This window comes from Pongo abelii, chromosome 6 (genome assembly GCF_028885655.2).
Source record: "Pongo abelii isolate AG06213 chromosome 6, NHGRI_mPonAbe1-v2.0_pri, whole genome shotgun sequence".
NCBI lineage: Eukaryota > Metazoa > Chordata > Mammalia > Primates > Hominidae > Pongo > Pongo abelii.
In genome coordinates, this window is record NC_071991.2 from 31,714,898 (window position 1) to 31,859,076 (window position 144,179).

Here is a 144,179-nt window from a genome sequence, read left to right on the forward strand (position 1 = left end):
CTAAGGCCCTAAGCTTTGCTCACACTGTCATATAAGTGACAACTTGACCGAAAGAGGGGAATTGTTAAACAAAATTATGGGAGGCCATTGTTTTAGACTAAGCTCATGCACTAGTTCCCAACAGACAAGACCAAACCAAAACGGAGTCACATGTAAATGTGACATACTCAACTAAAACATTAAGGAAATGGATAGATTTCAAAACAGGTAAGGTTTTTTTCTCTTCTCTAAATAGGAGAATCCAGAACAAGGAAGTCCCCTCTACTATAACCCCTTAAAAAAATAACCTAAAGATCTTGTTTCCACATCCTCAAACCCACTTTTTTACTATTTCCCAGTAGGATTTGAGACTGAATAAGTACATTATGATGATGACAGAGAGATATATGTTCCTCACATTTTGGTCTCTCAAATTGGAGAAGGTAACCAAAAAGATGAAATCGTTCAATTAAGTTTAGCCCAAAGCTGCCCCTTATATATTTTAAGTTCGGCCTGAAGGTTTCTGTGTGCATAATCAACCATAACCTAACTGAAGGTGTAAACAGACTATGGTCTACTCTTGTGCCAATCACTGAGTTTCAGCCAATCAAGAGTGGCCAACTTTTCAAACCTTATTCAAATAAGGCAAACACCAAGCTGTAACCAATCCAGCAGTTTCTGTACCTCAGCTTCATTTTCTGTTCAACACGTTCCTTTTTCTGTCCTTAAATCTTCTTCCATCATGCAGCTGCACTGGTGTCTCTCTAGACCTACTTTGGCTTGGGAGGCTGCCTGATTCACACATCATTCTTTGCTCAGTTAAACTATGTTAAATTTAATTTGTGTAAGGTTGTTCTTTTAACACTCTCAAACTCTTCCACACTGATCCTCCAGCCGTTTTTCAAAAACAATTGAGTTTTTCTTCCACAATACTGGTGCCCGTGGAGGTTTCTGTCTGTGGGTTCAGCTGCTCTGCGAAGTTTTTATTCTACATTTCTACCTGTCTGTTTCTGCAATTTGGGGGGCAGTGATGTGCCCTGCTACCTCCATTCTCTCATGGATGTAAGAAGGGTTGTTGATTTTCAGTTTGTTCAAGTTTTCTCTTGTTATGTAGACAAGAGTAATGATTTCCAAGCCTGTTACATGATGGACTGGTAACTAAAAGTCTAACTTGTTTTATTAAGACAACTTTATTAATACATATTTATGTACAATAAGCTATACATATTTGTGCGTAAATGAATACAAAAAAACTTTATCCATTCCATTACTATTTCCTGAAATTATGGTCTTGCTTTATAAATTTCTAATTTTAGTCTTTTCTCTTTCAGGTGTATCCTATCAAGGCTACTTATTTTATGGGACTCCTATATTCTTAACTATTGGATTTGGTAAACATTGCTACTTTATAATTTAAAATGGAATATTACTCCATGGAAATTTGAGAAAATCCTATTTTTCCCACTCAAAGTTACTTTTTAAATGGATCTCTAATTTCTTTTTCTTTCTTATTTTATTATTATTATTTTTAAAATCTTACAGCAATCACCAGGATATATCTTATCCTTGATACTTCAGGAATGAGAATATACACTGATTACAGATTATCTTTTTAGGAAACTATCATTGGTTTCACCTTCAATTTTGTGTCTGTCTCTTTTGTTGCCCTGTCCGTAGGAAAGCAAATGCCAAGGTGTCCACCTTTCGTCTCTCTCATGTTTATTCTACTCCTTGACCATTTGCTTCTCTTTTCTACCTCTTACGCCTGAGTCTAACAAGGTCATCTTTCATGTTCCTGACTTTATTTGCATCAACATCTATTTTCCATTTCACTTTGTCCAATGTCCCTTTCATTTCTGTACTGGAGTTATTTTTCTCTTCTGCTTTGTTTCTCTGCTCTGCTGGGCCCATTTTCCTCTCCTCTTGTCTGAGTTTGTAAAATTTCTGTTTCTCTGAGCCTTTGATTCTGAGATGCATCATTTCTCACCCTGGGAATGGAATTGCCCAGTACCTTTTCTTTCCTGAGTTTTCCTTCTGTGTTATTTGTTTTTTAAAAAAATGATATTTGTTACCTGCCCTTTTCTTATCATATCCACTCATAGGCCTGAAGTCAGGATTTTAAGTCCTCTCTATCTGAGCCAAAAAATTACTTAGCAAAAAGATGTGAGGATGAGTGGAGAAGGGGATTGGGCAGAGAAGCCACGTGAGGACAGCGGGCAGTGGGTGTGGAGTTAGATGTCAGAGCAAAGCTTCACTCTCCCCTGATGAGTGTGGCCCCAATGGAGGCTCAGGTACTTAACAGTGAGAATTTCATTAGTGTGTTTTCCTTCAGATGACTCTAGTTATCAGCTGAAAAGATGGTTGTCCGCAGTATTTCTACGACCCTCCAAAACAGGCATCTGCTTCTGCCCTCTGAGCTCTCACTGTCCCTGCAGGCTGCACAAAGCGTAGGCTAAGGGAGAGGCTGTCAGTTGGGCCTTCAAATCCATGCAGAAATGTGTGTGCTACAAGAGAAGATTGATTCCCTAGCCACCATTTTGGGCCACATTTTACCAATTTTGTAGCTATTCTTTGTAGCCTGGGACCTATGGTTTTGACCCCTGAAGATGGACTTTCATCTATAAGTTATGTCTTTTATTGTTCTCAAGGGAATATTAGAAAAGAGAAAGGCTTTCTTTTTTTCTCCTTTAACTGGAAAACTGTACTATTTTATAATCAATAAAAATAGGACATATGTGCAACAGAAATTCTTGAAAACATTAATCATAGATCAGAAATTGCTGTTACATTTTTGGACTGTTAGAGAAATGCATTCTATGGGCTGGCAAGTAGACATTATAGGAAGGACAGACTTTTATTGTTCTTTTGAAGTTTAGTGAATGTTGTAGTTAATCTGACTCCCTTCTCCATTAGCCTTATATTTAGTTGTCATTCTAAGAAGATTATATGTATATGTTTATAGGTATGCCCACTTTAATTTATATATTCCTAGATTTTATAGACATTATGCTAATTGCTTTATAAACATTATCCCTTCCCTCTCCATAGCTAGGTATTTTTACCTCCCATTCACTGATAAAAGAAAAGCTAAGTAATTGCTCATGCAGCAAAATACGGGCAAACTGGGCTTAACTTCCATTTTCTCTATTGTATAATTTTATCTTCTTTTGCATGTATGTTTTCTATACTGAAAAGTTGATGAGGCTGTATTGGGGCTGTTGATCAGATGGCACCATAATCCAAAAGTTAATTTTTATTTTATATTAAGAAATTTAATTTTATTATTTCTAGAAATATACAGGGAAGATGGCAACACAGTTACCTTATATAGAGAAAACTAAAAAAGAAAGATTAAAGAGAGAGAGAAAGTGAGAGAGAGAGGAGGCTAAGAACAACGTAAGAGTAAAAGGTCTAAAATTTTGCCAACCTTAATTAATATTTAGAACACAGTGTATCTATTCCCTCCAATTCGCTTTCACTAAACATCATTTGAGATGTTTAACCCCAGAGGTAATTATGTAATTTAACTGCTCCTGGCAGGAGGAACTCCAGGCAAATGAGTTCAGACCATATTCCTCTAAGCCAGTTACGTCTAAATTCCACTCAGAGCAGCTCTACCTCCTCCCTATCTCTCCAAATATCTACATAAGTTCCAGGACCCTGCTCTTCTTTAGCAACCAGGAGACAAGAGTTGTTCCTGCTAATAGATTGTGAGAATAACAAACAGCAAATTGTGACAACATTAGCGTATGGTGAAACCTGATGTTATATAAAGTCTCCAAAAAATAAAAATAAATAAAAACAAAAACCTCTTTTTCAAACACACACCCTTGACAGATAAAATAAAACCTGAAAAAGTAACAGAATTCATAACAGTGAGCACTTATACAGTATTTATTCTGTTCTTTAAATGATTTTACTTGGAGTTACTCATTCTGTTCTCCCCATAACCCCATGAGATAGATCTTGTGAATATCCCTAATTGTACAAAGAAGGAAACGGAGATCTATCAGTGGTGGCTTGCACAGCTGAGATTAGAGCTCAGGGCTCTGACTACAGATGCCACAATGTTCCATTTTCCCTACCTAACTAGGCAGAGGTGCACAATAAACATAACATTTAAACATAAAAGCAAGAATACTTGGGGAAGAACTTTGAAAAACCACATTCTTAATTCACTCAAAAAATATGTTTTGAGCACGCACTAGGTGTTGTAAACTATTCGAAGTACGGACGACTGCAGTTAAACACATACAAAAAAATCTGCTTTCACCAAGTTGACATTATAGCACAGAATCAGGTGGCAAGCTGAAGAAGTAAGTTAGGGGTGCTCAAAGGTGATCCGTTTAATGAGGAAAGATGAAGCTGACATACCAGGAAAAGTTGCAATAAAGGTTGTTGGAAACATTAAGAGGGTAACATTTCAGCAAAAATTTGTGTCTCATGGACTTCGGAGGAAGACTGTTCCTGAACAAGGAACCGGCAAGTGCAGAAGTCCAAAGATGGGTTCAGGGCTGGCATGTTTACAGAAGATCCCAGAGTCCGATGTCCTGGAGATGAGCTGGGGAGGCAGAGAATAGCAGAGATGGAGTCAGAAGAATATTGGGCGCCTGCTTGTCAAAGGCCTTGCAGTCTCTTCTAGATGAGTTGCCCTTTCCACTGAGTGATGCAGCAAGCCATGAGATGATTCTCAGCAAAGGTTTGCATGCATTTTGGAAGGCTCACTGGGCTGCTGTGCTAAGCATAAACAGTGAAAAGGAATGGGTAGAACGTAGGACCCTAATAAGAGACAACTGCAGTAATCAGTCAATCAGAGTCAGGGCTTGAGTGAGGTTAATGGCAGTGGAAGTCATGCAGAGTGATCACCCTCAGGTTGGATTTTGAGGGTGGAACACAAATGATGAGATGGCTGTGTGTATGAGAAAAACAAATACATACAAGGAGGCAGAAGTCTCTTTCGTCAATTGGAGGTATTTAGTATAAATAAACTGAAAGGAAGACTGCAAGTGCAGCAGACATTGGGGCTGTTTAGGTTTGTGTTCACATTGTGGTGTCTGACATGCAGTGGCAATGCAGGGAAAGCTCATGGTTCTGTGGATCTGTTCTACAGTGGAGTGGTCGAGTCTGTAAATGAACTTTCCAGAGTAGAGTAGATATTTCAAGCAGCTCACCAAAAGTGTGTCTGAGAAAAGAGCTCTCAGAACTGAGATCTGGGACAGATCGGGTTGTGGCATAAGGAACAAGAGAAAGAGACCAAAACCAACAGGCCAGGAGAATGTGGTATTCTGTCTGTGAATGATGGGTTTCTAGAAGGAAAAAAAAACAAAACAAAACAAAAAAAAACACAATCAACTACCCCAGCTGTTGTTACTTGACCACATCACAAAAGATTGAGAATTACTGAGCGCTGGCATTAGTCAGCAGAGGCAGTGTCTGTGAATGGTGCTTTTAAGCCACTGATTGTAGTAGAGTTGAGAGGAAATTGAATGAGTGGGTTTTAAAACAAAAGTCATCAAAACAGGGTGCATGGATACTGCAAGTGGAGTCAAGTGAGATTTTCTTTCATGATAGGAGTAGTAGCACAATATTTGTATATTGATAAGAATTAAAAGTATAGAGGTGAAAAACTCACATTTCACCAGTTTTCGCCAGAAAGAGGGATTGGGAATTGCTGAAGCAACACCTGTTGGTAGGGAGGGAGGTTTGGGCCCTAGTGCATGATTGAGGGTCTGTTCTAGGCTTAGCGAAGAGCTAAGTGCGGATGGCTGGGGTACCTGCAGGTAGAAGAGGCAGTGGTGAAAATTTCCTGGAAGCTCTGTTGTGAATGAGTGGTTCTGTTATGAATGAGTGGCTAAGGAGGGTGAAGGAGGCCTTGGAGCTGCAAGACAGAGAAGAGAGAATGAAATTTGAATAGACTGGGAACATAAATGGATTAGGAGAAACAAAATCAAATACTGCATATTCCCACTTATAAGTGGGGGCTAAGAAACTGGTACACATGGCCATACAGAGGAAAATAGATACTGGGGACTTGAAAAGAGGCGGGGGATGAGAAGGGGATAAGGATTGAAAACTTACCCGTTGGGTACAATGTTCACTATTTGGGTGATGGGTATAATAGAAGCCCAGACCTCACCATTTCACAATATATCCACATAACAAACCTGCATGTGCACCCCCAAATCTAAAATAAACAAACAACTAAATAAATACCTGGATTAGGAAAACAATAATGAAAATTGTATAACTTTAATGTCAATTTTGCCTTTCACCTTACTATATTATCTAGAGGCATTTTATATGAAATATTTTAAATCTTCCGTTAGAAGTTATCAGATTTGCTTTATTAGATTAACTTTTCTCTATAACAAGAATTTTAGGATTTCTGTGATTTCAGGCTATCATTAAAATAATAATTTAACTCCTCACATCAACCTTCATATTCCATTAATGTTCCATAAAAAGTGTTAATAATAATTTTTTAAAGTAATTCAGATATTCAGCCATCAAAGCAAAATAAAATCCTAGTCAGTACTCTCCCGTCTACTTTGCCTTTTTATGATTTTTTTTCCTGAGAGGAACTGTTCGTGGTAATCTTTATGCCAGGTGTCTCATTCTGAATCTCCCGTGAGCACATTAGGTATAATAAAATGAGAGGAATGGACTATTTAATCTCTTGGGGGGAATTTTTAAATTAATAATAATTGTTCATGCCTCCAACACAGATTATTGGCAGCACACTGAACATTGGTTTTGAGAAAGAGAGACTTCCAAAGATGACGTTATTTAAGCAACACTAGATAATCAGCCATGTCTTCCTTGGTGGGAGCTTGCTGGCAGGGAAGCATATGTATCATATCTGTCTGCAAAGCATGAAATGAAATAACTATAGCAGGCCACAGAAGCTCTGTAAGATGTTCTTAGGGTAATTTGGAATCTGTTGGAAGGCGTAGCAGTTGGAAATCTCATCAAGATTCTTTGCAGTGGTGAAAACACGGTGAGGAAATCCTTTTAACTCTTACTGTAACTATTTTCCATAACATAATTTAATGCTAAAATGATGCAAAAGATGAGCAAATATTGTCAAATAAAATTTCTGTGTAATATGCTCTTTCACTTAAATAAATACCTATCAACATAAATAGGTGCATAATATTTTCTATCTTGTAATATGTGGAAAATCCGATAAAATTTTGAATTGCTGGTTATAAAACAACTAGATGAAGTCAGTATTAACAGCTACACAAGACTTTTACATAATTGAAATTACGTTGTATATATGGCTTTGAAAATGGCTCTTCTCACTTGACGATATATGGAATATATGAGGCATGAGGATTGTGCAATCTATTCTCTCACCACCTGTGCTCTTAAAGCCTCATGGTAGACGTAATCCTTTCAGAAGGATGTAGCACGTGTTATTTAATCAATTTCTGTGTTCTTGAATTTTAGAATACTTCTAACTCTTATAATATCAAATGCTACGTTATTGAACACTCATAGAAAACTTTTTCATACATTCAAAAAAGTGAAGTAGTTGGTTCAAATATTTGTAAAAGAAGAAAATAATTTCATAGCCACTGACAATTTTTTTTGTTTTTTTGAGACAGAGTCTCGCCCTGTTGCCCAGGCTGGAGTGCAGTGGCACAATCTCTGCTCACTGCAACCTCTGCCTCCCAGGTTCCAGCAATTCTCCTGCCTCCGCCTCCTGAGTAGCTGGGGTTACAGGCAGCCACCACCATGCCTGGCTGATTTTTTGAATTTTTACTAGAAACAGGGTTTCACCATGTTGGCCAGGCTAGTCTTGAACTCCTTACCTCAAGTGATCCTCCCACCTCGGCCTCCCAAAGTGCTGGGATTACAGGCGTGAGCCACCGTGCCCGGCCCAGCCATTGACAATTTTTATTTTAAATCTGCCAATTTAAACCCTTACTGAAATGGGAAAAGTTCCCTTACCCCCTTCACAGGGCCTGTGATGGGGTTGTGGCTTGCTTCTTCAGTACCCTGTTGCTCATACCCCTAGGGGGAGGATGCAGACGTGCAGGTCTTGGGACTCCAACATCACGGCAGCGTCCAGGGTTGAGTGTTGACAGCTCCTGAAGCCCCAGTGGGTGCATGTCACAGTGTGCCCTTTCCGTTTAGCCACCTGCAGGTGGATTGTGTTAAACAGCTCAATTAGACCCTCTGCCTTATTGCAAGGACAGAGAGCTTTCTGTATTTCAGGTTCTTGCCTTAGTGTACCAGAAAAATTGGATCACACATGAGCTTGGAGGATGGGTGCAAGGTTTTTTATTGAGTGGTGGATGGGGAGGCCTAATGGGGAATGGAGTGGGAAGGTGGTCTTCCCATGGAGTGGGGCCATCCAGCAGCCGGTCTCTCCTCCAACCAAATTCCCCTCAGTGTCTGTGTTGTTCCACCGTGGATGGCCTTCTTGCGTCTGCCAGTGTGTTCTTCTTCCAGTGTGCTCTTCTTCCAGTGTGCTCCTCTTGACATCCAGCCACTGTGTCTGTGCCCACTAGGGTCTCAGGGTTTTTATAGGCACAGGATGGGGACATGGAGGGCCAGGGTCGTTCTTGGAAAAGGCAAAATTTGGGTTCAAAAACAGGAGTGCCTGTCCTCATCTAGGTCCGTGGACACAGGCCTGAGTGTGAAGCCATAGCCTGGGACCCACCCTTTTCTACCCAGCACTTCCCTGCCTCGCTCCCATATCACTACTATCAGCATAGAGAGTATGAGAAGGGTTATTTCGCTAGAAAATTAAGATTCTTGCTAATTAGGACAGAAAATAAACATCGTCTTTTCAATGTAAATACCTTTGCTAGTGTTTGAGAATAATGTCATCTGGCTTATATGTGTTACAATTTAAAATTATCAGGCCTTTGACTTTTTTGTTAGGGAAAAGGAAATAATGGAGAAATCTAATATTTCCACACCCTAGTCCCCAAATCACTGAGAAACTATTTTTCTATCAGGGTTGCCCTATATTTCTTAGTGATGTTTGCAGATTTATATTATATATAGAATTGCCATATCATTCTTACCATGTCGATAGAGTTAATTTCTCCCTGAATTCTATCAAGATTACAAAGACGTTTTCTATAATGTAATTATTTTTTCCTGAAGCAAACCTGTGTAGGGAAAGCTTTTCTTTATCTTTATCTTTTTATTATTTCAAATTCATTATATTTTGTTGGCTTCATGTCATTTTTCCCTGTTTGTTCACCTTAATAGAGTTTTAGCTAGTGCTGGAATTTACCATTAAATACCACTAAATGAGACAATTCTAAAATTTCCCTTGGTTGCTGAGAGAATTCAGTCTTCCTGGTTTTTAATTTGAGATTATGTTTGATGGGCACAGCTTGTAGCCAAGATTTTGTGGGCTTTGTACCTTTTACGGAGTTGATATATTTTTGCATAGTGGGCTGTCTGCTCTCCAGCCTGATAAAGTACTCCCTCCCCAGTGCTCCGGCTGCTTCTGGGGATCCTTATCATATGGCCCTGCACAGCTCTGCAGACCATTTCTTTGCAATCCCTCCTCTCCATCTAAGTAACTGCTCTTCTGGAACCATCACCAGCTCCCTAAAAGTGCCAGGAGATCTCTCATCTCCAAAGATTTGCACACAAATTTGTACCTGACTGAAAAGCTCTGCCTACCGCTTCTCCTGATTAAAGCATAAATTCACTCAAGTCACTGTCAATTCCCCAATGCTGTGGTGTTTCGTTTTGTTTTCTTATTCCAAAGTTCCAACCCAAGACTTGATTTTCTGACCCTCCTATATGTTCTCATACCACCATGTTTATTTAATACTTTTTCCTACTTACATTTGAATTCACTGTCCTGCAAATGATACTTTTATGTATTTCCCACTAGTTTGGATTCTTTAAAATAGTAATTGTGCTATTCTTCTTTCTCTCTTATACTGATATATTAATGTGCCTGACATGTAGTAGTGTTCAATAAGTTCTTTGGGAATTATTTAATGGACATAGGCCTTATTTTGAGAAAAGGAATTTATTTTTGAACAATCCAGTTAACACATTGTGTTGCAAACAACAATATTTACTCTAACAAATTAAAGCAGAAAGTATGCACAGTAGGGCTGCTCATGGAAACCCTGGTTTGTTCAGGGAACAGGTTTAGAAGCTCTGCAGGCACATACAACATAATAAGTACTAGGCGGTGGAGAACTTCACTGCTTCAGCCTTGGGCACTGGTGCCTCGGCTTACAGAGACAAACTGTGTGCTTGGTGAATGTGCAATGCAACCTCAAAGACATTCTCTGCTACTGTCTCAAAATCCTTGATATATTCCCATCACTCTTACTAGATAAAATTTGCTGGTACCTTCTTCTCCATTTCTATTCTGAATAGAATTATTGACCAGGTACATGAAATTGGACAAAATTGCACCCCATCTCCACAGATATCTTCTCTATTTTTTTCTAAGAGATGATCTGTGGCGTGGTTTGGATTTATGTTCCTGACCAAATCTCATGTCTGAATTAGAGGAGGGGCCTGGTGGGAGGTAATTGGATCATGGGGGAAGATTTTCCCCTTGCTGTTCTTGTGATAGTGAGTTCTCAGGAGATCTGATGGTTTAAAAGTGTGTGGCACTTCCCCCTTAGCTCGCTGTCTCTCTCCTGCTGTGCCATGATAAGACATGCTTGCTTCCTGTATTAGGGTTCTCTAGAGGGTCAGAACTAATAGATAGATGCATATGTAGAAGGGAATTTATTAAGGAGGATTGACTCACAAGATCACAAGGTGAGGTCCCACAACAGGCCATCTGCAGACTGAAGAGCATGGAAGCCAGTCTGAGTCCCAAAGCTGAAGAACGTGGAGTCTGATGTTTGAGGGCAGGAAGCATCCAGCACGGGAGAAAGATGTAGCCTGGGAGGCTCGGCCAGCCTAGTCTCTTCATGTTTTTCTGCCTGCTTTATATTCTGGCTGTGCTGGCAGCTGATTAGATTATGCCCACCCACAAAAAAGGGTGGGTCTGCCTTTCCCAGCCCACTGACTCAAATGTTAATCTCCTTTGGCAATACCCTCACAGACACACCCAGGAACAATACTTTGTATCCTTCAACCCAATCAAGTTGATACTCAATATTAACCATCACATTTACCTTTCACCTTCTGCCATGATTGTAAGTTCCCTGAGGCCTCCCAGGCATGCTTCCTGTACAGCCTGGATAACTGAGTCAATTAAACGTCTTTTCTTCATAAATTACCCAGTCTCAAATAGTTCTTCATAGCACTGTAAGAATGGACTACTACAATCTGCTTCCAACTGCACACAGGCCATTCCTCACTTTCTGGAGCAGCCACATCTCCTTTTGTATAGATGATCTTTTTCCAACCAGTGGTTATCTTGGAGAGGTTATACTTTGAGGGATGAAAGTGAGTGGCTGGTTTGGCTAAAGGGAAAGCATATTTTTGTGGTATCACTGGGTTCAAAACCCTTTAGTAGGCAAAATCCTAATGTCTGTGAGTTGGACTTCTAGTTAAGTGTAGTCTGTGCAGCAAGTTTCTTAGTTTCTGCTTTTATCACTTACTATGTGATCCTAGTGAGTTCTTTAACTTCCTATTACTCATTGGTAAATTGAGTACATAACAGTTCCTACCTCTATGTTGAAAGAGGATTGAATAAGATAATGCATTTAACATAATGCCTGACATATACTAAGAATTCCATAACTCTGAGCTAATTATAGTTTTACTATAGGAAGCATCTGGATACAAATTTTCTACCATTTCTCATGATGTGCCCCCATTATATTTCCTGAGGACTGCATATAAGCCTTTATTCATGAATACATTTCAATAATTTGATGGATCACTTAACATTACTAGATGCAGTGGTCTCTAAATCCTTGTATATTGTCATGAATATTTCAGTGGGAATATAAGAAAATAATAAATAATAAATTTGCACCTGTGATTTGATTTAACTCTTTTTACAGCTCAACAACTACCCATTGATCATATTAAATCTACTCATGCCCTGAAATACTGATTTAATGTATGTATTTGTGGGGGTTATTGCTATGAGGCAATTGGTGTTTCAATAAGAGTAATTTCTCATCTACTGAGTATATGACCATTTTGGTCAATGTTTACTGATGCTTTGGCTGGAACTGGACTATGCATGGATTCATTCCATTGTTGGCACAGTTGAAAGGACTGGACTGACTGTTATTCATTCCAATAAGATTTTGCAGATGCCACTCAGGAATACACTCATTGGACAATTAGAATGAAAATCTTATCATTACTAACAATTTCTCAACCACGAGTTATACATTCGCTATTGTCACAAAATATCATTGCGACCCATAACACTGCATGGAGCATTGAGCAGACAGTAACACATCTTTACCGTACTATGGATTATTAATCAAGAAGCAACTGGAGAGTTTACTTTCACGCTCGCCTGTCTGCACTTTTCCTTCCTCTTGCCTTTCTCCAGGCCCCCCTGTGCCCCAATAATATCTTTGAGAGTATTTACAAAGCAAGGTCAGATGGCACCCTGTGATCAGGGACAGGTCTGCCTCATCACATCATCATACCAGAGAGCAGGCCCCTGTGCTGAGCAGCAGAGGCCCAGCCCCACGTTTCTCATTCAGACTCTAAGGGTTTACCCATTAAACATATACTCAGCAAACTCTTGCTTGGAAACCCTGCTTCTGAGTTATCTACTCTTTTAGAGCCACCAGTCTTCATCACAATTCAACATTCAGTGCTCCAATTTGAACAGTTTCCTCACCACAGCATGTCTATACTGTCTCCTGATATCCTGCACTAACACCTCTATATACTTAACAGATGATCTGCATAAGAAAATATCACTTGTTATATCCTATATCTTGTGTATAATTAATGAAAATTATTTCAAAATAGACATAAAAATAATCCTTCTCTCTAATGATCAAGAAAAATAATAGGTCACTGGATTATTTTTACTTTTCATTTTCTCTATATTACGGTGTTTTGACGTGTTACATATTTTCCTGTTAGGGAAGCAACTGCCTTTCCTGGGGTTAGCCAATTCTTCCATATAAAGGGCCCAGACAGGAGTGCCTCTCTGGTATGCAAACTAACAGATTCAGAGCCCTACCTCTTCTCTCTCTCCTGGCACCCCAGAAGGCAATATTGCTCTGTTTAATCATGTCAGGGCCAGGTACCAGGTAACTGGAGATCATTCTTTCAGCTTAGAGCCCACTGAAATTATGCGAACTAGCCAGTCCTAAACTGCTTACCTGCTCTGCCTTGACTTCCCTGCAGAAATTCCAATAATGGCCTGGCCTAGGCTCTCCCTGTGTTCCTGCCCCTTGGCCTCCTGACCAGGGTTTGTGCTTCCCTGTGTGACCCTGTGAAACATGGGTACCTGCTGTATCACTGTATCTAGGACGGGGGAGCATAACAAACATAGTTTTCCTGAGCTTCTGCTATGTCTTCTCCTTTGACTGTACCTGGCTGACCTTCATATAAAAGAACATAGAGCAGTCACCAAATTCAATCTGGGCATATCATAGACAATTTCCCTTCTACATGTCTGAGATTTATTTCCTTCTCTCTATATCCAGTCATTTCTCCTAGAATTATCTCCTTTTCAATTTTGGCTCAGAGCAGTCCATCCAGAGCTCTCTCCTTTCAAGGGCATGTTCAACGCTGGGATGAGTCATGGAGAGGAAGTGGAAGCTCAGCCTCTGTGGACAGGACTTGGCCTTGCAGCCTCTGCAGACACCCTATTTGTGTCAATTCACATATGAATGATCTCAGGTTAGGGCTGAGGGACTTCCTCTTCAATGGGCCCTCCCTGCCGCTTAGCTTTCAGGGAAAATTATAACCTGTTGGGAAAACATGAATTATTAGAGAAAAAATGAATTTCGCCGGTTTTTTTTTTTTTGGACCCTAAAACCTCAGGTGGGGTAAAAATAAGAATTTGACCTCCTGCTTAACTCTAGTTTTTATAAGAAAATATAGGCATAGCATTAATTATTTACCATAGCATCATATAACTTTTTCCCCTAGTCTCTTCTTTGCACTTGATTTGTCCATGTAAGTGTGAATGGAGACAGCATCTCCTGGAGAATTACTTTTCTTTTTCCCAAACTGTTTTTAGCCTGAAGAAAATTCACACATAAAACAGTCAAGCTGAGAGAGTGTTTTACTTTAGGTGCAAAACTATTACTGAGTTCTGCTGAGGATCTTAAAATCACAGAAAACATTCCTTTTTTTCATCAAAGAGAGATTCCTAAAAATATGATGCCTTAAAAATTTTGTTTGCCTGCAAAAATAATGTTGAGAGAAAACTATATTTAATCTCAAATAAACATAGTTTACTCAGAAATCATGTTTATTATTCTATACTTTTTATGGTATTTATTTGCTGCAATCCACTTATTGTTATAATTCATTAATAGTAAGTTGTAAATGAAACATATGCTTCATATTTTATTATGTAAATATCTATAATTAGTAATTCCTCAGGTTTTATTTTATTGCATCATCATTGTGAGTTATCTACTCTTACAAACAAAAGGATGAAAGCTATGCCTACTTAACCCTGGTTGTTCCAATCTTTTATCTCTAAGTAGAAATTAGAAAATACAAGTATTTGTACATATTTTTCACTTTGTCTTGCTTGTGCCAACTGAGGATTACATTTTCCTTCCTTTTCCCAATTCTGCTTGGTCTGAAGCCTTTCTCTAAAATCTTACCTTTTTTCTGACACTCCAAACAAAAAATAAGAACAGGTAATACCTAGGTAAGACTTGGCTTTGGAAATCAACAGGAATAATGTAAGATTTTCTGCCATTTCACTGCCATGAGAGCAATTCAAGTTTGAGCTACCCTAGAGACGACCAAATTTGGCAGTTCAAAGGAAAGATAGGAGCATCGTCATGTCTGTAGTTCCCAGGACATGATTCATTAGCAGCCTAAACATATTCACACCTGAGATGGATGAGCCGTATGCTACCTGCAGAGTGGCACTTGAGTAGAATTGGAGCTGATGAAGAAAGCTTTGGGCGGATCCAGAGAGTTGGCACCAATAAAGTTTCCATGGACTGCTATGCAGACTTGTTGTTGTTTATTGTGCTAAGAACTCAACATGAGATGTACTCTCTTAACACATCTTGAAGCGCACGTTACAATAGTGTTAACTGTAGGTGCAATGTTGTACAGCAGATTTCTAGAAGGGATTCATCCTTCATAAAGGAAACTTTCCAACCACTGTACTGCAACTCACCATTGTCCCCTCCTCTCAGCTCTTGGCAGCCACCATTCCACTCTCTGCTTCTCTGAGTCTATTTTAGATTCTTCATATAAGTAAGATCATGAAGTGTTTGTCCTTTAGTGTCTGGTTTATTTCAGTTAGCATAACATCTTCCAGGTTCATCCGTGTTGTTGCAAATGGCAGGATCTCCTTTTTTTAGAAACGAAATAGTATACACAGTTCTTTTAATATATCCTTTGAAGTATGTATAAAAATGAATAGTTTATATTGTAAGTACAGATCAAAATTAGAACACATGACATACATGTTTCAGCAACATCCTGTTTCTCCACACACTGAAACGTTAGATGAACCTATGAGGATATTCTAAAGCTATTTCCCACAGAGGCATCTGTCATTGCTCAGAGGTTTATATTTCATGCAATAAATCAACAAACTAATGAGGGAATTATGATTTTACTGCATAGCTTACCACACTTGTTTTTAAACTGCTATTTTTGAGACATGTGAAAGTTTATTGGCATACATAGTTTACTAGCTATGTACAGGACTTACAATCCAATTCTAAATGAAAATTTGTTTTGAGCATTTATATTAGGCCAAGAAGAGACCCAAACTAGTAAGACTGCATCAAAGATATTAAAGTCATAACTTATAAAATGTTATGACCATTACACATATCTGAAGTAATGGAGGCTTGTGTCAAATGTATTCATTCTTTCTCAGGTGCATTTGCTTAAATATTTCAGAAATTTCCTACATAAAAGCCAGTTTTAGAAGACACATTCTACAAAATCCATTGACTGTGCTACAGGAAACAATAAAATAGTTTGTAATTTCTGTTCTCAGCAATATTTAATCATGAAATTTTGGATCTAAACTTAGATTCACACTCTCTGATTTAGTTACATTATGTATTATCCTGGAACTCTGTCATTGATAGACTAAAATTGATTTTCCTGCAAAAATGGAAAATGCACAGCCACCTCAATGTTTATTTTGTTGCCAATTTTGTCTAGAAACAGTTCTGTTACTCTCTTCTAAAGTATATAATATCAGTATGTATACTTAGCAGTGAAGGATATTCACCTGTGTGAAGCCTTGGACCAGCAATAACAAATATTGACTTTACTGTTTATCTGTCTTTGAAGATTTCAGATATTATATGTGTACAATCACATTTGAAAGTTTGCAGTCATAATGTCTCGTTGGTTTGTAAGGATAGTAATGATTAAGTTGCAGAGTCCGTAATGATCAGGGACTATAACTAAGTTATAAAAATAACCACAAACTTCATCTTCCGACGGTACTATGAAGTACATAACCAAAAAGTCTTTGTGCTAAAAAATATTTATATGTGGGCTGGGTGCGGTGGCTCATGTCTGTAATCCCAGCAGTTTGGGAGGCCAAGGTGGGCGGATCACGAGGTCAGGAATTCGAGACCAGCCTGGCCAAAATGGTGAAACCCTGTCTCTACTAAAAATATAAAAATTAGCCGGGCATGGTGGCTCACTCCTGTAGTCCCAGCTACTTGGGAGGCTGAGGCAGGAGAATCGCTTGAACCCGGGAAGCAGAGGTTGCAGTGAGCCGAGATTGTGCCACTGCACTACAGCCTGGGCAATAGAGCAAGACTCTGTCTCAAAAAAAAAAAAAAAAAAATTAGATGTTATGCAAATGATGTGAAACATAGCTGAGCTTGCAAAAATGATAAGATATACATCAAAGTAGCTAGGAGACTATTTGCTTGTTTTTGTAATTTGATCTTGAGGTCCTTCTCTAGAGACTGGCTCTAAACCTCAGCCCTGCCCTGATGGGGCTCAAGGAATTTGTTCATGGATGTGTATAATGTGCCTTTCAGGGTACTTCTTTATTGCAGCAGACAGCCTAATGCTGAAGTGTGACCAGGTGTGCCTCTCACAGGAAACTTATTTATATTGGAAGATTCCTTTGTGGCTCCTGTCTGACATGTGTTCAGTTTATTCCTATGAAGACAGCCACTCTCTGTGACAACAGGACCAGAAAATAAATTAGGTTTTGGTGTATTGGTAAGGTGAGACACAGGGGAAGCCACTCAACAAAACACATGAAATAACAGAATCAGTTTGATACTCACAGATCCACAGAGCAGAAGGCAGCACACCTGGAAGCCCAGAGGAAAGTGGGAGCTGTCTGGGACACACACACTGATGTACTGAGTGGAGAGCAAGAGAGACGTGGGTGGACTTGTGAGCTGAAGTTTTATTGGGTCCCAGGGTACCAAGCAGGTTTCCCTTGTGACATTCTGATGGGTAGGTTTCAAGCAAGCAGGCATGAGCTCTGTGGAGTCACGCTATGACTGAGAGATCACCACTGCACCATATCTGTGCAGTTCACGCGGGACATGGGAGTCAGTAGGACAAGTCAAGTAGGTTGTAGTGAGCTGTCCCATAAAAAGCTCGTCACCAGGAGCTGGTTGTATAAGGCAGTTATCTGGATTGACGGCCTTGAGGAACTGGGGAGGGCAGAGAACTGGATGTTGTGTCAAGGGTGACTAAGCCCTGTGTCTGGTATGAGAAAGCACAACTTACAGTCAAAGAATAATGCTGAGGCAACATAAAATTACAGGAATTCACTCAGAGATGGACACTAATATGAAACTAGACACCTGGATATCTTGAAGACAAATGCCTTCCAAAAACAAGAATTTTAGTTGTAATGAGCAAAAACACAGGGAAATGATCACCACATCCACATACAGCTGGGACATTTTGAGGAGGCTACATCCTGCAGGCAAAGGAACAGGTGGATATCAATCAATCAATCAGCCAACCAATCAACCAAGCAAGCAAACAAACAAACAACCACTCCCTTTTTCTGGGAGCAGAATGGAAATTGCCTGCTCATGTTTCTGGTTTAATAGCTTAGAGATAGAATTTTTAACTATTGGCCTATTCTAGAATAAATCTTTAATTCAATTTTATATTAAATTTACAGTTATAAAATTTTCATGTAAAATTGTATTAAATAGTAATTTCTTTAAAATACTCAATGGAAAGGTTAAATATCAGAGTCTACATAATTTAAAAGAGATTTGTTGAGCTGGAGAATAGCTCAAAAAAATTTTTCAGAATGCACACAAAGATATTAGGAGATGATAAATTTGAGAAATAAAGGTTCTGAGATGTGGAGGCAAGGAATAGAAGAACAGTAAACATTTACACAGATCTGCAGAAAGGAAAAAAGTTATAAGAATAAAGCTTTGAAAACATAATGCTTTAGAAAGTTCTAAGATTGATAGGCTTACAGACACAGGAACCACAACATATTTCAGAGGAATAAATAGAAAATCTATGCGAAACTGAAAAACAGTAACAGAAAATAAGAGCGAGGAAGACTATTTTTAAAGTAGAGAGAAAATTATAATAAATAAATACGTGAGAGTGTATGTATTGGAAGTCAGAAGATAGTAGGAAAATATCTTCATTGTGTGGTGATGGAAAATAACTTTCAATTAAGAAATGCATAAGAAAATAATGTTTTAAAAATAAGGGTAGAAGAAAGATGATTTCAATTTAAAAATTAATTGAGAAATTTATTTTCAAAAAAATCTTAGTAAAGAATTTCCAAAAACATATTATAAGAAGTAGCAAACTTCCAGACAAAAGATTGAAATGTTAGAAGCAATGAAAAATAAAATAATAAACACGTGAGTAAACATAAAGAAATATTGCACCAGGTGAGGTGGCTCATGCTTGAAATTCCCACAATTTGCTAGGCCTAGATGAGATCATTGCTTGAAAGCAGGAGTTTGAGACCAGCATGGTAAACAAAGTGAGACCTTGCATCTACAAAAATAAAATGAAATAAAATAAATTATCCTGTGTACTAGGCCATTCTTGCATTGCTATAAATAAATATCTGAGACTGGGTGATTTATAAAGAAAAGAAGTTTAATCGGCTCACAGCTCTACAGGCTGTACAGGAAGCAGAGTACTAGAATCTGCTCCTGGGGAGGTCTCAACAAAAATAAAAAATAAATATTGTTTTGACCGGGCTTGGTGGCTCATGCCTGTAATCCCAGCACTTTGGGAGGCCAAGGTGGGTGGATCACCTGAGCTTGGGAGTTTGAGACCAGCCTGGCCAACATGGCAAAATCCTGTCTCTACTAAAAATACAAAAACTAGCTGGGCTTGGTGGCACATGCCTGTAGTCCCAGCTACTTGGTAGGCTGAGGTAGGAGAATCGCTTGAACCCGGGAGGCGGAGGTTGCAGTGAGCCGAGATCGTGCCACTGCACTCCAGCCTAGGTGACAGAGCGAGATTCCATCTCAAAAAATAAAATAAAATAATAAATATTGATTTATAGAACCATACATTTAAATGCTAAATTTAGAAGCTAAGATAAAGATAAAATATGGAGCAACCATAGACTAAAGTGTACTACTGCATACCTTATACAACACTATGCTAATTTTAACTTCTTAATAGAGAAATTAACATTTTCAGTTTAACCACTAAAACTGCAGTAATGGAGTATATAACTTCCAAAATTGGTAGGAGGTAAAAATGGAATGAGATGCAAAACATCATTAAAGTAAAGGGAAGGAAAGAGGTAATGAAGGAGGAAGATAAGGGAGGAAGAAAATAAAACAAAGTAAAATACCTAAATATATTCAAGAAAAGCTGGAAAGTAGGAAAGTAGCTTAAAGCAAGCCATAAACAAAACAAAATAAAATGAGATTCAAGTAAGATGGCAGACTAGAAGCAGCTCTTGAACACTCTCAGGACGAGGAAACACGGTGGATGGTGAACACTGGCCCTGAGTAATGACTGTGAGCCAATCACCTAGGAAACACTGTAGGATCCATCAAGGCAGCAAGGGACACAGAGGACAGAGAAGGGCAAAGCTGGGCAGCATTCCATCTAGGACCAGTGCAGAGCCAGGAGAAGCTCCCAACATGAGGAAAGAGTGAGTGAGTCATAGCCCCCAGGGGATTCACACTTCCCACAGGGACCTGCCCAAGCCTGTAAATGAGAGGAACATCCTGAACTTCCGCAGGGCCTCTAAACTGATAGAGTGCCCAGAGTTTTTGTATGCAATATCCATGGAGACCTCCACAGGTCTCAGACCCGGAGCAGCCTGGCTCCAGTGCCATAGCCACAATAGAGGCTACAGAAGCAATGCCCAAGAGCAGTAAATTTGCTCCACGCCCCTTCACTAGGCAAGGCTCAGTGCCAGATTCCAGCACAGTGGCCCTACTTCTGCCTGAACTGTGCAGCTCAGTGCAGTCCTGTGGTTCCCCCCAAGAAACATGTGGAAAGGAGGGTGGGCAATTCCAACCACCCCTGTTGCTCGCAGCCCCATGCCTTTTGGGGCTACCAGCACAGCAGACCCACTCTGCCTGAACTCTTTGGGTGGGTGCAGCTCTGTGTTCCCCCTGGGAAGCACCCAGTTAGTGGATTGGGTGACCCCATCCACCTCTGCTCCTCCTAGTCTGGCAGGCCACACCAGTTGGAGATTCCCACACAGTGGACCCATCTCTACCTGAACTTTCTGGGAGGTTGCAGATCCACGTTCCCTGGGAAGCACACAGATAGTGGATTGGGTGACCTCACCCACACTCACTGCTCTTAGCAGATGGGACTCACCAGCATGGTAGCACTCAAGCAAGGCAGAGCCCTCACTTTTGAAACAATGGGAGGGTTGAGGTGCCTGGATTCATGGGCTGGTGGAGGAGCGGGGTGTGCCTCCCTCCACAGGGCTGGCACAGAAAGCATAGTGTGTCTGCCAACCACAACCCCTGCCTGCCAGAGCACCTAACGAAGGAAATGTGAGCATGGAGCCAATGATCAGAGGACGCTCCTCCAAGGCTGAGGCACAGTTCAGGTGAGGAGTCATCTCTCTCTTCCTCAACCACAGAGAACTACTGCCAACTGAGCCAAAACACAAAAGAGCCCTTTGGCTGAATAAGAGTCTATGTGCCAGCCAATACTCTTAAGCATCAGCTACTGGGTCAGAACACCAAAACAACACCAAAACATTTTGCCAATATACAGTGCCTGTGAAAACCAAGGAAAAAATTCAGCCAGAAATAGATTCTGTACAGAGTCCTGGCCTTCTCAAAACACCCAGAAATGGAGCTAACTGACTATACTCAACTTATATCACAGTTAAAGGAACATCAGCCCTCACACATGAGAATCAACACAAGAACTCTGGGAACTCAAAAAGCCAGGGTTCCCCCTTACCTACAAACAAACACACTACTTCCCCAGAAATGGCTCTTAGCCACATTAAGATGTCTGAAATGACAGATATAAAATTCAGAATCTGCATGGCAAAGAAACTCATGGGAATCAAAGAGAAAGTTGAAACCCAATCCAAGTATCCAGGGTTGAAACCTAATCCAAGGAAACTGAGGAATCCAGCAAAACAATCCAGGAACTGAAAGACTAAATGGTTATTTTAAAAAAGAATCAAACTGAGCTTCTGGAACTTGAGAATCCACTTCAAGAATTTCTCAGCCAGGCACGGTGGCTCATACCTGTAATTCCAGCACTTTGGGAGGCCGAGGTGGGTGGATCATGAGGTCAGGGGTTCAAGAACAGCCTGGCCAACATAGTGAAACCCTATGTCTACTAAAAATACAAAAATTAGCTGGGCATGGTGGCTTGCACCTGTAGTCCCAGCTACTTGGGAGGCTGAGGTAGGAGAATCGCTTGAACCCAGGAGGTGGAGGTTGCAGTGAGCTGAGATTGCACCACTGCACTCCAGCCTGGGCAACAGAGAGAGACTCTATCTCAAAAAAAAAAAAAAAAAGAAAAAGAAAAGAATTTCTCAATACAATCAGAAGTATCCACAGCAGAATAGATCAACCTAAAGAAAGAGTCTCAGTGCTTGAAGACCAGTTCTTTGAATCAACTCAGACACAAACAAATAAAAAAGAAATTTAAAAACTGAACAGAAATATGATATTATGCAAAGAGACCAAATCATATGAATGATGGGCTTTCCTGAAAGAGAAGGAAAGTAAGCAACTTGGAAAACATATTTGAGGATATAGTCCATGAAAATTTCCCCAACCTTGCTAGAGATGAGGTTATACAACTTCAAAAAATACAGAGACCCCTGCAAGATGCTACACAAGATAACCATAACCAAGGCACATAGTCATCATATTCACCAAGGTCGAAAATAAAGAAAATCTTAAAGGAAGTTAGAGAGGACAGTCAGGTCACCTGTAAAGTGAACACCATTAGGGTAGCAGCAGCCTCTCAGCAGAAACCTAACAACTCAGAAGAAACTGGGGGCCTACTTTTGACATTCTTAGAGAAAATAAATTCCAACCAAGAATATAATAGTCTGCCAAACTAAGCTTTAAAAGCGGAGAAATAAAATTCTTACCAGACAAGCAAGCACCTAAGGAATTCATTACCCCCAGAACTTTTACAGGAAGTTCTTAAGCAAGTACTGAACATGGAAGCAAGATATTGAAACTTGCTACCTATACTCCTGCCCATAGCCTACAGATAATATAAAACAATTACACAATTAAGTCTACAAAATAAACAGCCAACCACATAATGATAGGATCAAAATCTCATATGTCAATACCAACGCTGAATATAAATGGTTTAAACACTTCATTTAAAAGGCATAGAGTGTCAAGCTGGATAAAAGAATACCCAAATGTCTTCTGTCTTCCAGAGATGCACCTCACATATAAGTAACACCCACAGGCTTAAAGTAAGGGGATAAAGAAAGTTCTACCAAGCTAACGGAAAACAAAAAAGAGCAGAAATCGCTATTCTTATATCAGAAAAAAACTAATTTTAAACCAACAACAACCAGGAAGAACAAGGAGGGGCATTATGTAATGATAATGGCTTCAAATCTATAAGGGGACTTAACTATCTTAGATATATATGCACCCAACAAAGGAGTACTCAGAATCATAAAATAAGTTCTTCTTGACCTAGGAAAAGACAAAGACAGCCACACATTAATAGTGGGGACTTCAACACCCCACTGACAGTGTTAGACAAATCATCAAGGCAGAAAACTGACAATGAAATTCTGGACTTAAACTCAACACTTGAGCAATTGGATGTAATAGACACTACAGAGTATTCCATCCAACAACCACAGAGAATGTATTCTTCCCATCTGCACATGGAACATATTCTAGGAATGGCCACATGCTCAGCCATAAAGCAAGTCCCAATAAAATTTAAAAAATCAAAATTATACCAAGTACACTGTCAGACCAAACTGGAATAAAAATAGAAATCGATACCAAGAAGATCTTTCAAAACTACACAAAAACATGAAAATTAAACACGTGCTTCTGAATAACTCTTCGGTGCACATCAAAATTAAGGCAGAAATTAAGAAAATATTTGAGTGTAATGGAAATCATAGACAATATACCAAAACAGGTGGGACATTGCTAAAGCCGAATGAAGAGACAAATTTATAGTGCTAACTGCCCTCATCAAGAGGGTAGAAATATCTCAAATTAATGACCTAACATTGCAATTAGAGGAACTAGAAGAAAATAATCCAACTCCAAAGCTAGTAGAAGAAAAGAAAAGAAAAATCTGAGAGGAACTGAATATAATTGAGATTCAAAAGTACATACAAAATATCACTGAAAACAAGACTTGATTTCTCAAAAGAATAAATAGGATTGACAGACCATTAGTTAGATTAACAAATTAAAAAAAAAAAAAAGAGAGAAGCTCCAAATAAGCACAAACAGAAATGACAAAGATGATGTTACAACCAATCTCACAGAAATACAAAAGGTCCTCACGTGCTATAATGAACACTTCTATGCACACAAATTAAAAAATCTTGGGTGAAATGAAAAAATTCCTAGAAACACACAACCTCCAAAGATTAAATCAGGAAGGAAGTAAAAACCTGAACAGATCAATAACAAGTCCGGATATTGAATCAATAATAGAAAATCTACCAACGAAAAAGAGTCCTGGTCAAGATATCCTCACAGCCAGTTTCTACCAGACATACAAAGAAGAACTAATACCAATCCTACTGAAACTTTTGCAAAAAATCAAGAAGGAGGGACTTCTCCCTAACTCATTCTATGAAGCCAGCATCATCCTGATACCAAAATCTGGCAGAGACACGACCAAAAAAGAAATCTTTAAGCCAAAATTCCTTATGAATACACTTGGAAAAATCCTCAACAATGTACTATCAAATCAAATCCAGTAACACAAAGAAAAGTTAGTGCAACATGATCAAGTGGGACGCAAAGCTGGTTATACATACATGAATTAACAAATGTGATTCACCATATAAACAGAATCAAAGATAAAAACTATATGATCATCTCAACAGACACTAAAAAGCCTTCACAACAAAATAAAATGAATCAATAAAATCTGCATTAAAATATTTATGAAAAAATTCAATTTTTAGATATTTTTGATGACTAGAGTCATGTGTTATCTTGGCTAATCTTTATGACCAAGTGATGTAATCAAACATTAAGCTAGATGTCGTGTTGCTGTGAGGATACTTTGTAGGTGTGGTTAACATCCATAGTCAGTTGACATACTTAAAAATCAATGATCTTATACATCTTTTTGGTTCTGTTTCTCTGGTGAGCACTGACTGATACAATTCTAACAGATCATAGATTTATGACCCCCTTGTAAGAATCTATTTCATATAGAACACACAGAAAAGTGTTACTCTAGGCAACCACTTCTTTATTTGAAGCCTTTAGAATGCACTGGCTTCTAAGAGAGATGAGTGATAACATTAAATTGGGAGTATTGTCCAGCCTGTTTAGAAGAAACTGAAGAAAGCAGTGGCAGAGGACACTGAGGGGTAGTGGGTGGTCTAAACTTGGTGGGAAGAGCATGGACAGTAAGTGGTTTGTGATAAATATTCTAGCACAATACTGTCTACTCTAATGTAACTTTCCTCAATTCATAGTAGGTTTTTAGTTTTCAGAATTATGTCTTATGGTGGCTACTGTTACAGGAATGTTTACAGTGTTACTATTTTGGAGAGCACAACTGTCTGTCAATTTGCCATTCTCAGCTAATTACAAGATTGTGTAAAACGGAGAGTAATTATCATTTACTGAGGCCCTACCATGTGCCTGGCATATGTTATCACATTTCCCATTACTTTCAGAGTAACCATTGTCCCCAGTGCCCCACTTAGTGGTATTGCCAATTCAAAAGCAAAATACAACTGTGACAAATGATAACATGTATAGGAAATGTGCAGACCTCAGATTAAAGATTAGGGAAATAAAGTTGAGAATACACACACACACACACACATTACTTCTAATCATTTAACCTATATTTCAGTATTTGTAAATGGTTGGTAATTGTGTTATCAAGAGTTTGTTTTCTCTGAAAAAAATAATAATATCATTATTTTATAAGTAGAATATTTTATGTTGGAGACAATCACCTCAGTTTGTTCCTGATTTTAGCTATTTAAAGAGGTTGATTTTCTTTTTTTCTAGGAAAAGTAGTTTCCTGGCCCCTGAAAGCTGCTTAAGAGTTGAATTAGAAATCAGTCATGGCAATTAGAAATAATTTTACTGTAGATTCTACGAGAATAATGAAGTTGTTTCTATTTAAGTGTATCAAGTACAAGTGGCATATATGGTATATCCAAATGATAATTTACATTTTCTCCTAATTTGATGCAATAGGCACACAGGAGCACTCTCTAATTCACAGATAGATCGTATTACAGAAGATTGTTTTAGAAAACTGAATATTTGGAGTTGCTTGAAGCCATTTCCCCTAGAGATACATTTTTAAATGATGTTTGATTTCTATATGAAGCATAAAATTTAAGAAGAAAACATTCTGTCTATTGTGTGACTGAAACATAATACAAAAGAAAATGCGAAACTTTATTTAAGATCATTCCATCATAATATGAACAATTCGCTTACTTTGTTTAACTTGAGAATTGCAATGTATTTATGTGGACTAGTTTCTCAGGGGCCAGCCAGGTAGTCTGTGTGCACCAGTAGAGTGTTGATCTTCAAGGAGAAACACTAGTCTGCAAGTGTTTGGAATAATTGACTTCATCCATCTTATCTCAATAATAGTGTATGACTCTAGATTCTCTTCTTGGCTCACTTTTTCTGGTTCAATTTTCTCAACCTGATGGTTACATTTATTTAGATTTCTTCTATATTAGTTATTTCCTGCAGGAAACTGTTTACTGTTGTGTTTAAGAGGCAATGAATCCAAGTGACAAGTGTCCAATAAGACACAGCTATGATTTTGCCCCTAATCCCTTTCTCAGTGAGAGAAAAGAATTGTCTTGAGAGGACACAAGTAGTAGCTCATAGCAAGGGAAGGCAGATGAAAGGCAGAAGGAGGAGGAGTCCATTCCACCACTGCTGGGTTTCCCAGGCAGAAATAAGCTGAAGGTGCACTGAGCAGGGAGAAACCTTAAATGGAGGAAGAGCCTGGAGTCACATGAATGCTCAATTGGTCTTGATCTTTCTCCATTTGAGAGTGGCTAGAAGGCTATTTACATGTCTGATTGTGACAGAAAAATGTTGTGGCTTGTCAGAAAATCCATTCACAGGCAGAGAGAAGACTATCAACAGAAGAATTTTAAAGAGAACTGGTAGGAAGAGTGAAAGCATTCTCTGCAGGGGGTGTAATCCAGCTCATTAAATCAATGTAGCTTTACTCTGATTTCTTACCTTTAGAGTTTAAGGAACTAAAAAGCAAGACCCTCTGGTGATTCTTCCATTGTGCCTTCTTTCTGACCTCTTGGATTCAGTTGGGGCATCTGTCGATTGATTTTATTTAAGGCACTGTTCTTGACTTGCTTCTTTTGCTAACATCCCTCTGTTTTCAATCTTTACCGAACATCTTTTATGTCTTACTAAGGAATTCAGCATCTCCTGCCTAAACCATTGTAAAAGTCATATTTGTGGATATTTTGTGATATGAGTATATCCATACAATTTACCTTCCCTGGTAAGGTCAAAATTCTCTTCTCAAGAGTTAATCATAAGTGAGCAATCCCCAAAAGGTAATCACCCAAAATTTAAAAATAAATCAAGAGAATATAAAGCCAAATAAGATATCTCTGATATTATTTTCCACCTGTGTACAGGATCATATTGTTGGGCATTAAGGTCCTTCTAAGCTTGCCCTAACTTATCTTTCTTAGATATTTATGTGGATAATATCCTCTATGTTCTAGCCATGCAACAGCTCTAAACTTTCCTCAAAATATTACCTTAGTTTCTCTGCTGGGAGAAAATTCAGGGAGGCTGAAGTGCAGACATTCAGTTAGTTAGACAACTGTAGCTCAGTCACTGTCTGGCTGAGCTTCCCACTCTTGGCAGCTGACTTAATGTTTCTTCACTCTTTACAGATGGATAAAAATTGCAAATTTTAAGTGTTTATATATGGGTTAAATGAGATAATATAATCAGATATTTAAACATACTGTTTATTCAATAAAAAAAGTGTAGTAATTACCTTATGAAACTTATACACACAAATCCCTCTTCCTGGGGAAATGAGTAAATCTCAGCTTTAACATCTTGGGCTTCAGTTTCAGCTTCAATATCATCTCCCCTTTAAATTAAATTTCAATGCTTTATTCCAATGAGGATTTTAACACATAGAAAATTTATATTTTACCACAATTAGAAAAGGACATTTTATAGTTCCTACTTAAGAGTGAATCTTTCAATGGCATGAATAATCTATTTAGATTCATATTTTCATAATGCCTGGCACAATGTGAAGTCTTAATAAATTGAATTATCATGAACTGATATTAATTTGGCAGATGGTCTAGGAGAATTTTAAAAGGTGCACAGCACCCTTCTAAACACAGCCTGAGAGATGCTTGCACTTTTAGAATCCCTATGCCTTCCTAGTGTTCCCTGGGACCTCCCTCTGCAGTAGCTTTGGTCTGACCACTGGGATACCCAACTCATGGCTCAGCCTTCTCCTTCCAGCATTTCCCTCTGGACTCCTCTTGGAAGAAACCTCCTGATGATTAGCAGCATGAAGAGCATAACCGACAACTGCAGGGATACAGTACAGCTGAGGAGGAAAGTGGTAATGACTCCTTGAAACATAAAAGAAAAAAATCATTCCTACACTGCTTTTGTCCTTCACCTGACCTTGCCCTTGCTCTCCCTTCTCCCCACTCACACTTCCTCTTCTCAGTCACCTCCTCCTCGTTCTTCCCCCGACTCATTTCCTTCAAATGTCCCATGTAGCTCTGACTTTAATCATGTTCCTCTGATTTTATGATGAAACACAGTTCTATGTCCTTCTACTGATGTTGAATTACTGTATTTATATTATTACATCATTGGAATTAATAAAGTACCCTGTGCTATGCATCTGTTATTTCATCCAGAAAGACAATGGGGTAATGCAAGTATATTGCACAGGGGATGTGGGGTCATTATGTGCTATTTTGTCTTGTTTGGTCTGGACTTCAAGTGCTGCAGATTGAGTTAGTCATACTCTTCATTTCATGGCAAAATGTAGGTCTAGACTGATCCTCACTTTCACTAATATGAAGGTTTCTCTATGCTCACATTTCTGCTAAAATTTAGCAATAGCCACCTATGAGTTTAATTGATTAAAACTAATATATATAAATAATATTTATAAATGATATTTTATTATTTTTATATGTATAATTTGTATTTGGTCTTTTTACTAATGGGTGTAAGCATCTCTTTGCCAGTTAGCTTGTATGGTTCCTTCTGCTATTCATTGCACCTGCATATGCTCAGCACATTTTTCCATGGAAGCAACTGTCTGTGTCTTCATGGCATGCAGGATTTCAGATTAATTTCTTCTTCATTTTAGACATAGCAAATCACTTTCTCAATCTGCTCATCTGCCTATTAACTTTAGTGATGGTGCCCTTTTCTGAAGATAATTTATTGCTTTTATATAGTCATGTTAATGCAGTTTTATCTCAAGGTTTATGCTTTAGATGTTTTGCTTAAAATATATCGCTTATAGAAATTCAAGAAAATATTGTTTTATATTTTTTATTTTAAGAACATAAATCTATATTTTAAAAATTATATTTTAGTCTATTTCGGTTTTACATTTTTATTTCTAATTTTATCTTTTTATTTGTATTGAAACTTCAGTGCAGTTTCCCCAACATCATGTTAAACAACTCATTTTTCACCTTTTGTTTATGTTACTAACTTCACTGTATATTTAATTTCCACACATACATTGATGTTTCCCTGAGCTTTTTATTCAACTCCATTAGTCTATCTGTTTATTATTTTCTGTATACCGTAATGTATTCAAACATAGAATAAACAGTTTAGGGGATGGATAAGAATCAATAATATTTTCCACCTTTCAAAACAATATAAAGACATCTATAAATTGGACAATAGATCAAATGTTTACTCCATAATGGACAAGGATCACAAGAATCCATGATAGGTAAGAATATTTCTTAAACTATCCTGGAGCCTATATGTAATGACGACAGAGTCTTTTTATCAGACAACTGATAAAAGAAAGACAGACAGTGACTATTAGAAATGTGTTTATGAGGCACATTAATGTTTTTAAATAACATATTATATGGATAATACGTAGTTATAGAGTCCGGAACTTATGTAATTTGCCAAAAGAATGACCAGTTTGTCTTATAAAAATCACAGTATTTTGAAGTACTTTATCGTGTGATTAAAAATCACATATTCTTGGAAGGCCAAGGCAGGTGGATCACCTGAGGCCAGGAGTTTGACAGCAACCTGGCCAACAGGATGAAACCTTGTCTCTACTAAAAATACAAAAATTGGCTGGGTGTGGTGGCAGGCACCTGTAATCCCAGCTACTCGGGAGGCTGAGGCAGGAGAATTACTTGAATCAGGAGGTGGAGGTTGTAGTGAGCCAAGATAGTGCCATTGCACTCCAGCCTGGGTGACAAGAGCAAAATTTCGTCTCAAAAAAAAAAAAACAAGATATTCAAAATGCTACTAATATTGTCTCTAATTAGTAATAGAATATTTATTGTTATATATATATATATTTTTTTTATCTTGGATGACCTTGAATGCTGCAAGGTCCGCTCCTTCTTTGACTGAATTTTATGTCTTCTAACTTTTTCATAAAATAAATATTCTTTTTACAAACAGAAGAAGAATTATATTTTTGAATGGTAACTGGATTCAGGATTTTTGTTTGTTTGTTTGTTTGTTTGATGCGAAATGCCATTATGTCAGAGGCAACCCTGCTGAGGCACTTGCTTGTACGTGTGACCTACATAGGCTTTCAAAGGTCAGCAAAAATTGTGATTGCTGCAGACTGCTTTGACATTTTTGAACAAGTTCACAAATAAAAATATGCATCTAATCTTGTGTCCTTTCACTGAATATTTTCCCTTTTCCTATTCTCACTTTCCCGATAACATTTTTTCTCTTACTCTTTTTTGGCTCTTATTTCTCCCTCTAGCCACAATTTTTCTCTGAATTTAGGATCCACAACAGCAGTTTATTCTGTGTCTCCTACCATAGTTCTCTCTGTCTCTTTTCTTGATCACTCCTTTTCTGGTAGGTTTTCTTAGACTCAAGGGGGAAAAGGGGCTGACAGCCTGATGAAGGAAGCAATAGAATATTGTTACAGCTCATCAAAAGTGGAAAGAAAAAAGAGAGGGGTACAATTTGCAACAAAAACAATTGGTCCTACTCTCAAAAAATTACTCTAGGATGAATTACAAATAGCGGTTCACTATTATGAAGTGGATGGGGGCGTGGAGGGAGTGAGGAAAGAAGAGAGAGAGGGAGAATATGATTAAGCTGGGATGGGGCCAGTCCCTCAGGAAGAACCCTTGAGTATAAACTTCCTACATTGTCTTTCTATAATCTTCAAATTTGAAGGATGACTTGACAAAATATAAAATCTTTGGCTCATAAATTTATCCCCAGCCTCCTTCTGGAAAAGTTGCTAATTTCCATCATGCTTTGATTTTCTGCTATGGGAAAGAAATCTTATACCATCCTGATTTCATTTCATTGTAAATAAGGTGGTATATTTCTTTTGCCAGGAAACCTAGATTAGACAAGCTTTACATGGACATTTTCTAATTTTCTGACTTTTAAGATTCTGATTAGAGCTGTTCTTTTACATTTGCAAATGTTCATTTATTAATATTTAATTTTTTGTTGGAGTATTTTGTAGTCACTTTCTTCTGCTTCATGGTTCATATTTTGGGAAGTATTCTCATCAGCTGAAAAATTTATTCTTCATTTTCCACCTCATTTTAAGGTAGCTTACACACATATCTGTCATTTTCATAGGTGTTTTAAAATTCTTAAATCACATTCTTAGATGTTACTTGACCAGAAGTCACAGGCATTTCTATGGTAGTGGTGAGGTCCTTGGGTGAGTTATTAGATTTTATATTTTAAAAGTGCCCATCCTTTTTGTTCAAGAAGAGCATTGGGAAGGCTTTGGTATGTCCAGTGACACCAGGATGCTTTTGTTTCTATGTGATTTTTTTTTTTTTTTTTTTGAGACAGAGTCTCACTCTGTGCCTAGGCTGGAGTGCAAAGGCACGATCTGGGTCGCTGCAACCTTCACCTCCTGGGTTCAAGCAATTTTCCCACCTCAGCCTCCCAAGTAGCTGGGATTACAGGCATGTGCCACCACTCCTGGCTAATTTTTGTATTTTTAGTAGAGACAGGGCTTCATCTTGTTGGCCAGGCTTGTCTGGAACTCCTGACCTCAAGTGATCTGCCTGCATCTGCCTCCCAAAGTGCTGGGATTACAGGCATGAGCCACCATGCCTGGCCTTTTTCTATGTGATTCTTTAGTTTTATCACCTCCTTTCTTCTCTCCCTTCATCCCTAAAACCCCAAGGGCCACCATCCCATTCAAGCCATTTCTTCTTACCTAGAATCAGTGTTCTCTCAGGACTGCCCATTGACCCTGTGTACTTCTGAGCCCCTTCCATTTCGTTTGTTGGTTGTGAGTGCTCTGATATTCCATGTTTCAGCTCTTCTCACAATATATCCCCATTCAGTGCGAGACCTGTTCTTTGTTGCATGATTTTATCTAGTCCCATCACCATTAAGAAACAGCTGCATTTTTTTTCTTGTGTATTCTTTGCCTGATTTTCCACTCTTGTGCACCACATGGAGCTGAACTTGCTTGCCTGAGTATTTTCACAGTGAAGTATAATTGAAGTTTGGAGTACTCTCGTCTCCTACATATGTTCTCCTCATGGATTTAGAAAGGTTTTATGCACTCTAATGTTTGCGCTATGTAATTTTGGAGAATGTCTATAGAGACATGTTTTTTTTCAGTTTTCAGTTTCTTGTGGGAATCTCAAGTTATTTGTAAGTCCTTATATTCTGAATATCAGAAGATGAAAGAATTTTCTTGTCAAATGAGCATTCTACAGTATAAGTGATAAGCATAGTGTCGTAATAGGTTTTCCTATTCTACACATATTCAAGGAGGGTACTTGAAACACCTGACATTGTTCAAGCTTAGTGTTTCCACAGGAAACATTTGTGGGAACTGATTTCCAAATGCGAATTCACATACTTCAATATCACATCCTTGTAAGTTGTAAAATGCAAGCAAACAAAAATATTCCTTTGGAAGTTTGTAACTTGTAACCTAAAAAAGCAGTCAGCTGCTTCTAGCCACTGGTAAAAGTGTTATATACCACCTGGTGCACTGGTTCTTGAACTTCACTGTATATAGGAAGCCAAACAATAGAGGAAATTATGAAAAATGTATATTTCCCCACCAGACCTGCAGAAATTCTGATACAGCAGGTATCTGGGTTGAGCCCCAGGGTTCTTCACTTTTTATCATTGAAGATCATTATAAGATCTCTGGTTATTCTAGTTGAGAAATACTGTCTCACGCCTTTTGTATTATGTTGTTCCTCACATCTGCTTAGCCTTCCCTCACTGCACTAATTATTGTGCAAAATTATAGAATATACTTTACTACATTAAACAGTAGTTATCCATTCTGATAGATTTACATTCCATTACATGGTGTCTATTTTGTTCCTCAAGATATTCATAGTACACAGCACATAATCTGTGTATTGTAGGCAGCCAATACATATTTATTGAACACGTGAATAATTGAAAATGACAAAAGCAGTCAGACGCGGTGGCTCACGCCTGTAATGCCAGCACTTTGGGAGGCTGAGGTGGGCAGATCATGAGGTCAGGAGATCGAGACCATCCTGGCTAACATGGTGAAACCCAGTCTCTATTTAAAATACAAAAAAATTAGCTGGGCATGGTGGCGGGCACCTTGTAGTCCCAGCTACTCAGGAGGCTGAGGCAGGAGAATGGCAGAATGGCATGAACCCGGGAGGTGGAGCTTGCAGTGAGCAGAGATCGTACCACTACACTCCAGCCTGGATGACAGAGTGACTCTGTCTCAAAAAAAAAAAAAAAAGAAAGAAAATGACAAAAGCAACCATACTGTAGATAATCATTTTTAGGTTATTAAAATTAAATTTGAGTGATTGATATTTTAATGTAACATATAGAGTACCTTTATCTATTTTAATGTATATTTCATATGCTATCAATTCAAGGCCATTAAGTTGTAAAACTGCCTATAAGTAGCAACAAAAATTATAATGTGGAAATAATTATTTTAAGAAGTTTTTTTGTAAATAATTTAAACTCCTTCATTTGAACTAAGAGGAAAATATGCCCAGAAGTATTAAAGCACTTATCTCCCATCACACACACCCCTTCACGCACTGGCCCACTCAGGATCAGTGAGGACCAGGACCCAGGATTCTTTTATTGGCAAATTGATGCTACTCTAAAGGGAGCTGCCTGTTGAATAAGATAAGTTTAACCCTGATCTTCCAGGGTTTTGCCCTCGTTTAAACTATATCATTGAAATTAATATTCAGAATTCCGAGTCTCCTGCTCTGACCTTTTATTTTCCTGCTCGATTTTTTAATTTTAAAACTGACATATAATAATTGTACATATGCATGAGATACCTAGTGATGTTTTGATTCATATAATGTATAGTGATCAGGTCAAGATAATGAGCATATCCATCATCTCAAACATTTAATATTTCTTTCTGTTGGGAACATTAAATATCCTCCTTCTAGTTATGCAAAACTATATGTTATTGTTAACTACAGTCATTCTACAGTGCTATGGAATACTAGACCTTATCTCACCTGACTTGCTGTCATTTCCTTTTCTGTTGTAGGTGCTGCCCCTCAAGTCCTATATTCAATGACTCTTAAATGTCCTTTTTACTTAATTTATTGGCAACAATCTTTATTTCCAATAGACAAATACTGATTAGGTCTTGTGTTCAAGATTTTTAAAAAATGATTCTAATTATTCTTTCATTGTGGATTGCTATAATTTAATGTAAAAATTTATACTTGCCATATCCATTTCTGATCATCCACCGTGTTTAGAAACTTTACTGAATACATCACAAACATGACCCCATCTCTTCCTCGATGTAGTTCTGCAGCAAATATGGAACCACCTACAATACCTAGATGAGGTCATTGAAATTAAAGCAGCACTTGCACTAAGAGTCTGCAAACTGGCATTTATAATTTCATTAACTGCTGAACTTGTAAATTGTTCCTCTGAAAGTTGTATTACACAAAGGAGAGCACATTTGCCTCAGAAGCAAGTATTAAGCTTCAGGTAAGAGTCAGAACTAACTTCTTTTTATTTATTTCTTTATTACCTGAGAAATTTATGGCTAGACCTCTCCCAGTTTAAGTATTGAATCTTATCCCTAGTGTTTCCTGGGTGATGGACTGTGTATCCAGGCCTCAGGGATCTTTTTTATTCATAATTTCATCTCCTGGAGCCTCATCTGCCTCAAAATAGGTATGTCAGGATGACAGTTCTTATGAATTTTCCTTACCTAGGATTTAATTAGAGTCCATTGTCCCTTATTTTCCTCTGATATTAGTTATCAGGTCCCTTTCTCAATTCCAGGTTCTTCCAAAACAAAAGCAAGTATACAAAACAAAGCAAAAACTCACAAGATTCCTCACAGTCTTGTTCCAGTGCATTGCACATACTAAAAAAAATGCTCAGCCCATAATGCATTTTAATTATTAAGCCAACATCAACTTTTATTAAATTGTATCCACTCTCCAATTCCTTAGCATTTCAAAAATCATGGGAACCTAAGTTCTCCTGTTGCTATAAAATCAATTAGTATATTATATTCCTTCCCATTCAGAAATATGGCTTTTTTGATGTGCTTGCTTCCTTGATGGCATTTCAAGACATAGAAGAAACTTATTTAACCCTGCCTTACCCAGACCTCTCGAGTAAAACTTAACTGAACTTAATTAATTGGTCTTTCCCTCTTGGTCAGCTGCATCTGTTCCCACTTTCCTCTCAGCTCTGATCAATGAACACAAATAATATACATTCATTCCCCACAGTGGCCATACCATTAATATGTGTGTATAAATAGCTCATGGTTCATTGTAACTCAATATCACTAAAACTTTACTTAGATGCTTCCGAGCATTCAAGGCATAGGTCTAGAACAAGTGTGCATTGAGAAATGAAGGAAGAGCAGGGTAGCTCTTTTGCTACTCTCGGTGATACATGTGATGTGATGTGTAAATCACAGTCACTGCTTGATATGGTTTGCCTGTGTCCCCACAAAAATCTCATCTTAAATTGTAGTTCCCAGAATCCTCACGTTTCGTGGGAGGGACCAGGTAGAGATGATGGAATCATGGAGGAGATCTCCCCAATCCTGTACTCTTGATAGTAAGTTAGTTCTCACAAGATCTGATAGTTTTATAAGGGACATCACCCTTTGCTCAGCAGTCATTCTTCTCCTTGCTGCCATCTTGTGAAGAAAGATGTATTTTCTTCCCTTCTACTATCATTGTAAGTTTCCTGAGGCCTCCTCAGCCATGGTGAACTGCAAGTCAAACCTCTTTATAAAACAAATTACCCCAGTCTTGGACATGTCCTTATTAGCAGCATGAGAATGGACTAATACAGTAAACTGGTACCAGGAATGGGGTGCTGTTGTAAAAATACCCAAAAATGTGGAAGCTACTTTGGATCTGGGTACCAGGAAGAGATTGGAACAGTTTGGAGGGCTCAGTCAAGAAGACAGGAAGATGTGGGAAAGTTTGAAACTTCCTAGAGACTTGTTTAATGGCTTTGGCCAAAATACTGATGGTGATATAGACAATGAAGTCTAGGCTGAGGTGGCCTTAGCCACCTAAGATGAGGAATTTGTTGGGAACGGGACTAAAGGTGACCCTTGCTATGTTTTAGCAAAGATACTGGTGGCATTTTGCCTCTGCTCTAGAGATATGTGGAACTTTCAACTTGAGAGAGATGATTTAGGGTATCTTCAGGAGGAAATTTCTAAACAACAAAAGTGTTCAAGAGTTGACTTTGGTGTTGTTAAAAGCATTCAGTTTTATGTATTCACAAAGATATGGTTTGGAATTGGATCTCATGTTTAAAAGGGAAGCAGAGAATAAAAGTTTGGAAAATTTGCAGCCTGATGATGTGATAGAAAAAAAAAAAAAGAAAACCATTTTCTGAGGAAAAATTCAAGCCAGCTGCAGAAATTTCTGTAAATAAGGAGGAGTCCAATCTTAATCACCAAGACAATGGAGAAAATGTCTCCTGGGTATATCAGAGGTCTTTGTTTGAAATGCTTGTTTTCTGGTGCCATAAAGAAATAGCACTTGAACATAAATTTAATTTATTTAGTAAGGCCATTTTTACTTTTTGCAGAAAGGGTACACTTGCCAGCAGTTTTGCCATGAGAGTACACAGAATAAAGGAGACAGGGTCATTTATAACCTGAAGCGTTTACCCTATTGCTGTGTCCGGTTTTTACTGGCTGGAACGGGACTTTATATTTTGTATTTGTCTCAATTGGCTAGCAACTTAGAAGTTTTAAAAGACGCAAAGGTAGAGGAGAACAAAGGAAGGAGGAAGTAACTTGTGGAATGTTGAGAAAGGTAAAAACACTTTTAAATAAGGAATAGGAATAGGCTATGACCTAATGCTTACTTGGACTAGTATAAGCATGTCAGGGCAAATATTTAGGCTAAATTGTGGAAGCTAAGAACATAAAGTACATTGATTTTTTTTTTTTATTACAGGTAGCAGATATTTAAGAATGTTAGCACAGGTCTTTGAATAAATTTTGCTTCTAAGAGAAGTCACTATTTATTTTTAATTAGATGGTGAGGAAAGTCTTTTAAGAGGAACCTCTACTTTACTTTTTACATCTTCAAAGCTGCCTGTCCTATCACAGGCCCAGAGGCCTAGGAGAAAAAAAATGGTTTAGTGGGCCAGGCCCAGGGCCTTGATGCTTTGTGCAGTCTCAGGACTTGGTGCCCTGCATCCCAGCCATGGCTAAAAGGAGTCAAGATACAGCTTGGGCCATGGCTTCAGAGAGTGCAAGCCTTAAGCCTTGGCAGCTTCCATGTGGTATTGAGTCCGCAGGTACACAGAAGTCAAGAATTGAGGTTTGGGAACCTCTGTTTAGATTTCAGAGGATGTATGGAAATGCCTAGTTGTTCAGACAGAAGTTTGCTGCAAGGGCAGAGTCCTCAGGGAGAACCTCTGCTAGGGCAATGTGGAAGGAAATTGTGGTGTTGGAGCCCCATACAGACTCCCCACTGTGGCACTGCCTAGTGGAACTGTGAGAAGTGGGCCGCTGTCCTCCAGAACCCAGAATGGTAGACACAGCAACAGCATGAACCATGCACCTGGAAAAGCCACAGACACTCAATGCCAGCCCATGAGTACAGGCAGGAAGGGGGCTGTACCCTGCAAAGTCACAGGGGTGAAACTGCTCAAGATCATGGGAGTCTACCTCTTGCATCAGTGTGACCTGGATGTGAGGCATGGAGTCAAAGGAGATCATTTTGGGGCTTTAAAATTTAATGGCTGCCCTGCTGGATTTTGGACGTGCATAGGGTCTGTAGCCGCTTCAGTTTGGGCCAGTTTCTCCCATTTGGAACAGGCGTATTTACCCAATGTCTCTACTCCCATGGTATCTAGTAAGTAACTAACTTGCTTTTGATTTTACAGACTCATAGGCAGAAGGAACTTGCTGTGTCTCAGATGAGACTTTGGACTTGGACTTTTGGGATAATACTAGAATGATTTAAGACTTTAGGGGACAGTTGGGAAGGCATGATTGTGTTTTGAATTGTGAAGACATGAAGATTCGGGAGGGGCCAGGGACAGAATTATATGGTTTGGCTGTGTTCCTACCCAAATCTCTTGTCTTGAACTGTAGTTTCCATAATCCCCACATGTTATAGGAGGGACCAGATGGAGATAATTGAATCAGGGGGGTGGGTCCTCCCATCCTGTTCTCATGATAGAGTTAGTTCTCAGGAGATCTGATTTTTTTTAACAAGGGGCTTTTCTTTTTGCTGGGCACGTCTCCTTCCTGCCATATGTGAAGAAGGATGTGTTTGCTTCCCTTTCACGACTGTAAGTTTCCTGAGTCCTCCTCAGCCAGGCTGAACTGTGAGTCAGTTAAACCTGTTTCCTTTATAAATTGCCCAGTCTTGAGTATGTTTATTAGCAATGTGAGAACACTCTGACACACTGCTCAGCACCTCTAGATGGATGGAGTACCTTTCTAAATGTTTGAAATAGATCCAAGACCTCCCATTGATTGTACTGTCTTACTACTGTGTCCAAATATTTCTATTCCAGAAAGAATGATATATTTTTGTTTTTCCTTGGGGCCAAGATGGAGTGTCCTATCTATACCACCCATCACACAGAACATTGAAATGCATCTATATTAGTGGTGAGAAGACAGGTGGCCTGGGGGTGACCTTGAAATAAAAAAGAAGCATATGGAAATAAGCCTAGTGCTCTCAAATTCTGGATCTAAAAAGCAGCAAAGAGAATCTCAGTGGTTGATGTGTGGGAAGTAGAAAGTGAATGAGTTTGAGATTTTATATATATGTATGCAAATAATAACAAATTTTCAGTTTTCTCTGACAAAAGTCTTAATTCTGCTTCATGGCTTTAAACATATGCAGTATATCTAGCTTCTACTTAGAATACAGAAAGCTGGAAGGAATATTGTTTCCACCCTTACAATAAACACAACAAAAACATGCTGGATTGTCTATTAAATTACAACTTTCTTCAACCTACTAGATTGCTGAGGACAAGAAAACAAACTGAAGAAAAAGAACCTCCAGGGAGACAAGGAGGCAAGCATTTGTGGGAGAAGATACAGCTGATGACAAGAAGTTTGCTAAATTTCGAGTGAATAATTGAGTCCAAGGGTGGGCAAGTGTGAGAGTATAGAAACCCTCAGCACCCTTTTCTCATGGACCTCTTGAGAAATATGGGAACAGAGCGAGATGCAGAAGAAATCTTCCTTTGCTGTGCAAGTGTAAGGGAGAGAACAGTGGTGCCCACAGGCAAAGCTTCACTAAGGTCCTTCACTCCTATTGCACAAAACCAAAAGCTGGTCCAGGAAGGCTTGCAAAGCTGTTCTTCCCATGGAAAATCTATGGCAGTTGTGGTAAGGGAAGACTGAGGGAGGGAGATAGAGAGAGGAAGAAAATAAGGAAGAAGTCTACTTTTGGAGAAAGACAAGAAACATCCAGATTGTTAGACATCCTTCTGGCCAGACCTACTGAGAAAAGGGTACTGCACCTACCTAAGACTGTGGTGAACCAAAACATTTCTTGGAAGAAAACAGCTTTTTCCCATCTCTAGTAGTTTTCATTTCAACAAGAATTTCATAGAAAAGCATCCTTTTGAAAGTATGTTCCTGGAACAACTGGCAATATATCATCTCTCTATTCAAGATATAATTCAAGATATAATCAAATATAGGTCAGGACGATTATTTTTGAAATGTATACCAATCAATGTATTGGAATAAAGACATAGCTTCTATCTTTGATAACCTGGAAATATTTTTTGAGACACATAGTTTTGGATGTCAAAGAAAGAAAAAGTGTTAGAGGCAGCTATGAGGATGCGACAAGGAATCCAGGCCAAGTTTTCAGACAGGAACATGAAAGGGGTGATTAGCGAATCATGAGCAGACTGACTTGACTAACCCATAAAGGTGATGGCTGCTTAATGGGCCTGGATGCAGATGAGGTGTAGTCGCAAGCCAGTTTAAGGGTTGGGAGTCGATGAGGACAATATTGAGCACATGCTTATTAAATAATAAAAAAGTGTCAGTTATGCCTTTGGTGGCCAGGGCAAAAAGAGATTGGCAATGGGGATTTTCATGAAGCTCTTCTACAAATGCTATCTGTGGGTTTGTTCAAAGCTTCAGCTCAAACAAGGTCATAGATGTAGAAAGGAGCGCACCTGTGTAAGGGGGATCTACTGGAGCATTCATGCCCCAACCTAACAGTGTGCAAAACACATTGTGCACTCTCCACAAGAACAGTGACATGTTTGAAGAAGACTCATTCATTTTTTAAATATATTGATTATCCTTCAGAATCACAGTTAGGAAAATGTATGCAGTCTTAATCTGGAGATCTAAAGACCAGAAGAGTAAATGCAAATTGTACTAAAACAATATATTTTGCCATAAAATTTACCATAAAATGATCATTCCACACTCTTCATCTCATGTGGATCATATTAGCCAACATGTTTTTATCAAAACTCCCATTATTATATTATTATTGACATTATTAGCACAAAAAACAGGATTTGAAATGGAAAATGATAGCACCAAATGTATGTATTCAAATAATATCATTTACACAGGTATAGCCAACAGAGGATGAGATGAAAAATCCGTGACAAAATAAAGTGAAGGAAACAGAATTAAGAAATCCTGATGTACATAAAGTTAGTGTCTTTTCAAGTTTCTAAGAGAGTTCACTCCGAAAAGCCTGCAAATGCAAAGGAGCATTGTAAAGATTGCAGGTATATGGGATCTCTCAAAGATACCCAGCTGTATTAGGGTCCTCCTGCAAAAAAGGAAGATGCATACATATAAAATGAGATTTGGCTCACCCGATTATGGAGGCCCAGAAGTCCCACAGTCTGCTTTTTGCAATCTTGGGAGAAGCAGCAAAACAGAAGGGTAATTCAGTTTTAGTCTAAAGACCTGAGAATGGGGGTAAGGTTTATTGGTGTAAGTCACAGAGTCCAAAAGCCAGACAACAAGAAACACCGATATCAGAGGGCAGGAGAAGATGGATGTCTCAGCTAAAAAGAGAGCGCAAAATTGCCCCTCCTTTGCATGTTTGTTCTATTCTGGCTCATAATAGATTAGTTAATGTTTACCATCATTGGTGAAGGCAATCTTCTTCACTCGGTCTTCAAATATAAATGCTAATATCTTCCAGAAATGCCCTCACAGATACATCCAGAGGTAATGTTTTACCTGCTCTCTGGATATCCCTTAGCCCAGTCAAGTGGACACATACAATTAGCCATCAATGCCATCTATGGAGCCAGAATAGAAATCAATACAGAAAGATCAGTGTGAGGCCATCAGCTGCAATAAGAAGGGATAAAAGTCATATGCCAAATTGTCCCGGCCCCCAAACTATGACCAATGACGCCCTTCTCTCAAGTTGATCATCTACGATATTAGAGAATGTGGTCATGAATAATTTACTTGTAACATTTTTAAATGAAGCTAATATGAGAAAATGGCGATAAGGATGTGATGCACTATTAACTCTGACAGAATTATAAGTTATTTTACACCCCAAACTAGTAGCTTCTTCCTCTGCTAATAACATTTTACCTACTGGACACTGACATCATCCAGGAATTCTTAATCCACATTCCAAATCTGTTAGTAGTGACTTTCAAGTAGCAGGGTTTCTCATAGTTTAATACTAAAATAATGACTTATTAAATTAGTAATTTATATACATCATTAAATTAAATTATATGTTAATCAGATTATTTGGTCATCAATCCAAGAGAATATTAATTAACTTGGTTAACCATGAGCTCATCCATTAAAGAGGAACACTAGGGTCATTTTCAGACAATTCCAGTCATGCACAGTACGTTACATTCTCGTGTCATTAACCAGGGCCGTAGAAAAACCAAGAAAAACTATTATTGGAAATTTACTTCTTTTCTACTCCTTTTATCTTTGGGGACTTTGTTTTCCGTGTTCAGTGTAATGGAGTTATTAAACCCTGCTCCAATTTAGATGGAATGCCTATTCTTCCACCAAAATTTTGAGACATTTTCTCCATTGGGATTCATATGTAAGAATCCATTCACCTGCAGCAGTCAAAGAAAACAAAAGAGAAGATGACATTTCTTGTCTTTGTTCACTTCACCTCCACCAGTCTCTAAGGGTCTGAGAATCCTACCAGGGAGCAGGCCAGGGAGCCAAGATTGCCTGTTTATTCGGTCCCATCCAGCGGCATTTTGTCCTGCAGCAAACAGATTTCTCCCCTCCTTATAAAATATCCTTCCACAAGGGGCAGTTTATTCAGATCTGCTATGGGATGTATCCAGAACCTAAAGATAAGCAGTGTTAATGAAGTCAGCTACATTCTAGCTGCAAAGAGTCTCTTATCTATAATCTTCACGGCGAGTACAAGTGATGGAGAGAATGCACTTTCAACTATGTGCTGTCAATGAGCAGCTGAATTCACCAACACCGCAATTACTCCTCCTCCAGATTTTTTGCAACATAACTTCACAAATATTCCTATGATTTACTATAATTTTAGTTGGAGTTTTTTTTTTATTATTATTATTTGAGGACAAAACACGCTGTGTGACACAGAGTGGTTTTAATTCCATACTCTCACAGGCTTTTCTTGTCCTGACTTTGGGAAAGACGTAATCTGTCTCAGCCCATAGAAAGCTCCATCTCTGTGGCAGCCAGAATCGCAAAATGACCCCATGGTTACCACCCACTAGAGGAGACACCTGTGTAATACCTTGACCTTGAGTGTGAGCAGATCTACTGAGGAGGATTTTCTAGGCACCCCTTTCATTAGATTATGTTACATAAGACTCTGTTGTAGTAAAGAGCAGTAAACTATCCAGTTGACTTTCAAGAAGTGAGTCTTGTCAGAGGTCCATGTGGCTAGAATCTGAGAATAGCTTTTAAATTATGAGAGTGATCCCCAGATACAAACCAGGAAGAAAACAGAAATCTCAGTCTTACCACTGTAAGGAAATGAATTCTGCCGACAGCCCAAATAAGCTTGGAAGGGGACCCTGAGTTTCAGATAAGGTTGCAGTGCTCATCAGCATCTTAATTTTAGCCTGGTGAGAAACTGAGCAGAGGACCTAATTAACCTGTGCCTGAATTCCTGACCCTCAACTCCTGACCCTCAGAAATTGCAGGAAATACATGTGTCTTGCTTTTTGTTGTTGTTTGTTTGTTTTGTTTGTATTTATTTATTTATTTTGAGACGGATTTTCACTCTTGTTGCCCAGGCTGGAGTGGAACGGCGTGATCTTGGCTCTACCGCAACCTCTGCCTCCTGTTTTCAAGCGGTTCTCCTGCCTCAGCCTCCCGAGTAGCTGGGATTACAGGCATGCGCCACACATGTGTGTTGTTTTAAGCCACTGTATCTGTGGTGATTTGTTCTCCAGCAATAGAAAAGCAACATAATCTTCCTGCAACCTTATGACACTACCTATTGTAAATTCTGGAGGAATATCACCAGTATCTATAAAAGTGAAATATGCACTGTGAATTAGTATTTTTGCAAAAATCAGTGTAACATATATGTCTAAAGTTTGCATAAATCTCAAATACTTAAACAATGAGATTTGAGTTGTAATCAATGATAATTTGGTACAAAATATTGCAATCTAGGTAACATTTATTTTCAAACTTGATGTTTTATATGTATTTTATTTCCTTAGCAGTAACCTATCCGGTTTCAACTATCTTAAATGTGTTATGTGGTGTCTACTGCTTCACAATTCAACTCATAATATCCTAATTCAAGTAGAGAATAACAAAATCAGCACTACGTATTCTTTTGAAATTCCTGAGCAAATTTAGAAGACAGGGGTAGAAATTGCATGACTAATTCAGAGGATATGATACTGAAAAGCCGTATACTAGCTGGCACATATGATATTTCCATCTCATTCAATTCAGAGAGCGTAGCCCTCAGAATCACCTTTTATTAGCAAAACGTTTGAGGACTGATATAAATTTGAATAAGTGGCAAAGCAATTTGTCATAGATCAAAATGCCTTTCCTTCTTTTCTACTACAAGCATTTAAAGCCTTCTTGCATGTTTATGTTCATTAATTTCACTCCCTGGGCATACTGTAGCATGATAAAGCACTGGGAAACAAAATACAGCATTGATAAGTACTTTAAAATGCTTATAAGCTTCAAATTGAATTATTTGTCTAAATAAGTTTATCTGATTACAAAAGGAAATAAATATTCATTGTGGTTAATGTGGCAATTACAGATAAACAAAATAAAACATCAGGAGTACTTCCAGAATTCAGTTTTAAACATTCTTAGTAATATGAAATGTATCTGCAAAACATTTGAAAATAAGTAATTGTTAGGTTAAAAATAAAGACATTTATACTAAAAACAATTCAAAAATAAAATTAATAAATCATCTTATTTACAATGATATCAAAACAAAGAATATACTTAAAAATAAGCTTAATCAGAGGTGAAAGATTTGTATAATGAAAACTACAAAACTTTAATAAAAGAAATAAGGAAAGATAGCTTGTGTTTGTGAATTGGGAGATTTAATATCGTTAACATGTTCATACTAGGCAAAGTGATCTACAGATTCAATGCAATCCCTATCAAAATTCAAATGGCATTCTGCTATGTTCTGAATGCTTCTGCACCTTCAAAATGCGTATGTTGAAATTCTACCTACAAAGTCTATGGCATTATGAGGTGAGGTTTTTGAGGTAATTAGTCTTGAGAACAGAGCCCTCTTAATTGGGATTAGTGCTGTTATAGAGGAGACCCAAGAGAGATACTTTACTCCTTTCTGCCATGTAAGGTTATAGAGAGAAGGTGGCTGTCTGTGAGAAAATGTGCTGTCAGCAGACACCAAATCTGCCAGCACCTATTTGACTTCCAGCCTCCAGAACTGTGAGAAATAATTTCTACTTTTTATAAGACACCCAGCCTATGTTCCTTTGTTATAGTAGCCAGAATAAACAAAAACACAACCTTTACAACAACTAAAATAACCTTAACATTTATGTGATACCACAAAAGACTCCAAATAGGGAAAACAGTCTTGAGAAAGAAGAACAAAGTTGGAGGCGTAACACTTCCTGATGGTAAATTATAGTGTAATGCTACAGTGACCAAAAGAGTGTGTTCATGGCATAAAAGTAGACATACAGACAAACAGAACAGAATAGAAATTTCAGATATAAATCCATGCATGTACACTAAAGTGATCTTCAAAAAGGGTGCAAAAACACACAATGGGGAGAGGTAGTCTCTTCAACAAACAGTACTGGGAAAGCTGGTGTTGTGTTTTCTTCTGATTTGTTCATGAGGTCTCTCACTGGAGAACTGCTATGAACCCTAGCCCAGAGAGGGCTCCAGGGATTTGGTTCTGGATGTTAATATTGTGCCCATCCTAGGCACTTCTTTATCCTGGTGAGTGACCTAATGCCTTTGTGTTCAACCCATGATCTAGTAACTCTCTGAGACAAAAGTTGTTCATACTATCAGACAGCATTGTGGCTCTTGCCTGCTCTGTGTCCAGCTTATTCCTACCAAGATAATCAATCTCTAGGAAAGCCCTGGCCAGGAAGAGAGTTTGGTTTCGGCATGTAGGTCAGGTGAGACACAAAGGAGACCTCGCAGGTCAAAACACAAATATCACAGAAGGAATTTTAATATTTAGAAATTCCGGAGAGAAGAAGGCAGCATACTTTGTGGGGCCAACTGTCTCAAGGGTGACCAAAACCTGCTTCTGGAATGAGAAACTCCAACTTATATTCAAAATTGATGCTGAGTCAACACATAATTATAGGAATTCACTACAACTGGATAAGCACATGCAAAAAACGAAACAAAACAATAAAAAAAACCCCACCAAAACAATAACTATCTTACAACATTTGTAAAACCAAACTCAAAATAGATGAAAAATTTAAACATAAGACTTAAAACTGCAAAACTCTTGAAAGAAAACACACAGAGAAAGCTTCGTAACATTGGGCTTGGCAATTATTTCTCAGATATGACAATAAAAGCACAAATGACAAAAGAAAAATTAGACAAGCAGAATAAAGCTTCTCCATAGCAAAAGAAACAATCAACAGAGTAAAAAGGCAGCCTACAGAATGAAGGAAATACCTGCAAACCATACATACCATCATGATGATCCTTATACATGGTTTGAAAATATACATATATGGAACTCTTACAACTCAATAGCAAAAATCACAAATCACCCAATTTAAAAATGGGCAAGAGACTTGAATAGACATTTCTCCAAAGAAGACATTTAAATGGCCAACAGGTATTTAAAAAAATGTTCAATATCACTGATCATCAGGGAAATGCAAATCAAAACCATACTCTTAGGATGACAATTACCAAAGAGACAGAAGTGTTGGTGAGCATGTGGAGAAATTAAAATCTATGTACACTATTGGTAGAAATGTAAAAGGTTGCAGCTACTATGAAAAACAGTACAGAGGTTTCTTAAAGAATTAAAAATCAAATCACTATGTGACCCAGCAATCTCACTTCTGGATATATATTTTAAAAGTTGAAATCAGCATCTCAAAAGATATTTGCACAGTCATGTTCATTGCAGCATTATTCATAATAGCCAAGATATAGAAACAACCTATGTGTTTGTTGACAGATGAAGGGATTACAAAAAGCCAACTATGGTATATAAATATAAGGGAGTATTATTTAACCTAAAAAGGAAGACATTCTGCCCTATGTGACAACATGGATGAACTGGAGGACATAATGCTAAGTGAAATCAGCCAGTCACTGAAGAATAAATACTGCATCATTCCACTTATATGAGTTATCTTAAAAAAAAATTGTTTACATTTACATATCTTTGATAATGATAAAATTGAATTTTTTAATATAGAATGACCACTATTATTGTCCCTTAATATAGTTAATGGCAAATATGTTAAAATGTTTTCCTTCTTTCTGGGAGGTATTGATTATCAAATGTGTTAGAATATTTACTATTTTTTTTTACTTTTGTTGTTGTTTTAAGTGTTTGCATTTGTGTGGGTATATGATTTGACATTTAGAAGTTTTAAATATCCAAGTAGTCAAGAGCAATTGACATACTACTTTCTGATTTTGATCTATGGTCTTGTACTTAGAAAAACTTTCTCCATCACTAAGTATATTAAAAAAATCCTAGCATTCCTGGAAAAGTAATCAGCACATAGAAACGCTTAAAAGAGCTTCACTTTTCTCTTAACCAGTAAATTCCATTAATAAACATTTGCAAGAGATTTTGATGAGAGTTCAACTTGCCTCAGTTTTCCTAAGAAAGGGGAACTAAATTATTATTCCACTTTCAATTCTTTTCTTCACAACAGTGAAGTTCATTTTTTTAACCTTTAAATCTTTAATTAATTTGTATTTGAATTCATACATTTTTGAAGTAATCAAGTGAGCGTTTTTTTCTTGAAAATATATTTTTTTATTTTTTGTTTGTTTAGGGGAAGTTTGGATTATGAATACCCTTTATATTCAGATTCACTAAGTATTTTGGAAGGTCTAATAAACTTATCTTCTATTTATGTTTAATGTATGCTTTGTTAATATTTCACTTAGATTCTCAATAAATATTTAGGCAAGGGATACCAAAACAATTCCAAGTGACTATATTTTAAATTAAAGAGCTGCTAAGAAGACATATATCCCCACGTTTCCCCATTTTACACAGAGTGGGGGTCCAGTAGGTTACTTAGAATCATGTTTGTAAGAAACTTTAAAAAAACAGTCCATGGGTTCTCTGATTCATTGTTGCATTTAAAATATTGTTTATTTTATTGTTCATAGTATAATACCTTTCCAAATGTTTTTGCTCGATATCACATATCTAGTTCTTAAAACAGTTTCTAAGGTATAAAAGGCATTCTAGAAATATTTTTAGAAAAACTGATTACTTTTTAGAAATTTGTGAAGCTTGCTAATTTTACAAAATATCCATTTGCTAAGAAACATATTAGGAATAAAAGGCTATTGGATTGCTACTCAGCTCTTATGTAAGCCTGGAAACCTGAAGCAACCAGCATTTGCAAATATTATAACTTACTATGTTTCAGCGGGAGTCAAATATCTGTTAAACCAAACCTGCAAAAAGGCTTAATCCCTGTGGTAATATAAAAAAAATAACAGAAGCTCCAATGATCTTAAATTTATACCTGTATTATAGAACACACAGTCTATTTTCATAAATCACTTGAAATTTGTTTATGGATTAGAGAAAGCAGGAGTTTTCAGTTCTCTAAGCAATAAACTACTCTACGTTTTTAATTAGATGTTGCTTGCAATTAAATCAAATGCCATGTATTCACTGAAAAGTCCACATAATACTAGGTGTAAAACTAATCCTCAATTTGAAGCAAAAATTATAACATTTATACTGTAAATTAGAAAATTCTTCCTCACCCAATTAAGATTTGGCATTAAGGAGAATACTTAGCCATGTAGACATAATTATGTAAGGTCATTTGTCACTGGTTCCATGATGTTTCCAAAACTAACTAGGCTCAGATTCAGAAAAACCTGCATTAAAGGAGAGGTGTATGATCAAATCTTGAAGAATTCAAGTTTAAAAGTAATTCCTGGCCGGGCATGGTGGCACACACGTGTAATCCCAGCACTCTGGGAGGCCGAGGCGGGTGGATCACCTGAGGTCAGGAGTTTGTGACCAGCCTAAGTAACATGATGAAATGCCATCTCTACTAAATACAAAAAAATTAGCCAAGCCTGGTGGCTCATGCCTGTAATCCGAGCTACTTGGGAGGCCGAGAAAAGAGAATCACTTGGACCTGGGAGGTGGAGGTTGCAGTGAGCTGAGATCATGCCATTGCACTCCAGCCTGAGCAACAAGAGCAAAACTCGGTCACAAAAAACAAACAAACAAACAAACAAACAAACAAAAAAAAGAAAATTAATTTCTTTCTGAACAAATCAAATCTGATTATTCAGTTGAGGTTCTCAATTGCCTTTTTTGCTTCTGTAGAGACTGGTCTCTAGCAAATAAGAAAGACTAATTCAATTGATATTTTTGAAAAATTACAAGGCCTGGGCATACAGAGTGCTATGAAGAGTGCCTAGAAAGAAGCCATGTTTCAGACATCCTGGCCAGAGACGAGACATGGACATCACATCAATCACATATGCAAGTCAGTCTTCATTTCCAGTCACATCTTTTTTCCTGCCAAAGGTTTCATGTACCCTAAGTCTTTGAACAAAGGCTGTTGCTTCACTGACCTGAATTGTTAATGCAAACAAAATTGATTATCAGTACCAATGCTACATCTCATCACTCATGAAGAGAAGAGTTCAAAGTGGAAAGAGCCATTTACTAGGTGTGTGACTTTGTCAAGCGTCTTAACTAGCTTTCATCTCACTCAGCCATTCATTTATACATTGAACAAGTGTGTGTGTGTGTGCGCGCATGCGTGTGCACGTGTTGTTTGAAGAAAGGGAGGAGGACAACCAGCTGTGTCAGGTACCACTGCAGGCTCTGGAGAGAGAGGAGTAAGCTGAGTGCATAAAAATATAGAAACCTCAAGCTTCATTGAAAGTGACAGGTGATGACAACTGCCGTGAATGAAGAAAAAAGAAAGAGATAGAAAAGGCTATGGCAGGGTGAGTGTTTGATCTTTAGAAGGGCTGTCAGAGGAGGGTCTATTGAGAAGGTGACAAGCAGAGAACTGAGGAGGATAAGAAGCGACAAGCAACTTGGGGTGAGAAGAGTCCAGGCAGTGAAAGAGCATGTGCTGGAGGCTGGGCAGCAAATGCCTATGCTTGGAAGAAGCAGCCAGGGCACTGGGGCTGAGCATGACAGGCAAGGGGAGTGTGGCCAGAGTGGGAGGAGAGGATGCTGGTTAAATGGGAAAGGTTCCCTTGTCCCCCTCCTACGGCGTGCAAGGGGGTGGAGCTCACTTCCTTAGGGCCCCGCTGCTCAAACCTCTAGGGGAGCATACAGATAGGCAAGTTGTGGGGCTCTGCACCCCAAGGCAATGTCTAGGGGTGAATGTTTACAGCTGAAGCCCCAGTGGACATGTTACAGGGTGCTCTTTTAGTTTGCCGTCTTTTAATCTGGCTTGTGTTAACCAGGTCAATTAGACCTTCTACCTTGTCGCAAGGACACAGGACTTTCTGTATCTTGGGTTCTTTCCTTGGTGTACAGGAAGAATCGGATCACATATGGGCTTGGGGAATGAGTGCAAAGTTTTATTGAGTGAAAGTAGCTCTCAGCCCATATAGGAGACAGAAGGGAAATGGTTTTCTCCTAGAGTTCTGCCACTTGGTGGCCCCTGCTCTCCTCTGACTGCCCCAGCCAAACTCTGCCTAGTCCCGCCGGTCAATGGCCTGCCATCTGGCGTACCAGAATCTCTCAGTGAGCTCTTTTGCCAGAGTGCTCCCTCAACATCCTCTTGCTATCGAGCCGCTGTGTCGTCTTCTGCTGATCTGCTTCGCTCTGTGTCCAGCCGCTTGTGTATCTGATCACTAGGGTGTTGGGTTATTATAGGTTCAGGATGGGGCCATGGTGGGCCAGGGTGGTCTTGGAAAATGCAACATTTGGGCATGAAAGCAGGAGTGCCTGTCCTCACCTAGGTCTGTGGGGGTGGAGCCTTAGCCAGGGACTCGCCTTTCTCTACTTCCCTGTCCTCCCTTTTTGAATGATTTAAAGGGGCTATGCTCTTCCCTTTCCAGTACTCCTGTATCACTGGAGAGTAACAGGTACTGGATATTCTTGGGCCCATGGATTATAGAAATGTAACTAAGCCTACTTTCCCCTTCTGAAAGAGTTTTCCTGCCTTAAGAATGTCACTCTTTTATGGCTGTTATTAAAATGTCAAAAAACAACAGATGCTGGCAAGGTTGTGGAGAAATGGAAATGGTTATACCCTGTTGGTGGAAGCGTACACTAGTTCAACCATTGTGGAGAACAGTGTGGCAATTCCTTAAAGACCAAAAAGACAGAACTACCACTCGACCGGCAATCCCATTACTGGGTATATGCTGAAAGGAATAGAAATCATTCTATTATAAAGATGCATGCATGCGTATGTTCATTCCAGCACTCTTCACAACAGCAAAGACATGGAATCAACCAAAATCCCATCAATGATAGACTGGATAAAGAAAATGTGGTATAGCTATACCATGCACTACTATGCAGCCATAAAAAAGAATGAGATAATGTCCTTTGCAGGAACATGGATGGAGCTGGAGGCCATTATCTTTGGCAAACTGACGCAGGAACAGAAAACCAAATACCACATGTTCACATGTTCTCACTTACAAGTGTGAGCTCAATGATGAGAACACGTAGACACACAGAGAAAAACAACACACACTTGGGCCTGTTGAAAGGTGGAGGATGGGAGGAGGGAGAGGATCAAGAAAAAGAAAAATAATGGGTACTAGGCTTAATTGTTGAGTGATGAAATAATCTGTACAACAAACCCCCATGACACAAGTTTACCTATATAACAAACCCAGACATGTACCCTTGAACTTAAAATAAAATTTTAAAAAGTCATTGTTTTTAAGGTGGACATGTAAACAACCAATGGATATTTTGTAACTTGTGATATTTACCAGCTATCTGCCTTAAATCAAATGACTATATAGATACTTAATACCCCATGTGATCTTTCATATATTAATCCAAAAGAGTAACAATTGAGGTAGTAGCATGGGCAATTGGGGTAAATCTGAACACATAAGAGGAGTGACTTCAAATTTTTTTACCCGTAAATATCACTATCAATATATTCCACCCCTTGAAATTTATATAGTAATGATGTCAGTGTTATAATCATTCTAGCTAGGGAGAATAAAAAAGAACTAAAAAAAATGTTTGTTAGATATTAAGTATGAGGGCCACGCACAGTGGCTCATGCCTGTAATCTCAGCACTTTGGGAGGCCAAGGCAGCCAGATCACCTGAGGTAAGGAGTTTGAGAAAAGCCTGGCCAACATGGTGAAACCCCATCTCTACTAAAAATACAAAAATTAGCTGGGCATGGTGGCGCATGCCTATAGTCCCAGCTACTCAGGAGGCTGAAGCAGGAGAATTGCTTGAACCAGGGAGTCAGAGGTTGCCGTGAGCTGAGATCGCGCCCCTGCACTCCAGCCTGGTGACAGAGCAAGAATCTGTCTCAAAAAAAAAAAAAAAAAAAAAAATTAGCCAGACATGGTGGCACGTACCTGTAATCCCAGCTACTCAGGCAGCTGAGGCAGGAGAATTGCTTGAACCCGGGAGGCGGTGGTGGCAGTGAGCCAAGATTGTGCCATTGCACTCCAGTCTGGGCAACAGAGCAATACCCTGGTAGAAGGTGATTGGATCATGGTGGCACATTTCCCCCTTGGTGTTCTCATGATAATGAATGGGTTCTCACCAGATCTGGTTGTTTGAAAGTGTATAGCACTTCCCACTTCGTGGTCTCTTCCTCCTGCTCTGGCCATGTGAAGACCAGACTCCCTTCACTTTTGCCTTCTGCTATGATTGTAAGTCTCAGGAGGCCTTCCCAGAAGCAGATGCCTATGTATCCCTCAGAACCATGAGCTGATTGATCTTCTTTTCTTTATAAATTACTCATTTTCAGGCTTTTCTTATAGCCATGCAATAATGGACTAATAAAGAAAATTGATACCAGAGAAGTGGAGCATTGCTATTAAGATACCTGAAAATGCAGAAGCAACTTGGGAACTGAATAATGGGCTGAGGTTGAAACAGTTTGGAGGGCTCAAGAGAAGACAGGAAGATGTGGGAAAGTTTGGAACTTTATAGAGACTTGTTGAATGGTTGTAACTAAAATTCTGATAGTGATATGGACAATGAATTCCAGGCTGAGGTGGTCTCAGATGGAGATGAAGAAGTTCTTGAGAGCTGAAGTAAAGGTCACCCTTACTATGCTTTAGCAAAGAGACTGGGGCATTGTGCCCCTGTTCTATATATCTGTGGAACTTTGAATTTGAGAGAGATGATTTAGAATATCATTCAGAAGAAATTTCTAAGCAGTAAAGCATTGAGATGTGGCCTGGCTGTTTCTAAAAACCAATGCTCGTCTGCGTAAACAAAGAAATGACCTGAAATCAGAACTTACATTTAAAAGTAAAAATACCATAAAATATTGGAAAATTTGCAGCCTGACCATGTACTAGAAAAGAAAAACCAATTTTCTAGGGAGAAATTCAAGCAACCTACAGAAATTTGTACAAGTAAAGAGGAGCTAAATGTTAATAGCCAAGACAATGGGGAACATGCCTCCAAGGCATTTCAGAGACATTCATGGCAGCCCCTTCCTTCACAGGCCCAGAGGCCTAGGAAGAAGGAATGGTTTTGAGGGACAGGTCCAGTGCCCTGCTACTCTGTGCACCCTCAGGACAGGGCACCCTGCATCTCAGCTGCTCCAGCTCCAGCCATGGCTAAAGGACTCCAGATATATCTCAGACTGCTGCTCCAGAGAGTGCATGCTGGAAGCTGCCAAGGCTTCCAGATGGTGTTAAGCCTGCAGGTGTGCAAGGGCAAGAGTTGAGGCTTGGAAGCCTCCACCTAGATTTCACAGGTTGTTTAAAAATGCCTGGATATTCAGACAGAAGTCTGCTGCAGGGGCAGAGCCCCCATAAAGAACCTCTAATAGAGGAGTGCCAAAGGGAAATGTGAGGTTGGAGCCCCCACACAGAGTCCCCAGTGGGTCACTGCCTAATGGAGCAAAGAGAAGAAGGCCATCATTCTGTAGACCCAAGCATGGTAGATCCACTGACAACTTGCACTGTGCATCTGGGAAAGCTGCAGGCACTCAATGCCTCAGCCCATTACTCAGTTCCTAAGTTGCTTTGGCATTTTCAGGTATCTTTATAGCATGCTCCACTTCTCTGGTACCAATTTTCTTTATAAGTCTATTAATAAAGCAGTGGAGCTGCCCAAGGCCTTGGGAGCCCACCCATTGTGTCAGTATGGCCTGGATTTTAGACTGGGAGTCAAAGGAGATTACTTTGGAGCTTTATGATTTAGTGACTTCCCTGCTGGGATTTAGACTTGCATGAGGCCTGTAGCCCATTAGTTCTGGCCTATTTCTCCCTTTTGGAATGAGAGCATTTACCCAATGCCTGTACCTCCCTTGTATCTTGGATAACTTGTTTTTGATTTTACAGGTTCATAGGTGGAAGGAATTTGCATTGTCTCAGATGAGATTTTGGACTCTGACTTTTGAGTTAAGCTTGGAGGAGTTAAGAATTTAGGGGACTATTGGGAAGGCATGATTGTGTTTTGAAATGTGAGAAGGACATGAGATTTGGGAGGGGCCAGGAGTGGGATAATATGGTTTGGCTCTGTGTCCCCGTCAAAATCTCATGTTGAATTGTAATTCCTAATATTGGGGGAGGGACCTGGTAGGAGGTGATTGGATCATAGGGGCAGATTTCCACTTTGCTGTTCTCATGGGAGTGAGTGAATTCTCATGAGATTTGGTTCTTTAAAAGTGTGTAGCACTTCCTCCTTTGCTCTTTCTTCCTCCCGCTCTGGCCATGTGAAGACCAGGCCTGCCTCCCCTTCACCTTCCTCTGTGATTGTAAGTTTCCTGAGGCCTCCCCAGAAGCAGAAGCCTGTATATCCTGGAGAACCATGAGCCAATTAAACCTCTTTTCTTTATAAATTACTAATTTTCAGGTAGTTCTTTATACCAGTTCAAGGATGAACTAATACAGCCAAGTACTATGCTAACATACTTCCTCCCTTTCTTAATATAATTAATGAGACAGAGATTATCTGAAAAAAAATAGAGAACATCACACTGGTGATAAAAGAAAAACTTCAGCCAAATTAAATTTAAAGGAGTTTAACTGAGCAATGAACAATTTGCAAATTGGGCAGCCTCTGGAATCACAGCAGATTCACAGAGACTCAAAAGGGGCCTCCTGGTCAGAACAAATTTATAGACAAAAAAGGCAAAGTGACATACAGGAATTGGAAGTGAGGTACAGAAACAGTGAGATTGGTTACAGCTCAGTGTTTGCCTTATTTGAATGCAGTTTGAACATTCAGCAGTCCACGTGTGGTTGAAGTATGGCTGCTGGGATTGGGCAACTCCCAGCTATTGTTACAGGTACATATACTACTAAGTTAGGTTTTTAACTTTGTCTGACTATTAAGCTAGGTTACAGTTCATCTACGAGGACTCACATATAGTACAGAGTCCTTCTCAAGCCATATTTAGTTTAACACTGGTAAATTGTATCAATGACATTAGGCTTCTCTAAAGAAGTGAGGAATCATGTCAAGCAACGTGGAAGCCTTAGTAAGACAGATTCTCCAGAGATGGAGTATACACCTGAGGAAGATTCAAGGGATTATAACATCAGTATAATTTTTAGAGGGCCAGAGATCTGGGATATTCCAGGAATTTTCCTCCAAAGTAAATGACATATTTTTGCATTATTTACTCACATTGCTGAGAAGGAAGCATTATGCTCAGCAGGTGTCTTGGGCTATGAAAGCAGTGCATTACATACAGGAGAATGCTGACTGATCTATTTATCAAGTCACCCAAAAGGTTGCTAGATTTGAGTGGGGCCTAGAGCACAAAACACTTTTTTGGAAGTGCAGGGTACAGCTCAAATTGACCTGCCTCTTGAGCCATATAACCCAGGAGATCTTATGATATTGATATGTCTGTGATGGGAGAAGATGCCATGTAGCATTTGTAATGATCCTAGTAGGAAAATCTCATAACATGGAATTCTAGCTTTCTGGGCTATGCCATTGTCAGGGAAAATGTATATAACTTTCAACAAAATGGCTGTTAGCATGCTGGAAATATACATGCTCACTCCTGCATGGCTGCAATTTGTCCCCACATGCTCATATTCTAACACCTATGCGGATCCTCTTTGACCTAGGTTTGTTGAAGAGATTATCTGTTTTTTTGGTTTGTTTTTTGGTTTTGGTTTGGTTTTCTCTTTTACTCTTTTTTCTTGCTCTCCTAGCTTTTCATTTAATGAGGGCATTTAAGCAAATATAAAATGTTTCCCACAAAATTCCATGCTATCACCACCATGTCTCTCCCAGAAGCTCATTTAAAATCATAGCAGTACCCTCAAATAGCATTAAAAAATATTTTTTCACAATTATTCTCTCAGTTTATGCCTCAAAAAGTATGCCTCAGGAAATGAGCCTTATGAAATGAGGCATTGTATATTATTATATAATAATCTGTATTTTTAATCTATTGAGAATGTTACCTTTGAACTGTTCACTTCTTATACCCATAACACCACAGACAATGTTTTGTAAATATTAGCTTGTCAAGTAATATTGAAATCATAATTAAATAGAGAAAATGTGAAAATGAAGAGAAGTAGAAGGGAAGGGGAAAAGTAGGAAGGTAAAAAGTAAGCGACAGAGCAATAGGGTTTTCAGCTAATGCATAACTTAAAAAATTTTATCTAGTTACTGAAGTTGATTATATATTATTTTATGCTCTTCTAGTAATTCTTTCCATTAAACTTATCTATGTTATCTCTGCATGATTGCAACAACTCAAAATTTCTTCTCTTTACATTAGATATTTTTTTAAAAATTAATGTTTTATCTCAGAGAATGTTCAGAGGGCCCATTAGTTTGAGTAAGTTTCCTCATTCATTAGAGAATTTATTATTCTTTCTTTTGAATTATTTACCATAATGATAACTTCCTTATTGCTCTGCTTACAGGTAATGGCATGTTTCTCATTATTTCTTTTTCTTCAGGACTTTGACATATCTCTATTTCATAAACCATATTTCATTATTGCCAGACAAATTTTTTTTAGATTGTACTTATTTATAGTGTCCTAGGGTAACCCAAGCTACTTGAGTTCTTGTTAATTGTAAAAGTGCATTTTCTTTGAAATTTGATAGTTTAGCATTTAAATTTAATAATATATGTGTGACAACATTTCACTATAGAATCCTTGCCAAATAGCGTGTTCGAGTTGATAGGGTCATTTATTTAGTGCCAGAAAGACTGCAGTTCACAATTCTACCTATTAGCAATTTTCCACAGCAATTTCCAAAATATCATTGTCTTAAATTTAATAAATTGGCCTTTTGAAATATTTTACACATATCTTATACCTACTAAATTTAAACATGAAAAACAACTTATAAAATAAAATAAAATTCTGAACAGTTTTCTTAGATCTGTTGTGGTGTGAACCACTGCTTTATTATGTAACATAATCTAGGAATAACTCTGTTAATCATTGAAACAGATGTTGATACTTTTTTATTTTCTGATAATTCAGGATAAATTACAAATGGACTTGATTTCTTTTGACTTCTAGGTAAGAGTTAGACTAGAGTTGAAGGTACAAGTCTCTTAAAACTCTCAAAGAGTTTCTTTAGCTGAAGATGCTTGTATTATCAGCAATTATTTTTTTGCTGATAAATTTCTAAATTTCATGTTTGGTCTATCAAAATGCATTTTTTTCTCACTTCATTATTCAATTAACATAAACAGAGCTGAATAAATTTCTGCCTCCAGCAACATTTTGGAGACTCAGTATTGTTCAACTTTAGGTTGCTCTCTGTTCAGCCAGGTTAATAGAGACAGAAAAAGACAAAATCTGGATAATGCATATGTCACTGCTGCTCATATGACATTAAACACAACTTCAACACACAGTCTCAGCCAGATACAGGAGGCTGTGAAATGTCTTCTGGGTGAGGCCAGAAGAGGAAGACACAGTCATTGAGTATCTTGCTGTCTCTGCCTTGATGCTAGACACTTGCTTTTATTACAATGACAACTATTTACATTTCTTAAGAACATCATTTTTTTACATCGTAATAATCTTTTTAATTTAAAATAGATTTAGAGAAAAGTTACAAATATAATAGTGTTTCCAATATCTCACATCTAATTTCTTTTATTGACATCTTGCATTAATATGAAACATTTTTCACAGTTAATAAATTCATATAAATACATTCTCACCAACAAATCTATCATCAGGCAAGTGGGCTTGCTGCCTGATGTGCACAGAAGCAATAACTATGGCACTGGCTTTTAAGAAAAGAAAGGCTTTATTGTAAAACTAATCACCAAGGAGACAGGAGCAGGCTTACATCTATCTCACTAATTTGGGGGCTGGAGGAAATTTACAGGATCAAAGAGCAAGGGAAAGAATTTGGAATGTTTATTTGGCAGGGTCTGATTGGAAAACTCTAATGTTGACCATTTGTGTTAAAGTATGTTGAGGCAGGTTTTAGCCCCAGATCTTCCAGGCCAATAGACCCCTCATTTTTGAAAGTTCCCACCTTCAGGCTCCAGTCCTGTCCCAGGCTTCTTGGTTCTGAAAGGAAGAAGTGTTGGTTCTGGGTATTGTTAGAAATCAAACCTTTTTCAATTGTGCATGCCCAGTCCATGTGACTTGTGATTTTGGTTCTGTGTATACCTACACAGAAGTAACTTGACATTTAGTTATTAATAGAGCAATATTATCAACTAGATAAGAGTGACTTGTCTTCAGTTTTCCAGACTCCATTCATTTTCCAAGTCACTTAGAGCCATACCTTTTGATCTCATTCACTTCTGTGAGGTTATTTCATGTTTTTTTTCGGCATATTTTGTCACAGTGAACATTTCATGCTGAGATCCCCTGACCTATATGATTGATTTTTTTCTTACATTAAATTAAGTCTTTGTTTTGTAATGAATTTTCAACAAGATGTGTCACAGAAATATATTTTGGGGTAAAATATTTCTATTTCTTTCAGGGCATGCTATCTGTCATTTGATGTATTCTAGATTTGGGTTGGAATTTATTTTATTGCTACAAAGTGTTCTGTCAGCATTAAGACCTTTGTTTAATATTAATGCAGGTAAGTTGTGCCTGAATTCCAAAGGGAGAAGAGTATAATGAGGCATGTATCACCTCTTCCTTCCCATCATGGCCTGAACTAGTTTGTTAGCTTAACTTTAAAATGCCCTTGGCTGACAGGAAGATCCATTCAGCTGACCGAGGGGCACATAATTGTATTTTGGGTTTACAGAATCATACTATATGTAAGCTTTTGGCCTGGCTATTTCATTTGGAAATATGCCTTTGAGATTCCCCCATGTCTTTATGATTAATGATTCTTTTTCTATCAATGAATAGTTTTCAATTATGTGAGTGTACTGTAATCTATCCATTTATCTATTGAAAGATATCTTGTTTTTTTTTCCACTTTTCAGTAATATGAATACAGCAGCTACAATGTTATATTCAGGTTTTGTGTAAATGTAAGTGTTTTAATCACTTAAGTAAGTACTTGAAGTAGTTACTAGGTCACATGATAAAATTATGTTTAACATTGTAATATACTGTCAAACTCTCTTCCTAAGTGGCTGTATCATTTTGCCTTTCCAACAGCAATAAACAAGAGTTCCTGTTACTCCACATCCTTGCCAGAATTTGATTATGTCTATATTTTAGACATTAGCCATTGTAATAGTTATGTACTGGTATTTTGTTTTAATCTGCACTTCCCAAATAGCATGAGATGTTAAACTGCTTTCCATATACTTATTTTATATCTGTATTGCTTTTTTGGCAAGATTATCTTTTGCACATTTTTTATTGGGTTGTTATTTTCCTTATACTTGATTTTTATGATTTCTTTGTGTATTTTGGATACAAGTCACTTATCAGATGTATGTTTTGCAAATATTTTCCATCATTCCCTGGCTTGTCTTTTAATTCTCTTACCTGTGTCTTTCACACAGCAGAATATTTTAATTTTAAAAAAATCCAATTTATAAATTTTTTTCCTTAGTGATGCTGAAACACATTACCTCACCCAAAGTCATATAAATTTTTTTCTTATGATTTCTTCTGGAAGTGTTATAGTTTTCAATTTTACACTTATGTCTGTGGTCCATTTTAAAATAATTTTGAAGTAATGTATAATCTCTAGGTCTAATTCATGTTCTTCTTCTTCTTTCCTCTTTCTCCTCTTCTTCCTCCTTGTCCTCCTCCTCTTCAACCTCCTCCTCCTCCTCCTCTTCCACCTCCTCCTCCTCCTCCTCCTTCTTCCTCCTTCTCCTCCTTCCTCCTCCTTCCTCTTCTTCTTCTTCTTCTTCCATAAAACTTCATATGATCATCCAATTTTTCTAGCACCATTTGTTTAATATGCTATTCCCCCTCCATTGAATTGCCTTTATTCCTTTGAGAAATATCTGTTGACTAATTTCTGCATGTTTATTTCTGGAATTGCTAGTGTTCAATTTATCTATTTGTCTATATTTTGCCAATATCATGTTCTGATTATTGTAGCCTTTTGTAAGTCATTAAGTTAGGTAGTGTCTGTCTACCATCTTTCTTCTTTTTCTTTAACATTGTGTTGGCCATTCTTGGACTTTTTGTTTTCTGTATAAATTTTATAATCAGTTTATAAATATTTACAAAATTTCTTCATGGAAATTTGCTTGGGATTGCATAGACTTTATAGATTATTTGGGGAAAAATTGATATCTTAACAAGATTGAGTTTTCTATCCATGAACATGGAATATCTCTCCATTTACTAATATCATCTTTGATTTTTTTTTACCAGTTCTTTCTAATTTTATACATGCATATCCTGTGTATGTTTTTAAGATGTATAGCTAAGTATGTTTTGGCACTACTGTATATAATATTTTTAATTTCAAATTCCAATTACTCAAGGCTAGAATATACTAAAATGGTTGACTTTTGTATATTGTCCCTGTGAACTTGTCATACTTATTATTAATATCACAAGTTTTTTCTGTAGAGACTTTGTGTATGTATGTGTTTGTGTATGTGTTTACAAAGGCAATAGTTTCTTCTGGAAATAAAAAGAGCTTTATATCTTTCCTTCCAAAAACATAGAAATAATAAATTAAAAGGAATGCAAACCTCACAGTTTTCAGTTAAAAGTTTTCTTAAAAGTCTGTATTTTTTAATTCGAAGTCTAAAATTTTATCTATTGCATAACACAAGACTAATAATGCCCTATAATTAATAAAGTCCTGCATATTATTAAATATGTACAAATTAAAGATGAAGTAATACAAAAGAATTATTGTTATTATCATTGTTGTTGTTGTTGTTATTATATTGCCACACTTAGCTAACAGCTTTAACTCCATAGGAAAAGGGGATTGGAAGTTAATGGCAGAGGAAAAATTAACAATATGTATTATTCATTACAGATACATATTATGTTTCAGATGTATGTAAAATAAACTGCAATTTGTTTTCAATCCATGTGTGAATCTTAAATAGTTGTTCCTTTTTCTCGTCTTCCACTTCTTTTTCTTGTTTCTGCTCTTTTTCTTGCTCTTGTTCTTCTCCTTTACTTCATCCTCTTTCTCCCTTTTTTTCCCCTCTCCTCTTCCTCGTCCTCCTTTTTTAGACATCAGTATTAAAGAATGTCTCCATGTCTTCTAAATAGATATTTAGACCAACAGAATTCAGTTGAAAATTTGTCCCAATTTTATGTTTCAAAATTGTTACTCTAGCAAATACCTTCCCTATAGAACAGCTTTATTGAAGCATATTTGTTACAGAATGTACCTAATCACTCAGTGACATGTAGTCAGAATTCAGTAGATTCATTTAAACTAATTTCATAACTGTCATAAATGATTTTTTTATTAAACCACCAAATATCTTTCTTTAAGGTTTAAATTTTAATGCAATTAAAGATTTCACTGCTTTATTGGGGGTTTTCCATTTTTTAAATTGTTGTAAAATACACATAACATAAAACTTACCATGTTAGCCTCTTTCATGTGCACAGTTTAGTAATGTGAACCATATTTGTTGTGCAACCAATCTCTAGAATATTTTTATCTTCCAAAACTGAAACTATATACCCATTATACAAGTCCCACTTTCCCCCTTCCCGTACCATTGGCAACCACTATTCTGCTCTTTGTTTCTATGAATTTGACTATTCTAGATATCTCATATGTTTTAGTCGATTTAGCATTGCTATAAGAGACTACCTAGGACTAGATAATTTTTTTAAAAAAAAGTTTATTTAGCTTATGATTCTGCCAGCTATATAAGAAGCAAGGCGCCAGCCTTTGCTTCTTTTGAGGGCTTTAGACTGCTTCCACTAATGGTGAAAAGAGAAGGGAGACTGGTGTGTAGAGACCACATCATGAGAGAAGAAAGCAAAAGAGAGAAGTGGGAGGTGCAAGGCTCTTTTTAACAACTAGCTCTTATGGGAACTAATAGAGTAAGAACTCATTAATTAACATGAGGGTGGCACCACGCCATCCATGAAAAACCACCCCCATGACCCAAATATGTCCCATTAGGCCCCACCTCTAACATCGGGGCTCAAATTGCAACATGAAATCTGGAAGAGTTAAACAAACCAAACTATAATATCATATGAATGGAATTGTATAGTATGTGTCTCTTTGTTACTTATTTCATTTAGTGTACTGTCCTCAAGTTTCATGCAAGCTATAGAATGTATCATAATTTTCTTTTTTTAGGGCTGCTATTCCTATAGATACAGATATTCTGTTTAGCCATCTATCCAATAATGGACATTTGCATAAATTCTATGATTTGGCTATTGTGAATAATGTTGTTATGAACATGGGCGCATGTACAAATATTTTTTCAAGACCTTGCCTTTGGTTTTTTCAGATATACACTCATAGATAAAATTGATGCATCATATGGTAATTCTATTTTTAATTTTGTAAGGAGCTGTCCTACTATTTTCTAAAGCAGCTGTACCATTTTACATTCTTACACACAGTAGACAAGGGTCTCTAGGTAAAGATGCTTGTATTACTAAAAACACACTATGTTCGCTGGTAAATACCTAAAATACCTGTTTGGCCTATTAAAATGTATTTCTTGCTCATGTCACCGCTGAATTAAAATAAGCAGGGTTGGCTGGATTTCAGCTTCCAAAATTATTCTGCTTCCCACTTCGTTATTTTCAGGGTTTTTGTTTGTTTGTTTTGTTTTGTTTGTAGTAGTCATCCTGATGGGTGTGAGGTTATATCTCAATGTGCTTTTGATTGCATTGTACTAATTATGAATTATTTTGAACATCTTTTCAGATATTTATTGGCTATTTGCATGTCTTCTTGGAGAAATGTCTATTTAAGTCATTGGCCCAATTTCAACTGGGTTCTTTTATTTTTGTTGCACTGTAAACATTTTGAAAACATTCTGCATATTAACCCTCATCAGATATATGACTTGAAAATATTTTCTCTTATTCTGTCAGTTGCATTTTCACTTTTTCAATTGTGTCTTTTAATGCACAGACATTTTAAATTTTAGCGTAGTGCAATATATCTATTTATATTTTTGTCGCCTGTGCTTTTGGTGTGATGTCAAAGAAATTTTGCCAATTCAAGTCATAAAGCTTTTCTTCATTGTTTTCTCAGAGTGTTTCATAGTTTTAGGTCTTATGCTTGTCTTTGATCCATTTTAAATTTATTTGTGTGTATTGTGTAAGTTAAGCATCTAACTTCATTTTTGTGTGTGTAGATTTCCAATTTTGCCTACACCATTTGTGAAAGGCTGTCCTTTCCTATTTCAATTGTGTGTGTGTGTGTGTGTGGGTGTGTGTGTGATCTCACTCTATCACTCAGGCTGGAGTGCAGTGGTGTATTCATGGCTCACTGCAGCTTTGACCTCCCAGTCTCAGGCAATCCTACTATTCTGCCTCCTGAGTAGCTGTGACCACAGGTGTGCACCACCACACTCAGCTTTTTTTTGTTTCTAATTTTTGTGATGGGCTACCTCCATATGTTGCCCAAACTGGTGTCCTTACCCACCGAATGAGCTTTACAACTTTGTTTAAAATCACTCTTCACCATTGATTGTTATGTTGTTGTGAGCTTGATATATATGGCCTTTATTATGTTGAGGTAGTTTCCTTCTATTCCTAGTATGTTGTGTCTTTTTATCATGAAAAATGTGTTGAATTTTTGTCGTATGCTTTTTCTGATCCGTTGAGCTAATCATATTTTTTTTAAACAGAATGTTGTTCATTTTGCCAATATACTGTATTAAATTGATTGTTTTTTATATGTTGAAGTATCTTTGCATTTCAGGAATAAATTCCACTTTGTCATAGTGTAGAATTCTTGTAATGAGTTGTCGAATTCTGTTTGTTAGCATCTTGTTGGATATTTTTACATCAGTATTCATCAGAGATATATCTTTATTTGTATTATAAAGCTTTAATTATCCAGGGTGTAAAAATTGGAAAACATCTATTAATTTTAATAGTGTTTTACCTACTTTAAAAAGACAAAAATTAGAAAATAAGACGGTCACAATTCTATCCAAAATCCAATACTGAATTGCTTACAGTTAACTGAAAAAGTATTTAAGTGTCTATGGCTTACTACTTGAGGGAATCCAATATTGCTACCACCCTCCTTTGCAATTTAACTCCAAATACCCACGATGTATGAAACCGACCCCATGCTTGCTTCATGTCTCCTGGGAATGCTTTGCTTGTTTCCTTTTCCCTGTTTTCATTTGTGCCCTTTTCATACTCATCTTTTCCCACCCTATCTAATATTCCACATCATTTCAGATCCAGCTGATACATGAGCTGACAAAGGACTCTCTTCTGATCCTTGGGTGCATCAGTTCTTTCAATGTAGGAATGCTTTGTATTCTCTCCAAATCCCAGTTTTTGCCAGAGATACAGAACTTATATATTCATGAAGTCAATTTCAATATAATTTTTCTTTAATTGATAAAAATGTTTCTTTTCCATAATTTTTCTTTCTTTTTGTCTTCTGCAATCAAAAAAGATTTAGCTCCTTTTTTTTAACCACAGATCATTCAAAAACTTAGAAGGTTATTACAGATGTCTTAAGTTACTATTTTCCAAACTAAATACATTCATTTTTCTTTATGACATGATTTATAGACTCTTCCAAACCTGGTCACCAGCTTTTTGATGTACTATAATTATGTTCATCTGGTGTAATAAAATAGTATAGACCTTTTGTGATGAAGTGATTAAATGGAGAAATATATCAAGTTCATGAATGGGAAAACTTGATTGTATAAAAATGTCAAATTCATTCACATTCATATAAAATCTTAATAAAATTATAACTCACTGTAAAATTTTTAAATTAATAGAAATGAATAAAGGCCCAAGGAAAACACAATGATATTTTTAAAGGATGGGTGAATGTATGGAACCAAATATTATTAAAATATAATTAAAATAATTTATTTTTGCTCAGAAATAGACATTGTTTAATCCTACATGTGTTTTTATATAATGTTATATACATACTTTACACATTAATATGAGTAGAAGGTATATAAAATTAATGACCAAAGAAAATATTCCTCCATATATGGTGTTAGAACATTTACTATTTATTTGAAAAATAGAATTTGATTCATACCTCATCCCATTTAGGTAAATAAATTTCATAGTACATAGAGACCTAAGTATAAAAAAGAAACTATTCCTAGGAAAGCCTAATTATAGAAGGCCAGTCCTTTGGCTTGTGTCCTTGAATCTACACCTTCTGAAGGTTCCATGGACACTATTACTGCAATTAAGCTCTCCTCTCCCACTGGATTATTGCCTTGATTATCAAAATGCATCTCAGATTGTACATATTTAGTCCCCTCCCTTGAGTCTTCAATTCTACTGCTGCCTCATTCTTTTCTGCCACTTGAAGCATAGCATCTTCAAAAGTTTTCTTTGTCCTTGCCTTCAATTCTGCAGCATCCTCCAACTCATTTTAATCATGTTTCATTTCATTTTTTACTTTGAATCTATTTTTTAAATACAGGTCATTATTACCCTATAGCCTGCCATAGACTTTGACCTATACTCTCACCTAATTGTAATCAGCTTTGCAGCAACATTGGACATTTGCTTTATCTCTTCCCACATTCTCCTAGTTTTCCTCTGAATATCCTGTCTGTCAGGACCTCCTTCCTGAGAACTTTAAATTTGATATACCCCTGAACTTTTTTCTTTCACTTTTATTCTTTCCTCTCTCAGACAAAAATGACAAAAGTGAAAAGTTAACATACTGAAGAAGCTGAGGTATATATCAAACATGCCAAGGGTGAAATTCAACCATTCAAGAACACGTTCAATGCTGAATGCTGTCTATGTCCAGGTGTGTACCTGAATTGGAATAGGCCATATTCAAATAGGAGAGAGGAAGTCAAATTTTCTCTGTTTGGAGATGACATGACTGTATATTTAGAAAACCTCATCATCTCAGCCCCAAATCTCCTTAAGCTGATAAGCAACTTCAGCAAACTCTAAGGATAAAAAATCAATGTGCAAAAATCACAAGCATTCCTATACACCGATAATAGACAGAGAGCCATATCATGAATGAACTCCTGTTCACAATTACTACAAAAAGAATAAAATATCTAGGGATACAACTTACAAGGGATGTGAAGGACCTCTTCAAGGAGAACTACAAACCACTGCTCAAGGAAATAAGAGAGGATACAAACAAATGGAAGAACATTCCATGCTTATGGATAGGAAAAATCAATATCATAAAAATGGCCATACTGTCCAAAGTAATTTATAGATTCAATGCTATCCCCATCAAGCTGCCTTTGACTTTATTCACAGAATTGGAAAAAAACTACTTTAAGTTTCATATGGAACCAAAAAAAGAGCCTGTATAGCCAAGACAATCCTAAGCAAAAAGAACAAAGCTGGAGGCATCATGCTACGTGGCTTCAAACTATACTACAAGGTTACCATAACCAAAACAGTATGGTACTGGTAGCAAAACAGATATATAGACCAGTGGAACAGAACAGAGGCCTCAGAAATAACCCCATACATCTACAACCATCTGATCTTTGACAAACCTGACAAAAACAAGCCATGGGAAAAGATTCCCTGTGGTGTTGGGAAAACAGGCTAGCCATATGCAGAAAACTAAAACTGGACCCCTTCCTTACACCTTATACAAAAATTAACCCAAGATGGATTAAACACTTAGAAATAAGCCATGTTTTTTAATGCCATTGTTAAAGAACTTCTCAAATGCCAGGCATTGTACTATAATAATTTTACCTTTAGGAATGTGGTATAAAATTATCACTTTTTAATATTTGCTCTATTATTGAGGTGTTCTTTCAGTAAGACATCAGACTTTTCCTAAATAATCCAGAATTCTAAAAATATTCCATAAGCATACAACTTTTCTTCTGTAGCTTACTGTTGGTAGCTTAGTTTTTTATCCATAAATTTAAATGCATAATTGACTAATTTTAATGCTGTAGTGAAACAGTTTAACAATGGTATAGCCAGACATTTCCCATACAAAGTAGTCAGCATCCTCAAGACTAGCCTGTATGGTTCACCTTCTTCCTTCTGTATGTCTGTATTACTCCAATGATGGTAAGCATTTTCAACCACTCTGTTTTATACACTTTCCCTTTCATAATCTCTTCTATACAGGTATTCTAGAATAGTAGGCTATAGCACAAGTTTATCAGACATTGTAATGATGCCACAATTGCTACTTGGTCTCTCATGTCTCTCTTAGAATCCCAGAAGAGGGAGAGAAGTTTAAATAGTCCAAACCATCCTCTTTTCATATAAATTAAGTGCCTTGCTCCTATAATTTTATTCTCAGTTATTTTATTTCTGTACACATTCTTCCAAGATGATCTCATTCTCTCCCATAGTTTTAAGTATCTCATGTATACCTCAGGCTTCCTACTTGAAACCTGAAATTTAGTTGTCTCTTAGGCATCTCCCAAGTAACATAATCCTCCCTTCCATTCTGTATGTTTGCCTCCCTAGTGCTTCCTACTTTGACAACCGAGTATGCCATCCAGTTATTATCTCAGACCCCAAATTTCATAGTGACTCAAGATTCTTGCTTTTTCTCTCATCTTCTATCTCAATCTGATAATAAATTCTATTTATTAAGCCAGATTAAAATAAAGAAAACTTTAACCTAGCTCTTCTTATAATTTCTTTTTTTCTTTTTTTTTTGACATGGAGTTTCACTCTTTTTGACCAGGCTGGAGTGCAATGGCGCAATCTCGGCTCACTGCAATCTCTGCCTGCTGGCTTCAAGCGATTCATCTGCCTCAGCCTCCTGAGTAGCTGGGATTACAGGCACCCACCACCATGCCTGGCTAATTTTTTTTATTTTTAGTAGAGACGGGGTTTCACCATGTTGGTCAGGCTAGTCTCAAACTCCTGACCTCAGGTGATCCACCCGCCTCTGCCTCCCAAAGTGCTGGGATTACAGGTGTAAGCCTCCTCCCCCGGCTTCTTCTTTCAATTTCTACATCTAAAATCTATTCTCAGCCACTAATTCTTTCCTGAAAAACCTTAAGAAGAAAAGTAAAATCACTTCTGAAATGAAAATCAGCAAAGCATAGTCTCTAAAAGCACTTAGTCTGCAGCCAGGTGTCTAGATTCAAATACAGACATTCCCACTCACCATGTGTTAGGTAACTCGCATTCACATTCTGCTTAACTTCTTTGTGCCTGTGCCTCTGTGACTTTGTTTCTTCAATTACAATATGAGAATACTAATAGTGCATACCTGATTGGGATTTTTTGGGTATTAAATGTGCATATATATATATATATGTGTGTGTGTATATATATATATATATATATACACATAGTACAGTATGGTATGTAATACATGATTTTGAGCTGAATAAAGTAACATTCTTTAAATGCTGCCACTTCAAAAATAACATTCTTATTTCACAAAAGATTTATAAAGCAAGTTAAATGAATTAATCAGAATAAAAATATAGAATATCAATACTTAAAAAATATAATGTTCAAGACAGTGTGCACTAGAACAAAGCATAAAGATAATTTCAAATATAGTCTAGAAATAGACTGGCATATTTAGAGAAATGCCTGATTCATAAAAAACAATTCAAAAAATTCTATAATTTTCTAGACGTACTTTAGGGAGACTGAGCAATACAGAAGGAAAGCCATGACAAGAAACCTTTGTTCCTTCCTTACAACAGCAATGAAAATAAGTGGCCTTTTAAAGAAATAATGCTGAATCAGTTAGATATTTATATCAGAAGAGAATTTTCATTACTAACTGCAACACACACAAAAATCAATTTCAGATGTACTGTATACCTAAATACAAGTGATACAACAAGACCTCTTTTGGAAGATAACATTGGGAAATATATTAGTGCCTGTAAAGGAGATAAATATTTGTTAACCTAGTTGCAAATATACTAACCATAAGGAAAAATAATGATATTTATTAGAATCAAGAAATTATGTTCATTATTAAAAGCATAAAAATAAAAAGCAAGCTGCAGAGTTAACTAGGAGTGAATACAAGCATACATATAAAATTGACAAAGAGCTCATATCCGTAATATATAAAGAATTCATTTAAACCAGTAAAAAAGGAAGACCAATAAAAATGGATGAAATACTTGAACATGCATTTAGAAAAAGAAGATAGCCAAATTGACAATAAAAATATGAAAAAGGTGCTCCCCATCATTAGACATTAGAGAAATTAAATTATAATGTAATGTGAAATCTCTATACATCCCCCACAGTGAATAAAATGAAACAGGAAACGCTAAACATTTGGTGGATATGTTAATATCTATTATAGCTGCATATATTACTTCCTGTGATTCAGTAATTCCTCTCTCAGCGTATATTTGTACATTGAAAAACATGTGAAAGAATGCTCACGACAGCCTTATTTGCATTAGTCTAACACTGGAAACAGGAATATTTATTAAGGGAATAGATAAATAAAAGGTATGCTTCTTACAATGAACTAGCAATGAAAATGACATAAATACTTAAACTGAGGTTAATGTCTCAATCATAATACTGAAGGAAAGTCTCTAAATGAAAAAATAAATGTGTATATGATTTCGTTTATATATCATACCGATACAAAAAAAGACTCTTGAGAAAAATAACGCTTTTTAACATCAAAGGAAATTTGGGAGTGTTGGTAACATACTACTTCTTCATGAGGGAGTTAGACACATATCTTTTTGGTGAAAAATTATTAAGCTCTACACTTAGCAATTTCCACACCTAGAACAAAATGGATATAAAAATAAAATAAAAGCTAGAAAATGGCAAATATGCAGTTGAAGACAATATGAGTAAAAAATTTCTGAATGTCTGGCCAGGAAAGTAAGCAAATAAATGAAATTGTATCAGCTAGGGAGGAATGTGTAATTAGAGAAATGTTTAATTTTTAAAATTGTTTTACACGGAATATATTAGAAAATATTTGTATGTAAAGTAAATTATTCAATAAACTGGAAAGCTAATTATAGAATGACAGGTGCAAATCCTAGAAATTCAAGAGAGTATAGTATCCAGATATTGGTTATTGAAAGAAGAATGAGCATTTTCCTAGTGCAATTCACAATTTCCTAATGCAATTAATCTAGTACTTTCTTGGTAAAGTTGAAATTTATTCTTCCTAAGTAATCTCCACTACACAACAAATCTACTACTACCCATACCTAGAAAATAACATTTCATATTTTTTTGTTTGTAAACATTAACCGGATCAAGGTATTTTGTTTGACATAGCTGTGCAATAATTTGGAAAACATCATTTCAAAGATTTGGACCTTAATCTTCTGTACCCTTTGCTAAGGATCTTCTAGAAAACGTCCCCATGTTTCGATGCCTTCCTATTTCATAACATCACAACATTCTCACACCATAAAATAGCTCATGAGCAGTCAGTGTGTGTCATTATCTGTTGAAATGTGCCCCACCAACCTGTTTGAATTCCAAAATGAGCAGCATAAACAAAGGATATGAAGTGTGTGGACTGCAAGGAATGCAGAGCCTGTGGCTCAGCTGAGGACTCACCTACACAGAGCCTGACATTCAGAAAACCAATGCCAGTGCTTGAGGAAAAATGGCAAAGTTAGGGAACTCTCAATCCCTATTTTCACAGATGATGAATGAGCACTGCCCTCCCCTCAACTCCAAGTAGTGAGGTTCCAGGCTCAACTGGTGGCAGAAGTGGGAGCCAAAACGTTTCTTGATGTCCACACATGGCACACACCTTTCATATCCCACGTCTCCTTTGTTTTCCTTTTCTTTACCCTCTCTTTTCTCTGTTGTTCACACCTTCAGTTTCAATGTCCTGGTAGTGTGTAGTATTTTCTGTCATACTTGCATGTCTCTTTTCTTTGTCCTGCAAATCAACAAGGGTGATAGTCACAAATAGAATATGTGTGAACATTCACACCAAAAGTGATGCTGTGATTTGAGGAATTCTCTATTAAATGAATTAGGATGTTTTGGGATGGGGTGGTGGTGGGGAAGAAAACAAACCAAAACAAACACAGATCCCTGCCTAAAGTATTGATCTCAGGTCGATGCTGATTTGAAAAAAGTTGTTCTGTAATTTGGGGCTGAGGCAGAGTTAGGTCAAAAAACATGAATTGGCTTGTAGAGTAAGTGCAGCCAGGAAACAGGTACACTTCAAGGATTACTCATAAATTAAGCAATAAAGAATGAAATTTAACCCCGCATGCACAGGGTTTTGTGTCACTTTGAGTGACAGTTGATATAAAATCATTTTTTGTTACCATTCTAAATTCAGAAATATATAAGTAATGTGACTGACTTATTTTAGATGTATGGATACCTGAAGAGCTGACGTTGTAGAATATACGAGCTGCAATCAGTTATTTTATAACTGCATTAAATTATCAGGAACTTTCTGATTCCATGATGCTCAGGGCTGTGTGGTAAGGAAGACAAGGTTTAGCTTCCTTGTGGATTTATTTTACTTCATCTTGGTTCCAATAAAAGCAATTTTCGATGTATGAGAGAGCAAGAAGTACATATTATTTTACTTTTAATTTAAAATATTAATCATTATAAAAATATTCTCCTAGCTCCATCATTTCATATTTCAATTACTTATTAATTCATATTTAAAATGTGTCAGCTCTTCTGTGAAAGTTCTAGGAAAACATAAACAGTTTGTACTTTAAAAACTTTTACGTAATTTTTAAATAACTATTTGAAAAGTACATAATGCATTTTGACTTTAGGGATTAAAAATATATTACTCAATTGGAAGTGGGGTAAGTTAAATATGCTGCTCAATGTTAATTATTAAGCAAATTAAAATATATTCAGACTTCAAAAGTGTTTGGACGTAAAAATATTTTCTAGGCTTTAAAATTATAATTTGAAGTTTCAACTATTCTCATTAAAAATTTATAATTTTGTATGCAATTCTTGGGGGAAAGAGTTTAAATAGTTTTCTTTTTTAAGTATAATCTATACAGACATGTAAGTACATAACATAAGTATAGAAGTATATATAATATACACATATTAGTTATATACTTATATATTAATATATAAATGTATATACAGATTACTATATATATAAAACACATATAAAGTATTATTTTCCATTTGATGGTTACATATAGTTATATTTGTAAGGACTCTAAGATGTAGAAGTAGGCAATTTATTAACACATTGAAAATATATAGCAATAATTTAAATTTCAGAATAAATATGTATTTTTTCAAATGCAAAGTAGTGGGTGAGCCAGATGAAAAGTGAAAAATAACTGTAGAATGGAAATTTAAATTTAAAGACGCATGTAGGATTTAAATAATTTCTGGGAATTTTAAAATTTATTTAATAAAATCTCAATATTTTTACTTAAGTTTGGCTGGGTTTTGTGTTTAGGTTAATTTTTCTCACATATGTGTATTTTCTCCTTGACTTCTCATGTGACTTATTTTCCTTAACTCAGTAGGCTAACAATGCCAGTAGTAAGTCAATGCTTACTTAGCTTATTCAGCACATTTCATTCAGAGAAAGAAACGCAGGGTAGGATACAAAGAAAATGTAATTACTCAAATGTTTCATATTGGATAATTTTGTTTTGGAGGATTAATCATATACCATCATTTTGAAGCAAATAGAAGGAGTAGTTATTTGCTCTGTTTCTGTTAATCTGCTTTGGAAAGCTGGTGAGGATAGAAGGTGAACTTGTTGTTTCAGGGAATAACCTCCATGGCCCTTTTCTTCTTGTGTGCAGTTTTTAGACACAGAAACCGTTGGTCATCTGGCCATTCCTTAGAGATACTGAGCAATACAGAAGAAAAGCCTTGTCAAGAGACCTCAATTCCTTCCTCGGAAACCCATTATTGTCTGTCCTTAGGCAAAACCCTCAACATCCCTGCCCTAGTCTCTGCCTGTATGTGCAGAGGTTACACTAATCCTATAGGTAAATTTTTGCAGAACAGCGTTTCCTTGGTCCAGAAGAAGAGACATTGAGCAAGTTGTTTTCTATAAGTGTCTCAACATATGCCTATCACAGCTTAAGACATAGGAAGATCCCCATCTGAGACATTAAATCCATTTTACGAACAGAGGAAAATTCTTCTTGTCTTCAGTCTTCATGTAATCACTTCCCTGGATTTAGTTAATCCTGTCTTGCCCAATTTTATAGTCAATTGTAGCCTTCCTCAGATGCCATCAATGTCCCTCAACACCATCAATATCTATTGTTGTTGTTGTTGTTGTTAGTGGTGGTGGTGGTTTAGTTTTACTCAGATTTGCACCCATATCATGCCCTGCTGTTAGATCAAAGTGCTGATGTGATAAGTCTGCTTATGAAATTGAGTATAGACTAAAACTGATGCATTGATTATATGTGGAAGTAAAGAATGGGACCTTTAAAATAAGCCTTTACATTACTGTCTCCTGAGATGTTTAAAATTAGGTGTGTATTTCATAGCACAAATCAAGTTATTGCAAAGATATCCTTCAGGGTCTACATAAGAAATTCCTAGTGTTCTATTCACATAAAAGACTTAGTTTCTTAGAAATTATTTATGTGTTACATTTTGTATGCTAAGTGCTTTGAACTTCTTTCTGGTTCCCTCACATCACAGAGCATGCTACATTAACTTGTCAATGAAAGGAAATTCCCCAATTTATATTCCTATTAGTCCCCAGGAAGAAGAAGAAAAAGCAGGCAGAAAGGGAGAAGTTTAAGTTTACTTGACTGTATCATCCTAATTTGCTTTAAGATAGCAACAAAAAACAGTCTCTGAATCTCATTCACCTTAAACTCATTTCTTGCATGAACATTTGAGATACTTTTTAAGGTACTTCTTGGCATGTATTATATACTTCCTGGGGTTTAAATAATATTCAACAAGGTATAATGGTCCTCTTTAAAAGTAAAAGAATCTAAGAGTCTGGGAGGGCAAGTAAAGTTTACACGTTAAAAGTAGTGAAGTCAAGACTGAAACCTGAGTCTTCTGATCTCACATGCATGTTGTCCTATAATGCACGACATCTGGATCAAAAAGACAAACGGAACATAGTCCATGCCTAGTGTCAGCAGTGAAAAAATTTGCTTACTCTCAAATCTATAAGAACCCGACATTTTGGGAAAGATAGTCAACTGAAATAAAAGAGTTGAGAATTCAGGGTGTGTGTGCATGTGAACGTGCTAATGAGAAACTTGCTCATTGCAGCCCTCCAAAACAAATAATTAATTATTCATCTCATTTAGAACTTGAGATGAAAATAAGTTCAATATTTCTGTTTCCTTTTCTTTTGGTCATTATTAGTTATTGGGCAAGGTAACCATATAACTGCACTATTGAATTTGGGGAATTGATTTGGGAAGCAAGCCTACATGAATGCAATAGATAAATAGATAAATTAAGCTGAGCGCAACCTACATTAGAGTTTTCCGGAACTGGTAATAAAAATTACCAACAAATATTGGTGAAAGTATCTTATATGCAGCAGTTAACTTCAGAAAAGTAGGTGCTCCTATCATACCCTGAAGAGTGGGAACCATGGTTCTTAGTTTTTACTACCTGTTCTCCAGACACAAGGGCTTGTTTAAGAATGGTTAAGTATGATGTATCAACACTCTGTCTTGTACAAGGATATATCGCTAGGAGAGGGGTCATTTAAAAACCATTACTGTATCCTCGATGTGCTAGCCTCATTCAGAGGCAGGCAACCCTTGGCTGTGCATGATTTGAGAAAATGCTTTCCATTTTAGAGTGGCTCTCCTTCTCAGATGTTATTCTGCCGTAAATGCCACTCATAGCTACTTCCTAAATTAAAAGACTTTTCTTCTGAGAAGGTTTGAGTTTCAGAAAATTTGAATAGAAAATTAAGTCCTCCTTTACTCCCACACTGCCCCCTCATTCCCTTTATTGTTATCATCTTGGTTTGGTGTGGTGCATTTGTTAAAACTGATGAGACAATATTGATACACCGTTATTAACTAAAACCATAGTTAACATCAAAGTTCACTCTGTGTTGCACAGTCCTGTGGGTTTTGAAAATTTTAATGACATGCACCTAACGCTGTAGCATCATAGAGAATACTTTCACTACCCTATTTCATCCACCTTTTGTGCTCCACCTTTCATCCCTTTCATCTCACTCTCTCCTGGAAGTCCCTGGCAGCCACAGATCTTCTTACTATCGCCACAGTTTTGGCTTTTCCAGAAAGTCATACAGTTGGAGTCATACAGTAGCCTTCTCAGATTGGCTTCTTTCACTTTGCAATATTTATTTAAATTTCCTGTATTATTCTTGTGGTTTCCTGGCTCACTTTTTCTCTTTTTTTCTTTTAAACAATAAAGGATTTTATTATTTCTCATAAAAGGAAGTCTGGCTCCATGATGTCACCAAGGAATTGAGTTGTTTCCATCTGTCTCTGTCATCCTCTGGGAGATGGCATTGTCCTGGGCTGGTTCCACTCACCGCTGAGCAATGATTGCAGCAGTTCCAAGTATCATGTTTCCATATGATCCTATATAGGAAAATAAGTGGGACCATGTCTTTCTTGCTTTTTTAAAAAATATTTTTCTTTTTATTGTTGTAAATATGCATAATATAAAATTTACCATTTTTACCAGAACATAAAATTTTAATCATTTTAAGTGTACAATTTAATGGCCTTAAGTTTATTCATGTTGCTGTGCAACTATCACCACTACTAATTTCTAGAATTTTTTTTATTATCCCAACCTGAAATTCTCTAGTCATTAAACAATAAATCCTCCTTCACTCTAACTCCACAGTAACCTTTATTCTACTTTTGTCTTTGTGAATTTGTCTACTCTAGGAAGATAATAGAAGTGGAATAATGTAATATTTGTCATTTTGTATCTAGTTTATTTCATATAACATAATGTTTTCAGAGTTCATTCATGTTGTAGTATGTATCAGAATTTCATGCTACGTGAATTTCATGGTTTTTAAAAATTTTCAGTATATTTGGAGAGCAAGTGGTTTTCGTTACATGGATACATTCTTTAGTGGTGATTGAAATTTTGGTGCACTTGTCACCTGAGCAGTGTACACTGCACCCAATGTGTAGTCTTTTATCCCTCACTCACCTGTCATCCTTTCCCCTTAATCCCCAAAGTCCATTATATCATTCTAATGCCTTTGCATCCTCATAGCTTAGCTCCCACTTATATGTGGGAACATATGATAGTTGGTTTTCCATTCCTGAGTTACTTCACTTAGAATATTGGTCTCCAATTCCATCCAAGTTGCTGCAAATGCCATTATTTTATTATTTTTATGGCTGAATATATACACTGCATTTTCTTTATCTTCTCATTGATTGATGGGCATTTAGGTTGGTTTCATATTTTTGTTGTTGTGAATTGTGCTGCTATGAAAATGTGTTTGCAGGTGTCTTTTTCATGTAATGACTTCTTTTCCTCACGTAGATACCCAGTAGTGGAATTGCTGGATCAAATGGTAGATCTACTTTTAATGCTTCAAGGAATCTCCATACTGTTTTCCATAGTAGTTGTACTAGTTAGCATGTCTACCAGCAGTGTAAAAGTGTTTCCTTTTCCCCACATCCAGGCCAACATCTATTATTTTTTGATTTTTTTAAATTATGGCCGTTCTTGCAGGAGTAAGGTAGTATCTCATTGTGGTTTTAATTTGCATTTCCCTGATGATTAGTAATGTGGGGTATTTTTTATATGCTTTGTGGCCATTTGTGTATCTTCTTTTGAGAATTGTCTATTCAATTCGCACTTTTCCCACTTTTTGATGGGATTATTTGGGGTATTTTCTTGTTTATTTGTTTGAGCTCCTTGTAGGTTCTGGATATTAGTCTTTTGTCAGATGCATAGTTTTCAAATGTATTCTCCCACACAGAGTCTGTGGGTTGTCTGTTCACTCTGCTGATCATTTATGTTGCTGTGCAGAAGATTTTTGGTTTAATTAGGTCCCATATATTTATGTTTTGTTGTTGTTGTTGTTGTTTTGCATTTGCTTCTGGCTTTTTGGTCATGAACTCTTTGCCTGAGCTAATATCTAGAAGAGTTTTTCTGATGTTATCTTCTAGAATTTTTATGGTTTCGGGTCTTAGATTTAAGTCTTTCATCCATCTTGAGTTGATTTTTGTATAAGGTGAGAGATGAGGATCAGTTTCATTCTACTACATGTGGTTTGCCAATTATTCCAGCACCAATTGTTGAATAGGATGTCCTTCCCCACTTTATGTTTTTGTTTGTTTTGTCAAAGATCAGTTGATTGTAAGTATTTGACTTTATTTCTGGGTTCTTTATTTTGTTTATTTGGTCTACCTGCCTATTTTTATACCAGTACTATGCTGTTTTGTTAACTATAGCCTTGTAGTATAGTTTGAAGTCATGTAATGTGATGATTCCAGATTTGTTCTTTCTGCTTAGCATTGCTTTGGCTATGCGGGCTCTTTTTTTGGTTGCATGTGAATCTCAAGATTGTTTTTTCTAGTTCTGTGAAAAATCATAATGTCATTTTGATGAGAATTGCTGTGAATCTGTAGATAGATTTGGGCAGTATTGTTATTTTAACATTATTGATTATACCCATCCATGAGCACGCGGTGTGTTTCCATTTGTTTATGTCATTGATGATTTATTTTAGCAGTGTTTTGCAGTTCTCCTTGTAGAGATCTTTCACCTAGTTGGTTAGATAAATTTCAAAGTTTTGTTTTGTTTTGTTTCTTCAGCTGTTGTAAAAGGGATTGTGCTCTTGATTTGATTTTCAGCTTGGTCACTGTTGTTGTATAGTAGTGCTAGTGATTTCTTTACATTGACTTTGTATCCTAAAACTTTACTGAATTAATTTATCAGATCTAGGAGCTTTTTGAATTAGTCTTTAGAGTCTTCTAGGTGTACAATCATATAATCTTTGCACAGTCACAGCTTGACTTCCTCGTTAATGATTTGGATGCCCTTTGGATGCCCTTGATTTCTTGCTCTTATCTGATTGCTCTGGCTAGGACTTCCAGTAGTATGTTCAATAGAGATGGGGAAAATGCACATCCTTGTTTTGGTTCCAGTTCTCAAGGGGAATGCTTTCAACTTTTCTGCATTCATTATAATGTTGGCTGTGGGTTTGTCATAGATGGTTTTTATTACCTTAAGGTATGGCCCTTCTATGCCAGTTTTGCTGAGAGTTTTAATAATAAATGGATGCCAAATTTTGTCAAATGCTTTTTCTGCATCTATTGAAATGATCATATAATTTTTCTTTTAATTCTGTTTATGTGATGTATCACATCTATTGACTTATGTATGTGAAACCATCCCTGCATCCCTGCTATGAAATCCAGTTGATCATGGTGTATTATCTTTTTGATATGCTTTTGGATTTGGTTAGCTAGTATTTTGTTGAGGAGTTTTGCATCTGTATTCATCAGGTATATTAGTATGTAATTTTCTTTATTTGTTATGTCTTTTTCTGCTTTTGGTATTAAGGTGATACTGCCTTCGTAGAATGATTTAGGGAGGATTCCCTCCTTATCTTTTGGAATAGTTTAAGTAAGATTGGTAACAATTCTTCTTTGAATGTCTTACAGAATTCAGCTGTGAATCCTTCTGGCCCTGGACATTATTTTGTTGGCAGTTTTTTAACAATTATAGTTTCAGTCTCATTACTTGTTTTTCATTTGTTCAGAGTTTCTATTTCTTCCTGATTTAATCTAGGAGGGTTGTGTATTTCCAGAAATTTATTCATCTCCTGTAGATTTTCTAGTTTGTTGATGTAAAGGTGTTCCTAGTACTCTTGAATATTTTTTTTTTTTTTTGTATTTCTGTGTTATCGTTGTAATATATCCTGTTTCATTTCTAACTAAGCTTATTTGCTTCTTTGCTCTTCTTGGTAAATCTTGCTAAAGGTCTATTAATTTTATCTTTTCAAAGAACCATCTTTTTGTTTCATTTATCTTTGTTGTTGTTGTTATTTGTTTGTTTGTTTCCATTTCATTTAGTTTTGCTCTGATATTTGTTATTTCTTTCCCTCTGCTGGGTTTGGTTTTGATTTGTTCTTGTTTCTCTAGTTCCTTGCGGTGTGACCTTAGAATGTCAATTTGTGATTTTTCAGATGATTTGATGTTAGGCATTTATTGCTATCAACTTTCTTCTTAGCACTTCCTTCATTGTATCCCAGAGGTTTTGATAAGTTATGTCACTATTATTGTTCAGTTCAAAGAATTTTTACATTTCCATCTTGATTTTATTGTCGATCCAATGATCTTTCAGGAACAGGTTATTTAATTTCTATGTATTTTCATGGTGTTGAAGGTTCCTTTTGGAGTTGATTTCCAATTTCATTTCACTGTGTTCTGAGAGAGTACTTGATATAATTTTAATTTTCTTAAATTTATTGAGACTTGTTTTGTGAGCTGTCATATGGTCTATCTTGAAGAATGTTCCATGTGCTGATGAAAATAATGTATATTCTGCAGTTGTTGGGTAGAATGTTCTGTAAATATCTGTTAAGCCCCTTTATTGTAGGATATAGTTTAATTCCATTGTTTCTTTGTTGTCTTTCTGTCTTGATGACCTGTCTAGTGCTGCCATTGGAGTATTGAAGTCCCCCACTATTACTGTGTTGCTGTCTATTTCAATTTGTAGGTCTAGTAGTAATTGTTTTATAAATTTTGGAGCTCCAGTATTAGGTTCAAATATACTTAGGTTTGTGATAATTTCCTGTAGAACTAATCCTTTTATCATTATATAGTAATCCTCTTTGTCTTTTTAAAAAAACTATTATTGCTTTAAAATCTGTTTTGTCTGATATAAGAATAGCTACTCCTGCTCAGTTTCGGTTTACATTTATGTGGAGTTTTTTTTCCATCCATTTACCTTAAGTTTATGTGAGTCTTTAAGTGTTAGGTGAGTTTTGTGAAGACAGCAGTTACTTGGTTGGTGAATCAATATCTGTCATTTTGTATCTTTTGAATGGAGCACTTAGGCCATTTACGTTTAATGCTAGTATTGAGATGTGAAGTACTGTTCTATTCATCATGTTAGTTGTCGAAATACCTTGTATTTTTTGTATTACATTGTTGTTTAATAAACCCTTTGAGATTTATGCTTTAAAGAGGTTCTATTTTGGTGTATTTTGAAGTTTTGCCTCATGATTTAGAACTCCTTTTAGCATTCTGGTAGTGCCGGCTGGCTTGGTAGTGGCAAATTTTCTTAGCGTTTTTTGTGTGAATAAGACTGTATCTTTCCTTCATTTAAGAAGCTTAGTTTCACTGCATACAAAATTCTTGGCTGACAGTTATTTTGATTTAGGGCACTAAAGACAGGATTCCAATCCATTCTGGCTGGTAAGGTTTCTGCTGAAGAATCTGCTGTTAATTTGATAGGTTTTCATTTATAGGTTAGTGGACGCTTTTGTCTCACTGCTCCTAAGATTGTTTCTTTCATCTTGACTTTAGATAACCTGGTTACTATGTGCCGAAGTGAAGATCTTTTTGCAATGAATTTTCCAGTTGTTCATTGAGCTGCTTGTTATTTGGATGTCTAGATCTCTGGCAAGGCCAGGGAAGTTTTCCTCCATTATTTCCTCAAATAGGTTTTCCAAACTTTTAAGTTTCTTTTCTTCTTCAGGAACACCATATTCCTAGGTTTGGCTGCTTAACGTAACCCCAAATCTCCTGAAGACTTTGTTCAATATTTTGGTTCTTTTTTTTTGTCTTTGTCTAATTGGGTTAATTCGAAAGCCTTGTCTTCAAGATCCAAAATTCTTTCTACTTGTTCTAGTCTATTATTGAAAATTTCCACCGCATTTTTTTATTTCTGTAAGTATGCCTTTCATTTCCAGAAGTTGTGATTGTTTTTTCTCTATGACAGCTGTCTCGCTGGAGAATTTTTCATCCATAGCATGTATTGCTTTTTAATTTCTTTCAGTTAGTTTTCACTTTTCTCTCGTATCTCCTTGAGCATCCTAATAATCAACCTTCTAAATTCTTTATCTGGCAATTCAGAGATTTCTTCTTATTTCTTCTTGGTTGGGATCCATTGCTTAGGAGCTAGTGTGATTGCTCTAGCAATTTAGTTTTGGGGGTGTTATAAAGTCTTGTTTTTTCATATTACCAGATTTACTTTTCTCTGTGTGTGTGTGTGTGTGTGTGTGTGTGTTTCATTTGGGTAGACTAGAACAAGTAGAAGAAAGAACTTCAGATCTCAAAAACAAGGCTTTAGTTATTTTTCTTACATATTTAGAAGTGAAATTGCTGGATCACATGGTAATTCCATGTTTGACTTTTTGAGAAACCAACACAATGTTTGGAACAGCAGCTGCACCCTTTTCATTTCTAGCAGCAATGTACAAGGATTGCAATTTCTCCACAACCTTGCCTTGTAATTTTCTTTATGTACATATGTCTTGTGTGCAAGTGTGTTTATAATAGCTGTCCAAATGGGTGTGAAGTGGCATATCATTTTGAATTTGATTTGCATTTCCTTAATGATTAGTGCCATTCAGTTACCTTTACATGTGCTTATTAGCTGTTTGTATATCATCTCTGGATAAATGTCTATTCAAGTCTTTAGCCCATTTTTTAATTGAGTGTTTGTTTCACAATATTGTTAAAATGAAGGAATTACTTATATATTTTGGATATTAAGACCTTATCACATATATGATTTGCAAGTAACTTCTTCCATTTTGTGGGTTGACTTTCCAGTTTTTTGATAGTACCATTTAGTGTACATGAAGTACAATTTGATGTATGCCTCCTTTTTGTTTCCTATACTGCCGGTGTCATATTTAAGAAATTATTGCCAAATACCAATTTATGAGCTTTACCTTGCAATTTTTTAAGAGTTTTTGTTTTGTTTTGTTTAAAATTTTTGATTTTTAATTTTGGTGGCTACATAGTCAGTATATGTATTTCTGGGTAAAAGTTTTTAAAAATAATTTTTGTAGTTTTAGCTCTTTTGTTTAGTTATTTTATCCATTTTGATCCTTTTTGTAAATGATATAGGATAAGTTTCCAACTTCACTCTTGTACATATGAATATTTAGTTTTCTCAGTATCATTTGTTGAAAAGAGTATCTTATCTCTAATGAGTGGTTTTGGTACATTTGTCAAAGTCATTTCACAATATACATGAGTTTTATTTCTAGGCTGTCTTCTATTCCATTTCTCTATGTGTCTGTCTTTATGGCAGCATTACACTTTTTATTAATAAATATTTATAGTAAGTTATGATATCAGGATGTATAAATCCTCTAACGTTGCACTTCTTTTCAAAATTATTTTGACTATTTCTTGAAACTCCACATGAATTTTTAGGATGGAATATTTTTATTTCTGCAAAAAATTGTAGTTCGGTTTTTGAGAGGTCATTTCATCAAATTTGTAGATTGCTTTGTGTAGCTTTGACATCTGAATAATATTAAGGCTTCTAATCTATGAACAAGAGGAATCTTTCCATTTATTAATGTTCTCTTTCACTTCATTCAGCAATGTTTTGTAGTTTTTAGTATAAAAATACAATGTCTTCTAGGTTAAGTTTATTCCTTAATGTTCTTTTTTTTCTTTTTTCTTTTTTTTTTTTTTTTTTTTTTTTTTAGATGGAGATTTGCTCTTGTCACCCAGGCTGGAGTGCAATGGCAAGATCTCAACTCACTGCAACCTTTGCTTCCCCGGTTCAAGTGATTCTCCTGCCTCAAGCTCCCGAGTATCTGGGATTACAGATGCCCACCACCATGCCTGGCTATTTTTCTTTTTTAGTAGAGATGGAATTTCATCATGTTGGCTAAGCTCGTCTCAAACTCCAGACCTCAGGTGATCTACCCGCCTTGGCCTCCCAAAGTGCTGGGATTACAGGCATGAGCCACTACACCAAGCCAATATTTTATTTCTTCATTCTATTTTAAATAAGGTAGTTTTCTTAATTCCATTTTAAGACTGTTCATTGTTAGCATATAGAAACACAACTAAATTTAATGTATTTATTTTGTATCTTGAAACTTTGTGGAGTATGTTTACTGGTTCTACCAGTATTTTTTTCCCCCAGGGAGGGTGAATCTTGAGGGTTTTCTACATATAAGATTATGTCATTTGTAAACAGAAATAACTTTAATTCTTTATTTTCAATACGTATTTAATTACTTTTTTTGTCTAATGTTCTAGCTAGAACTTCCAATACTATGTTGAATAAAATAAGTGAAAGTGGCATCCTTGCCACACTTCTCAACTGAGAGGAAATATTTTCAGTCTTTCACCTTTAGTTTGGTGGTAGCTGAAAACTTTTCATGTGTGGCCTCTATTATTTTGAGGTAGTTTCTATCTGCTTCTTTTTGGTTGTATGTTTTTATCATGAAAGTATGTTGTTTTTTTCCAAGTGCTTTTTGTTCAACAAGTGAGAGAATTATTTGTACTTCTTTTATTTCATTGTTACTGAGGTATGTTATAGTCACTGATTTTTATATGCTAAGCCATCCTTGCGTTACAGGAATAAATATTACACCATTTGCACATTGTGTGTGATCCTTTAATATCCTGCTAAATTTGGGTTGCTAGTATTTTATTGAGGTGTTTTGCATCAATGTTCATAAGAAATACTTGTTTGTAGTTGTATATAAATTTATATTTATATTTACATGCATGTAAATATTTATATTACATATATATAGAGAGAGTGATAGATCATTAGTCTCGGTATCAGGATAATTAATGCTGAACTAACAGAATAAGTTAGGAAACATCTTCTTTGCGTTTTTTGGTAGGTTTGATTATTGGTTTAATTTCTTTTTAAATGTTTAATAGAATTCATTAATGAAGCCATCCGGCTAGGGCTTTTCTTTGTTGGGAAGTTGTAGATGACTGATTCAATCTCTTACTAGTTGTAAGTCTATTCAGACTTTTCTATTTTTTCGTGGTTCACTCTTGAAGGACAGTATGTTTCTAGAAATGTGTCCATTTCATCTAGCTAATTCGATCAGTTTGTGTGCAGTTTTTCATTGTCCTCTCTTATACTCCTTTACATTTATTTAAGTTAAATAGTATTGTCCCCACTCTATGATTTTAGACATTTGAATATTCTTTCTCTCTCTCTCTTTTTCTAGTCAGACTAAACAATATTTGTCAATTTTGATTTTTTTTGAAAAATCAACTTTTTGGTTTGTTGATTTTCTCTACTTTTTCATTTTATATTTTAATTATCTTCACTCTATTCTTTATCCTTAGACTGGGGTTAATTTATTGTTTATGTAGTTCCTTAAGGTGAAAATTTAAGTTATTTATTTGAGGTATTTATTTTTAAAGTAAACATCTATAGCTGTAAATTTCCCTCTTTGCACCGTTTTCTCTACATCCCATAATTGTTGGTATGTTGTGTTTTGTTTTCATTTTCCACAATATATTTTCCAATTTTTTTATGATTTCTTCTTTGGCCTATTGGTTGTTTGAGAGTGTGATTACTTTCTTCATATTTGTGGATTTTTTCATTTTCCTTCTATGGATTTTTGTTCGTATTACATTATGATTGCAAAATATACTTTATATGGTTTTAATCTTTTATTTTTTATGAAGTAATATATGAACTATCTTCTAGAACATTCCATTAACTTGAGAAAAATGTATATTCCGCTATTGTTAGATGGAGTGTTCTACTTACATCTCTTAGCTCTAATTCGTCTACACTGTTTCTCATGTCATTTATTTGCTTGTTGATTTTCTATCTCTCTTTTCTATCCATTATTGAAAGTGAGATATTTAAATCTAGAACTATTGTTGGAGAGTTGTTAATTTGTCCCTTTCATTCTGGCAACATTTGAATCATGTATTTTGGAGCTCTGGTATTTGCCATATTCGTGTTTATAATTGTATCTACTTAAGAGAATTGGCTGGTGGTTCAGAGCTTCTGTTGTTTTATAATAAAACTAAGCAAGTTCAGTCTCTGAAGTAATCAACCCAGTAACCAGAAATGAAACAGAGCATTTCTTCTTAATTCATATTTTGTAGCCCCAGCTCTTCACTAATATGCTGTCAGTCTATTTTCTGTTGCTATAACAGCATATAATATCTGGGTAATTTATAGAGAACATAATTACTTCTTACAGCTATGGGGCTTGAGATGTCCAAGGCTGAGGAGCTGCATTTGTTGAGAGATTTCTTGCTGAGGGAGACTGTCTGCAGAGTCCTGGGGCAGTGCAGGGCAACACATGGTGAGCGGGCAGAAGGTGCTAACATACTACCTCAGGATTCTGTTTCTCTTCTCATAGGGCTATCAGTTCCACTCCCATGACAACCTATTAATCCACTAACCCATTAACCTGTTAATCCATTAATGCATGAATGAACTAACCCACTCATGAAGGCAAAGCCCTCATTACCCAGTCACCTCAAATACCTCATCTCTCAACACTCCCACATTGGGGACTGTTTCAACATGAGTTTTGGAGGGGACAAATATTCAAACCACAGCAAATGAGAATTCTTTCTTATCACAGTTTCATTAGCAACCTATCATGTCCTCCAAAATCTCTGCTTCTGCTCATGTTATGCATCTGAATCTCACACAGATGTGTTTCGTTGTCGTTTGTTGTCTTTGTGTTTTTTTGTTTTTTTGTTTGTTTTTGACAGAGTCTCTCTCTGTCGCCCAGGCTGGAGTGCAGTGGCACGATCTTGGCTCACTGCAACCTCCGCCTCCTGGGTTCAAGCAATTCTCCTGCCTCAGTCTCCCGAGTAGCTGGAACTACAGGCGTACGCCTCCATTCCTGGCTAATTTTTTATATTTTCGTAGAGACAGGGTTTCACTGTGTCGCCCAGGCTGGTATCGAACTCCTGAGCTCAGGCAATCCCCCTGCCTCGGCCTCCCAAAGTGCTGGGATTACAGGCATGAGCCACTGCGCCTGGTTTACACAGATGTTTTAACAACACATTTGAAGGTATTTTTGGTTCTTTTGCTAAAAGTGCATGAGTCCACTTCTATTTCAATGTCATATTTTTGTTAAGAATTTATTATTAAACAAATTATTTTGAAATGCAATAAAAATACACGTGAGAAAAGGGGACACAGATATTTGAACCATGAGGTAGAAACAGCAAACACTAAGTGAACTAGTTTTATTATACTGGGACACTATATTCTACATCATCTTTTTTTCAATGATAGTCACTTCTCAAGTAGCCACGCCTTTGGCCAGCTGGGCAGACTTCACAGCAATTAGCTTAACATTTAAAAACAGGTAGTGTCTTGTTTGTAACACTTAGAGCTTGGATTAAATTCAGATTCCCTTTTTACTAGAGAGATGTATGCAGCTATTCACTTAAACAGATGCATGTGTCTGAACAGCTGCTGATTTCAAAGTTATTTCCTGCACTTATTTATAAACATTCTGAACACATTCTCCAGTGCTACCACAGCATTGCTATAAAACTAAAAATAAAAAGGGAGAAAATCTTCCAGATGCTGCTGACTCTTTAAGTAGATCTGCTGTAGAAAATGGGCAAATAATTTCAATACTGTGCACATAGTTTTTACTGGATCTTGTGAAGCATAGTTCCCATCAAAAGATTAATTGGAATTTAACAGTAAAAAAAAAAAAAATCTGCCATGAGCATTGTCACACGTCAAAATGTGAGTTATTATTGTTTATTTCCTTTAAGAAACAGAAAACCAGTTAGTAATTTAAGGATATAAATAAGTTAGTTTCCCCAGGTTACATTTTGTCTTTGTGCAGTATCTCTATTTCAAATGCAAGTGTTCATGAAACTCATATTTTCAAAGCTAAACTATTACGCTATGTGTTAGTTCCCAGAAATATCCTGATTGATCAGCCATCAAGAACCAATTTAGCACAATCTAAACCTTTGTACTCTACTTAAATAACTATATAATAAACACATTTTTATATTTAAGTAGATTACCAAGAAATTGCAACAAAATTATAAGTAGCAAATGTTTAATTTTTGCTCTTATAAGCACAGCCACATAAAGCATATGACAAAGAACATTTTTCTTTCATATATTATAGAAAGATATATGACTACATATCTCTTTGAAAATGCAAACCAACCTATAAAACATTCAAAAATTTAAACTCAGAAACGATCTAAAAATAAGTTTATACATGCACACACAGACAAGTTTTAAAACCTACAAAATGTATACACTGCATTTTGGAAGAAAATTATACTGTGTATTTTCTTCAATTAAAATAAAAGGGGAAATTAATTATCCAATTGTCTTTGGAAAAAAAGTGGGGCGTCTCACAAAAGGCAAACCTTGACTTTATGTTAAATTACAAAAAATATACAACCTAATTTTATTTACACAAACATTTCTAGTAGTGATTCTAAATAGAAGCTAAAAGTAATATATAAAATTCAATCAATTGTTAAGATAAAAACAATTATGACAAAACATTATGTTGCCAGTAGTGATTATCTCTGGGAGTTTTTCCCTTTATGAGATATTATTAATTATAACATTAACACATTTACTAAAAAAGCAAGATTACTTTGCATGAAGTCTAATAAAATCCTTGTAGCTCACAAGGAACCAGTTATTCTTTTCCTTAAACAACACTCTTATAAAATTATTTACTGTAGTATTTTTATTTCTTAAATTTTGTGAAAATTCCATTGAGATACATAATATGTAACTCACCTTCAAGATTCTGTATTTAATAAATTAGTAAATTTTTCATTTTATGGGCTCCATTCACCTCTTTTATTTCTCTAAAATCTTTTTTTTATTTTTTAAAGTTATAGCTTTTTAAAGGTCCCCAAGTTTCACACATAGTGAATGCTAATTTGTATTGAGCACTGTTTCTGCCAGAAACTGTGCTAAAAGCTTTATGTACTTACATCATTTAATTCACAAAAGAATTCTATTAATCTTAAGAAAAATGAAGCATATAAGGATTTAGTGACTTTTCCCAGTTACATAGCTCAATTATGTCACAGAACTAGAAAATAAAACCAAATCTATTTGTTTCAGAAGCTTACATTCTTAACCACTACAATAAATTGCAATAAAATATTTAACAGTTTGCCCTACTGTGAATACTAAGTATATGAGCAAATTTTTCTGCCATAAGAAAATTTGGAAAAATTGAGAAAAGCTTGAAAAGCAAATAAATTATGCACTTTCTTAATAAAGACACTTCTTAGAGTGTTTTTAGTAAAAATTTTCCATTAATAAAGCAAGACCGTTCAGTGGCCTAATTTATGTCTTTCACTAGATTAATGATTAATGTTATTGATGATCTCTGGACAAATTTTCTTTGCAGTAAGCAAATTCCTTGATAAAGACAAAATATCTAAGGCAAATTTTAAAGCAAAACAGTCCCCCTTCTCTGGATTCCAGAAAAATACAAGAAGCAGACATGATTGCTCTTGGAAGAAACTACTACATTATTTCTATCTGTAAGGTCCTAAATAGCAGGGATGTGACTAAGTTTGTCTATGCATTTCCAGGGCATTCTCAATGTCATATGCAAAGAGAGTGATCAGTGTGTGCTTGTTGCATTCATCTATGAATTCAGTAGTCTGAGCAGATGTTTCACTATGACAAAATTATCCATTTTATTATGGCACAGATTTCTAGATATCTACCAAATCCCAATTCCTTTCCTTCTATTGGCACAGCTAGAGTACACATACCAGACTTATTATAGCGTGGCTGCGGCAATGTTTCCATTAAGCGAAACGTACAAAGGTTCTATACAATTTTTATATGACTCTCCTAAGCAATAGTTTTATATGTCTCTCAATCTCACTTTCTCAGTGTATTTTTGTTTCTAATAATAAAAACTGGTATTAATATACTATTAATAATTTCTCTTCATACAGAATTTTTAAATATTTATTTGCTGTATCTTACTTTGTCAAATGAGTTCTAGATAAACCAACTTAAGTCATAGAACAAACATTCAAGGTTCTTTGGGTTTCTGTATTTCACAGTTTTATCTATAAGGGAAATGCAAAATACATGCAAATGATTAGAAAAACAATCCTGCTATGTAGATTATAAATAAACACAATGAACTACTGGCTCACAGACAGTATATAAAATGGGACAAAATGATGGCTTTTGGACTAGTCTTTTTGAATAAATTTTATTGTGCAGATGTAAGATACACAACATGAAGTTATGTGAAACATTAGTAAAATGGTTACTATAGTGAAGGAAATTGACCTGTTCATAATCTCGCATATTTACTCTTCCTTGTTTTGTGGCAAGAGCCACTAAAATCTACTCATTTTACAGAAATCCCAAATACAGTACTGTTTTATCATCCATAGTTTTCATGTACTTTCAATCTCTAGAATTACTCATCCTGCATATCTGCCACATTGAATCTATCCTCTGGCCTACATCTCCCAATTTCCCCCCACCCCTGCCCCTTGTAATCACTTTTATTCTCTTTCTCTATATATTTGACCTTTCTCTATATATTTGACCTCTCTTTCTCTATATATTTGATTCCACCTATATGTAAGATCGTGCAATATTTTTCTTTCTGTGTCAGGTTTATATTTCACTTAGTATAATGTCCTCCACGTTCATCCGTGTTGTGGAAAATGGCAGGATCTCCTTCTTTTAAGGCTGAATAATATTCTATTCCATATACATTTGATGGAATAAGTATCCATGTTATGGTTTCTTTATTCATTCTTCCTTCAATCACCACTTAGGTTGTTTTCAAATCTCAGCTATTGTAAGTAGTCACGACATGGAAACAACCTAAGTGGTCACTGATGGATGAATGAATAAAGATGATGGTAGTGGGAATGATATAGATGTCTCTTATTATTTTGAATTATATTCCTTCAATGCCTAATTATTTGAGGGTTTTAACATAAAGGGGTGTTGAATTTTACCAAAAGCCTTTTCTGCATCTATTGAGATAATCATGTGGTTTTGTTTGTAGTTCTGTTTATGTGATGAACCACGTTTATTGATTTGCATATGTTGAACCAACCTTGCATCCCAGAGTTAAAGCTTACTTGATTGTGGTGCATTCGCTTTTGTTTTTTTTGAGATGGAGTCTCCCTCCATCGCAAGACAGAGTGCAGTGGCATGATCTTGTCTCACTCAACTTCTGCCCCCAGGGTTCTAGCAATTCTCCTCCCTCAGCCTCCCAAGTAGCTGGGATTACAGGCACCCACCACCATGCTCAGCTAATTCTTTTGTATTTGTAGTAGAGACAGGGTTTCACCAGGTTGGCCAGGATGGTCTCAAACTCTTGACCTCAGGTGATCCACCCGTCTTGGACTCCCTAAGTGCTAGGATTACAGGCGCGAGCCACCGTACCCGGCCGGTGGATTAGCTTTTTGATGTGCTGCCATGAACATGAGAGTGCATCTATCTTCATGAGGTGGTGATTTCATTTCCTTTGGGTATACATCCAGAAGAGGGATTGCTGGTCATATGGCAGTTCTATTTTTAATTTATTTAGAAATTTTCATACTGTTTTCCATAATAGTTTCACCAATCTACATTTCCATGAACAGTGTACAAGGATTCTCTTTTCTCAACACCCTTGCCAGCATTTCTCATCTTTAAATTTTTTTCTTAAATGGATGTTCCTTTTACATTCATTAAACTGTACAATTATAATTAATCAATTTTTAGATATATCTAACTTTTCAGAATGACATGCAAATTTAGTAAGAACACAAAAAATGCACAATGGAAAAATGCAAAAATATCTTGAGAAACTAAAATGTAATAATTTCATGACATTGCACTTTTGCCTATTTTTCCCTTATAATTTAGTTTTCGGATATCTGTATATATTCTGGTCATCATCAAATACGTAGTTTGCAAAGATTTTTCTCCCAATTTGGGGAGTGACTTTTCAGTCTATCAACACTGTATTTGATTAACAGACTATTTTATTATAATGACACTATATGCATTATTTTTTAACTTTTAGGTTTAGGGGTATATGTGCATTTTTGTTATACAGGTAAATTGCATGTCATGAGGGTTTGGTGTACAGATTATTTCATCATCCAAGTAAAAAGCATAGTATGTGATAGGTAGTTTTTCGATCCTCACTCTGCTCCCACCCTCCACCCTCAAGAAGGCCCCAGTGCCTGTTGTTCTCTTCTTTGTGTCCATGTGTACTCAATGATTAGCTCCTACTTAAGTGAGAAGATGTGGTATTTGGTTTGCTGCTCTTGTTTTGTTTTACTTAGGATAATGATCTCCAGCTCCATCCATGTTGCTGGAATGGACATGATCTCATTCTTTTGTTTCTGGCTGTATAGTATTGCATGGCATATATAAACTATATTTTCTTTATCCAGACTACCATGAATGGGCATTTAGGGTAAATCCACGTCTTTGCTATTGTGAACAGTGTTGCTTGCAATGAACCTAAGTGTGCATGTGTCTTTATGGTAGAAGATTTATATTCCTTTGGGTATATACACAATGTGGGATTGCTTCATTGCATGCTAATTCTGTTTTAAGTTCTTTAAGAAATCGCCAAACTGTGTTCCACAATGGCTGAACTAATTTACATTCTGATCAGCAGTGTATTTAAGTGTTCCCTTTTCTCCACAAGCTTGCCAGCATCTGTTATTTTTTGACATATTAATAATAGCCATTCTGATTGGTGTGACATGGTATCTCATTGTGGTTTTGATTGGCATTTTTTTTTAATGATTAGTGGTGCTAAGCGTTTTTTCGTATGCCTGTTGGCCACGTGTTTGTCTTCTTTTTAAACGTGTCTGTTCATGTCCTAAGCTAGTCTTTATGGGGTTGTTTTCTTGCTTCTTGATTTATGTTTCTTACAGATTCTAGATATTAGACCTTTATTGGATACATAGTTTTCAAATATTTTCTTCCTTTTAGAGGTGGCCTGTTTACACTGTTGATAGTTTCTTTTGCTGTGAAGAAGCTCTTTAGTTTCAGTAGGTCCCATTTGTAAATTTTTGTTTCTGTTGCAATTGCTTTTGATGTATTCATCATGGAATCTTTGCCAGGGCCTATGTCCACAATGGTAATTCCTAGGTATCATTAAAGGTTTCCATCATTTTAGGTTTTGACGTCAATTCATCTTGAGTTGATTTTGCATATGGTGTAAGGAAATAGGGTTTCAATTTTCTGCATATGGCTACCCAGTTATTTCTGCTTCATTTATTGACAGGGAGTCCTTTCCCCATTGCTTGTTTTTGTTTACTTTGTCAAAGATCAGATGGTTGTACTTGTGCAGCATTGTTTCTGGGCTTTCTATTCTGTTTCTTTGATGTATGTGCCTCTTTTCTAATCAGTACTATCCTGTTTTGGTTATTGTAGTCTTGTAGTTTAGAAATTTGGGTAACATGATACCTCCAGCTTTGTTCTTTTTGCTTAAGATTGCCTTGGCTATTAGGGCTCTTCTTTTGATTCCATATGAATTTTAATAGAGGTTTTTCTAATTCTGTAAAGAATATCATTGGTAGTTTGATGGAAATAGCATTAAATCTGTAAATTTCTTTGGGCAGTATAGCCACTTTAACGATATTGATTCTTCCTATCCATGAGCATGGAATGTTTTTCTATTTGTCTGTGTCACCTTTGATTTATTTGAGCAGTGTTTTGTAAATCTCATTGTAGAAATCTTTCGCCTCCCTTGTTAGCTGCATTTTTAGGTATTTTATTCTATTTGTGGCTGTTGTGAATAGAATTATCTTCATTTGGCTCTCTGCTTGGATGTTGTTGATGTACAGAAATGCTACAGATATTTGTACATTGATTTTGTATACTGAAACTTTGCTGAAGTTATTTTATCAGATATATCAGCTTTTGGGCAGAGACCGTGGGGTTTTCTAGGAATAGAATCACATTGAAAACAGAGATAGTTTGAATCCCTCTCTATTTGGATGCCTTTTATTTCTTTCTCTTGTCTGATTGCTCTCACTAGGACTTCTGCTACCATGTTGAATATGAGTGGTGAGAGGCGGCATTCATGTCTTCTTCTAGTTCTCAAAGGAAATGATTCCAGCTTTTACCCATTCAGTATGATGTTGGTAGTGGGAATGACATAGATGCCTCTTATTATTTTGAAGTACGTTCCTTCGGTGCCTAATTATTTGAGAGTTTTAACATAAAGCGATGTTGAATTTTACCAAAAGCCTTTGCTGCATCTATTGAGATAATCATGTGGTTTTGTTTGTAGTTCTATTTATGTGAAGAACCACATTTATTGATTTGCATATGTTGAACCAACCGTGCAAACCAGAGTTAAAGCCTACTTGATTGTGGTGGATTAGCTTTTTGACATGCTGCTAGATTTGGTTTGCTAGTATTTTGTTGAGATTTTTTGCATCTGTGTTCATCAAGGATATTGGCCTGAAGTTGCCTTTTTTTATTGTTGTGTCTCTGCCAGATTTTGGTATCAGAATGATACTGGCCTGATAGAATGAGTTAGGGAGTAGTCCCTCCTGCTCAAATTTTTGGAATAGTTTCAGTAGGAATAGCCCTGGTATTCTTTATACATCTGGGAGAATTTGGCTGTGAATCTGTCTGGTTTTAGGCTTTTTTTCTGGTTGGTAGGCTTTTTGTTACAGATTCAATTTTGGAATTCATTATTCCTCTGTTAATGTATTCGGTTTCCTCCTGGTTCATTCTTAGGAGTTTGTATATTTCCAAAAACTTATCCATTTCTTCTGGGTTTAAAAAAATCTAGAAGAAATAGAGGTGTTTCTAGTAGTCTATGAGAGGTTTTAATATTTCTGTGGGGTTGGCAGTAATGTCCCCATCGTCATTTCCAATTGCATTTATTGGAATCTTCTCCCTTTTTTTTTCTTTATTAGTCTAGCTGGCAGTCTATTGATCTTATTTATTCTTTTAAATTTATTCTTTTAAATAACATACAGCTAGACTCATTGATGTTTTGTATGGTTTTCACATCTCAATTTCCTTCAATTCAGCTCTGTTTCTGGTTATTTCTTGTCTTTTGTTACCTTTGGGGTTGATTTTCTCTTGTTTTTCGAGTTTCCCTGGGTGTGATATTACATTGCTAATTTGAGGTCTTTCTAACTTTTTGACGTGGGCATTTAGCACAATAATCTCCTCTCTTAACTCTTCATTAGCTTTGTCTCAGAGATTCTGGTATGCTGTCTCTTTGTTCTCATTAGTTCCAACAAATTTCTTGATTTCTGTCTTAATTTCATCATTGACCCAAGTCATTCAGAAACAGGTTGTTTGATTTCCATGTAATTCTTTGATTTTGAATGAATGTATTAAGTATTGATTTCTATTTTTATTGCAATCTAGTCTGAGAATGTGGTTGGTATGATTTCTTATCTTGAATTTGGTGAGGGTTGTTTTATGGCTGATTGTGTGGTAGATTTTAGAGTATGTTCCATGTACAGATGAGTAGAATGTGTATTCTATTGTTTTGGAGTGGAGATTTCCATAGATGTCTATTATGTCCATTTGGTATGTTTGTGATCTGCCTCAGTGATCTGTCTAATTGTTTCAGTGAGGTGTTGTGATATCTCCTACTATTATTGTGTTGTTATCTAAGTCTCTTTGTAGATCTTGAAGAACTTGTTTTATGAATCTGGGTTCTTTCTTGTTGGGTGTGTTTGTATTTCAGAATGTTAGATCTCGTTGTTTTAAACCTTTACCATTATGCAATGCCCTTCTTTGTCTTTTATGATTATTGTTGGCTTAAAATTTGTTCTGTCTGAAATCAGAATAGCAACCCCTTTTTTCTTCTGTTTGCTTGGTAGGTTTTTAGCCTATTGACATCAATAGGTTTTTAGCCTATTGATGTCACTGCATTTGAGATGGGTCTCTCAGTGACAGCATACATTTGGGTCTCACTTCTTTATCCAACTTGCCACTCTGTGCCTCTTAATTGAAGCATTTATTCCTTTTGCACTCATGGTTAATATTGATATGTGTGGATTTAAATCTATCACGGTGTTGTTACCCAGTTATTATGCAACCTTGCTTGATTGTTTAGCTGCTTTACAGGGTCAATATTTATGTACTTATGTACATAATTGTATTAATACATACAATATTAATACATAATTGTATTAATACATACAATATTAATACATAATTGTATTAATACAATGTAGTAAATATGATTGATTAATTGTATTAACAAAATAAAATCAATACTTAATGCTTTCATGGTGGCTGGTAACAGACTTTTCTTTCCATATTTAGTACTTTCTTTTTTTTTTTTTATATTTTCAGTAGAGACGGGGTTTCACCATGTTAGCCAGGATGGTCTTGATCATCTGACCTCATGATCCACCTGCCTCGGCTGAGGCACTCCCAAAGTGCTGAGAATAAAGGCGTGAGCCACTGTGCCCAGCCCCATATTTAGAACTTTCTAAAGGACCTCTTGGAAGGCAGATCTTATGGTAATGAATTCCCTTAGCATTTGCTTATGTGAAAAGAATCTCATTTCCTCTTCATTTATAAAACTTGGTCTGGCTGGATATGAAATTATTGGTTGGAATTTATTTTCTTCAAGAATGCAGAATATAAACCCTCAATGTCTTTGGGCTTGTAGAGTTTCTGCTGACAGGTTATAGGCAGCTAGAGAGCAGGGGCAAGTCACCTAAGAAGGAAACCGAAAAGGGGTATCCATCACCTGGATTCTCTACATTCCCTGAATTTGAATGTTGGCCTTTCTAGTGAGGTTGGAGAAATTTTCATGGGTGATATCCTGAAATATGTTTTCTAAGTTCCTTGCTTTCTCTTCCTTTCTTCCAGGGTTTAAAATGTGTCACAGATCTGGTCTCTACAGAATCCTAAATTACTCAGAGGTTTTTTTTTTTTTTTTTTTTTTTTTTTTATTCTTCATTCTTTTTTGTTTGTTTGTTTGTTTCTGACTATTTCACAGAATTGGTCTTCAAGCCTGAGATTCTTTGATCAGCTTGGTTGATTCTGCTGTCAATAGTTGCAATTGTATTATGAAATTCTTGAGGTAAAATTTTCAGCTCTATCAGATCATGTTCATTCTTTCTTAAAATGGACATTTCATCTTTCAGCTCCTGTATAATTTTACTGTATTCCTTAGATGTCTTGGTTTGGGCTTCAAGTTTCTCCTGGATCTCAATGATCTTCATTCTTATCAATTCTCTAAAATATATTTCTGTCATTACAGCCATTTCAGCATGGTTACAAACCATTGCTGGAAAATTAATGTGTTTGTTTGGAGATAAGAAGACACTCTGGTTTTTGGAGTTCTTTCTCCTGTTATTTCTCATCTATGTGAGCTGATGGTCCCTTAGTCTTTGAAGTTGCTGTACTTTGGATGAGGTTATTTTGCTTTTGCTTTTTCTTTCTTTTTTTTTTCTTTGATGCACTTGGGGGTGTGATTGTGGATAAGGTGGGTTCAACTGCCTGGTTGCTTTTAATTTACAAACAGTAGGGTTCTCTGAGCAGCTCCTCACTGTCAATTGTTATTAGAAAATTGCAAATTAAACTCCAATAAGATTGCACTCCATATGTATTAGAATGTCTACATTAAAAAAAAAACTGATATTACCAATTGCTGGTGAGGATTTAGAGTAACAGGAACTTTCACTAATGCTGAAAATACAAACCAGTACAGCAAGTTTGGAAGGCAGTTTGACAATTCTACATCAAGCTAAACATAGTCAGATCATATATTCCATCAGTCATAATTCCTAGGCATTTGGCTTATTTATTTGAAAATTCATTTTCACCCAAAAACCTGTACATGAATGTTTATATCAGCTTTCTGCATAATTGCCAAAAATCAGAATCAACAAAATGGCCTTCAACAAGTAAATGGAAAAACCAACTGTGATATATTTATACAACAGAATATTTTTCTGCAATTAAACAAAAATGAGCTATCAAGCCAGGAAAAGACAGAATAAATATTAAATGCATGTTCTGAATGCAAAAATTTAGTCTGAAAGTCTATATATTCAATGAACTCAATCATATGACATCCTGTAAAGGGCAAAATGATAGAGACATAAAAAGATCAAAATGGTTGCTTGGAGTCTGAAGTAGGGAGTTAGATTTAATAGGTGGAGCACAGGGCAATTTTAGGACAGCTTTTTGGTATGATATTGTAATGGTGGATACATAAAACTCTGCACACCCAAACCCTGTAATAATTATTGCACAAAGAATATTAATGTATGTCAATTTTAACAAATTGCTTAAGAGCTTTGAGAATCCCAAATGGAGTGCAGAATGGGGAAAAACAATATAAATATAGTGCAGACATGTGAAACACACGAAACACCTCACTAAGGGAGGTGGAATAAAACAATGCCTATGTAAATTACTTTGACAATGAGTGGAGCCTGTAAGACTAAAAGTAAAGAATCCTATACATAAGCACTGTACTCTAGTTGATGACATTGCTTCCCATAGGGGTAAGGGTAACAATTAAGATACTGCTGTGCAAATATGCTGGAATTAAACACTTAAGTAGATGGTGGTAGGATCTAGGCTACTCACTACACTTCCCAGAGATACATGAGGGGAAGAGGCTATCATACTCTATGTAGTAATAGATTAGAGTTGAAGACATTGGTATGAACTCATGTTCAGTTTAATTCTGATGCAGCTGGTACATACATTCCCTTACTCTGTAGCTGAAAGTGTCTATGAGCAAATGTAATCTAGTGATAATGAACACAGCTAGTGCCCAGAGCTTGGTTTCTAATACCATTCTCCAGTAAAGGGAAGTGGGTCTCTTGGGATAATTGGCTGATTCTAGGCTGGGGGCAGGAAATGCACAAGGTAAGCCCAGAGTATCTTGTAGTGCCAGAAGGTAAGAAAATGAAACAAACAAACAAAATATATGGGGAATGTCAAAGGGACACAGAAACCCACTGAAAGAGCTTCAAGTGACCAAAGCTGGAACAATTTAAGCAGCATAATAAAGTAATATTTGAATATAAAGAGGACCTATAAATTAAAGGTAATAATAAATAGAGGAGAAGAGACAAATTTCCTGTGAAGAGTTTCAAGTAATTTATGTAGACTCACCACCCTTTGAGAGCTAGAGCTTAACTCCTTACGATTTAAGTGTGGTCTGCACATAGTTTCGTCCTTCCAAAGAGTACAGTGTGGGATGGTGTTAAAAGAGTGACTCTGTGGCAGTGAAATCTGACAAACTCTACCTCAGCCAGATGATCAAGAGTAATAACAACAGTGATGTTATGTTGCCAAGCATGACACCCTTGTTATGATGTCATAACAGTAGCTCTTTACTTGTGTGATCTTCCTCCCAAAAACACATAACCACAATCTAATCATTAGAAACACATCAGAAAAACCACAAGTGAGGGACATTATACAAAATACCTCACAAACACTCCTCAAAACTCTTTATGCCATCAAAAAACAAGGAAGGTCTGAGAAACTAGCACAGCAAAGATATGCCTAAGGAGACACGTTGACCCAATGTAAGATTAAGTAAAAATTAAAGAAACTGAAAAAAAATATGGACTCTAGTTAATAAGCGTGTATCAATATTGGTTTACTCATTGTAAAAAAACCTTCATATTAATGTTAGATACAAATAATTGGAGGAACTGTGAAGTATGTTGAAATGCACTGTCTTCAATTTTTCTATTCATTTAAAACTGTTCTAATAGAGAAATATGTAAATATAATAGTACTAAATATGTCTATTATATACAGCCGGACAAGATTCTTGAAAGAATTACAAAGATTACAATTTGTTGCACATTTTGTAGCATTTAGCTAGTTATGAAACTTTACAAAGCGTTTATTTTATTCTTCCTTTCTGAAAGAATGCGGATAGCTATAAAACCTGAATTATCCCATCTATTGTTAATATGTAAGCATATTTTAAACCACTAGAAAGTTATATTGCTATTCAGTTTACTTAGTAAACAACAATTTCAGTGCAGACACTCAAAAGCCTACAATACATTTTTGAAAATATGGTCAATTCCTCTCAGGGATTAATTGGAGGAATTGTCTGGAAGTGGAAGGTTAGTAAGAGGAAAATCACAGATTAACAAATAATGACTGAAACAAAACTAGTCAAAACTAAGCTTACACAAAGTAATTATCCCACTTATCCATGTGTCTGATTATTTTTTTATGCAGTCTAGAAAATATAAAATACAAAATGCATTTATGTTTTTATTTTTTCCAGCTAGCCTCTTTCCTTTGCTTTTTCATAATGGTTTTTCTTGCATTAGTTTCATTCTATTTTGTGCTAAGCAATGTTAAATATGAATATTAAGCAAGGTTCAATCTCAGTTTCATTCAACCATTTGAATTTGGTTTACCATCCAGCAGGCCCTCCCAAGTTACATTTCCTTCAGACTGCTCAAAAGCAAACTTCAATTCTTCAGTCAGTTGTCTCCAGGAATGGGCTTTTCTTTCTCAGCTGCCAACTGAACAAGCTGGTATTGCTTTATCTAGTTGATTGTTTATGATACATTATTTCTTATATTTCTCCATTTTCGGTGTGCTTTACTCTTCTGTATATAAGTGTTAATGTAGCATGTCACTTTTAAATAAATATTATGAATTACTTAATGTTCATTTCATCTTATAAAGTAAGTTGTTTACAATTTCTAATCCCCATAACACTCTACATTCTACCAACACACCTTTTAAAACCACATATTCCAGGCATTCGGCTTTCAGAATTATTTTTAAAATTAACTTTGATTAGGATATATTATGCCTTTATTGGGTATTGTAATAGTAGGTGTATTTTTAACTAAAACTTCCTTCACTTTGTCTTACTATGATTGGGCAGACATGTAGATAGAGTTCATTTCTGGAGCATGATGGAAATCATGATTTTTCTCATTAATCTGCCTTACAGTTCACAAAAGTGCAGCCTGAGTTGGCGTGGGGTGCCCTTCATCATTCTCTCATCTTCCCTGCTCTCTTGTTTGCTCCTCTGGCCTCCAGTCCAGTCTCCTGGATGTGTATCAGCTGTTGGCTGTAAACTGCTAGTCTTTCAAAACTCCAATGGGGAAGAGTCCTGGAGTCCTAAATAGCAATTAATCTTGGGTATTCAGACACTTTAAAGTTCAGGCCTATCAGGTAAACAAACTTGTCTTTTTGGTGAATATTAACTTGCACTCCCATCAGACACAAATTCTGACTCCTGTCCACGTTAAACGGTCAACTGTTTCACTAGAGTAAGGATAAAAAGGACCACAGTTGATTATTATTCCTACTCATGTACTATATTCTGTTGCATATCTACAATACGATTTAAGCACTTAAAAGTTCATGAAGACGTGTCAGCTATTTCATGGTATACTATTTCATTTACCAGAAATAAAGCAGTTCTAGAAGACTTTGAAACATGTCATCAGACTGTTTCGGACTTCACCAAATCTTTAACTCCTCATATGATGAGAGTGGAAGCTTATTTTTTGCCAGAATTTTAGTAGATGAGCATAAGTAATTTAAAACAATACTACTTCTTCCCATGGGTTTGAATTATCTTTATTTATATAATTTACCTAGTTTTGAAAGTCAAATAATATTTAAAAGCTCCAGTAACCTTTTGTATTGCTAAGTATTAGCGGAGAAAAAAATGACATGGCAGCCAGTGAGTGACAGGCATTTTCAAATTATGTAAAATCATAAATATATTTGTTAGTGGACCCACATCTATTGTATATATGGACTTTATCATATTTGAAAAATTGATTTTAAAAAGAACTGTTTGAAATAGCTTTAAGCTTTTTCTGTCAGAGGCTGTAAGTGATTACAGGTAGTAGCTGATTATGATGCCCTAAGGAGACTGATTTAGGAAGTGGAAATTGATGTGGTGAATGGAATCTAATATACTGCACTCAATTCAAAGCCATTATCCAAACTGGGTACTAAAGGCTCTAAAAGGTGAAAATGAGAGGTCCTTCCTGAGACAAAGAGGTCCGATTCTTCCAAAAAGATTGTACTTCAGAAGCCAGAGGCCGTGAAGAGCAAAGCCTGCTCCTCCGAGTTTGTTGTTAACCATGAAGTTCACGACAAGTACCCTTGTCATGATACTCATACCCTTGTTATTATAAGCGACTTTTGAAAGTTTCTACTTGACAAAAGAAAAGGTTAACTTTGAAAATCTAATGCAATAATTAAGTTTAAAAATGATGTCATGATACCCCAAACAGTTAACATTGGGGATCTTTTTTTTTCTTTTTTTTATTATTATTATTATTATACTTTAAGTTTTAGGGTACATGTGCACAATGTGCAGGTTTGTTACATATGTATACATGTGCCACGCTGGTGGGCTGCACCCATTAACTCCTCATTTAGCATTAGGTATATCTCCTAATGCTATCCCTCCCCTCTCCCCCACCCCACAACAGACCCCAGAGTGTGATGTTCCCCTTCCTGTGTCCATGTGTTCTCATTGTTCAATTCCCATCTATGAGTGAGAACATGCGGTGTTTGGTTTTTTGTCCTTGCGATAGTTTACTGAGAATGATGATTTCCAATTTCATCCATGTCCCTACAAAGGACATGAACTCATCATTTTTTATGGCTGCATAGTATTCCATGGTGTATATGTGCCACATTTGCTTAATCCAGTCTATCATTGTTGGACATTTGGGTTGGTTCCAAGTCTTTGCTATTGTGAATAGTGCCGCAATAAACATATGTGTGCATGTGTCTTTATAGCAGCACTATTTATAGTCCTTTGGGTATATACCCAGTAATGGGATGGCTGAGTCAAATGATATTTCTAGTTCTAGATCCCTGAGGAATTGCCACACTGACTTCCACAATGGTTGAACTAGTTTACAGTCCCACCAACAGTGTAAAAGTGTACCTATTTCTCCACATCCTCTCCAGCACCTGTTGTTTCCTGACTTTTTAATGATTGCCATTCTAACTGGTGTGAGATGGTATCTCATTGTGGTTTTGATTTGCATTTCTCTGATGGCCAGTGATGATGAGCATTTTTTCATATGTCTTTTGGCTGCATAAATGTCTTCTTTTGAGAAGTGTCTGTTCATATCTTTTGCCTACTTTTTGATGGGGTTGTTTTTTTTTTTCTTGAAAATTTGTTGGAGTTCATTGTAGATTCTGGATATTAGCCCTTTGTCAGATGAGTAGGTTGCCAAAATTTTCTCCCATTTTGTAGGTTGCCTGTTCACTCTGATGGTAGTTTCTTTTGCTGTGCAGAAGCTCTTTACTTTAATTAGATCCCATTTGTCAATTTTGGCTTTTGTTGCCATTGCTTTTGGTGTTTTAGACATGAAGTCCTTGCCCATGCCTGTGTCCTGAATGGTAATGCCTAGGTTTTCTTCCAGGGTTTTTATGGTTTTAGGTCTAACGTTTAAGTCTTTAATCCATCTTGAATTAATTTTTGTAAAAGGTGTAAGGAAGGGATCCAGTTTCAGCTTTCTCCATGTGGCTAGCCAGTTTTCCCAGCACCATTTAGTAAATAGGGAATCCTTTCCCCATTGCTTGTTTTTCTCAGGTTTGTCAAAGATCAGATAGTTGTAGATATGCGGCGTTATTTCTGAGGGCTCTGTTCTGTTCCATTGATCTATATCTCTGTTTTGGTACCAGTACCATGCTGTTTTGGTTACTGTAGCCTTGTAGTATAGTTTGAAGTCAGGTAGCGTGATGCCTCAAGCTTTGTTCTTTTGGCTTAGGATTGACTTGGCGATGCGGGCTCTTTTTTGGTTCCATATGAACTTTAAGGTAGTTTTTTCCAATTCTGTGAAGAAAGTCATTGGTAGCTTGATGGAGATGGCATTGAATCTATAAATTACCCTGGGCAGTATGGCCATTTTCATGATATTGATTCTTCCTACCCATGAGCATGGAATGTTCTTCCATTTGTTTGTATCCTCTTTTATTTCATTGAGCAGTGGTTTGTAGTTCTCCTTGAAGAGGTCCTTCACATCCCTTGTAAGTTGGATTCCTAAGTATTTTATTCTCTTTGAAGCAATTGTGAATGGGAGTTCACTCATGATTTGGCTCTCTGTTTGTCTGTTATTGATGTATCAGAATGCTTGTGATTTTTGTACATTGATTTTGTATCCTGAGACTTTGCTGAAGTTGCTTATCAGCTTAAGGAGATTTTGGGCTGAGACAATGGGGTTTTCTAGATATACAATCATGTCATCTGCAAACAGGGACAATTTGACTTCCTCTTTTCCTAATTGAATACCCTTTATTTCCTTCTCCTGCCTAAGTGCCCTGGCCAGAACTTCCAACACTATGTTGAATAGGATTGGTGAGAGAGGGCATCCCTTTCTTGTGCCCATTTTCAAAGGAAATGTTTCCAGTTTTTGCCCATTCAGTATGATATTGGCTGTGGGTTTGTCATAGATAGCTCTTATTATTTTGAGATAGGTCCCATCAATACCTAATTTATTGAGAGTTTTTAGCATGAAGGGTTGTTGAATTTTGTCAAAGGCCTTTTCTGCATCTATTGAGATAATCATGTGGTTTTTGTCTTTGGTTCTGTTGATATGCTGGATTACATTTATTGATTTGCATATATTGAACCAGCCTTGCATCCCAGGGATGAAGCCCACTTGATCATGGTGGATAAGCTTTTTGATGTGCTGCTGGATTCGGTTTGCCAGTATTTTATTGAGGATTTTTGCATCAATGTTCATCAAGGATATTGGTCTAAAATTCCCTTTTTCGGTTGTTTCTCTGCCCAGCTTTGGTATCAGGATGATGCTGGCCTCGTAAAATGAGTTAGGGAGGATTCCCTCTTTTTCTATTGATTGGAATAGTTTCAGAAGGAATGGTACCAGTTCCTCCTTATACCTCTGGTAGAATTCGGCTGTGAATCCATCTTGTCCTGGACTCTTTTTGGTTGGTAAGCTATTGATTATTGCCACAATTTAAGCTCCTGTTATTGGTCTATTCAGAGATTCAACTTCTTCCTGGTTTAGTCTTGGGAGACTGTATGTGTCGAGGAATTTATTCATTTCTTTTAGATTTTTTAGTTTATTTGCATAGAGGTGTTTGTAGTATTCTCTGATGGTAGTTTGTATTTCTGTGGGATTGGTGGTGATATCCCCTTTATCATTTTTTATTGCATCTATTTGATTCTTCTCTCTTTTTTTCTTTATTAGTCTTGCTAGTGGTCTATCAATTTTGTTGATCCTTTCAAAAAACCAGCTCCTGGATTCATGAATTTTTTGAAGGGTTTTTTGGGTCTCTATTTCCTTCAGTTCTGCTCTGATTTTAGTTATTTCTTGCCTTCTGCTAGCTTTTGAATGTGTTTGCTCTTGCTTTTCTAGTTCTTTTAATTGTGATGTTAGGGTGTCAATTTTGGATCTTTCCTGCTTTCTCTTGTGGGCATTTAGTGCTATAAATTTCCCTCTACACACTGCTTCGAATGTGTCCCAGAGATTCTGGTACATTGTGTCTTTGTTCTCATTGCTTTCAAAGAACATCTTTATGTCTGCCTTCATTTCATTATATACCCGTTAGTCATTGAGGAGCAGGTTTTTCAGTTTCCATGTAGTTGAGAGATTTTGAGTGAGATTCTTAATCGTGAGTTCTAGCTTGATTGCACTGTGGTCTGAGAGACAGTTTGTTATAATTTCTATTCTTTTACATTTGCTGAGGAGAGCTTTACTTCCCACTATGTGGTCAGTTTTGGAATAGGTGTGGTGTGGTGCTGAAAAAATGTATACTCTGTTGATTTGGGGTGGAGAGTTCTGCAGGAACTCACAGGAAGTGTAGTGCTTCCTTCAGGAGCTCTTTTAGGGCAGGCCTGGTGGTGACAAAATCTCTCAGCATTTGCTTGTCTGTAAAGGATTTTATTTCTCCTCCACTTATGAAGCTTAGTTTGTCTGGATATGAAATTCTGGGTTGAAAATTCTTTTCTTTAAAAATGTTGAATATTGGCCCCCACTCTCTTCTGGCTTTGTGCCAAGAGAGAGTTTCTGCCAAGAGAGAGGGGTTTCTGCCGAGAGATCCGCTGTTAGTCTGATGCGCTTCCTTTGAGGGTAACCCGACCTTTCTCTCTGGCTGCCCTTAACATTTTTTCCTTCATTTCAACTTTGGTGAATCTGACAATTATGTGTCTTGGAGTTGCTCTTCTCAAGGAGTATCTTTGTGGTGTTCTCTGTATTTCCTGAATCTGAATGTTGGCCTGCCTTGCTAGATTGGGGAAGTTCTCCTGGATAATATCCTGCAGAGTGTTTTCCAACTTGGTTCCATTCTCCCCATCACTTTCAGGTACACCAATCAGACGTATATTTCGTCTTTTCACATAGTCCCACATTTCTTGGAGGCTTTGTTCATTTCTTTTTATTCTTTTTTCTCTAAACTTCCCTTCTTACTTCATTTCATTCATTTCATCTTCCATCACTGATACCCTTTCTTCCAGTTGGTCGCATCAGCTCCTGAGGCTTCTGTGTTCTTCACGTAGTTCTTGAGCCTTGGCTTTCTGCTCCATCAGCTCCTTTAAGCACTTCTCTGTATTAGTTATTCTAGTTTTACATTCATCTAAAGTTTTTTTCAAAGTTTTCAACTTCTTTGCCTTTGGTTTGAATTTCCTCCTGTAGCTCGGAGTAGTTTGATCGTCTGAAGCCTTCTTCTCTCAACTTGTCAAAGTCATTCTCCGTCCAGCTGTGTTCCGTTGCTGGTGAGGAACTGCGTTCCTTTGGAAGAGGAGAGGCACTCTGCTTTTTAGAGTTTCCAGTTTTGCTGCTCTGTTTTTTCCCCATCTTTGTGGTTTTATCTACTTCTGGTCTTTGATGATGATGTTGTACAGATGGGTTTTTGGTGTGGATGTCCTTTCTGTTTGTTAGTTTTCCTTCTAACAGACAAGACCCTCAGCTGCAGGTCTGTTGGAGTTTGCTAGAGGTCCACTCCAGACCCTGTTTGCCTGAGTATCAGCAGTGGTGTCTGCAGAACCGTGGATTTTCGTGATCTCCGAATGCTGCTGTGTGATCGTTCCTCTGGAAGTTTTGTCTCAGAGGAGTACCCGGCCGTGTGAGGTGTCAGTCTGCCCCTACTGGGGGGTGCCTCCCAGTTAGGCTGCTCGGGGGTCAGGGGTCAGGGACCCACTTGAGGAGGCAGTCTGCCTGTTCTCAGATCTCCAGCTGCATGCTGGGAGAACCACTGCTCTCCTCAAAGCTGGGATCTTAAGTAAAGGCAGTATTCCAATGTGGCCAGTACACGACCTCCTTGTGGAAATATCCCTGCTTGAGGACTAAAAGAAAGGGATCTTTACTTATCAATATGGCCAGAGGAATTGTCACAGAGTATAAATATCTGTGCTTAAGAGCTTGGCAAATGCAGCAACTTTAAAGGAAAATTACACTAAACACAGAAAAGTTTTTTTTTCAAATTAATAATTTAATACCTGGACCCGCGATCATTTACTAAGCTGGCCGGCCTCTCCCACTACTACACACACATATGCACACACACACATACATATGTATGCACACACACACACACACACACAGAGCTCCTTTTATTTCTTCACCAAAATGGCAAGAATTAAATATTTTTCTATTCTTTAACAACCCTCCGACTTTTTTTTACTTTTTCAACGATAGCAAAAAGATGTCTTTTTCTGTCTTAACAAGAACAGAAACAGAGTTTCAACACTTGAGCCACTAAGTCATTTCTGCTAAGCTAACAGCCATCTCTTTTTCATAATGGCTGTGTCTCTTGGCTTAGAGGTGCAATTGAGGTTGGTAATTTCCTTCCAAAATGAGAAATAAAAAAAATGATAGCAGAGATTACAAATGCAAGATCTAAGGATAACAGAAAAGTAAACAAAATCATTTATGTGCTAAAATAAGAAAAAAATGAGGAATAAGCTTGTTTTTTCAAAGAAAGAAACAAAATCCTCATTAAATAATTAAACACTCTACTACTGGTAAGTTGTACAAAAAATGATTATTCGTTAGTACACTGTATACTAAGCTCTATTTATTTGATTTGAGGAAGTAGGTATCAGAGAAAGTACTGGAACAGACGGATTATTCCATTTTCACATCAGATATTCAAGAGTATCTTTCATGTGACAAATTACTTGGGGCAAAACTTTGGAAAATAAGACATAATCTTCTCTATGGAAATATTGTCTCCTGTACTTAGTTGCAGAAATTAGTAATTTCATTAAAATGTGATGAAGATTAAAATCATATATACACACAGCATATTTTCTCCAGATTAATAGAGAGTCCACAATTTTGAATAATCATGACTCTTTTGTTAATCCAATGAAAACTATTAGCCTTCTTCCAGGAAAATAATATATATATACACACACAAGCACACACATATATATTACATATATATAATTACACACGCACATATATATGATTATGCATGTAAAATTATAAATGTTGTATCCTTAAATAGTGAAGACCCTACCACCTCAATGGAATGCCAGAATTCATGTCTACCTGAGATGGAGAGTTTCCAGCTATGCAGTACCTTTGCCGTTGCCCCCACCACACACATACACATAGAGCTCTACAGGGGTCCTGCATTTTTGCAACAGGAGGATAGTATTTAGAAAGAACCAATTTCCTCAGAATTCTGGTAGCTGTTTTGTTGGTTAAGAAGATGGTATCCAAGCAGTATTGTTCAATTAATTATCAGAAATGATTCTACAAGTAAAATAAATCAAAACCTCATATTGAATTAAGCATTATGTTTTGTAAAATATTGGTATGATAGGAAACTGATAAAAAATTATTAACTACTGAATTATATCCAAATTAAAAATATATACTTAATTATCACAAATGAGAAAATTAAACGATATATCCCTATTACAAAGGCACAACAAGGTATTTCATGGAAAAGATACGTATTCAGCAACTTCTAGTATAGCTTGAGGAGTATTTATGCCATAGGGCAGTCTAGAGGAATACTGAAGAAGATCAAATGGAAAGTCTGGGATTATAAAGCGTTATAATATCCTCATAATAAAAAAGATAAGAGATGTTTTTTAAACTCCTGTGAAAAGTACATAAATCTAGTAAAGTTTGAGATCAGGAATCATTACAAAAACGTTAACATTTGGGTAAGGTTTTGAAAATATATTGGGATTAGAATGACGAAAAAGGTAAGAAGAACAAAATAAAAAGTTGTTTGCATTTTGAGAATTAAAAAGCAGTTGATAAACATGGAGTGAAAACTCAATGAAAGGCTCAGGTGGATGTGCAGGTGGTAAGGTTATCAAATGCATAGGATCATTGTACAACAAATAAAATACTATGTCTTTTAGAGTATACTTTGCCTTTTAGAGTATAAATTCAAACAATCATTTGAATTTACTCTAAACGACAATTGGTAACATTGAAGGATTTGATGAGGAGGTGGCAGGATTAGGTAGTGCATCAGACTATTCATTCTGGCTGAAAGTGAAAGGTGTGCTGAAGAAACATAAGGCAGAAACAGCAATTAGATGAATGGTTTCAGATTTTTTGAGTGCAGTTTAGGAAATAGAATTGGCTGGGCATCACAATTAATTAAACACATTGGGGAGGAGAGAGGATTCAAATGTGATATTCATGTTTCTGGTGTAGGGTATTGCCTGGGGCTGTAGTTCTCAGTAGGATCCTCCAAGTTATCTTACTGACAAGAAAGATTTTCCTAAGGTCACAAACCTGAGTTACTACCCTGCCGAGTCCCTGATAGAACTAAACAGAACAAAATATTTCAGTAAAACCTAGATTTGTGCAATCTTCCAATCTGCTCAGCTTGTTTGACTACTTATGAAATGTCAGTTATCTTTTAAAAAGATAATTCTGATTGCACTTAGGAGAAATGATGGAAAGAGAACAAAGCTGGAAGCAGAGGGATCACCCATTAGTGCATTCTGGGCAAAATATGATGGGGGCTTGCACCAGAGGAATGAGGCATGTCTGCATTTTGGATGTGTTGAAGGCATAGCCACAGGAACTTGAGTGCAAGCAAATAAGCAAAAAACGTACTGGGTATCCATGGAAACCAAGATTCATCCCAGACTGTTTAAAAATAGATATTTTACTGAAGAAATGTCTTCAAAGTTTAAATGAAAAACAAAGGTTGTTAAGGCACCCAGGTACTAATGGAATTAATTATGATTCACAGGGATGCATGTAGCAATGGAATGAAAGGCTTCACCTGGAGTCTGATGAGGGCTGCAGTTGTGCAGAAGTTATAAAAGGACATAACTATTGTTCATGAGCGAGCACAGAAGAGGAAGGGACCACGGAGATGGACAGCAGCTCCCTCTTTCTGTCCTCCCTCTCCTGGCTTTGGCTGAATACAATCGGAAGCCCCCTTGCACGAGGACCTGGATGACATAGAGGCCCCTTTCTTGGGGCAGAGGGTAAGATGGACAGAGCCAGTGGGAGATGGCTGTGTGAGGGTAAGTGGAGAAAGAACACACAACAAACACACACACATACAGGCACCCCAGGAGCAAAGTCAAAATAGAAATGACAGAATGAAAAAAGAAATTGCATAACTTGTATCATAATAAATGGCTATTATTAGAATTCTTAGAAGTCAATAACAAAGTATCAGCTGGGCCTGGTGGCTCACACTTAAGTAATCCCAGCACTTTGAGAGGCCAATATAGGTAGATCACTTGAGATCAGGAGTTCCAGACCAGCATGGCCAACATGATGAAACCCGATCTGTACTAAAAATATAAAAAAATTAGCCAGGCAGGGTGATGTTTGCCTGTAATCCTAGCTACTCGGGAGGCTGAGTCAGGAGGATCACTTGAACTGGGAGGTGGAGATTGCAGTGAGCCAAGATCAGGCCACTGCACACCTGTCTGGGTGACAGAGCAAGATCCTGTCTCAAAAAAAAAAAAAAAAAAAGTCAATAACAAAGTACCAATAGCTCAATAGAAAAAAATGGCAAAATATATGCACAGACCATTAGACTATTCAGAGAAAAGGTGACATATATAAAACATATAAGATGGATGCTCAGTACTACTCAAATATAAATTAAAACTTTATGCAGTATACTTAATTAAAAAAAAAAAAAACCAAAGCAACAACAAGTAAGTTTGTGAGGACACTTTTTGAAGATGCTGGGAAAAAAATCGCTTACTTATGCATGTATGGGAGAACATATCCCAGTCCTCAGCAGGATGATCCAGCAACCCTAGAGAAATTTCAGTTTAGTGAAATGAATCCTATAGATATAATTTTATATATGTAAAATAACCATCCATTAATGATTGCTTTTGCTATATGTGAGGTCAAAAGTTGAGAAAATATTCATTAATAGAGCATTTGGTATATCTGTTGCATAACCACACAACAATTTTCTATGCACCTGTAAAGCAGGCAGTAGGTAAGCTCCCGTATACAGCTATAAAAAACTCTCTAAAAGATAGCAATATAGGACACGACTAATCTCCAAAAGTACATTTTGAAACTAATAAATTAGTTACTAGGTTATGGGGGTAGATGTTGAGCAATCAGTGAAAAAGGTGATTTTGATATATGTATTTATACATAATATAGAAAATATGTAACACATATACTATATATGTACATATATATTTCTGTATCTGTCTCTATCTCTGAAAACAGTGGTATTCAAAATTCAACACTTGTTGGAAGTGAAGGAAGCGATGAAGTGTTTCCTAGTGTCCTTCGTCAATCCTCATCTGCAGTGGCAGCGCAACAGTGAGCATAACCTAAACCACAGTAAAGCCAAGAGACATTGCGGGCAAGGAGAGGTGAAAGAGAGAAAGATTAAGCTTATAACATTAACACTAACATCAGTATTAATAAAGAGTGTTTTGGGTTTTTTTATGATGTATTAGACATTAATCTGTTTGTCACCTTTTTCATAAAGATATTTTCTTTTTTTAGGCGGAGTCTCGCTCTGTCGCCCAGACTGTAGTGCAGTGGCGCGATCTCGGCTCACTGCAAGCTCTGCCTCCCGGGTTCATGCCATTCTCCTGCCTCAGCCTCCCGAGTAGCTGGGACTACAGGCGCCCGCCAACACGCCCGGCTAATTTTTCTATATTTTTAGTAGAGACGGGGTTTCACCGTGTTAGCCAGGATGGTCTCGATCTTCTGACCTCGTGATCTGCCCGCCTTGGCCACCCAAAGTACTGGGATTACAGGAGTGAGCCACCGCGCCGGCCTCATAAAGATTTTCAACGATTTTTAAGGTGTTTCCCAACTTAAAAAAATACTATGACAAGTCAAATCAAGAAGAGTCCGAGGGATCCATATGGAGGCTCACCTATGCACACGCAAAAAATACTCATTGAGTAGGCATGACCCAATCACTTCCCAGAGAGCTCATCTCCAAATATCATTGCATTGGGGGTTAGGATTTCAACATATCAATTGGAGGGTGTTATAAACATTCAGTCTATCGCATGCACCAGCAACTCTAGCCCTAGGAATTAACCCATAAGAACTGCACATATATAGCCTCACAAAAACTTATGCATAACTATTTATGGTAGTTATTCATAATAACTGAATTCATAATCATTATTCATAACTGAAAAATAAAAAAACACACAGCAACAACAAAGCAAATATTAGTGTATTAACAAAATGTTGCCACATTATTCATACATGTATATAGCCAGACAGTAGAATATTATTAACGCATAAAATCAAAAATAGAATGAAGTACTTTGTAAGATGAATGAATTTTGTAAATATTACGGTAAGTGAAAGAAGCCAAGGCACATATTTTATGATTCAACATATATGAAATATCCAAATTAACCTAATCTATAGCAAGTCGACTAGTAGTTGCCACAGGTTAGGGGAGAGAGAATATAAAGTAACTGCTAATGAGCACAAAGTTCCTTTCTGAGTAGATAAATATGTTCTGAAATTAGAGAATATTTATTCTTGCATAACCCTGGAATATACTAAAATCCAATGAATTGTGCACCCAAAAATGATGACTTTTATGATATGTGAATTATATCTCAATAATTTTGCTATTAAAATATATGTAGTTTTAGCTGAAGCACATTAAAGCTTAGTCATTACTTTGTCCTCACAAGAAAAAATCAGAACAAACTGAAAATCATGACTTTTCTTGAATCCATCAAAGAACTCAGGAGAAACAGCAAACTGCTATCCTGCATCTGGCGAAACAGGCAAATCTGGAGCATCACAGCTGAGGCCACCTGAGCCATAAACTGTTGAAACACTTACGTGGTAATTTTGATGAATTGCTAGAGGATAAGTGTGAGCAAGCATGAGTGAAAACCTCTCGAATGCTGCAGTTTTAGCAAGACTCCCACGCGTTCATGATTTCATCTTCAGGAATTCCACAGGGTTCTCACAGTGAAGAGCCGAGAAAGATGCCCCCCTGACTCTGGCAGGGGGAGGTGAGAAGTAACCACTGTCAAACAGACTTGGAGCATTCGATGTAAGGAAGTCCTACTATCTGGAGGAAAAGACTGTTCTATTACAGTATAAAATAGCCTGCACTATTTTCCCTAATGGCTGGAGACACTAAGGAACATTTGAAAAGGCCACTGCCCAAGGACACAGGACCACTGAAAGACTTAGACTTCCATGTTAGACTATAGAATGCTTTCCCTTCACCATGCCTTACCACCACTGCACCAGGGCTCCAGTGCATCCGGGGGTTATGTCCGTGGTAATCAGACTCAGCCTGACGAACAGCTTCTTAGGGAGCCCCAAAACAATAGGGGGTGACAAAATCAAGGGCAATAAAGGAATTTTATCTCTTGGCACCTACAAACATTGCAAATATTAAACACAACCTTTGCAAATATTAAACACAACCTAACTCCAGCAAGATTAACAAAAATGTGAACACTAAATAAAACGCATCTGTTCCCATTACCTGATGCAACATATCTACTTTCAACAAAAATATATAAGGCGTGTTAAAAGACAAGTACAAATACAATCTGAAGACAAAGAAATCACCTTTAACAGACTCAGATATAGCACAGGAATTGGATAATGAGACAAGGAATGCAAAATAACTATGAGTAATATAAGGAAAAGGTAATCATCATATAAGATCAAATGCAAGATGTAAGCAGCAAGATAGAAATTTACAACTTTAAATCAAAAGAAAAGGCTAGAATTCAAAAATACTGCACCAGCAGTAAAGAATGTCTTTGAAGGGGTCATTAATAAACTAGACATAAATGAGAAAAGAATTAGTGAGTTCATAGTTAGGTTAAAAGAAACTTCCCAAACTGAAATACAAAATAAAATAAAGTAAGAAAACCGAAAAAAGCAAACAAAAACCACAAAGAATATCCAAAAATTATTGGACAGTTGCAAAAGGAGTAATATGTCCATAATTGAAATAAGAGAAGGAGAAAGAGCAAGTGGAGTAAAAAAAAAAAAAAATAGGGGTCTGAAAGTTTTCCAAAATTGATGACATACACCAAACCATAGATTCAGGAAGATCAGAGAACACCAAACATGGTAAGTATAAAATACCTGTACCTAGACATATTATATTAAACTGGAGAAAACCAAAGACAAACAGAAAATCTTGAAAGCACCAGATATAGGGGAAATCATTGAATAAATAATGAAAAAGCAACTCACAACATGCCTATAAATGAGCAAACTTAAGAATTAAGAATTACTTCTCATCAGAGAATCATGCGAGGAAAAAAGAATAACATAAATATCTATAATATATTATAGATAACTTAATATAAATATATAATATTTATATTATATATTTACTATATAATATTAATATTATATATTTATTATGTTTATATATTTATTATATAATAATATAAATGTATGAGATAAAATCATCTGCTTATATTATGCTTATTTGATCTAAAAGATAACTTCTTAAAGTAATAATAGTATCAATGTATCACATGACTTTAGTGCATGGATAAGAGAAAAGAATGACAGCAAGCCATAAGGGATGGGAGAAAGGGGACTGGAAATACTTTGTTCTAAGGTGCCTACACTACAAGGGAAGCGGTAGTGCATTATCTAATGGTGGACTTAGACTACAGAAATTTGCTAACTATAAGACAACTACTAAAAAAAATTAAAAGTGTAATTGATATGGCAAAAGAGAAGCTACAATGGAATTATATATAAAATACTCAGTTAAATATAAGACAGAAAAGGAGGACAAGACAGAACAAATGAAATAAATATACAGGGCCGGGGGCGGTGGCTCACGCCTGTAATCCCAGCACTTTGGAAGGCTGAGGCGGGTGGATCACGAGGTCAGGAGATGGAGACCATCCTGACTAACACGGTGAAACCGCATCTCTACTAAAAATACAAAAAATTAGCCGGGCGTGGTGGCGGGCGCCTGTAGTCCCAGCTACTCAAGAGGCTGAGGCAGGAGAATGGCATGAACCCGGGAGGCGGAGCTTGCAGTGAGCCGAGATCACACCGCTACACTCCAACCTGGGTGACATAGCCAGACTCTGTCTCAAAAAAAAAAAAAAAAGGAAAAAATAAAAAGAAACATACAACAGTTACAAATACGTTAAATATTAATGTAGAATCAATAATCACCTTTATATGTCAGGTTTATACACCAATTAAAAGAACAAAGTCAACACAAAACTAAATTATATGTCATCTGTAAGAAACTCACTGTTAGTTTAAATATTCGGATAGGTTAAGTAAGTGGTAGAAAATGATTTGCCATATTAACACTAATGAAAAGAAAGCTGGAGTGGCAATATTAACTTCAGCAAAAGGAGAATTTTAGACAAGACTATCAGGGATAATGTTAAACATTGCCTAATGATACAGTCATCAATTACCTAAGAAAATATGTCATTCCTGAATAGTTATACACCTAACAATAGATCATCAGACTATGAGGTTTCAGACTGTTTCAGTTGTTACTGAAACAGTTCCAAGAAAAAATAGACAAATATACTATTACAGTTTGATACTTCAACACTTCTCTTTCAATAATGGTCAATCCATCAGACAAAAATCATTAAAGATATAATTGGCACTAGTTCTCTACAGTCTCTTGCAAAAAATAGAAGCACAGAATAAATTTCCTAAGTCATTCTATAAATAGACAGTATTAATCTGATACCAAAATCAGATAAAGATTCTATACGAAACGAATACTACAGACTACTGATTAATGTAGATGCAAAAATCCTCAACAAAACTTAGGTCAAATCTAAAGAATTTGATTAAATAAAAAGAATTAAATAAATAATTAAAATAGAATTAAATTAAAAGATCAAATAAAAAGAATTATACACCACAATCAGATGTGTCAGGATGTTTTAATTTCAGAAATTAAATAACTGCAATTCATTACAACAGGCTAAAAAAAATCCTATGATCCTGTGCAATATTAACACACAAATTTAATTAATAACATTTGACAATCAGCAAATGGAAGCACAAAATGTATAAATCTTTAATTTAGCTGTAAGCCAAACTGTTTTTTATTGAGAAGATGTATCTTACACCTTAAAAATTATCTATCTTCCCAAAACTCTCTATAACATTTTGAAGAATGTTGCACATAGGAAGAGATGCTTATTATCAGAAACCCTGAGGCAAAATGTTAGGGACTGTATGATAGAGAAGAATGAATGTCGGCTGGGGGTAAAATTAAGAGGATCATTCCCTTCAATAAGTTGAAAATAAGAAAGACTTTTTTTTTTAAAAAAAAAAAAAAAAGAAAATGCTATGTTGCTTAAGCGTCTTGACCTGCATGTGGTAATCATAATAAGATAATATCTGCTAGAAGGAAGGAGAAGAGTCCAGATGCATAGATATAAAATAATTCCTCTTCAGGAAGGGAGTTTGCCAGTCTTCACAGAGATGGAGAATCCTACTTTTTCAAGTTGTTTTTAAAGCTCCCTGACTTGGCTTGGGAATGGGAGAAGTGTAGATCCTCTTCTGGAAGCCAACAATCCTCTTAAAAGAAATTCTTTTCACCCCACTCTCTTTAAGACTAAAGATAGACGTTGGGTTACAACTCTGGGCTTCTGCAAATATTTCTTGACATAAGAAAAGTTCCTTTTAATGACTTGTTTTATGTACAAGTGGATATTATTTCTCTGGCTACTTCTATCAACTGGGTCACATGCAGTTGCAAGTTCCAGGAACACTATTTGCAGTTGCATAACAAAATCCAGATTCCTTTTTAAAATTTTTATTATTTTATTTCAGTAGATTCAGGGGTACACATGGTTTTTGGCTGCATGGATGGATTGTATAGTGGTGGAGTCTGGGTTTTAGTGTACCTGCCACCTGAGTAGTGTACGTTGTACCCAATAGGTAATTTTTCATTCCTCACCCCCCTCCTGATCTTCCCTATTCTGAGTCCTCAGTGTCCATTATATCACTCCACATGGCCCTGCTTACCCATAGCTTAGCTCCCACTATAAGTGAGAACATGCAGTATTTGATTTTCCATTCCTGAGTTACTTCACGTAAGATAATGGCCTCTGGTTCCATCCAAGTTGCTATAAAAGGCATATTTCACTGTTTTTTATGGCTGAGTAATATTACATGATGTATGTATGTGTGTGTGTGTATATATATATACACACATGTATATATATGTATATATATATGATGTATATATATATATATCACATATTTTGTATCCACTCACTGGTTGTTGGGCACTTAGGTTCATGTCGTATCTTTGCAATTTTTTTTTTATTTTTCTCACATAACAAGAATTCAGGGAGAAGCTGGGGGAGGAGGGAGGCAGTACATGGCTGGCAAGGCAGCTCCCAGGAGGTGCCAGAGATCCAAGCTCCTGTTTCTTTTTTCTCTAATCAGCCAAGCTGAGGACCTAGATTTGGTCATTCTGCTTTTGTCTGTTAGTTTTTTTCTCCCCTATATCCTACACATCATGGAAATTCACAAAGGGGAAAGGTATATAAGGCGGGGGTGTGGTATCTACCTGCTTCTGCAGATCTGTGTCTTCTGCAGATACCCATTCTGAGAATTAAGTTACCTACTATCCTTTGTCATCAAGGGATGTTGGGTGCATTGTTATACTTAACAACATCAAGGTTCTGAGAGTAAAAAATGAAAAAAATTTAATAATGGTTTGACAAATAGCAATTTCTATCCAACCCCACTAAAGTTTTAAACACACACACAAACACAAAATTGGTTAATGTCCTCATTATACCTATACAAATGAGAAATCTACCAGTTGGCTGACTATATAAATAACTTCATGGGGTCATTCAGTTTAGAACTGGGGGCCTGGGCCACATGCTGCTGAGGCTTTATCTGTATAGCAAAGATTTATCCTGAAAATAATATTTCTTTTTTACTTTTTTTTTTCATTCAGTTGCAAACACTGCTATAATATAACACAGGCCTTCCTCTATGTGGATGGAAGGGAATTGATCCCACACCACAAAACATTTAAAATAAAGAACTAAGCTAAATGATGATCATTTCTATTGATTCAAGATTATTTATTATGGGGCTCTGGGCATGGCAATTGGCCAAATGAAATGAGTTGTGCGATAGCACCATGCATTTCCCTTTATTTACAAAAAAAAAGATGAAACTAGTAGAATTAGTCAAGTTAGAACTGTAATGATTTTTAAACTGAGAATTAACAATCTATACTAACAATTTTCTTTCAAATAAAGGTACAGTTCATGGGCTTTAATTTACTCTGCAGTTTCTCTTAATCCCAGACTTTCCTGGGCTTCTGCAGGGGTGATGTCCCTTAGAGAGAACAACACAAGTGCTTATTAATGCCTCATGTGTGGGAAGAACTCACACATTCATGACTGTCTAATAATCACAGAAGCCTGGAGAAGTTAGTATCATTATCTTTTTGCTACTAGTAATATTATGGTGAAAACCTAATAATAATGAAATGGGAGCATCTAAGTTGAATTTAGGATAAACCAAAGCAGTCAGTCATTCTGAGATGTTAAGTATTAGTTCACAAATGATTTTACAACTATTTGACAGTTTGGGTTACATCAGAGTTTAATTTAAAGGAAATATTTGGATTCGCTATAAAATTCACACGTTTAGTGAAAGAGTATTTTGCTCTTAAATTTCTTGTCTATGACACCCTCCCTCCAAGTCTGTTTTTCAAGAAATCAACCAACATGTGCTTGGTTAAGAAATCTCTGGAAGATTTTTACCAGCTCGGAGAAGGTCCTCGGCTCCCATTGACCTTTCAAAATTGTATTTTAGGATAGTAAACTCTCTTCTCTTCAGAACAAGTCTCATTATGTTGGTAGCAGTTACTTTCCTCTCAAGCCAGGAGGAGGCTATTAATATCTTTCAGAGAAAAATTTGTGGAGTAGTCATAAGAGATGCTTATCTTAATATGGACTGGTTCAGTCCTCTTTTTGTCATGAAAAAATCACTGTTGCAAAATACCAGCAGGTGTTGAAAGAGCAGGATGAATTTGTAAGAGTTGAATGACATCATTTTCAAATGGCTTATTAAACACTAATTAGATTTCAAATTGTGTGACTCTCCATATACTTATGTGAGGATGGTAAAGTTTTAAGCATCTGCTTTCTCTAGCATGGGGGTGAACAGGGTTACAGTTTAATTTCCATAGGTGACAGTTTATCAAATGAAATCAAAATGGAGCTATACTAATTCATGTCTCATAAAATGAAGAGTGTGTCTGAATCTTTATTTCTATTCTAAGTAATCTTAGCTAATTAAGCAATTTTACTAAACAGTACAATTTCTTGATCTGCTTTTTGTAATTCAATGCATTTTTGTAATGAGGTTACTTCAAATGTATTGTCACGTAAGAACACAATAGTGCTGAGCCAAAAAACATTTTCAAAGAGTAGTCAAACTCAATGCGAAATAATGTCCCATTTTATCTTTATAAACTTAGTCAATAAACATGTTTTACTCATTCAATATAACATTTATTGTGTTAATTGTATATACATCGTAAAGTCTTAGGTACAACTATATAAAAGTATTTTAAGCAACAAATGTATCTCTGGGTAGAGTATTAACCTAATGCAATCTTTTTTCAAATAACACAAATAATTCTAATTATATGAGATTTAAATAAAAGGTTTATTAGGTTTCTACCTGTTAGACACACCAGAATACATGCTTGAATTCAAGGCAAAGATCATATTAGATATATAACAGGATACATTATATTCTGAAGTATTAAAAAGCTGCTGCTACTGTCTTAAAAATAAATAAATAAATAAATAATAAATAAATAAATAAATAAATAAATAAATAGCTGAAGAGCACAGAATGTCAATTGGTTGAATGTAGTTCACAGACAAAACTCATTTCACCTTTATTTCTCCAAATGAACCGGGAAAAATCACAGAGAGTAAATTTTCCTAAACTCATCATAGTGGCTGTATGATGGCGCTAGAGTGATGTACAAATTTCTGTTTCTCCAACTTCCTCCTCACCGTCCTCCGCCCACACTTGCTCCGGTGACATTGCCTGAACCATTTTGCAGGAGACAAAAGCTAAATTGTGTGACACCATACACACTTCTCAAAATTCCTCCCATACTTTGAACCAAGTGGGAGAGTTAATAAATATCTACAATTTAAAAATAGCATTACATATATAAGCCCTGTGCTGTACAATCTCTTCCTGCACCTTCGCCAACGCTCCTAAAGCTGTGTCATGGAGGACAGCAGAGCCCAGAGGCCGCAGACCACACCAGACAGGCTGCTCCTTTACATAATAAAAGCATGCCACAATAGCCTGCCTCTAGAAAATATTTAATACTTTGTTTATCATGAATATTCTGCATTAAGTTTGCTTTGCGTGGTAAAATATATTGCATTACAATATTTATCTTCATCATTGAGTTTTTTTTAAGCACTCCTTTAAATGTTGCTCCTGAGGCAAGTGTCTTTATCTCCTCATTCATGTAACATCCTTGGTCTTGGTATTCCATGCATATTCCGTATTCCATATTCATGTTCTATATTCCATATTCAATCCCACTTCAAGAACATTGCATTTCTTTTCAAACTCATGCCCAGAACTTCTCATAAAAGACTCCTCTTCATTCAGGGATCAGCAAAGATGTGCTAGGCATCTGTCCCATTTGATTCCCTTCTGTAGCTACACTGTGTATTTATCAGTTGTGTGTTTATTATCATCCTGTACATCATTATCTCCACTAGAAAACAAAGTTCCATCAGTTCTGTACTGTGGTCATTCGTCATCTTTCCTGGCACAGAATGGGCATTCAATGACTATATTTTGAATGAATGATTGCATGAGTTTTTTTGGCACGGGGCATGTCCTTTTATTTAAAAAAAAAAAAGGTAAATTTAGTTATTATTTTCCTGGGGTAACAATGGTCATTCTAGGTATTTAATCAAAGAGAGAAAAAATGGAAGTGACATTTGTCTGTGATCACTCACCATCTCTGTTGGTTTTTTTGATAAAAGAGTGGAGGAAAAAAATTTCATGTGGGAAATAGCCTAAGCAAACAAAGCACCCACTGGACACTGTAAACTGTTGAGGGACCCACTGTGACTTAGGTAGAAGTTTTGTTTTGGAGTCATGATTTGAGGCAGAGAAGTAGGTACAGTCCCCTGTGAAATATGTTGTCTGTCATGATCAGCATTTTATTATATAGGCAGAAGAAAAAATGAAGATTTGAAAGATCCGATATCTTTGTGTAAATGTTGATCTACCTACTGTGTAGACAAGGAACTACTTGACAGTGAGGATATTAAAGCAGAAGCCAGCACGATTTTCTGATTGCATATTACAGGGAAGGTAGTCGATCTAGAACAGAAGCAGCTTGAGAAGATGATATAGGAAAAAATAATTTCCTTTCAATTATAGTAGACCTGACATTGGCTGCCGTTAGACCATGTACTTACTCTTGCCTGAAATATTGTATCACTTTTTCATCAATGTTCCATACATTGACTGATTGAATGATTCATTAATTCATTCAAAATTATACATATAGCAAATTCTATATGCAGGCTCCTGAGCTATACAGTGGGGACACAAAACAAATGGTAGAATTTTTTTAAGTGACCAAATATATGAATAAATAAATACTGGATAATGAGCAATAATCTAGTTCTAAACATATTTGAAATATAAATAGAGTTCAGCTTTGGACTATGCCAATATTAATATGGATTGAAATACTTAGAGGATAAAAGGCAAAATATTTTTCACTGTGACATATTTCTAAGACAGTATGTGGGTGGCAAGAGCAGAGAACAGCTGTACTCCTATCTCCAATCAAAATATAATATTAGATGATGGAATGTGGCTGAGACTCCATGTCTATTGCCCTGACTAAATTTCATCAACCACGTGATCTATCCAATTGGCTGTGCAAAAATTGATTGTGAGGACCGATGAAAGCATTGAGTGAGTGAAAAACGACCCTGCAGCAACATGCAGCAGTGATGAAAGTCTTTGTCCACATAAGCAAAATGAAGGTGTAAATCGAACATTTCTACAAACTAATGGAAAAATAAAATAATCCAATAATAAAATATATGCAGCCAAACATCCTGTATAATTTGGGCTTCAGTTTTCAACTCAATATTTATGTTAAAATAGACAATAATCTTTATAAGAATACTAATTAAGCATTCTGATATTTCCGTTTAAAACCTGTTTGGTGAAACAATATTACTGACATCTTGACTCAGAAACAGGCTTACGCTCATGATGGAGTGGCACGCATGGCCAGTGAGACTAGTTTGGTGGTTCGAATCCAAATATTTTGCTTTTGTCACAATCTTTTAACAGCCCAGACCACAAATCATAGTGACCTTTCCCAACATAAATGGATGCTCTTGGTAAGGTAGCAGTTTCCTTTATTTTATGTGACTTTGATGGCAGAGTATTTAATATTAGTTAAATACAGCAAGCCAAATTATTGGAAGGGTTAAATTCCTATATGGAGCACAGCGAATATATCAGTTACTCACTGAAAATACTGGTAGACGTGGTAGCAATGATGTGATCATGCATTAATCTATTAAAAAGCCTCTTGTATGGTATTTTGATGGCTGCAGTGTTTTATTTTAGTTTTTTTTTTTTTAATTTTGCTATGGTTAAGACAATTTTATTCCTAGCATTTCTACTATCTTATTTGTTACTCAAATTCTTGTGGAAGTCCACTCCTATAAGAATAGCGGTCCGTTCTATATTTCTATCTACTTTATTTTTCTATCTATATAGAAAGGTTGTAAGTTACAAAAAAGTACAAAACATTAAACCTAGTATCATTGCCATCCCAGAGGGTAGCACTGTTTTTATGTTAATGTATCTAATGCATGTCTGCAATTAATCAAGCAATTCCATGTTGAAGATTTGTGTAAAGTTGTATATCTTTTCAAAATTTACCTACAATCCTAACCAAATTCCACTAAACACAATATTTCTAGAACTTGATGAAATGATTTTTAAAGTTCATCTTTAAAACAAAGGGCTTTTACTTCACTTTCTAATATGGCAGCTGATAAATCCATGTGTTTTTTGAACAGTTGAAATGTGTCTTGTCTAATTCTTCAGATACACACACATACATAATTACATACAGATGTCACTTGATGATGGGTTATGTCACAATAAACCTATTGTAAGTTGAAAATATTGTAAGTCAAACTGCATTTAATACACCTAACCCTTCCTGAACATCATAGCTTCACCTAACCTACCATAAACGTGCTCAGAATTCTTAAGCTAGTCTACAGTTGGGTGAAATCATCTAGCAGAAAGCCTATTTTATAGTAAAGTGTTGAATACCTCATGTAATTTGTAGAATATTTTACTAAAAGTGAAAAACAGAATGATTGTATGGGTACTTAAAGTGTGGTTTCTACTGAATGCGTATCACTTTCACACCACTTTACAGTCTATAAAAGTCATAAGTCAAACCATCACAAATTGGGGACTGTCTGCATCTAGTAAGTGTAAAACACTGGATTTCAATCTTAGTGGGAAAAAGTGTAAAATATTTCATTGATAATTTTATCTTTATTATAAATTAAAGTGATAAATTTTAAAGTACTTGATTAAATAAAATTTATTATTAACATTAATTTTATTTATTTCTATTTTTAAAATATTTAAAAATTTTAAATATCACTAGGGACGTTGTTTAAATGTCACTAGTTCAAAATTTAAAAGTGCATATGTTGCTTTTTTATTTATTTATTTATTTTGAGATGGACTCTTGCTCTATCGCCCAGGCTGGAGTGCAGTGGCAGGATCTCGGCTCACTGCAAGCTCTTCCTCCTGGGTTCACGCCATTCTCCTGCCTCAGCCTCCCGAGTAGCTGGGACTACAGGCGCCCGCTGCCATGCCTGGATAATTTTTTGTATATTTAATAGAGATGGGGTTTCACCGTGTTAGGCAAGATGGTCTCAATCTCCTGACCTTGTGATCCGCCCGCCTTGGCCTCCCAAAGTGCTGGCATTACAGGCGTGAGCCACTGCGCCCGGCCCCATATGTTGCTTTTTATATATATATATAAAGCAATATAGATTGCTTATAAGGACAGATGGTGCTGTATTAACTTTTAATAAAAGTATTTAATAAGTGCTATGTTAAGCAATGTAGGGAAAGACAACACTGGGATAGACTGACCACAAATAATAGAAGTGCACTTGAACCTTCACATATGAAAGCAGACAATGTACTAAATGAAATGATGTGGAAAGGGCAGAAGAATAGTTAGGTCCATTGAATTAAACGACCACCCAGGAACAAACTCAAGTATATGCACGAGAATACCATCTTATAATACAATAGGATAGCATATCAGATATATCAATGTTGTCATAATGGAACATCAGGGAAGAGTACTGAGGCAATTTAGTAGCTATTTAGTTATACACCCAGGCCATCTTTTTAATATTTTGCTTTATACTCTCCAAACCATAACATAAATAGTAGAAAATAGTGAATTGATAAATTAAAATGTGAATATTACCAACTTTATGAAAAATTGGGATAGTAATAAAAAGGCAAATGGGGAATCACAGACTAAATAATTTGTAACAATATTATAGGAAAAACTGTCACAGAAGAGCTGTGCTTAATATGTGAGCTAATTAATAAATAAAAAGTATTGAGGGAAATAAAAATGCCCATAAACTGCCGCTGGATTTCACATCAGTATCATCAATCTGCAGAATAACTTCAAAGACTTATAAAATCTAGAAATATTTGTTAAAAATTGTATATATCATTAAAACATTATTAATAAAAGAAATATAATAAACTAACCCTAGAATTAAATATTCTACTTAATGTAAGATAGTGTATAGTCACCTGGTGAAATATTCCACAATCACAGAAAGTTATAGTAGTAGAAAATTTCCAAAATTTTTAAAAGTATATATACCCATACACACAGGTATATGTGTCTGTAAGAATACTCATATGTATGTGTGTGTGTGTGTGTGTGTGTATGGTGTGTGTGTGTGTGTTTTAATACACATGTGTAAGAAGCAGGCCCTATGTCTTTAGAAAGAGGTTATGGTCATAGCAGTGGAGGAGAGGAACATGGCAACACGTGCAGTAACAAAGTGAGTGAGGGAAAGACTTTGATTTTGTCTCTTCATTTCATTAGTGCATTTTATAAGGACATTTTCTTTTTATAAACTGAAGAAAATTTAAAAGAAGAAAAGAAAGCATGGAAAAAAGAAAGCAGCCAACCTTCTAACACTATGGATAAGTCCTCACAGACTGTAGCTTTCTCTCATGTTTTTCTTCCATTTTAGTTACTTTCTTTTTTATTATTATTATTATTATACTTTAGGTTTTATGGTACATGTGCTCAATGTGCAGGTTAGTTACATATGTATACATATGCCATGCTGGTGCGCTGCACCCACTAACTCGTCATCTAGCATTAGGTATATCTCCCATTGCTATCCCTCCCCCCTCCCCCCACCCCACAACAGTCCCCAAAGTGTGATGTTCCCCTTCCTGTGTCCATGTGTTCTCATTGTTCAATTCCCACCTATGAGTGAGAACATGCGGTGTTTGGTTTTTTGTCCTTGCGATAGTTTACTGAGAATGGACATTCTCATCCGTGTCCCTACAAAGGACATGAACTCATCATTTTTTACGGCTGCATAGTATTCCATGGTGTATATGTGCCACATTTGCTTAATCCAGTCTATCATTGTTGGACATTTGGGTTGGTTCCAAGTCTTTGCTATTGTGAATAATGCCGCAATAAACATACGTGTGCATGTGTCTTTATAACAGCATGATTTATAGTCCTTTGGGTATATACCCAGTAATGGGATGGCTGGGTCAAATGGAATTCCTAGTTCTAGATCCCTGAGGAATCGCCACACTGACTTCCACAACGGTTGAACTAGTTTACAGTCCCACCAACAGTGTAAAAGTGTTCCTATTTCTCCACAACCTCTCCAGCACCTGTTGTTTCCTGACTTTTTAATGATTGCCATTCTAACTGGTGTGAGATGGTATTTCATTGTGGTTTTGATTTGCATTTCTCTGATGGCCAGTCATGGTGAGCATTTTTTCATGTGTTTTTTGGCTGCACAAATGTCTTCTTTTGAGAAGTGTCTGTCCATGTCCTTTGCCCACTTTTTGATGGGGTTGTTTTTTTCTTGTAAATTTGTTGGAGTTCATTGTAGATTCTGGATATTAGCCCTTTGTCAGATGAGTAGGTTGCGAAAATGTTCTCCCATTTTGTAGGTTGCCTGTTCACTCTGATGGTAGTTTCTTTTGCTGTGCAGAAGCTCTTTAGTTTAATTAGATCCCATTTATCAATTTTGGCTTTTGTTGCCATTGCTTTGGTGTTTTAGACATGAAGTCCTTGCCCATGCCTATGTCCTGAATGGTAATGCCTAGGTTTTCTTCCAGGGTTTTTATGGTTTTAGGTCTAACGTTTAAGTCTTTAATCCATCTTGAATTGATTTTTGTATAAGGTGTAAGGAAGGGATCCAGTTTCAGCTTTCTCCATATGGCTAGCCAGTTTTCCCAGCACCATTTAGTAAATAGGGAATCCTTTCCCCATTGCTTGTTTTTGTCAGGTTTGTTAAAGATCAGATAGTTGTAGATATGCGGCGTTATTTCTGACGGCTCTGTTCTGTTCCATTTATCTATATCTCTGTTTTGGTACCAGTACCATGCTGTTTTGGTTACTGTAGCCTTGTAGTATAGTTTGAAGTCAGGTAGTGTGATGCCTCCAGCTTTGTTCTTTTGGCTTAGGATTGACTTGGCGATGCGGGCTCTTTTTTGGTTCCATATGAACTTTAAAGTAGTTTTTTCCAATTCTGTGAAGAAAGTCATTGGTAGCTTGATGGGGATGGCATTGAGTCTGTAAATTACCATGGGCAGTATGGCCATTTTCACGATATTGATTCTTCCTACCCATGAGCATGGAATGTTCTTCCATTTGTTTGTATCCTCTTTTATTTCCTTGAGCAGTGGTTTGTAGTTCTCCTTGAAGAGGTCCTTCACATCCCTTGTAAGTTGGATTCCTAGGTATTTTATTCTCTTTGAAGCAATTGTGAATGGGAGTTCACTCATGATTTGGCTCTCTGTTTGTCTGTTGTTGATGTATAAGAATGCTTGTGATTTTTGTACATTGATTTTGTATCCTGAGACTTTGCTGAAGTTGCTTATCAGCTTAAGGAGATTTTGGGCTGAGACAATGGGGTTTTCTAGATATACAATCATGTCGTCTGCAAACAGGGACAATTTGACTTCCTCTTTTCCTAATTGAATACCCTTTGTTTCCTTCTCCTGCCTAATTGCCCTGGCCAGAACTTCCAACACTATGTTGAATAGAAGTGGTGAGAGAGGGCATCCCTGTCTTGTGCCAGTTTTCAAAGGGAATGCTTCCAGTTTTTGCCCATTCAGTATGATATTGGCTGTGGGTTTGTCATAGATAGCTCTTATTATTTTGAGATAGGTCCCATCAATACCTAATTTATTGAGAGTTTTTAGCATGAAGGGTTGTTGAATTTTGTCAAAGGCCTTTTCTGCATCTATTGAGATAATCATGTGGTTTTTGTCTTTGGTTCTGTTTATATGCTGGATTACATTTATTGATTTGCGTATATTGAACCAGCCTTGCATCCCAGGGATGAGGCCCACTTGATCATGGTGGATAAGCTTTTTGATGTGCTGCTGGATTCAGTTTGCCAGTATTTTATTGAGGATTTTTGCATCAATGTTCATCAAGGATATTGGTCTAAAGTTCTCTTGTTTGGTTGTGTCTCTGCCCGGCTTTGGTATCAGGATGATGCTGGCCTCATAAAATGAGTTAGGGAGGATTCCCTCTTTTTCTATTGATTGGAATAGTTTCAGAAGGAATGGTACCAGTTCCTCCTTGTACCTCTGGTAGAATTCGGCTGTGAACCCATCTGGTCCTGGACTTTTCTTGGTTGGTAAGCTATTGATTATTGCCACAATTTCGGCTCCTGTTATTGGTCTATTCAGATTCAACTTCTTCCTGGTTTAGTCTTGGGAGGGTGTACGTGTTGAGGAATTTATCCATTTCTTCTAGATTTTCTAGTTTATTTGCGTAGAGGTGTTTGTAGTATTCTCTGATGGTAGTTTGTATTTCTGTGGGATCGGTGGTGATATCCTCTTTATCATTTTTTATTGCATCCATTTGATTCTTCTCTCTTTTTTTCTTTATTAGTCTTTATAGCGGTCTGTCAATTTTGTTGATCCTTTTAAAAAACCAGCTCCTGGATTCATTAATTTTTTGAAGGGTTTTTTGTGTCTATTTCCTTCAGTTCTGCTCTGATTTTAGTTATTTCTTGCCTTCTGCTAGCTTTTGAATGTGTTTGCTCTTGCTTTTCTAGTTCTTTTAATTGTGATGTTAGGGTGTCAATTTTGGATCTTTCCTGCTTTCTCTTATGGGCATTTAGTGCTATAAATTTCCCTCTACACAATGCTTTGAATGCATCCCAGGGATTCTGGTATGTTGTGTCTTGGTTCTCGTTGGTTTCAAAGAACATCTTTATTTCTGCCTTCATTTCGTTATGTACCCAGTAGTCATTCAGGAGCAGGTTGTTCAGTTTCCATGTAGTTGAGCGGTTTTGAGTGAGATTCTTAATCCTGAGTTCTAGCTTGATTGCACTGTTATCTGAGAGACAGTTTGTTATAATTTCTGTTCTTTTACATTTACTGAGGAGAGCTTTACTTCCAAGTATGTGGTCAATTTTGGAATAGGTGTGGTGTGGTGCTGAAAAAAAATGTATATTCTGTTGATTTGGGGTGGAGAGTTCTGTAGATGTCTATTAGGTCTGCTTGGTGCAGAGCTGAGTTCAATTCCTGGGTATCCTTGTTGACTTTCTGTCTCGTTGATCTGTCTAATTTTGACAGTGGGGTGTTAAAGTCTCCCATTATTAATGTGTGGGAGTCTAAGTCTCTTGTAGGTCACTCAGGACTTGCTTTATGAATCTGGGTACTCCTGTATTGGGTGCATATATATTTAGGATAGTTAGCTCTTCTTGTTGAATTAATCCCTTTACCATTATGTAATGGCCTTCTTTGTCTCTTTTGATATTTGTTGGTTTAAAGTCTGTTTTATCAGAGACTAGGATTGCAACCCCTGCCTTTTTTTGTTTTCCATTTGCTTGGTAGATCTTCCTCCATCCTTTTATTTTGAGCCTATGTGTGTCTCTGCACATGAGATGGGTCTCCTGAATACAGCACACTGATGGGTCTTTAGTCTTTACCCAATTTGCCAGTCTGTGTCTTTTAATTGGAGTATTTAATCCATTTACATTCAAAGTTAATATTGTTATGTGTGAATTTGATCCTGTCATTATGATGTTAGCTGGTTATTTTGCTCATTAGTTGATGCAGTGTCTTCCTAGTCTCTATGGTCTTTACATTTTGGCATGATTTTGCAGTGGCTGGTACCGGTTGTGCCTTTCCATGTTTAGCGCTTCCTTCCGGAGTTCTTTTAGGGCAGGCCTGGTGGTGACAAAATCTCTCAGCATTTGCTTGTCTGTAAAGTATTTTATTTCTCCTTCACTTATGAAGCTTAGTTTGGCTGGATATGAAATTCTGGGTTGAAAATTCTTTTCTTTAAGAATGTTGAATATTGGCCCCCACTCTCTTCTGGCTTGTAGGGTTTCTGCCGAGAGATCTGCTGTTAGTCTGATGAGCTTCCTTTGAGGGTAACCCGACCTTTCTCTCTGGCTGCCCTTAACATTTTTTCCTTCATTTCAACTTTGGTGAATCTGACAATTATGTGTCTCAGAGTTGCTCTTCTCGAGGAGTATCTTTGTGGTGTTCTCTGTATTTCCTGAGTCTGAATGTTGGCCTGCCTTGCTAGATTGGGGAAGTTCTCCTGGATAATACCGTGCAGAGTGTTTTCCAACTTGGTTCCATTCTCCCCGTCACTTTCAGGTACACCAATCAGACGTAGATTTGGTCTTTTCACATAGTCCCACATTTCTTGGAGGCTTTGCTCGTTTCTTTTTATTCTTTTTTCTCTAAACTTCTCTTCTCGCTTCATTTCATTCATTTCATCTTCCATGGCTGATACCCTTTCTTCCATTTGATCGCATCGGCTCCTGAGGCTTCTGCATTCTTCACGTAGTTCTCGAGCCTTGGTTTTCAGCTCCATCAGCTCCTTTAAGCAGTTCTCTGTATTGGTTATTCTAGTTATACATTCTTCTAAATTTTTTTCAAAGTTTTCAACTTCTTTGCCTTTGGTTTGAATATCTCCCATAGCTCAGAGTAATTTGATCATCTGAAGCCTTCTTCTCTCAGCTCGTCAAAGTCATTCTCCGTCCAGCTTTGTTCTGTTGCTGGTGAGGAACTGCGTTCCTTTGGAGGAGGAGAGGCGGTCTGCTTTTTAGAGTTTCCAGTTTTTCTGCTCTGTTTTTTCCCCATCTTTGTGGTTTTATCTACTTTTGGTCTTTGATGATGGTGAGGTACAGATGGGTTTTTGGTGTGGATGTCCTTTCTGTTAGTTTTCCTTCTAACAGACAGGACCCTCAGCTGCATGTCTGTTGGAGCACCCAGCTGGCTGTGTGAGGTGTCAGTCTGCCCCTGCTGGGGGGTGCCTCCCAGTTAGGCTGCTCAGGGGTCAGGTGTCAGGGACCCACTTGAGGAGGCAGTCTGCCCGTTCTCAGATCTCCAGCTGCGTGCTGGGAGAACCACTGCTCTCCTCAAAGCTGTCAGACAGGGACATTTAAGTCTGCAGAGGTTACTGCTTTCTTTTTGTTTGTCTGTGCCCTGCCCCCAGAGGTGGAGCCTACAGAGGCAGGCAGGCCTCCTTCAGTGGTGGTGGGCTCCACCCAGTTCAAGCTTCCAGGCTGCTTTGTTTACCTAAGCGAGCCTGAGCAATGGCGGGCACCCCTCCCCCAGCCTCGCTGTGGCCTTGCAGTTTGATCTCAGACTGCTGTGCTAGCAATCAGTGAGACTCCATGGGCGTAGGACCCTCTGAGCCAGGTGCAGGCTATACTCTCCTGGTGCATCGTTTCCTAAGCCCATCGGAAAAGCACAGTATTTGGGTGGGAGTGGCCCCATTTTCCAGGTGCAGTCTGCCACCCCTGGAAAGGGAACTCCCTGACCCCTTGCACTTCCCAAGTGAGGCAATGCCTCGCCCCTGCTTCGGCTGGCGCACAGTGTGCTCACCCACTGACCTGCGCCCACTGTCTGGCACTCCCTAGTGAGATGAACGGGGTACCTCAGATGGAAATGCAGAAATCACCGTCTTCTGCGTTGCTCACGCTGGGAGCTGTAGACCAGAGCTGTTCCTATTCGGCCATCTTGGCTCCTCCGGGTAGTTACTTTCATAGAGTTGCATTCTTAGCGTTCTGGTTCATGCAGGCTACTTACAGTATTTGTTGATGTGGTAGCTTTCCAATTAGAAGTTTGAGAGGATTCCTGGATTCACACAAGAGCCCAGCCTCTGAAGACTGCCTGATCTCAAATTATAGCCCTCTTAGTAATGTCTGTTGCCTTGAGCAAGTTATTTAACCATTCTGTCCATCAGTTTCCACACCTTTTCAAATGGTAGGATATATTCAACCCATATATATATGTGTGTGTGTGTGTGTGCGTATATATATACACAAACATAATGTTGTGTGAAAAACACGTGTGCACTTCATTTTATTATGCAAAGTAGAGAAAAGATGTGTTGACTTTTACTCTATTTGTGCTTATAATAAATGTTTTTAAGCATTCCACTAGAGTACAAACTTCTGTGATTCTTCATTCATTGGAGATTCCACATTGTGACACTGAAAAAATATATTGATGTGTGTTGTCATATTTAATGTTATTTTTCCTTCATTTTTATTGTTCTCATATTAAAAATAGTTCCAACATAATATTTTATTATAATTGCCTTTTGCCCACTTTTTAATGGTAATTGTTTTGCTTTATTTTTAGTTATGTACTTTTTAGAAAAAATCTAGGTGGATATTTTTGTTTCACTAAATATAAGCATCTTTATTTTTCTTTATAATAAAAAATTTAATTTCTAGTTAAGGTATGGCAAATTTCTATTTAAAGAGATTTATTTTATATTAGAGTCATATTTAATTCCATACTTTGTTTTTAGGACATCTTTATTCTTTCATTAAAACATTTTGCCAAAAACATGTATTTGTTAATTACTGGTAGTTCAAATGCATCCATTACATCCCTTTTCCTGGACATCTTTTATTATATGTTAAAAATTTTTATTTCAACAATTAGAGTTTAATTTGTATTGAATTTTAGGTATGTTTTCAATTTTCAGTTGGTATTTTTAGCCATGTATATGCCAATCATTTCAGAACACAAATGTATAATTCTTGCGTGATTTTTAATTGCTTCATTATGAAAGTTTCCCTTAGCGATATGAGACCTGCTTCCCCTTGCTTCCTGCTATAGTCATGTAGCCCTGGTCTGAAATTCTTTGTCACAAAATTCATCTTTAAAAATCTCTAAAATTTGCCTTGCTCCCTTGTCCTCAGAAGTGAAAAAGTCATTTTGTTTTTGCTTTTTTGGAATTTATTGTTATGTCTGCACATACATAATTTAAAGTTTAGTTTGCATCCAAAAAAAAGTCTGTGGTCGACTGTCTTTATTCACAATATTCAGATGTGCCATTGACCTCTTGAAAGGCTTTGAGATGGGATGTGGCTCAACAAACCTGAAGGCAAATTCAGGTTTACAATACATACAAATTAGAAAATGTATTACAAAATAGAAGAATTACATGTTTATTTTCATGTAGTAACATAATTCTTTTTTCTTTTGAGACGGAGTCTCGCTCTGTCACCCAGGCTGGAGTGCAGTGGCATGATGTTGGCTCACGGCAATCTCTGCCTCCTGGGTTCAAGTGATTCTCATGCCTCAGCCTCCAGAGTAATGGGGATTATGGGTGTGCAACACCACGCCTGGCTAATTTTTGTATTTTTAGTAGAGACAGGGTTTCACTATCTTGGCCAGGCAGTTCTCGAACTCCTTACCTCAAGAGATCCACAAACCTCAGCCTCCCAAAGTGCTGGGATAAGTAATGTAAACTTAAAGCCAATATGCAATAGGAACAAAAGTACAAAGCTGTAAGCATAAGTCTTTCAAAATAAGTATGTATATAAAAGCATTGTAGTGGTCAATAAAAGAGATGAAAGCTATTGATTGAAAAAAAAAAAACATATCCAAAGAAGACTTGGTTGTAGGGTACACTTAATTCATGATACTTCACAAGAAATCAGTGAAAGTGGTTAAGAATAAATATACAGGTATATAATGCATATCAATAATCCATCTGGCGACAACTTTCTGATTACAACTTTTGAGATGAATTTAAGAAATACTGAACAGTTGGTGCTGGGGGGTCTAGAACGGACTGTGGAGGAATGGATTATAACAGAGAACAGGTAAGAAAACAGAAATGTTTACAGTCAGGGGTAGCAGTGGTGGCAACAGTGAAGAATTACACCCAATAAGACAGGGACAGAGTGTGACAAAAGAGTTTTGGTAAGAAACAATAATCAAACAAATTTATGATAGCAGAAAACTCAATGAGCAACAAGTCAAATAAAGCAGCTTGTGAGCCCTTATTGGACTATAATTTATTGGAGGGCAAGGATTAAATCTTATTTTTTTGTGTGTAGCCTATTGTCCTATGCAGTGTTTATCACTAAGGGAACCATAATAAATAGTCAATGAATGAAAGAATGACATTAAGCACCAGAATCAAGGTAATCTACACATCATTTTTATTTAAAATATCTGGTATTACTTCTTAGATGGTTTGATATGGCATTATTTTAAAGTATAGGTTTCTTTTAAAGTTTCATTAATTATAATTTATATAATCATATGTTATGACTAAAACCTATTAATATGCAATTTTAACAAACTTTTCAAAAAATTGTTTCTTGTTTTCTTTTTATACTTTATCTACTTTCATTGTTTATGTCTTAAAAACACACCATGAACATTTCTAGAAAATACATTTCAAGTTTCAGTTACCTAATTTATTTCAAATGAGTCTACTACCCTAAAGTCTCTGGGCATACATTTACCTAATTAAATTCAGATCTTGTTACAAATGGAAAAGACAGACTTTTACTTACAAAGTGTGAAATTACCTAATAATGTCTTTCAATTCATAAATGTAGTGAATTTTCTGAGGTATTCTAATTGCCTTCACAAGGCCAGATTTAAATTTTATTTCCATGAAAAAATTTTAAATAACAACTTTATAGCTGCTAAAAATGAAATTCATGGTGAAAGTGATCCTGTCCCCTTAAGTTTCAAATAATACATTGATGCTCCAATTATTGTCAGTCAGGCAATGTGCCTACCACTAAATCCCAAAATAAATAATACAGAAGCTGAAGTAATTAGTTTAATGTCCTCAGTAAATAATAATTATTTCTAAAATGTTAGGATTTGACCTTTTAGAAGTGGAGTAGATTCAGTGAAATAAAATTATCTAAAATATATTACTATTGAAAGAGTTGTTTCTCTTTTAAAGTCTAATCAATACAGAAAGAAATTATGAGTCTGGTCTCTGGGTTTGCATTTAACTCTGATTAATTTTATCAAAAAACAAATGAAAAGTGTAAAACATTTTTAACGTTACGTCTGCCTCCAATGTAGAAGATATTGTATTTTATCACATAAGTCCTGAGGAAAAATAGCCTGTGCATGAACAATTTTAGCCAGTAAATTACGTGACATAAACTTTATATATGCTAATTTAAGTGCCCCTGTGAAATGCATTGCTTTTTAATTTTTAAAATTTTTGCTTTTACTTTTTGTAATGATCTAACTTATGAAACCCAAGTAGTCTATATCATTTAATGTACAAAACTTGCTGTGCCTTTTCTGTTTTATCTCTCCATATGCTACTAATTTAGAAATTTACAGTCATTTGCATAAAAATTACACTTAATAAGCATTTAATAAATGTTTCCTAATTTTATTTGAATATAAATTTCAAAGGACAGTACAAAACTCAGGTGTGGAAAATGAAAGGCTAAAATTCACTAAATATACTCAGTGGCCTGAATTAAACCTCCCTATCTTGCTAAATTCCTTCCTTCTGTGCCTTACTGAATTAGTGTGTCATTTGCTTCATTAAATAGTCAACATGTAATGCTACCTTCTGTATAACTCCAGGTTGCTTCTTAATTCGAAAAAATAACTACTTTGACTCAGAAAGTGTCAATGGACACAGGGTTGATGGAGCCTGTTGTCACAAAGGTGGGCAACACGTGTGCAGCACAGCTGATCCTTCTCAACATGGACAATCAGGACAAGAATTTGCTAAGTAAGAGTAGCTTAATGAAGGTACATTTTACACATACATTCTCAGAGAGATAGCTGAATGGCACACTTAATTAATGATCTGAAAAAATTCCAAAGTGGTCCCAACACACTCTAGCAAATTTGGGATTCAGGAATCTTGAGTTGGTTTTCTTGAATGTCATCATTTCTTTCCTGGTAGATTATTAGAATTATTTCATCAAGATGGCATTCTCAGGGGATACATATTTACCTGTGTTTAGCTCTCAGTAATTATTTGATATCAAATAACATTGTAAGCTATTTGTCAGATGTGATGTAGTGTGGTGGAAATAACACACAACTGGGGACCTAGAATGATTCACTCTAATCACAGCTCTGTTGGGACCTATGTGATGTCCGTGAAGTTGCCTTTGAGTGCAACCTCAAAATGTGGCTGTAACTACAGTGTTCGTAAGTTACTTTATAATTTTATTTTCCATCACTCAGAAGAGAACTACGTTTATTTAACAGCTTCTTGCCTATGATTTCTACTTTTGATTTCTTTTAAAAAATACAAATTTATTCATATCTCTATGTTCTCAACACCTCATACTAGCATTTATATTAACATCAGTTAATTTACAAAAGATCTATATGAATAGCTTATTCAGTGACAGTAGAGTGATTTCATAAACAGCAATGAGTTTTGAAGTAACATAGTCTGGTTGCATATTAAGCTTTGCATTCTCTTGTGACCACAGGCAGATTTCTCAATGCCTCAGTTTCTTGTATGTAAAATCAAAATAATGATTGCCCCTAGCCAAGAAGGCGTCATAAGGAATAAGTTACCACTATCATCATAATTACTGTTAAAAATATCATTAGCTTTATGCAGGTAGGTATGAGTCCAACTGAAATTATGGGATCTCAACAAGGCATATTTAATTCTGTATTTCATTTGTATATGAAAAAAGTAAGTATTCTCAAGGTTACTAAAATTTAAGTATGCAATATATATACAAGCACACATCCATATCTATCTGTCACTATAGGGTAAATTATTTTTCCCAGAATTTTTCCTCATCATAATTACTTTGAGATTCCTCCATGGTAGAGTATGAATCAACAGATAATTCCTTTTTATTAATGATATGGTTTGGCTCTGTGTCCCCACCCAAATCTCATCTTTCAGCTCCCATAATTCCCATGTGTTGTGGGACGGAACCAGTGGGAGATGACTGAATCATTGGTGTGGGTCTTTCCCGTGCTATTCTCATGATAGTGAATGGTTGTCGAATGGGTGTCATGATATCTGATGGATTTAAAAATGGAAGTTTCTCTGCACAAACTCTCTCTTTGCCTTCTTCCATCCACGTAAGATGTGACTTGCTCCTCCTTGCCTTCCACCATATTGTGAGGCCTCCCTAGCCATGTGGAACTGTAAGTCCAATAAATCTCTTTCTTTTGTAAATTGCCCAGTCTCAGGTATGGCTTTATCAGCAGCATGAAAATGGACTAATACAGTAACTTGGTACCAGTAGTATGGAGTGCTGCTGAAAAAATACCCAAAAATGTGGAAGTGACTTTGGAACTGGGTAACAGGCAGAGGTTGGAACAGTTTGGAGGGCTCAGAAGATGACAGGAAAATGTGGGAAAGTTTGAAACTTCCTAGAGACTTGTTGAATGGCTTTGCCCAAAATGTTGATAGCAATATAGACAATAAACTCCAAACTGAGGTGATCTTAGACAGAGATGAGGAACTTGTTGTGAACTGGGGCAAAGGTGACTCTAGTTATGTTTTAGCAAAGTGACTGGCAGCATTTTGCCACCACCCTAGAGATTTGTGGAACTTTATACTTGAGAGAGATGATTTAGGTAGGGTATCTGTTGGAAGAAATTTCTAAGCAGCATAGCATTCAAAAGATGACTTGGTTGCTGTTAAAGGCATTCAATTTCAAGTTTGGGAAATTTTCAGCCTGACAATGCGATAGAAATGAAAATCACATTTTCTGAGAAAAATCCAAGCCTGCTGTGACAAATTTGCATAAGTAATGAGAAGCCGAATATTAATCCCCAAGACAATTGGGGAAAATGTCTCCAGGGCATGTTAGAGGTCTTCATGGCTGCCCCTCCCATAATAGGCCCAGAGGCCTAGCAAGAAAAAAATGGTTTTGCAGGCCAGGCACAGCATTCCTGTGCTGTGTGCAGTCTAGAGACTTGATACCCTGTGTCCTAGCCACTTCAGGCATGACTAAAAGAAGCCAAGTTTCAGCTTGGGCCATGGTTTCAGAGGGTGCAAGCCCCAAGCCTTGGCAGCTTCCACATGGTATTGAGCTTGTGGGTGCCCAGAAGTCAGGAATTGAGGTTTGGGAACCTCTGCCTAGATTTCAGAGAATATATGGAAATGCCTAGATTTCCAGGAAGAAGTTTGCTTCAGGGACGGGGATCTCCTGGAGAACTTCTGCTAGAGCAGTACAGAAGGAAAATGTGGGGTTGGAGCCCCCACACAGAGTCCCTACTGGGGACCCACCCAGTGGAGCTGTGAGAAGAGGGCCACCATCCTCCAGACCACCATCCTCCACCGTCTACCAACAGCTTGTACTATGTGCCTGGAAAAGCCACAGACACTCAACACCAGCCTGTGAAAGCAAGGAGTGGGGGCTATACCCTGCAAAGCCACAGTGAGGAGCTGCCCAAGGCTGTGGGAGCCCACCTCTTGCATCATCATGACCTGAAATGTGAGACATGAAGTTAAAGGAGATCATTTTGGAGTTTTAAGATTCGACCACCCCAATGGATTTTGGACTTGCATGGGTCCTGTAGCCCCTTTGTTTTGGTAAATTTCTCCCATTTGGAATGGCTGTATTTACCTAATTCCTGTACCCCCATTTTATCTAGGAAGTAACTAACTTGCTTTTGATTTTACAGGCTCATAAGCAGAAAAGGTTAACCTTGTCTCAGATGAAATTTTGGACTATGGACTTTTGAGTTAGTGCTGAAATAAGCTGAAACTTTGGGGGACTGTTGGGAAGGCATGGTTGGTTTTCAAATGTGAAGATATGAGATTTGGGAGGGGCCGAGGGTGGAATGATATTGTTTGGCTCTGTGTTCCCACCCAAATCTCATCTTGTAACTCCCATGATTCCCACATATTTTGGGAGGACCTGGTGGGAGATTATTGAATCATTGGGATGGGTCTTTCCCACACTGTTCTCAAGATAGTGAATGGATCTCATGAAATCTGATGGTTTTAAAAATGGCAGTTTCTCTGCACAAGCTCTTACTTTGCCTGCTGACATCCACGTAAGATGTGACTTGCTCCTCCTTGCCTTCCACCATGATTGTGAGGCCTCCCCAGCCATGTGGAGCTGTATGTACAATAAACCTCTTCTTTTTTAAATAATCCAGTCTCAGGTATGTCTTTATCAGCAGCATGAAAATGGACTAATACAATTACTAAGTGATAATTCAGTCTGTGGATATTCCACAGTTTGCTCATCCACTCTAATGTGATAAACATTTAAGTTGGCTTCAGATTTGTTTATTAATAAAACTACCATGAATCATTTTGAATAGGTATTTGAATAAAGTTATGTTTTCATTTCTCTTGAGTAAGGAATTATGGTGGAATAGCAGTATCATTAAGGCGGACATTTAACTTTCTAAGAAACTCTCAAAATCTTTTCCAAAGTAGTTGTTCCATTTTATATTACCCTCAACAGTATAATAGAGTTCCAGTTGCTCGTTTTTGCCAACACTTGTTTTGGTCTGTCTTTTTAGCCATTCTAATAGGTATATAGTGGTATGCATTCTCCTACTGAAAAATCATAAGTATTAGTGCTTACTTTCCATATGTATATCTACTTTGAGGAAGTGTCCAAATTGTTTGCCCATTTTATCATTTTTTTACTATTGTGTATCCAGAAATTTTACATATTGTTCATGTAATTCTTTTATCAGATGTAACACTGGAATATTTTCTCAGTCTGTATCTTGTCTTTTAAATCTTATTAAAGATGCATTTTGAAGCAAAATAGATTTAATTTTAATAAATTCCTATTGTATATCAGTTATTTTAAAGATCATAATTTTGACATCACATAAGAAACATTTAATCCAAAGTGGCACTGATTAGCTCCTATGTCTTCTAAAAGTTTTACAGTTTGAGTAATATAGTTAGATTCATCTTCCACTTTGTCCATGATCTCATTAAGAAAATAGCACTTTTATGTACCAAAATGAATAAAATATGACACTATTATTTAATGAGCCCCATGTGTCAAAATAAGGTAAGGGTGATATGGAATTGTGAAGAAAATATTAAGGAGAAGATACTCACATAATATTAGAAGTCATAGTAATTTATACAATCAGATATCTGTATTTTATGTTTGTAGGTTATCTAAAGAAAAAAGTAATTTAAAGAGAATTATATTTATAAATCAGGCTCTGGGTGCTGAGTGCATTCATTTCTCCTGGGATGTCATTGCCTCTAGGATATTTCAGTGAGCAGTGTCAGGTAATATACAGTTGACTCTTGAGCACACAGGTTGGAACTGCCTGGGACCCTTATGTATGAATTTTCTTTCTGCTCCGCTACCCCTGGGCCAGCAAAACTAACCTCTCCTCATCATCCTTCTCAGTCTATTCAACGTGAAGATGATGAGGATGGAGACCTTTTCGATGATCCACTTCCACTTAATGAACAGTAAATATATTTTCTCTTTCTTATGATTTCCTTAATAACATTTTCTTTTTTCTAAATCACTTTATTATAAGATTGTAATATATAAAATATATAACATACAAAACATGTGTTAATCAACTTTTAGGTTATCAGTAAGATCTCCAGTCCATAGTAGGCTATTAGTAGTTAAGTTATACACACATTTTCGGCCTTACTGGTGATCATAATCTTTAACCCCATGTCATTCAAGGACCAACTGTACATATTTATACTAATCCATGTATACAAATACATCTGTTATTATTTATGCACACACACACACACAAACACACATATATACACAGATGTTCTTCACCTTACAGTGAAGTTACATTCTGCTGAACTGATCATAAGTCAAAATATTGTAAGAGGAAATTGCATTTCATAAACCTAACATACAGAACATCTTACCTTAGCCTAGCCTACCTTAAATGTGTTCAGAACACTTTACCTTACAATTGGGCAAATTCATTTAGCACAAAGCCTGTTTTATAATAAAGCATTGACTGTCTCACGTAATTTATTGAATACTGTACTTAAGTAGTTGTGTGTGTGTGTATATATATACACACACAAATACACAACATACATACATATCTCTCTGTGCGTATATGTGTGTGTGTAACTATAGCTATACATGAGTTCATGCTAACTTCTCTGACCATAATGAAGTACTTCTATGACTGGAATACATCTCCAAATTTCAAGTGTTAGAAATTGAATCTTCAATGCAACAGTGTTGAGAAGTGGCTTTTTAAATAGGTTATTAATGCCATTATCATGGGAGTGGCTTAGTTATTGTGGGAGTAGTTTCCTAAAAGGATAATTTCAGTGTCCTTTCTCATGTACACTAGCTCTCTTGCCCTTCTGTCTTCCACCATGGAGTGACCCAGAAAGAAGGCCCTTACCAGATATGAACCCTAGATCTTGGATACCCAGAAATGTGAGCCAAATAAATTTCTGTTTCTTATAAATTACCTAATCTCAGATATCCTGTTATTCCAACACAAAGCAGAGTAAAACAAGTACAATGAATTTATTCTAGCCTCCACCTTGTTTATATGTTATCTCAGTCTCCAAAAGTTAGACATCTGGTTTCAATTATCCTTTATCCATTTACTTATTTTTTCAATCTGAGTATACATGTGTAGCTGTTTCAGAATTGCAAACCTATATCTTCATATGAAACAGCTTTACTTATTAGAGTGAAGTATTTTTGTGCAGTTTCTTTAATTTTTTTATTTCAACTGCAGGTAAAACATTCTTTCCCAAAGCTGTATAGCTCAACTGCTCTCCCCTCCCACTTCAGTAAGGTTATGTCAAACATTTATAAAACAAAAAGTTTCATTTGTCATGATGTGAATTCCAGTCTGGGATCATCCAGTATCCTATATATTTCCTATGTAATTTGCATGTAGTAAAGTTTACTTTTTGTGGCATATGCTGGTATTGGTTTTATAAATGCATAGAATCAGAAGTTTACTACCAAAAAGTATTCAAAATAGATGTCACCCCCAAATTTTCCTGTGATGTTTGGATTAAAATCTCAAAAGATGAAGATGCAAAGTACATGATAGAATAAAACTTGAAGAAAAAATGGCCAAAAATTTATCAAAATTAGTGACAGACACTAAGCAGATCCAAGAAGTGCGAAGAACACTTCATAAATAAAAAGACAATTACAACTAGTAATAGTCTTTTTAAATTGCTGAAACCAAAGAGAAATAAAATCTTGGAGGCAGCTAGTTGGGGGAAAATTACTTTCTCTACCAAGTTACAAGGATATTAATTATAGACCATTTCTCATCATAAATGATGCAACCAAGAAATGATACAAGGAGCACATTGTTAAAATGTTGAAGAGAAAACCCATCAACCCAAAATTCTATACCCAGCAAAAGTATCCTTTAATAGTTAAGGGGAAATAAAGACTTTCTGAAACAAATGAAAGGACCTACCATTTATGAAATGTTAAATTTCTCCAGGGCTGAAGGAATATGATTAGGTAATTTTTATTGCTCTCTCATATTCAAATTCATTAATTCTTTTCTCAGTTTTTTTAGGTTTACTGATGATTGCTTGGAACATAATTTCCATATTACTTACTGTGTTTTTGATTTCTGGTGTTAATTTAATGAATTTTAATGGGTTTCAGTCTTTTGCTAAAGTTATCTATGTGCACATACATGTCGGTTATTCTTTTTATTAGCATCTTTAACATATGAAATACTGTTTTTTATTTAAAAATTTCCAGGCTGATAAATCAATATCAATTTTATATTGACACCAGCTTTGTCTTGTTAGATAGACTGTGTTATCCTTGCCTTTTGGCATGCCTTGCAGTTCTTTTCTTGCAATATATACATGTTTAGGGACTATAGATATTAAGACAAATGTTATTTTATGCTTGGAGATGAGCATGCCTTTTTTCTGTTTAGTCTTTAATGTGGTTATTTGCACTGATCTTGTTAGAACTTGGGATGGGGTTGTTTTTATGGTTGCATTCAGTGCATAAGGCTTCAAACTCCACTGAGGATACTTTGTTTTGGGTCTCTGATTGAATTTCTGTTAATAGCACTATACTTCTCAACAGCAGTACAATGGGAATTAAGTATCAGTACATGAATTTTGGAGGGACATTCAGGCCATAGTACTTCCCTGTGCCTGCTGCCTTCAAGAGCCTCACACTCTCACACTAGCTCATACTGTATCCTCAGATACTCATTTAAAATTTTTAGCTATATCAATTTTCCATTGCTGCCATAACAAGTTAACACAAACTTGGCAAAAACAATGAAAACTCATTTTGTCAACTTATACATGAGTCACAGTCTGGAGAGAGTAACTTGGTGGTTCTCTGCTTAGGTTCTCACAAAGCTGAAATCAAGATGGCGGTCATCCTGAGCTCCACCCTTATTCATGTTGCTGGCAGAATCTAGCTGCTGTTGCTGTAGGCCTGAGAGGTCTACGTCCTTGCAGCTGTGAGCCAGGGGCTGCCCTAGGTTCCTGGAGGCCTTCTTCCAGTCCTTGCATATGGGCTTCCACATCTCAGAGCCAGCAACAACAAGCTGAATCATTTATATGCTTGAAACATGTCTTACTTTTATTTCTGCCACATTTCTCTGGCTACAAGCCAGTTAAAGTTTTTTTTTTTCTATTTTTTTTAAGGGCTCATGTGATTAGATTGAGCCCACTGGATAATCCAGGATAATCTCCCTATTTTGTTATCTTTAACCTTAAATACAGCAAAATATCCCTTTTGCCATGTAACACAGCATAGCCACATTTTTCGGGGATTATGGCATATGTGGGGGTGTCATTATTCTGCCTCCCACACTAGCTAAATCTTCTTACTGGCTTATATGTTTTTTGATGATGTCTGTCCCAAGCAAGCAAATATTCAGGACCTGTTTTTCCTTGTGGACTCTGTCATTTCTTAGATTTTGAGTTGGATTTTTGCCCTGTAACTTCACTTTCTGATGAGCTTAAGAAAAAATAATTTTTAGTTTGTCTTTCTTTCCCTTATTATAAATGCTGGAGTGATGCCCTTATCAGCTCTCAATATCACACCTGGAAATCCAAGCCCAGCGGATTTGTTATTTTATATTGATACTTTAACTCTGTTCAGCGAAATTTTTGAATTTTTATTTAAGTTTACATCACAGTCTCAAACCAGTGTCATTTATATCTGCCCTGTTAGCAAAGATGAATTTTAAAATTCTAATTATACATGTAGAGAGTAATTATATAAGTAGAAAGTTTCCAAATTTCTTTCTGGCTCTCAGAGTGCTATAATGAATAATGCAGCCTATCTTCAGTAATAATTTCACAATTTCATTGTTCTGACATATTCCTAATATAATCAGCAGCCTTTCTGTAATTATCAATGAATCAATTTGAATACTCATATCAAAATCCTGATATTAAGGTATGTAATATTTCATACATAGAAGCTGAAAATTGAAATGCAGTAACATTTATATATAGTTGTTCTAATTTTCTAATAGTTAAAAATTGTAGTTGATTATAAAATGTTTTAGCAAATCGATTCCCATAGGAAGAAATCTAGACATTAATTTTTTCACCTTTGTAATGTTCATATAAAAGCATT

General features: G+C 36.4%; 2 long non-coding RNA genes across 7 annotated transcripts; one reads left to right on the plus strand and one right to left on the minus strand.

Annotated features, from left to right (window-relative positions):
* Positions 1-13,507: 13,507 nt before the first annotated feature.
* LOC129060302 (uncharacterized) lies at positions 13,508-98,877 on the minus strand. 6 transcript variants are annotated; one of them, XR_010140832.1, is made up of 7 exons: positions 98,723-98,868; positions 71,499-71,630; positions 27,715-27,813; positions 27,470-27,599; positions 15,233-15,409; positions 13,986-14,105; positions 13,522-13,829 (listed from the first exon to the last, which is right to left on the minus strand). It is a non-coding gene; the product is annotated as an uncharacterized LOC129060302 (long non-coding RNA). The 6 variants fall into 6 exon arrangements; XR_008526892.2 differs by lacking the exon at positions 13,986-14,105 and having other exon boundaries at positions 13,508-13,829; XR_008526896.2 differs by lacking the exon at positions 27,715-27,813.
* Positions 98,878-98,971: 94 nt separating this feature from the next.
* On the plus strand, positions 98,972-111,467 carry LOC129060303 (uncharacterized). Its single transcript, XR_008526898.1, has 4 exons — positions 98,972-99,141; positions 100,548-100,771; positions 109,772-110,051; positions 111,238-111,467. It is a non-coding gene; the product is annotated as an uncharacterized LOC129060303 (long non-coding RNA).
* The last annotated feature ends 32,712 nt before the right edge of the window (positions 111,468-144,179 follow it).